At 40.7% G+C, this 144,179-nt stretch overlaps 5 protein-coding genes and 1 long non-coding RNA gene across 7 annotated transcripts; 5 read left to right on the top strand and 1 right to left on the bottom strand.

Moving 5' to 3' along the window:
- Window positions 1–36,053: 36,053 nt before the first annotated feature.
- LOC117899025 (protein couch potato) lies at window positions 36,054–100,441 on the top strand (the record flags this gene model as incomplete). Its single annotated transcript, XM_034808785.1, is given in 11 exon segments — window positions 36,054–36,692; window positions 36,756–37,445; window positions 92,764–92,841; window positions 92,917–92,970; window positions 93,039–93,101; window positions 94,836–94,980; window positions 96,251–96,453; window positions 96,521–96,834; window positions 97,159–97,196; window positions 97,322–97,899; window positions 100,310–100,441. Coding segments are annotated over 11 exon segments (2,829 nt in total), but the record flags the coding sequence as incomplete, so codon positions are not given.
- Window positions 56,588–71,812, top strand: LOC117899027. Its single transcript, XR_004649169.1, has 3 exons — window positions 56,588–56,674; window positions 68,275–68,278; window positions 71,687–71,812. It is a non-coding gene; the product is annotated as an uncharacterized LOC117899027 (long non-coding RNA).
- A 6,718-nt stretch (window positions 100,442–107,159) lies between the features above and the next one.
- Window positions 107,160–108,401, top strand: LOC117899026 (plancitoxin-1). Its single transcript, XM_034808786.1, has 2 exons — window positions 107,160–107,319; window positions 107,384–108,401. The coding sequence occupies exons 1-2, from the start codon at window positions 107,201–107,203 to the stop codon at window positions 108,375–108,377; spliced, it is 1,113 nt and encodes a 370-aa protein (XP_034664677.1). The 5' UTR covers window positions 107,160–107,200; the 3' UTR covers window positions 108,378–108,401.
- A 697-nt stretch (window positions 108,402–109,098) lies between these two features.
- Window positions 109,099–111,688, top strand: LOC117897780 (SPRY domain-containing protein 7). The gene is made up of 3 exons (XM_034806828.1): window positions 109,099–109,331; window positions 109,398–109,982; window positions 110,044–111,688. Exons 1-3 carry the CDS (start codon window positions 109,223–109,225, stop codon window positions 110,139–110,141), a joined length of 792 nt encoding a protein of 263 aa, XP_034662719.1. The 5' UTR covers window positions 109,099–109,222; the 3' UTR covers window positions 110,142–111,688.
- A 104-nt stretch (window positions 111,689–111,792) lies between these two features.
- LOC117897779 (tubulin alpha chain) lies at window positions 111,793–113,371 on the top strand. Its single transcript, XM_034806827.1, has 3 exons — window positions 111,793–112,070; window positions 112,125–112,428; window positions 112,486–113,371. Exons 1-3 carry the CDS (start codon window positions 111,845–111,847, stop codon window positions 113,330–113,332), a joined length of 1,377 nt encoding a protein of 458 aa, XP_034662718.1. The 5' UTR covers window positions 111,793–111,844; the 3' UTR covers window positions 113,333–113,371.
- A 15,471-nt stretch (window positions 113,372–128,842) lies between these two features.
- LOC117897554 (fibroblast growth factor receptor homolog 1) lies at window positions 128,843–138,169 on the bottom strand. 2 transcript variants are annotated; one of them, XM_034806482.1, is made up of 2 exons: window positions 137,797–138,169; window positions 128,843–132,256 (listed from the first exon to the last, which is right to left on the bottom strand). In XM_034806482.1, the coding sequence occupies exon 2, from the start codon at window positions 131,576–131,578 to the stop codon at window positions 129,293–129,295; it is 2,286 nt and encodes a 761-aa protein (XP_034662373.1). In that variant the 5' UTR covers window positions 131,579–132,256; window positions 137,797–138,169; the 3' UTR covers window positions 128,843–129,292. The 2 variants fall into 2 exon arrangements, with proteins under 2 accessions (XP_034662373.1, XP_034662375.1); XM_034806484.1 differs by lacking the exon at window positions 137,797–138,169 and adding an exon at window positions 134,204–134,343.
- Window positions 138,170–144,179: the final 6,010 nt, after the last annotated feature.

Here is a 144,179-nt window from a genome sequence, read left to right as displayed (position 1 = left end):
ATCAATAAATTAATTTTAATGCCTATTCTGCCTGTCCCTTAATATTTATTTCACTCTCAATTGTATCTTTAAATAATTTTAAATACTTTTCAAGTGTTCAACCCTATCTTTGTCCCTTCTCTCTCGTTCCTTCCCATTCACCTGTCTCATTAAAGTTTTTATATTATTTTATTTTGTTTGTGTGTTTCCCCATTTAAATTTCTTGCTTGGGTTTAACATTTTTTTGTTCGTATCTTTCGCGCTCTCCCTCAATTGTTCTCAATCATTGATTGTTGTTTTTATCAGTTATCGTTGCTGTTCTGCTGCCGCCGCTGCCGCTGTTGTTGTTGCCTTTTTTAACGCTGTTGTAATTCCGTTGATTGCTTTTGCTGCTGTCTCTCTGCTGCCATCTCTCTGCCCGTTGTTTGTTGTTGAGTAAATCACAATAAAGCTATTAAGAACGGAAACGGAAGCATTCGCCGCTGCGCACGCATTGAAGCATGGCCGTCAACATTTGTCTCTTCCCCAGCTGTCCGACCCATGCCCCCACCCACCCGCAGATCTCCCACTCGTCCACGTACTGCCACCCGCTCCTCTACCCATCCGAAACTATTCAAATTATTGCTCTTATGGCTCTGTATAGCTTCAGGGTACGGCTTTAAGGCAGACAAATGCATTGCATAACTCGCAATTGTTTGGGATCTGACAAAACTTTTGTCGGTCTTTCGTTGAATGCAAATCCTATCTAACATCATCGGTCAAAAAACCCAGCCGGAAAGGGTGAAACGCTATGGAAATCTGTTTGGTTGCAGTTAACTACTTCAATTAAATGGTCAAAAGTGCATTGAATGTGACATTCGTTGGAGTGATAGCTGCAGGGCAATGTGAATGGGTTGAAAATAATGAATAAAAGGTGCACTCATGGTTTAAATAGGAGTTATCATGTCTTTACAAATTTAAGAAATTTTGTGTGTAGAAAAACAATCTTTACTCACCATTTAACATTATTCATTTTGCTCTTTTTAGGGTTTATTCTGCAAAGAAATAATATAAATTCTCATGTCAGATATAATAAACATTCAAAAACAAGAATTATATCCAGAATTTTAGTTATTTCTGATAGAAAGGCACATTGTTTCACCATATAAACCTATTTGTATGGCAAATATTTGCTGAAATAGAAAAATTCAAATCAATTTGTTGACTCTTATTCAAATTTCGCAGAGATTATAAAGTTCCAGATAGTTTTTCTAGTGCTTTAATAAATGTTCTTACTAGAAAAAAAGTATTTCAAACTGTGTTTCTTCCATTAAAATATGAACTATAAACTAACTAGTAACTATAGTTAACCAAAGGTTCGATATAAAATATAGCAAAGATTTTTGAAAAGCTTCCTCTAGCTGAAAAATTGCATTAAAAGTTCCACATATTAAAAGTTTTTGCAAAGTTTCACCTCTTCAAAAACGATTAAATTCAAATGAATATGACCATATGACCCCTCAGTTTCCACTAATGTTATTTCCCTGAGAAATTAGCTTAGAAGAGCCCCTCTCCCCTCCCCGCTGCAAAAGGGAGTCCCGACTAAAGTTAGAGAACCGCTAGCCAGACGGCGTCGACGACGACGTTGACTACGAAACTTCCATCAACTTGCGCATGCGGCTAATAATTTCTTAATCTGACATGCATTATGCATTTCTATGATTGTTTATTGCATTATGTGTCCGACATGGCCCCGTCGCTTGTGGTGGTCATTGCCATTGTCCGAGTCTGCAACGCTGCAACTCTGTGACTCTCCAGCGCCGTTCCACAGAGTGCAAGACAACGAAAAAGACTCTAAAAAAAGAGGAAAAGTGGCAAACTCATGGCGAGTAAGTGCCCCGCAATGACTCGACTGACTGGTAGGAATTTTTCAGTGTCTACACTGGAAAGAAAAGCGGAAACTTGAGAGTAGAATAAGATCTTTGAAGTGAGGAAGGATATTTGCGGAGGTTTAAGCAGGGAAATATCAAGGAAAAAATGTAATAAATAACTAAAACAAATATTTAAATATATGAAACATAAAATATAAACATAAAATATGTAGTAAAAATATAGAAAAAGAATTAGCAATGAATTCATCGAACATAAATGTTTTCCGGTCCTCTGGCTTTACTTTTCATCTGCAAAATCGAATGTAATTCCATTTTAAGAGGGTTCAACCAACACTTTGAGGCTGCTTTTCCCATTTTCTATTCTCTATATTATTTAGTTTGTAATTAAAATAATTTTTTCCATTACAATTTTACCATTTCCAATAGAAATATTCATAAAATTAGAGCAAACATCTTTCAGGGTTACAAATCGTATTTTCTATGCATATTTTCCCCTCAGTGTAAGTACTGTCTGGGGTTACTATGCAGCTCTGTTCCTCTGGTCCCCTACAGACCCGACCCGACCAGACCATTGTCATTGTCTTCTGGCAATTGCATTTGCAGTGCAGAGTACTTAGACTGGACTCGGCTGGACGCTCTGACTCGCATTTCGGACTGGTTTCCGAACACACGAATTATCCCAACGTGAAGTGGAGTGCATTCACCTTGCCCGAAAAATGTATAAAAAAGTAACCCCCGAAAAAACAAAAAAAACAAATGAGAAAACCATGAAAAATATGGGTACATAAAGCATATGCCCAGCAAATAAAAAAACAACCACACCGGGCACACACACACCTGAATTTGTGGCATGTGTTTCCCCTCCGAGTTCAAGTCAAAGCCGCCTGGCACCTGTCATGGTGCGAGCCAAAAGGACCGGCTGTTGGCCTACCGTCTGGCCTAGCTCTCTACCTGATAGAGCCAAGGATGGAAACTATCTAAAGTACTGCTCTCTGCATAGTCTATCATGTGTTTGAATAGTCCCAAAAAATATACTCACAAAAACGGCACTTGTAACTCAAATAGTTTTTTCCTATGAGGAAGGAAGAGAGACAACAAATTTCAATTTAGGAATATTGTTTTCCATTCATAAACAAGCTTAAAGGACTCTACCCGCCCTGCCCCTGATTAGTTCCCTTTTTGGAAAACCAATAAATAACACAAAAACTTATGACTAAGAATCACGTCAGAGAGAAGTCGAGCGACAATTTTCAATTTGTGTACGCAAATCGTTGAGGAAATCGTGGCCTGACATGAAACCTCAGCCCCTCAACCCCAACAAAGTAGCCGAAAAAAATAAAAACTATAACTAAAACTAAAGCTTAGGTTTACTGTTCTGAAACATTGCTTATAAGGCAGGAATCTAGTGTATGCAAAGTTAATTCTACTTTGGTGAGTTATGAATAAATAAATATTGTAAATGGTTTATCGTGACTGCCTGTCGTTGTACTGGAGTCCCCCCAAACCCAGTCCAAGAGCCACACACATGCAATATGCCTTCAAGGATAAATGTTATAGGGGCAAGGTGCACGGTGGGCAGGAAGGTACAAAAACTAGGCAGGTTGGCAGGCGTTTACTTTCTGTTGTTGTTGTTGTTGTTGTTGTTGTGTTTTCATGACATGCAAATTGCATTTTGTCATTATTGCCCCCCGACGGCTGGCTTGTTTGATCAATTTTTATGACAAATTATCGGGTGTATAAAAAAACAAAAAGAATAAGAAGACTTTATGTAATTTATACACACAATTATATTATAAGGATTTGTGGGTGGGTCGGAGCATTCGTTGCTGCAATTACAGTTACAGTTTTCTTTTAGTTTTCCATTGGTTTTGTGACATGCTGAATTATGTATTGACAGAGGCCTCCTCCCCTGCCTATTGGAGTTGGAAATTTTGATTTAACGGCCAGCATATCGGTAATAGAAGGCTATAAATGATTGATGCATGAGTTTGGGGTTCATTACTCCATTATATTGGGGGATTGGGGGGAAGGGAATACCCTTCTAAAGAGCTTTTATTGTATTCCAACTATCGTATGGAATATTCGGTCATGCATGTAGAGTTAAGTGGCCTTTTATTTCCCACACTATTCACTCTCTTTAATAGCTAATGAACTCTGGCAGGGAGAGCCACTCTTCACTCTTTCCACACTCCACAAATCCCTTACTCTGCTTTCTCTCCACTGTTCTCATGCACCTCTATCCTCTGCTGCTCTTCTCTATCCTCTTCATCTGCTATATCCCTGATGAGCTCCTGCTCCATCTGATCCCATTTACCGTTGTTATGCTGCGTCTGCATCTAACCCAATCCTCTTTTTACACTTTACGTTCCTCTTTCCCTCACTCTCTCTCTCTCTCTCTCTGGCATTCCAAGCCCCCTCTATCAGTGCACCCTTCTTCTTACCTCACATCCTCCCACACACATGCCATGGAAAAAAGTGCAAGTTTCAAACTTCCAAGCCGCCGAAAACAAAACAAGAAGATACCGTGGCAAAAAAAGTAAAAAATCGTGGCAAAAAAAAAGTAGAAACCGTTGCGAAAAAGCACGAGAAGCAGGAGGAACAGCGCTAAAAAAACCCGAAACTCTTGCAGTTACACGGGCAATCAGGGGGGGCCGTGATATAGCGGGTAGGAGCACGTAAAAAAGCACATGTGGAGAGAGGGACGCGTGTGTGTGCGGGGGCGCACGCGGCACAACGTACAGCGAATGAAGTTTTAAGTGTTGTTCATGGCTTGTGGTCCATGGCAATTTTCGTGCCACAGTCGGTGTCTATGGGGACACTCCCAGGTCTCGCTTCTCCTCCCCTCACTCCACTAATGTGTCGTTGGGGAACCAGTCCTCAATAGATTTCGATCGACTCCGCTCCCCCTCCTTCCACCAGCTTCTTCGGGTCACTCTCTTTAATAGGCTTAGATTCCATGCTTTTCGGTCTCCTCTCTCCCAATGCAGTCAAAGTCCACTCCACCTTCATGGAATCCACAGATCGCATTGCAGTTCTCCTCCCCCCACTCACGCTCTAGGTAGGTCGCATTGCAGTTCCTCCTCTCACGCTCGTCACGGAACCCATTGCAGTTCTCCCCTCTCCCACTCTTCCCTGGATCACCTTCCAATCAAAGTCCACTTCTCACACACACTCCACAGATCCCGTTCCCAGTGCCCACATTCCTCCTGCCAGAGGAGAGTGGCAGCGAGGGGAGGTTAGTCTTTAAAGCTAGTTAGTGACAGGAGTTATATAACCTCAACCCGCACACCCCGCTCACTCTCTCTTGAGTACTGCAAGTCAAGTAGATTTCTAAAAATGGCAAATGATTTGTTAACCATTTCTATGACATACCACAACCCCGTCCCCTTTACACTTTTGCTTTTTGATTGGAAAAATAGCTGACGCACACACGTGAAGGAGGGGAGTGCGGTGTTGGGGAAGCGGGGTACGTACCGCACGTGATTTATTGTTAGTGTGCCCATTTTTCTTGTTTCCCGTTTTCCCATTTCTCTGTTTTTGGAGTGTGTCTCAGGACATTTTCGCTTTCATGTTTCAAGTACCAAAAACGGTACACACTCCACTCGAATAAAAAGGGTACCCAAAAATAGCACAAATCTAACCCTACACTCTACTGCTTGCTGTTTCTCTTAGCTAGATGGCATCCACATTGGTGGAGTCTGTCGCTCTCTTAGCATCCACACACGCCGGTGGCTCTCTTATGCATTGGGCGAACTGCGAAAGCAAAACAAATGTGAGAAAAACGCCGAATAGAAACAGTTTTTACCGCTACACTTCGGCTAAAAGAGCACCGAAGTTGGCCGAAAACACACGAGAAGCGAAAAAGAGACACGAATAAGTGCTTCGTGCTCTTTCGGCTTTTGGCTCGGGGCAGAAAATGTTGCTCGTAAAATGTTTACAGGGTGGATTACCACAAGGTGAAGCTTGGCAACATTTCCGATGCATGGCCAGTGACGTCTCGCGCTCTCTTACTCATTCTTGAAACGCGAAATTGAGTAACATTTTCAAAATAACAATCCAAGCTATGTTGAGGAAACACCAGGTGAGGTGTGGTTCGCTCCAGCCCATCGAAATATTACCGAGTGTTTTACCTGCTTGCTCCCACCTTTTTGCAACATTCCCAACGAAGCAACGACGCATGCAGCGACGCCAGCAGCGACGTCGGCTTGGACGGTGGGAAAAAATGTACTGGTACTATGGAAATGCGAGGCACTGTCGATTTTGTTGCCTCAATCTTTTTCGGGCCGCGGACAAGGAAACGCAGTTGGCGCTCTCTCGTCTATCGTGCGGAACAAAAAACTACAGCAAAAAACTACCAACAAAACTAATAAATATTAATCACAACAAATTGCAATAACTGTAACTATCACGGAAAAAAATCCAACAAAAAAAAGCGGTTAATACTTGAGAAAATTGTAAATCTAAATAAACAACAACAAAAAAGCGAACAATCAAAAAGCGCGATAAAGTTGCAACAAATACAACAAAAACACACACACAGCAAACACAGGCATAGACAAGTGAATAGAAACAATAGGAAAACAATTAGGGAAAATAAAAGTTAGCTTTTGTCAACCAAGAAACCCTTTAAATTCCCATGATATCTATGGGAAATGGTCAAACGATTTTAATGAACTTTGGCAGAAATATGTAAAATCGTATTACAATTAAGTTTGTAAAGTTTTGTGAACATTTCTTCAGAAATAATTGTGTTTAAAGAGATTTTTGTGTGCGACATTGTGAACCAAACAGCGTTTCCACATTTGTTGGAAAAATAATGACATTTGCAACCTTTTAAGCAGATAACTGTCAAGCTTTCAGGAATATGTCACAAGAAATTAGATAGCTGGAAATAATTGCTGATAATAACTGATGTTTCCAGTCTCTGGGAAAAAGACTTAAACATATTCAACTAAAATACAAATAAAAACTAAAATCGGAAATCATTTTAAAGCGGAAATGCATTCGCAATTATCCGCAATTCGTTTGAAACTCATGATTATTCGTGATTTGTGTGCTTCGTGTTGTTTGAATGCTCCAAAGTCTAAGCTCTATTTCACAATCCCCAAAGACCGCAAAAACTGAATTTGAAACCAAAACCGAGAAACTCTCATTGCACACATAAACAATTAAAGCGAACTGTAATTGTTTATTAACAAATTGCGCAGGGAATGCTTGGGTGTGCAATTTCTAGCTCAAATTATTGCTGTATCAGATACACAGATACTCCGCTCCGCAAAAAAAAAGATACACAAAAATGAGTCACGACAGTTCTTTTAGTTCTTCAAAAACGAAAACCTCAAAAGTTATACCAACAAATCTAAAAAAAAAGACTTAAATGGGTTAAATGCAAAGCAGTTAAAACGCAAATTAAATAAAATGAAAAAAACTCCAGCAATTCATTAAGCAAAATAAAAACTAAATAAATATTTAAATACATATTTAGTTATGCAAATTTTTACACAAAACGAAAAAAAGTGCTGAAGAATGATGTAGAGAAAGGAGAAGAGAAGTGGAAAAAACTTGAGAGCAGATCTTACCAGAGAAAGAACTGAGAAATGAAAGATTGGATTACCATAAGATGGAAATTCCCTGTGCTGATTGAGTTGCTTTCGGCTATTAATTGATGTTCTTTTTGGGCATACATTTTAATGGCAAATGAAGTTAGAATGTGAATGAAAGTTGTACTATTTATTTTTGGCAAAAGTTTCTGAAGTTTTCTGTTAGAAAATATTTATAGAACATTTCTTTCAAACTTCTTTAGAGATGGAACTGGTTTTTATCAATTTTCCTAAGCAATACTTCCTATTTTAGCAAAAATTGTGGAAGTCTATAATTATTTTAGATACAATTCCTGAAATTGCATTCCTTAAAATCCAGAATTTTGTCTTTTTTAGATGCCAATAAGAATTCTAGCAGCAGCTTCAGTGTCTTGTACATATTTTTCCTCATTTTCATTAATTTTATTCTTCAATTGAAAAATCAAGAAATGATTTACAATATCGAGACAAATCAATTTTTAATATACCAGAAATTCCAGTTTAAGCTACCTAGAAAAATAAAGTATTTCCTTCCAATCACATCCAATCATATTCAGCTGCAGTTTTGTGTTTCAGTTATGAGGGTTCCCTCTGGTTCCACTGTTTACTTGGTTGGGGGGGAATTGACTAGCAATCTTATGCAAGAATCTTTACACGTGAACCGCAAATATTTTCCTCATTTAGAGAGAGGCAACCGAGAACCAAGGGGCGAAAAGCCGAGAGGCAGCTGCAACCGCAAATTGAAATCCAAAGCCCCCATGGCAACAGTTCCTGCCACTCGAGGGAGAGATAGGGCGAACTTCCTTTAGCTGTGCCACATTGCGTGCTGCAATGTGCTTGCTGCACGTACAAGTATCTATAACTAGAGACAGTAAAACCCAATTAATTGAAGAGTTTTTTTTTCGCCGCTCCGACCAATTAGCAGCTAAATTAAATTATAAATCAAAAGCCAATAAATCAACCGAAAAATAAAGATAAAGATAAATATTTCTATAATGTATCTGCAACTGTGGCTTAGGGAAATAAGCATAACTGGCAGCAAGAGGAAAAACTATTTCATTTTCATTTGGTGGCGCGAATTGGTAACTTTTTCTGCCAGCGACAAAACTTTTGCCACCCCAGAGGGGCAGAGTGTGGTAGTCTGAAGTTGGTTTGCGTCCGTGTCGGTTGTATGGCTTTATTTATTTTAGCCAAGTTCAAACAACATTGTCGAGAGAGCGTAGAGTCACACACAGACTGGGGAGTCGTCGTCTAGTTCTTGGCCAGAGACCGCCCCAGTCCCATTCATTTCAATTCCGTTTTGCGCTAAACTTTTATTTTATGCCCATTGCTTCGGCTTTAGTTTCTTCTCTGGTGTCTCTCTCCCTTTCTGCTGGCCATGGCATGATGTTCATTTGCTGTCTTTGGACTTCTTTCTTTCTTTCAAAAACCTGGGCCAGAAATCATGGTTTTGTTTTGCTTTTGTACCTTACTTTACGATTATTTCCGCTAAAGCATTGCGCAGCAGAGACATGGGATCCATCCGATCCCCACAAACTCTGTCCATGGTACCCCCATGACGCTCGTCTCTACTCATGTCTCTGACCTTTTCAACTCTTCGTCCGTCAATGCGTCGTTGCTGCCTTTCCCCTCATTAGGTTTTGCTGTGTCTTTGGGCTCTCCACCTCATAATGTCTCTGTCTTTGGGCTCTTTCCCGGAGCGCTGGAACTCTGTTTTGGGCGTGTGAAAGTCGTTGACTTCTACCTTTTTTTTCTGAGCTGTATAAAGTATCTGGAATTGTTGTAACTGCTGCCCTGCAGTCGCCAGTCGTCATTATGCAAGTGTTCTTTTTACAGAGAGGTCCGGTTAGCTTTCCCACACCCGCTTAAAGTCAAAGAAAAACTACAGCTAAAATTATACCGCAAATTGTATCAATTGTTGTCCAGGTCCAAGAACCGGTTTTTGGGGGCCAATAGGTTCTCAAGATAAATATACATAGAGGATATATACATACATGTATGTACACATGTACATATTTCACTTGGCAACATAAATCACAGCGTTAGCTAACAGGTTTATTTGTGAGATGCAAAAGAACTTTCAGTCTTTAAGCCTCAAAAAGTGTGTTGTGTGTGAGTCTCATGTGTGTGTTTGTTTGTTGCATAAACTAAATAATTGACAAAAGTGCATAATTTATGCAACTGATGATATAACCCCCCAGCCTCTTTTCCCCTTCCACAGGATTATTAATTTGATTGAAAATCCTAAAGCTAAAAAAGCAGAAAAACAAACCAAAAAATTGTGATACAAAAATTTTGATTTTGATTTGAGAAAAAAATAACATAAATCGAAATATACATAGTGTATGTGTGTGTGTGTGTGTATCCACCGAGTGTATAGATATACATATAAATCAAGCGAAAAAAATCCATAGAAAAGCGATAGCAAAGATATAATTCAAAAAGTGGGCGGTGCAAAACAATTTGAAATGCTCCACACAGCTATAAGCAACAACAACGGCAACAAATATTTCAATTACAGTGCAGCTGAAAAGTAAAACTACAACAAAATAATAACAACAGCAACAACAAATCTCTGGCTCTATAAAAACCAGTTAAAAGTGACAGGCAACAGCAGCAGTAAATAGCGAAACCAGCGGGAGAAATAACGAAAATAAATAAATAATCTAACAAAAAGGTAAAATATTTGCAAGCGCTACAGAATAAGAAATTAACAATTACAGTAAAATCTAAAAATTATTAAAAATATCTATTGCAAACCTATAGAAATTTTTTGGATACAAAAGGCAATAAAAATGTACATAAAACTTTATCGAAACCCAATCAAAAATCTATACAAAGTCTATTGAAAACAAGTACTCTAAACTCTCTAAACAAAAAAGATGACAAAAACCCTATAGAAAAACTATAAAAAAGCTACACAAAAATCTATAGAAAATCTGTACAAATAAAAATAGTAAACCATTTTTCTATGGGAATACAATAAAAAGTAAATTGTAAGCCGATTTACCGAAATACTAGAAAAAAAGAGAAAGAAAGCAAGAAAATATTCACAGATAGATAGAATAGATATTTGTATTCCTAAGCGGATCACAGCACTCCTCTCCCCGCTACTCGGCGGTCTGTACTTGACCCACAAATTATGCCTGAAACTCTTATCGTAAGACTGGGGCAGCCAGTGGGGAGTGGGATACTGTGGGAGCCAAAGCCCAAGCGCCATTATATAATGCTTTATAGTTGCGACGTGACGATAAAAAAAAAACACTTATATGTAAAGTTAACTACAACAAAACTACACTATAGTATATATGCAAGTATGAGTGTACCTATGTATGTATTTTTGTACATATATCGCTTATATTATTGCATGTTTATCTTTGGCTAAGTTTGGCTTTTGCGCTGGCAAATGTTTCTAGGTTTCTGTTTCTAGGAATTTCTCTGGGGGTTCCGCCTTTGTGTTAAAAGTTTTTGTTGCTGTAATACAAGTAGAGGGTGAATTATGGTAGGAAATGATGAAATATACACATGTTCTTTTGCTTTTGGGAATTGAGTCATTTGGGTGGCATTAGGAGCAGGAAATTCAAGCTTGATGCAAAGTTCTAGAACGCTAAGAAAAATCTTGCAGCCTTGGCACCAAAACGATTGAATGTTTAAGTGATGAAAAGTGGATTTGAACTAACTAAAAAATGTAGTTCAATCTATGTCAAGATCTTAAGCTACTTTTATAGCTAAGAAAGGAAGCAGCAAAGATTTTTTATACCCTTTCGAATTAGAAAATAAATCTCCCAAGACCAATGGCAGGTTCTATCAGTAAAAGTATTCCCCTACCATATTATCACTTTACAAACACCATAAAAAACCCACAAACCAAAGAACCTCCAAAAAAGAAACCTCAATTGCACCTCAATTAAAGAAGGCGCCCGCCTGCTGCGCTACCGTTTTGGTGGCCAGAATTTCGTCTTATCTAAAGCCAACAGCCATGGTGTGGCCCAAACAGTCATAAAAAATGTTGTATTTTTTGTATACCTTTTTTTTTATCAATATTTCAATAAACGATTACCTGAGGAGTCTTCAAGTCATTCCGCATTCTCAGAGAGAGCGCCGAAAGAGAGAGGCGTGCTCTGTGATTGCGGTGGTAATCAGTGCCCCACAAAACACTTGACTTGCCCGTCGATATCGAAAACTTTATTAATTGTTGGGTAATTAGAAAAGATAGAGAATCAAGGGAGAGACAACACAACTTTTATCTCTCTGTCGTTAAGTGTTTCAGAAGGGGTTTCACCTCGACCTTTGGTAGCTGCAACAGAGCGAGGGAGAGCCAGCGAGTGGCTTGGGCTTGGGAAACTAGAGCAACTTCCATAGACAATGGCCAAAGAGCGGGCGAGAGGGGTCATAGATCAGGCAATATGTAAAAGAGAAAAAAGCAAAGACAAAGTAAGTGGAAAGGGGTATGGTGGGGTGGTGTTCGCTTCACAAAACTGTTTAGCTCAGCGCCACGGCAAAAATAAAAAACTAAGCAAAAAGTACGACAGAAAATTGTTTTATTTTTTGCTGCCTTTTTTTTTTAATTATCGATGTCAATTAAAATGAACTGTGTACATATGTATGTATATGTATGTACATACATATATGTATAAATGTATGTATAAGCATGCCCTAAGCCCAGACCAGACAGCCAGCAAGCCAGCAAGCAAGCAGCAGCAGCTGCTCAAAGCGAAGCGAAGTCAAGAGCAAAAGCAACTAAAACAATAAACCAGGCGAGACGGAGACAGAGACAGCGACAGCAAGAAAGCAACAGAGAGAGGGAGAGAGGAGAGTAAAAGCAGCAAAGCCAGCTAGAGAGTAGCGACAGAACTTTGGGCAAAGTCATGCTCACACACACACACACACAGGCACATGTGCATGGGAGAAGCTTCGATCAGACAATTGCATTCCGCAAAACGGTATTCTCTTTCTGCTCTTGCCCAATCAGCCTGTCTATCTCTTTCACTACCGGAATGCCATAGACCCAGAGACCACATGGATGGATCCATTTTCGAGCAACTCTTATTGATCGATGGAAAGAGTGAAGGGGCAGCACGAGTTTTGTCAGCTGTCTGCCCGTGGAGTGGGGGCGAACGACTCTCTGTGCCCCTTATCTATCGATTGATGTTGGGTCGTCATCGTCGTCGTCGTCGTCATCCCTAACGATATTTGTTTACAATATCTTTCAAATTAAGGACACAAAACAAGCAACGCGTAGACAAATAATGAATATTACAAACAGACCTCTGATATTAGAACCTTCGTAACTGGAACTTTCTCTTAAGTAGAATTTGGTGTAATTCGAAAGGGGAAAAAGGGAAGGCAACTCGAAGCTAATTCAAAGGGTGTCTAGAGTTGCTTCTTTCCTGGAAATTGACTAGTTATTTGTGTATGAAACTCAAGACAAATATGGAAACAGTGGAGATACTTTTGCTTTAACTTCAGTAAACTTAAAACTGTATAAACATACAGTGAAATTTCTGCAGCGTCAACTTCAGCAAATTCAAAGCATAACTGAGTTTTTGGATATTTTCTGGGAGTTTAATAAACATTTTTCGTTGAATGAATCAGCAAATAAAGTTCCATATTCGGCATTAAAATTTAAAAATTGAAATAAATTCTTTCATTTTTTTTGTAATCATTGATTTGAGGAGTTTTTCTGTAAGAAAGTACAGAAATGTCTTTAAGGATGAAGCAAAAAGTAGATGAAGCAGACTCAAAATAATAATAACAAAATAATAATATTCATAAAAATAAAATAAAAACGCATCTATGATAGTTTTCTCACATTTTACTCTACCTTTAGCCCTTGAAAAGTGTTATTTTCTGGGCCAAAGGAGATTTTTCTTGATGCTGTATAAAATAATGTCATTTGTAATAGTTTTCTTACTATTTCCTCTCCTTCTAAAACTCTCAAAATCTCACTCTTCTGTTACTATTTCTTCATTAAGGAACATCCACTGTATCCCTTGTCTCTACTTTCTATCTTTATACAAAATATGAGCAGATAACAAGGCTCATCGAATTGCACACATTTTATGAATATTTCATATTTGATTTGCTAGCTGAATGACACATGAAGAGGAACACAGAAAAGGCAAATGAGGAAGGGAACATGCGACAGAGAGAGAGAGAGCATAATGGTGTGATATCGAAACTATATCAATAAACTTATAGATTGTTTCTGTCTGTTTATCTGCTGGCATGCCATGCCATGCCGTGGCGTGTATTTTGTTTTTATTTGTATTCTCGTATTCTCGTATTCTCGTCGTTCTGGCGTATCTAAACAGCGGAAATATAATATAATCTATCCATAAAAATCGCTCAATACCATCTGCAATATCTGAAAATCAGTATAATCAGCTTAGAAACAGCGTAGCAGAGACTAAGAGAGGGGAGTAGGAGTAGGAGTCGCATGGGTTGTTAGGTCACCAACCAATTGAAGAGTAAACTTGTGTTGAATGTTTCTGTAATTGAATTAAAGACAATTAGCGGTCACTTTTCCCACATACAGGCAGGCAGGCAGAGAGAGAGAGCGAAGGAAAGATCGTTCGTGTTGCCACTCTGTAAAAATCAATCATCAATAAATATCTAATTGAATTTCAGTTCTCTCTGGCTCTCTGGGAGAACCATCATAATATATCTACAGAATTTCCTTCCTTCCAATGAATAAAACGAATGATCATTAACTTCTTGTTTCAATGTGAATTGTGGCGTGTGGAATGCGTGGCAAATGTCGACTTGAGGTTTGCCACTCACATAAGGGTCATTACAGACAGTCAAGAGAGGGGTGGGGTCTGCCACCAAGTGCGGGCTCTCTCTGTGTGTGCGTGTGTGTGTGCCACAATTATCACCAACATCGGAAAATGGTTTTCGGAAAATGTTATTTGAACTTTTAGTAAAGGTGCGCAGCAGCGCACACAGGGGGGGTAGGGCATTTTTTGTGTTCTGTGAAAATTACTATTTTTATTTGGGAAATTGTTTTTCAGTTAAAGGTAGAGAAAAACCGCTTGGGAGGGAGGGGTTAGTAACTGTAAATGAGAGCTAAGATAATCACCTGAAAGTTCTCCCTCAGCTGCGTGTGACATTTGAAACCAAGTTTGACCGAAGCGTTTTTTTGATTGTCTGAAAGCAAAGGAAGAAATAGAATTAAGTAAAAGAACATTTTTCGATTAAGCTTAAGACAGTTAAAAATAAATAGATTTGAAGGTGCTTGAAGGAATTGGAAGTAGAAGTTGGAGGAATGGAAACATTACTTATAAAAAGAACTAAAAATAAAGTATGATTTTATTACAACTTTTTGACGGCTTTTAATTGCTTAAGAAAATATTTTACTAATGCTTTTTGCTTTCTATGAACTATTTGTTAAATTTTTAGTAGATTTTTGCTTAATTTAGCACTGTTTTAAGGCAACTAAAGATAGTTATTTTTTTTTTTTTAATTTTCAAAACCTTTTATAATAGTTTTAATAGTTTCAAACATTAAACAGACTTTTTTCCGTCGTATTCCTTCGATTGATACTTCAGAATAGTCTCTCTCTGTCTATTTTTCTGTAAGTACCAACAGTTTCAATTGCTTTTTTAATAAATATTTTGCCTCGAATATTAGTTGATAATAATATATACCGAATAACGAAAATTCTCTCTAATTTATTGACTATTTCCCCGCCCGTTTAAAAACTCTTTTCACCCAAAAGATAATGACTTTGCCATTATTTTTCACTGTATATTTAATGCATATTTAAATATAATTGTGTGGTATATTCGTGCATAATTTAGCTGTGCAAATATCCATCACATTTAACAATCAACAAAATTGCAATACACCAAGGAGGTCCAAACGCCTGCAAAATGTGTAAATCTCCAGAGAACGAGAGACATCAGCAGTTAGAGAGAAAAAGAGAGAGAGAGAGACAAACGTACTTGCTACACCGCTGGTCTCTGGGGTAACCGAAACCTCCCGGCTCGACCATCATTCGGGTGGTGGTGGTGTTGGTGCCACCACCGTGAGATAATGCTTACCACAGGTGTGTCAATGACTTTGCCAAGGGATTGCGATATCTCGCGCTGTGTGTGTAATGAAAACGAGAATGAAAACCCCCAAAGGCAGTACGAAAGATAGGGAGAGAGGGGGGGAAAGACCCTAAGGTAACTCAAGGGAGAGGCGCAGAGTGAGGGAGAGGGAGAGAGTCAGTCACCAGGGCAATGGCAATGGCAAAGTGCACTGCGGAATAATTTCCACTTCCGACATGAAACATGACAAAATACAGACAGCAGAGAGACAGAGAGAGAAAGAGAGTCAGAGTATAGAAGAAGATAGTGAACAGATGGGCCAACAGGAAGAGGAAGGGAAAGACAGGCAGGCAGGAAGGGGAGCGGCCGGTGTTTGAGCCAAAACGCGAACCGGTGACGAGGTCAAGCTAAAAACTATTAAAAAAAGAAACAGAAACAAGAACCGGCAAGAGGCAAAAGACCTGAAGACCTAAGAGACCCAGAACCTCGGCTGAGGCTGTCTGCTGCTGGCTGCTGGCTCCCCTGTGTCCATGCATGGCCATTTATTACTGTAGTTACAGCCCCTCTCTTTCGCTCTCTCTATGTCTCCTTTGCTCTGTTTTAATCAAACTCCAAGCCACATAGTTTACTTGAGCGACTGCTGCCGAGTTTCTTTTTGTTCTTTTTGTTGTTTTAAGGTGCGGTTCAGTGGCCTTTTGGTGGCCATAAAACCAAACGACGGACGCCAGGAAAGGGCCTGACCATCAGCTGTCGCGAGGCTCGTTAGGACACACAGAGAGAGAGAGAGAGAGAGAGAGGGAGACAAACACTCCTTCCTTCCTTCCTTTGCGAGGGTTGCAACAAGGTTTGGGTGTTGGTGTTGGGGTTGGGGTTGGGCGGCTTTCGTTTCGATTCGTTTGCGTTGCCTGGGTAACCACCGTAATTTACAACCAGCATGAGAGCAGCAGGCAGGAAGACCTGCACACGCAAACCCAAATGAACATGCAACATTAATACGCCGCCAGGACTCCAGAGGAGAGTGTGAGGGAGTGAGCGTTTGCAGAGGCTACACCCCTATCCCTAGCCCTAGCCCTAGCACACTCTCTCTCTCTCTCTCGCTCCCTCTCGCTTTTGCTTGTTTTTGTTACTTTTGTTGGTGTGTTACTTTGGGCAATAAATTTCGAAATTTTATTGTGGGCGCACGTGCTTAGAGGGCTAGTCTATTGGCTCCTGCACGCTGCGTTTTTCACCGATGGTTTTGTCAGCGGTGCATTTGCACAACGATACATTTTTACACCGATCCTTCCTGAACAAAATTATCATTCCAATCAACCACTTCAATAATGAAAAACCCATAATTATGTTCCAATATATGGATTTTTTTCCCCCCAAATTTTAGTCCCATTTTCGTGTTAAAAATACTTTTAAAATATTCCAAAAGGTCTTTAAATTAGCCCTTTTTTTTTAAAAAAAAAAAGAACAACAACAATTTCGTAGAAAAAATTGAAATTTAACTATGCAAATGCCAAACATTAAACAAAAATCATTGACTGTCATCGTTAAATTTTTTATGTCACCATTTTAAGGCATTCCTTTTGTTGCAATATGTTTTAAAAAAAAAAAAGATATTTACAATGATAAATGCTAAATAAAATATTCCGACAAGCAAATAAACCAACTACAAAAGAGTTAACCGACAGCAAAAAGGCATTCCCCTCTTTAAGTAAGGTGCAAGAGCACCTTATGGAGCACCTTTCAACCCATTCCTTTCCCTATTTCTACCTCTCTCTTTCAGTCTCCCTCTTAATTAGCAGACTGCTTCTCTTTCTCATGTTTCCTGTTACTTTTAATATCTATATTTAATCCCCACCCGTACAGACACACAGCCACGTAAGAAAATGTCAGAAATGTATTTATAAACAATTTAGCATTCATTTTGCATAGAGTGTCCGTCCGTCCCTCCGTCCGTCTGCTGCTGACTGATTGATTGTCCGAATTTGTCTCCGCTGCTTTTTTGTGTATATTTATGCAGCATTCGTTAGAGCTACAGATACATTTATAGCTACCTTTGTAGATACATTTGTAGCTGCAGATTTCAGCTGCTGCTGCTGGCTGCTACTCGCTGATTGCTGCTTTCGTTTCGTGCAATTTATCAAAAGGCTCAATGCCATCTTCCAAAGAAAAACAAATCGATAAACTATGCAAAAGATGCAAATGTAGCTCACAGATCTAACTCAAATAAAAGCTGCACATATATGGATATTTCGAAGGGTATTGCAAAGTTATGATATTGGCCATATGGATTACCCAATTCCCGAGCATTACAAAATCCACGCGAAACGAGAGACGGAGGAGCTCTACAAGTGCACACGACAGACAGCCAGATACAGATACAGCTACAGATACAGATACTCCAGGCTGCCTGCTGCCTGCTGCTGCTCATGACGCAAACGTCATTACATTGCCTTTGTCAATGCTCCACACCGTACCGTCTCCTGTCTCCATATGCAATAGCCAAGTGGCAGGCAGACAAGCAGACTGGCAGACAGAAAGACAACCAGCGATGACGACTCTAATGGAGAGATTGATCCCCGTTGCACGAGTTTCTGACGCGCCATCCAGCAACAGCAACAAGGGGGGGAGAGGCAGAAAAGAAACATAAAAGCCGCAGCAAGCACACAGCAGGCGAAAACACCATTGAAAAACGTATCTGAAAACGGAGCTGGAAAGACAATGGCTTCAACGAAAAATCAGCGGGAAATGGCGAATGCCAATAAGCGGGCTCAGAGCCACACAACAGAGAAAACAGAGTCAAGAGTGGCAGTCGAGGTAACAGCATGTAAGACGTGCTGTGCGGTTGGAAACGCTGGAGATGACAAAGTTATGGCGCACAATTATGAGTTGGCAAATAAATGAACTTCAGCGGGAAGTTTCATTGAGAAAAAGTTGCCAAGAAAAGGTTTAAAGAATTTGAATTTAAAGGAGAAGAAAATGTAGGGAAGAAATATATGCTAGAGAAAATTATTTATAAATTGGGACAGTACGTACAATTAATCTACAGACACTTATGGAAGAGTAGAGCCTAGAAAACAAAGCAAATATTCTGAAATATAAAATTAAATGGGCATCAAATAACAGTTTAAATGTTTTCTGTGGAGGCTCACGTACGGCAAAATTTCAACACAACAATATCAACCCAAGAATTTGCTTATATTTTGTGCGTAAATATCTAAAAGTTTAACTAGTTAGCTGCTAGTTTAACTGAGCAAATATTGTAAAAAGATTTTACTGAGAATTACTTTCGTTTAGGCAGATACAATTCCGAGTTTTCGAGGCTGATATTTCATGTACATTTTACCCAATTAAAACAAATCTTCTACAAGTTCCACCTACCACAACATTTTGACTTTGATATTATCCCTTTTTAGTCCCTAATTATCAACAAATAATTTCCGTTCTCTCTCCTCATATTCTTTGCATTGTTTTCTTCATCTTTTTATCTTTCAATTCCATATTAAATCTTTAAACTCCTCTCACGCTGCCATCTCTATCTGTTTGATAAGCCGCTGCTGCCGCTGCTGGCTGCTGTTGCTGGGCTGCATTGACAGACTGCCATCATCGTCATCATCAGAAAGTCATTCGCTACCCATTTTTCCTCTCTTTGCCCTCTTCTACCTTCTGAATGGAGCGAGTCCATATGGAGATATTTGTGCGCTCGCTCGCTGGGTTATAGTGTGTTTTCCACTGTTAGTTGGGGGATTATTACAAAGTAACTGATGCCGATGGGGGTCCTCCTAGGCCTTTTGTTTGCCTTAAGCTTTAGCGACGAGCAGAGGCCATAGATGAGAGGAGTTGGGAGAGGAGAGCAGGGGAGACTCTCTAGCCATCAGAGCCCATCGAAGATCGAGTGTGCCTTTTGCCTTTTGGCAGTGCTTTTTTCCATCACTCTCCTAGGCACTGGGGCTCTACATCTGTCTCTGGCTTTGACTGTGACTCCATCACAAGCCGCACCATATGACTCTCTGTGTGTCTCTGCCTCTTGCTTTTGGCACTGTCTCTTGCCTCTTGCCTCTCCATCTAGCTTTGCTTTTCTGCTTAGGTTGCCTCTTCTGTGCCTGCCTGCTGCCTGCTGATGTTGCATCACTTTGTGTCTCGGTCTCTGTCTCTGGCTGCTTGCATTTGCATTTTCGGTTAATGTGAAGTGCAATGAGGTGAGGCGAAGTGTGTCTGCCTCTGGCTCTGTCTCGGCGTGAAATGCAAACAGTTGCCACCAAAGTAGTTGCTGAAAATTCGAAACAACTTCAAGTTTGAAGCTTGAATGTGTAACTAAATAAATAGATATCGCGGCACCTGTTGGATGCCAATGCAAATTTGCACAGCCGCAGATACAGATACTTTTTCAATGGGAAATTTGTTTTATATTTGCTGCGCTGATACTTCCACTCTGCACTTTTCTGTATCCAATCTTTTTGCTTCTCCTGCTTCGCTTTTGGTCATTCAACTTCGACAGATACTTTCCATTTTCTCTACTCATTATGGGCAATTATGCAGATGCTTATGCACATCTTTCTTTGCCATTTTGCATCTCTCTCATCCCCTCATTTGCATAAACAAAACGTTCATCAATCCGTTTGGCTTGACATCTTTGCTGAGTGAAGAAATCCCACCAGGTAGGTGCCGGGGCCCCCCCAAAAGGCATATCAATCATGGACTGCGGCCAAAGAGTATCTCAAAGACACTGGCCAAAGGGCTCAGCTCTTGGTGTTTCCTTAAACTGGTTTAACTAGTTCTTGCCTCCCAAAATGATATTCATTAACTGAAAATTCGGATGGTTCTGTGTCGTCTAGACATTTGACCAAACTTGGCTTTAATTTTAGTTTATTTTTTAGTGGTTCGCCCACTACTCTCCCCCTCTCTTTTTTCTCTGCTCAAATTACAGCTTGAAACATCTTGTGGGACCTTGAGAGTTGGCTTTGGCTTTGGTCTTTATCGGGTGGCATCTCCTACAAATTACAGCCACAGTTTCTGTGGCATGTGGCCTGGTGTGGGCGTCCATCCGGACAACTCCCTCTCAAGCGCTGAGTGTTCTAGTTTTTCTTGAGAAATATTTCGATGCTCTAACTAAGTTTTGGGTCTCTAAGCTTGGCAGAGAAGTTTGTTGTGGAAGAGCAAAAATTTACAAAAAATACATTCCAATTTGTACCGACTTTTGGCTACAAAAAATGTAAGAAATAATTTATTTTATGGCAGAAATATTTCCTACATATTGAAGCTGAAGACTCGGAACGCACAAGCGATTGCTGCCAAAGAGAATTCCAAGAATATAAGAAACGATTTTCGCTGATAAGCAAATTATTTTCCATATTTTTATGGCATTAAATCTTACTTCAAACGTTTACCCATTCCCTTTTTTGTAGGGTACTTTAGCCTTCGATCCATGTTCTCGCTCTCTACGCTGTTTGGTTCGCTGTTTCCCTCTCCATGTGTGTTTTGTGGTGTTTGTCGCCGCCAAAAACAATCTCATGGGCCCAGCAGCAGCAGCAGGTCGTTCTGGAGGCATCGCTTGCATTGTTCTGGCTTTGGCTTTCCCCAGATTTTGCTGCCTCATGGCATGCCAGTGCTAAGCCGGCACTCCATTCCCTTTCCCTTAAAGTACCAGCGGAATTCCTCTAGCCATTCTTCTGCTGCTCTTCCCTTCTTCAGAGACGACGACGACACTTTGTCCATGTCTGGGAGCAAGCAAACGAGGAGCGCAATTGATGAACATGTTAAGTGCTTTGGCCGAGGGGGTTGCTTGGGTTGGCTTTTGCTGCTGTTGAAAGTTTTCTGGAACGCCACTTCCTTACTGCCACAGTTTGTGTGCGTGTGTGTGTGTGTGTGTGGCGCTTCTGCTGCTTCCTTTTGCCTTAGTTTCTGCCGCTGCTGCTGCTTCCCTTTTCTCCTTTCGCTTTGCTTTTTTTCGGGTGGTTTCTTTTTTTTTTTGGGGGAGGTGTTAAGTGGTTGTGGGGTCGGGCTTCTGGCGCTTGGGAAAGTCAATTATGGACCAGGCTTTTGTTCAAGTGGCTGCAGTGGGTAAGCAGGGAGTGGAGATGGTGGCAAAGGCTGAAATTGAGCACACAGACACACACATGTGTGCGCTTACTGCAATCAACCAGAGACAGAGACAGAGAGAGAGAGCGAGTCTCCGGTCTAGTGTCTCTTGGAATCAACAATTTCCGTTGGTGCCAAATTTTGCTTACAAGAAATTCGTCTGGCAAATTCTGAGTCCTTGGGTCTGCTGCTGCTCCTTGGGCGGTCTGGCATTTCCCTTCGTATTGTTTCCATATTAATTAAACGCTAAATTTAACACAAAGTCAATTATGCTAATCAGCTGCGAGAATACCAAGGATGGCAGAGCTACGAGGACTACGAGGCGTCAGCCTGTACTCCTGCCACTTGTCCTTCGATGACGACACGAGCTCTGCGCACCACAAATTTGATTGCCAATAAGCCCCACAAGCCGCAGCAGCAGCCGCGCAACAGTGGTGGGATTTATTCAGTTCCCGTAATGTTTCTTGTTTCCCCCTCTGTTATGCTAAGCCTCCATTTGTCCCACTCTCTCCCTCCCTCTTCTGCTCGTTTACTTTGATTGTATTTTCTGTGGTTAAGTCTTCAGCTGTTTTTCGAATTTCATTTTCTGGCATTTTCGAGCATCGAGCATCGAGCAGCAATTACAAATTAGATAAACCGCCGCATAAGAGACAGACAATTATGATTTGATTGAGCGGGCAGCAGCAGAAGAGAGAAAAGAGAAAGAGAGTTGGAAAAAGAAATGGAATAAAAGGCAGCTAAATGGTAGAGGAATAATCGCTGTTTAAATGGGGGAAAAAATATGCAAAAATAGAGCAGCGGAGCATAAAATAAAATCTTATTAACTATTAAAAATTTGTTTTAAAAAAATGTCTAAAATTCAATTAGTTAATTATAAAACGTATCACAATTGGTTCGACTCGTGCGTGGAAATTATAAAGAGAAAATGTTTTGCACTTATAATTTGTTAATATGAAAATATTTAATTAAAATGTATACCGATTTTATAGTTTAAATAAATATTTTGTATAATCAAAATGATGTTTAAAATAAATATTTTTCATATTCTAAAATCAATCAACAAATATTTGGCACAAATTTAATTGAATTTCATTAATTATGGCCACCTAAAAATAGCTTTTAGTACATTAAAATTACAAAAGTAAATTATAATTCTATTTAATTTCATTAGCTTTGTTTGTCAAATTTTAGGTCTTATTTTAAATGTACATAAATATTCCTTTTTAGAATGCCATTTTTTCCTGCATAAAGAAACTCTTTTACTTTTCCCTCTCACTCTCACAAATTCCTTAATTACTGCAGAAAAAAGGTCTCCAAAAGAGACAGAGAGAGAGACTCAGAGTCAGAGTTAAAGAAGTTAATCCCTTCCTTCCGTTACCATCACCTTCTCCTCCTCCTCGAACCCACATTCATAAGTGCTACTTATTAAGGCATATCCTAATCAACTTTTGTCTTACGTTTCATCCTTCACTCTTGCCGTTTCCCTTTCGTTTGCGCGTCTCTTTTTTGTGACTCTTCTTACGTTGTGTTGCTGCCGCTCCCACACCTGTCTGTCGTCGAGACACCTGTTCTCAATGGAATGAGTGGAGTGAGTGCTGTGGCATCTGTTGTACAAACGATGAACGATGAACGATATCTTGCGTCATTTCAGCGCGCCAAAGCCAAAGCCAAAGCGGCGGCATTAAATCAAAACCACTTCCGTGCCAACTGTCAGTCGGGCTATCATTGGAGTAGAAGCCCCTCTGCCCCTATCCTCACTCTCTGCCACTGTCTCTGTCTTTGCCGGTGTCTCTGCTGCGTGTCTCCCCGCTCTCTTCTGTCTCACATGATTCTTCACTCAGTGGCTGGCAACCAGTTTCTGTGCTTTGCGCTGTTCTCCGTCTGTCTTTTGTCGCTTTGCTTTAAGTAAATAAGCAAAATAAGAGACAGCAAGCGGGGCGACAGTGCCAGGCAGCAGGACAGACATCCATCAGGAGTAAGGAAAAAAAAGGGCTGCGCCTGCATGTAATCCGAGACTCTGTCTGGGTTACAGCGCCCTCCCCCAGCAGACACCCTTCCAATCAGAGGGCCAACCCCATTAAGACAGCCAGGGGAAACAGGTAGCCCATCAAATAGCATGTGTAAATATACAAAAGAGAGAGAAGAGAGAAAGAGGGAGAACAAGGGAGAGAGCGTGAGTAAAGGAAAGAGACGGGGAGAGAGAGAGCGCAAAGGGAGAGACAGCAAAAAGGATTCGCTCACAGCTGAGGGGACTTTTGAGCTGCTTATAAGTAAATATCGCTCTTAGTTTTTTATTTCAGAATTGTTCAACCTCATTTAAGTAGGTGTATTAGGCAGTGTGTGTGTGGGTGCAGCTGCAACTGTGTGTGTTAGGCTAATTGAGGAATGCAGCTGCAGCCACAGACGGCAGCAACTGAACAAACTCCAAGTCCGTCTATGGCCATGGCTGGAATTTGCTTAGCATTTAATCTGAGGCTCCTTATCACTATTTAGCACTTTAGTTTATCTCTCTCTCGCTCTTTTTACCACACAATCCTCTCTCTTCTCTCTCCCCGCACTTTGTGCCTCTCTTTCTTGGTATCTCCGTCGCTTATTTGCCACTTTTCTTGTCCCTCTCTTGTCCCTATTTGCACATCATTAGCAAAAAAAGACGTAGCCCCGCTGACGCCGCCGCCGTAGAAGGCCAAGCAAACTCTGTAGATACTTTTGTATCTGCAACTCTGTTTGTCGTTTAAAGGTAATGCGTCTGCGTCGCATTTAAAGCTACTTTTTGTATCTTTTCAATGCACACAGTGATTGCCGGGGGAAACCCCAAAAAGTCACCAAAGAAACAATGAAAGGGAAAAGGAAAGAGAAGAAGTAGGAATTAAGGGAATTGCAATTCCGGTGGTAAAAAAAGGGGGAAAAAGAGTGAGAAAAAGAGTGTAAATCGGTGGTAAAGAAGAGTGAGAAAGAAGGGCAACAAGAGTACAAAAGTGAACCGTGGGGGGTGCCCAATAAATTTCTCATTCAAACAGCAAATGGATTTCAGTTACAACCAAAAAAGGAGCCCAAAAACCCCCTTCAAATAAGGAAGTTACAACAGAAAGATGCTTTGATTCGGGGACCCCAAAAAATAGAGGAGTATGAGACCAGAAAAGTAGTAAAGTTTGAGGCCCAAAAAATAGAGGAGTTTGAGGCCCAAAAAGTAGAGGAGTTCATGAGCTTTGAACCCAGTCTGCCGCCTCGTGCTGCCTCCATTTGTTTCCCTTGTGAGCCCTGCTCTTGTTTTTGTTTTGGTGAAAGGCTCTTGACCACAACAACTGAACGAAACACACACAAAGAGCGAGAGCGAAAGAGAGAGACCTACAAAATCGTTGCCACAAAAAAGACTGAAACGATCGCCTTTCGCCTGCTCTGCTTCTCTTTTTTTCGTATTTTTTCTTTGCATTAACAAATTTTGTAGGCAACAATTGGCCAAAGCCACAGAGCAGGCACCACAAAAACAGAGCAAAATCCATTGACCAGCCATCGTTTTTTGGGGCAAGCCATGTAATTTTTGTGTCTGTGTGGCAGCACACAGCCTCCCCCTTTTGCCACAGTCTCTGCCTCTCCTACTTTCTCACAGGAAACTTTCAAAATATCTTCTCCATGCCAGAAAAACAGTTTAAGCTGGCAGCCGAGTTTCCAATTTTAATTTTAGTTTCTGTTTCTGTAGCTTTTACGGCTTTATCTATGGTATAAGTTTATTGAAATCGTTTCGTATCTTATGGATACACATTAATCGCTGTCGTAAAGTATCTGTGCTTTCAATTACTCACTCTACACATCTGAAATGTCTAATGTTATGTGAAAAAAGAACAAACCAACAACACACATGAGCGCCGTAAAGTTTTAGTGCCGCTTTGAGGCGTTGTTGTTGCATTTTCATGTTAAAGCCCAGAATGCCAGTCACATGTAAACGTAGCAAAATGGTAAAGTTTGCCAAAAGTCAGAGAAAGTCGTAATATATTTAAATTCTTGTACTTTTTCTTAGGTTTCTTTCCATTTCTATAATTTATTTTCATAGTCCTTTCATTTATGGGAAATTTCAACACAGTTTTTCCTCCTCTTTTGCCTTCCAATCCATCCAATCTTCGAATTTCTCAACATTTAATTGTCTTTCTATCCATTACTAGCATTCCCTTGTCTAATCCTTTCACTTATGAACACTTTAAATATAATTTCTTCTGCATTTATGCCTTAAAATTGGTTTAAAAATATATGAAAAATGTTTTTCTCAATAAAAATGCTAAACTTTAATGCTAAACCCTATAAATCTTGTCTCAAAATGCATAAAAAAACTCTAAAAATAACCAATCCAAATAATAAGCTTTATTCTAGCTCTCGTTAATCCCACTTTTGCTTTAGTTACTCTCTTGAAACTAAGTTTAAATCTTTAAAATACACAAAACTAAAATACTTATACAATTTCTTATCTTTTATTCTTGTTTTGCAGGTGAGTTCCAAAGGTAAAACCCCCTCCAAACCCTCCTAAGCAAAGACAAAGCTCTTGGTCTCTCTGTTGCTGTAAGTAAAGAAAAGTTTTGTCCATTTTCCCATTGAATTTGATCTGCATAATGCTCTGCTTTTTCTTTTTTACTTACTTTTTCTTGTTGTTGTGTGTCTTTTGTTTTTGCTCAACAATAAATCATGTCTGAGGGAAATTTCACCAGTTGGCGCTGGCGCTGGCGCTGCTGCTGCTCCATTTTATTGCATTTCGCTTAGCATTATTATTATTATTTTTTGGGCGCACCTTCTCCTTTTCCTACGCTGCCTTTAAATGATTTTCTTTCCTTCTGAAAGTTCCAGGACAGAGTCTTAACTATTGTTAAGCACTTTTACGCAAAACTTTTCAACTGGCTTTCCAGATAAAGAATTTTTCTTGCTTACTTCTTTGCGAAGTTCCTTTTTGCCTAAGCAAAAGTGGCAGCTGTTTATGATAATCACAAAAATTTATAAGCTTCCTTCAATTGTTTAAGTCGCTCTCCAGAGAGTGGGCGAAGAGAGAGAGAGTGAGTGTATCTGTATCTATAGCTGTGTGTGTGGCTTGTATCTGTATCTCCACTGCACTTTTCCTTAAGTCCCTGCCCCCTTCTGCCTTGTGCCTTCAAGTGCCTGCTGCCTTTTCCGCAGCTAATTGACATCATACACTGAACTCATTCACATTAATTAATGACATCATTCACAAGAGCTGCCGGGTCACTCAGTGAACGGAGGAGGCAGGCAGCAGGAGGCCACACAGTGTGGGGTTGTGTGGCACAATAAACAAAGCGCAATTTATGAAAAAAAAGGCAGAGGCAGAAGCAGAAGCAGAGGCTGAAGCCAAACGCACACGCACTTTGCTCTTAATTCGAGGCAATTTCACGACAGACGTCTCCTCGCTGCGTCTATAGACAAAAGATGCGGCAGCAACGACGACGACTTCTGTACTACTGATGAATGGGCAGCAGCCGGAAGTACGTGAAAACATGCCACAGCTACATACAGTGGCGGAAAAAATAATAGAAACGACAGGCGATTTACACTAGAATCCAAATATTTTGTTTTTGGTGAAAGTTGTTTACATCAAAGCAAGTGTGCTTTGTTGCAGGATATTAGGGCTTTATATAGGACCCTCTCTAGGGCTCCTTTCGTAAGTCTTTTAAGCAGTGTAGCCTGATTTGTATGAAGACCACGCTTTTGTCTTGGAAAAAATAATAGAAACGCAGTCTAATTTTTTTCATAAATTTTTTTAAAACGGTTTAAATTGAAATATATTGGTAACAATTCATAAACTAACGGCCAAAGAAGTTATAAAATAACTTTTCCCGTTGATCCGGTTGTGTTTGTTGTTGTTAGAGCTTCAGAATGGCTCGCGGAGGACATTGTACCGATTTTGAAAGAACAAATATCCTTACACCAGGATATTAAGGTCACACAACGTCAGATAGTGTAACTATTCTAAAATGGGTTTAATAAAAGCTTTTTCGACGATTAAGGACAAAAAATAAAGAAACACACGCGGAAGAATGCACGCAACATCGGCTTGGTTCAAAACACCACCATGTTCAAAAATCAAAAAAAAATTCTTTCTCTCTTCGGAAAATTTGAAAAACGATCTCAATGCATCGGTTAGTAGTCGTACTATATGAAATAAGTTGATTTAGGTCGATAAAAAATAACACAAAGCTAAAGTAGATGTATATACTTACGAAAATGAGATTCAGATAGGTACCCAATGCCCTAAGGTGCATTTATTTCGTCCTGGGTACATTTGGTCGTGGGAAGTTGTATTAAGGTGCCTAATATGAGATTTCCTAACAAATCTGAGCAAATTGACTTCAGTTTCATTTGCCTACAACACTTTTTTTTTGACCATACGAAGTAAATGCACCTTGAGGCATTGAGTACCCATCTGAATCTCATTTTCGTAGGTAGATATGTCCATTTCATCTACGTGTAATTTTTTATCGACCTAAATCAACTTATTTCATATAGTACGACTACTAACCGATGCATTGAGATCGTTTTTCAAATTTTCCGAAGAGAGAAAGAATTTTTTTTTGATTTTTGAACAAGGTAGTGTTTTGAACCAAGCCGATGTTGCGTGCATTCTTCCGCGTGTGTTTCTTTATTTTTTGTCCTTAATCGTCGAAAAAGCTTTTATTAAACCCATTTTAGAATAGTAACACTATCTGACGTTGTGTGACCTTAATATCCTGGTGTAAGGATATTTGTTCTTTCAAAATCGGTACAATGTCCTCCGCGAGCCATTCTGAAGCTCTAACAACAACAAACACAACCGGATCAACGGGAAAAGTTATTTTATAACTTCTTTGGCCGTTAGTTTATGAATTGTTACCAATATAATTCGCTTAAACCCGTTTTAAGAAAAGTTATGAAAAGATTAGACTTCGTTTCTATTATTTTTTCCGGGCCTAAAAACTATGATAATTAATTTCTGGTATATCGAGTTTTTTTTAAATTATTTTTTTGTTACATTTTGAAACATTGTTATGCAGGCTATCAATAAAAATTATGAAACTTAAAAAAAAAAATGTTCCCTGAACAAAATTTTGAAAAGATCGAAAAAAAATGTCGTTTCTATTATTTTTTCCGCCACTGTACATAATGTATGTTGTATCTTGAAGATATATCAGAGATTTCTTAGGCATAAGCCACCCAGCTTGGGCTTTTGCTGCTTAGTTTTTATGTAAATTAATTGAGCTGGAAAATTGGTATAAATTGTGCTAAAAAACACCAGAAATAATTGCTTTGTTCAGCTAGGGAAAAGCATTAAAAAATTGTGGCTGTTGTGATGATAGTTTCACCATGAAAATTTGCCTTTAAATTCAATGATTCTCTGGGTCAGCTTTTCTTTGATTCTCTTGGCATTTCTTTGTCTCTTTGGGACACTTTCTGTAGGTCTTCCTTAACTTGTTTCTCGTGCTTTTCCTGTCTATTGTTTGCTTTAGTGGCACGCTTTATTTATGCAAAATTAATGTTAATTACTCTCATGTTAAACATATAATAAAAGCACAGATTTTTCTAGCTTGGAAAAATGTGTGAAAAAAATTGAACATACGCCCAAGATGAAAATTAATTGCAAATCTGAGACCTTTTGAGGGTGACTCTCTGATATTTGCTATTGCCTGTTGGTTTGTTGGCTGTTGGCTGTTGCCTGTTTGCCTGATATTTGTGACATTGATGATGATGGAAACGAGAGACGACAATGGCATTTGTCAGGCGTCCATAGCATTTGTCATCAGAGGCAGCAGCAGCAGCTCCAAGCATTGCCTTTGCCTTTTGCCTTTGGGTTTGCCTCTATGCCTTTTGGTTGTGTTTTGTGGTTTAGAAATTGCCTGCCAAAATGTCGTCTCTGTAATGATTGCCATATTGTTCATTCTCACATACGTTGTCGATTGATTTGCGGTCTTCATCGTTCAGAGAGTGATTGAAATACAGCAGCAGAAAAGCACAATTCATGCCCAAAAAAACACAAAACAGAAGCTCAGAAGAGAGCGAGGCAGAGCGTACACCTTTCTCCCAAAAGTCTTGTGTCGTGTGGCGGCGGCGGCAGTCTTCTGCTCAAACTCTGCTTTTATGCTTGAACTTTTGAACTAGTTTTCACTCAGAAACGAGCAAGCGGCACAAAAAGAGAGACTGAGAGGGAGAGAGTGTACTGCTTGCTGTCTATTGTCTAGCAGTTTTTGCCTTCAATTCACTCCCGCAAGACGTGTGTCTTCCGCCTCCCTCTAGCGCTGTGGCAATTTTATTACATTAACGTTTGCAATTTGGCATAATCGGTTCTATGATTTATGGTATCGCTCGCTTCCTCTCAAGCCATCAGCTAAAAGATACACATCAAATCATTGAAAGCAAAGCCGACAAAATTTGAAAGTATCTTTTGCACGTATCGAAGATGCCAGCCGGAGACAGACAGACGGACGGAGGCACAGCAGAAGTGTAAGCTCAAAAGTTCGTCTAGGAAATTAAATTGAAAGCCTTTTGCAATGGATAGAGACATGTATGTACATATGCTCTCCAGCTACAGATACATTTAGCTATAGATAAAGCTTGAGATGTAGATGGTTTGAAGGCAGCCAAGCAACCTACTTACCTACTCGAGTGTCGGAATGTGTAGAGGATGGGGGCGTGCGCTCCCTGCCTTATAGACATGCAACCCATGCGAAGTATCTATGTATCTATCCATCCCACCTTGCCACTACTTAGAGCCCTCCCATTTCTGCTCTCTCTCTCTCTCTCTCTCTCTCTCTCTGTGTGTGTAAGTGTGTGTGCCACATGGCGTATGATGGATTTATGTTTAAGTTGCGTGCAAGCAACTTAATGGATTTTGTAATTTTCTTCTTTTTTTTCATATTCTTTTTTTTTGCCAACAGAAAAGTTACCCAGAATAAACTATCTTGTAGATACTTTGCACACTCAGACATTTGCCATTCGGAATGGTTTATCCACTGCTCCCAAAGGCACCTCCGCTGCCACCACCTCTCCACCTTCATTCTCTTCAAGGAGACACGCGGCTAAAGCTGCCACTGAGGCTCTTGCACCAAAAAGCATCCAAAAGAATTGGAGCATGCCGCCGCCGCCCAAGTTATAAAAAATATGTGTCTGTTTGTGTGTGTGTGTGTGTGTGTGTTTGTTCTTGAGGCATCATAATATATGCGGATGGGGCACATAAGCATCGCAACGAGCCAAAAACTGAGGCTGATTCTCGTCTCTTATGCTCCCTCTCTCTGTCGACCTGTCCCAATCTTTTGCTTGGTCTAAGGGAAAAGTTGAAAATGAACATTTTAGATGGAAATTAAGAGCTTTTGGCTGAACTTTTGATGCTCTATAGAAAAGAAGGGAAAAAGGGAAGGTTTTAGAAGTTTATCGGTTATCGATAGATCGACTGTTGGCATGATAATTTATCGATAAAATATTATTGTTGCTTATTTGATTCTGTTTTGATGATTTATTGCTTTAAACTTGGTTTCAAAGTAGTTCCTACTTTGATATTGTCTCGACTATCAATCGATAACAATTCTTAACTCGATAAATCAGATAATAAATCAGCTGTTTTCAAGATAATTAAACATTAAAGACAACATTTACGTGTTTGATTATCTTTTGACCTCTTCTGGCTTTTAATTTGCCTTCAAAATAATTCCTACTCCGATTGTTAATCGATGACACATTTTTCCGAATTTATAGCCTTAATCTATCGTTTCCTGCACTTTCCCTTAGCTCATCTACCCCCCCAGTCCTATTTGCAAGAGTACCCAACAAAATTTGTGAATTGAGAGACAGCAAACAAAAAAAGAAAGAAAAGAAAAAGATGAGAGCCTGCGAGAAACGGAATATTTCAGTTGCAAGGAAAACTTTTTGTTGCTGGCAATGGCCGCCAATGCTCTCTGGTGACTCCTCCGTGTGCTTATTAAATATTAATTATGCGACAGAGCGGCGGAGTCGCAGAGCAATAACAATAACAGAGTGTATATATTTGTGTGCACAATTTTTATGGCCAGAACCACTTGGATGTTGGGCCAACAAACACGAGAATATTATTATTCCTAGTGCCACTAGGCGTGTCAGCTCATCCAAGTGTCTCGAATGATGATTGTGGTGCTGGTGGTGGTGGTGCGGGGATTGGGTATGACAAATTTGGGCATTTGACACGAAACAAGTTACATTTGCATCTCATCTTGTTTGTGGATGTATCTATAACAAAAATTCTGTCGCTCAAAGGGCAGACATCACGTGGGTGCCCACAGATACTTCGCAGCGTACTTGTAGATACACTCTTTAGGTTTTACGTTTATCTTTTATTTGTTGCACGAATATTTGCAATGCTAATTGTAATTGTCGGCTTGGATGCTGCCTGCTGTCTGTCTGCCTATCTGCCTGCTGCTGCTGACAAGTGATCTAGCCAAAATCATCATTATTTTTATGGGCAAAACTCGTTTCCGAGTGCTGCCTGCCTCTGGTATCATCATCATCGTGGGCGTGCATCGATTAGCTTGTGGTACGTCGTGTGTATCTATCGCTTACAAACGATCGTGGAGCCCCTCCTTCCTCTCTTTCTAAGAGCTAATCCAGCGCGCAATCAAATCGATTTTGCCAGCGGGAGGAAACCCAACCACAAATTAATAGCCGGAGCTCTAGATTTTCTGTTTGGTGTTGAAAAATTCAAATTTTAGGCTTTGGTTACCACTTCCCTTTCGTTTTCAGCCCGGGCATTTGTCATTATAAAAATTACATTTAATTATATTTATTTTGCTGCGGCCCAAAAATAAAACAAAAAACTTCCGTTCCAAAAAAAAGGAAAAAAATAAACAGATGGAATCGTCGTAGTAGCTGACTCCGTTCCGTTTCGTTCTTCCACTTTTCTGTTGTTGTTGTTGTTGCTGTTGCTGTTGAGAGCGTGCGGGAAATTCATTAGCAATATTTATGACTATTTGTTGTTGTTGTTCGTGTTCTTTTTTTTCGTCTACTGTCTACTGACTAATTTCCATGGCAATGGGAATAATCGTAGTGCCCCGGCTACAGCGTCATTATTATTGTTACTCTCTCGTTGGCCCCACGCCCCACGCCCCTCGTTTCCTTTGTTTGCATCAATTATTTGTTGCTCTCTGAGGCAGCCCATTGTGTGTGTTGTGCCCTCTGTATGCCACTCTGCCACTGCCTGCTTATGCAAACAATTGTTAGTCATTGCATTGAAAAACAGTCAGCAAGCGGCGAGCGAGCGAGAGAGAGTGCAAAAATCAATGAGAATATTTTTTCTCAGCGCTCGCACAAGAATTTCTATTCTATTCCGCAACAACTAATATATCGCATCATCATTATCTTGCAATCTTTCTGGCAATTACTGCCACAAGTTGTTGCTGCTTCAATGCCCCTCCTCGTTTGTATGGCCATTTCGTGAAATTAATTGCCATACCCCGGAAATCAATTTCATTATTGTCAATCTAACGAACTAAATCCCCAAATATTTGCTATAGCAAAAATATATACAATCATCCATATGCCATATATGGAGCGAGATATCATATTTCTCGCTCTCTGGCCATTGGGTGTGGGCTCTGCCCATTAATCGACAAAAGTAGCTGCAATTTTTGGTCATAAATCGTCCATGCAAATCGATACAAATAAAATCATATGCAAATATGTGGAAATGCAAAAGTTTTTGGCAGACAATTGTGTGCATAAATCTAGTCGCATAAAATGAATTCTGCCGTTTTATGTTGGTTTGGTACCATTTAAAGTATTTTAAAAATTAGTAGCTGTTTGAAAGCTTAAAAAATCCCTGAAAAAGTGGCCTAAAAATTAACCAAAATGTATGGCAAACTAAACCTATAGAATTCCTACAAAAACTATTGGTTCTTCCTTGTTAAATCATGTCATTCCTCTGCCTACCCTTTCTACCTCTAATATTCGTCAAAAATCTATAACTATTGCCTGCAATTTTCTTCATTTTTCTTTAATATATTTTTGCAATTATAAATCATAGACGCACCGCAGACCCGCAAACATTCTTAGTTGCATAATTATTTCCCTCAAACTTCTGTCCCAGTTAACTTCCCTTAAATTCGGTTTCAAAATCCATTTCCATTGCAAAAGTTTCGTTTCATTTATGCAAAAATATATTTCATTCGCTGTTATTGTGTACCCATAGATACATCTTTCTGCTGCCAAAGATACAATTTACACTCCATCTCCTACTTTTGCTCCCGTGTTCGATTCCCTGTCCTTGGACGCCGTCCCCCATCATAATCCCCACACATTCATGGCCTTGTTTTTGTGTGCGCTTGTAACTTAGCTGAAGATAAATAGATACTATGTATGTACATATGTATGTATATGTATTCACATCACTTATACATATGTATGTATTTGTATCTCTTTTTTGAGATCTGAGCTTTAGTTATGTGCATATTTGTCGCCCTGCTGAAGCATGGAGCGGGCAGCAGGCAGGCAGCAGCAGCAGAACATTTTGTAATATAATTTTCGGTTTTTGTTGTCAGCTCAATTTTCAAGTTGTTTCAGATACGAGTACACTTCCCGCTCCTCCTCTTTGCTCCTCTTATTTCATACATCCATGTGTGTGTGTGTGTTTTCTCCATCTGTGTGTTTGTTTGTTTGTTTGCCTTGCGGTTGCTGTTATTCTCATTCCTGTGTTCTTCTTCTGTATATTCAAATTTTTTTCGACGCATTGGAGGAGTTTTGCCAGCAGCTGCCTTTGTTATAGCTGCCACTGTTGGCTGCCGCAACTACTGGTATGACTGCCCCTTGGTGATGATGTCTCACTATGATAAGACGAAATACACTGCCAGAAAAGGAACAAGGGCAGTCTGTGTGTTCTGTTTGTCTGTCTGTCTGGCTGGCTGGCTGGCTGGCGGCATGCCTGACCTACTCAATTTATGCATTCTTGTTGCAACTGCTGCATCTTCCCTCGGAAACCCCCCAGCTGCATTGCAACAGATGTTTGTGTGATTATCTCAATAGGAAGTTCGGCTCAAATTATTTGCCCGGAGATGCTCCAGAAAGATGGCTTTAAAGTGAAAGTTCAGCTGTGCCAAGGCATGTGTTGATTTTCTTCTTGGAAATGTGAGGAAAATAATGGAAAGAATTTCATAAAAATGTATTTTTTGCTTGCTAATTTGTTAGTTTAAATTTCTAACGTTTCAATTGATTTTTCTCGTAATATACTTCTAAAAATAAACATTTCTGCTCATTCCAAGGGGCCTTTCCCTCCCAAAAGGGCTTACTTTTGCTCACCAAAAACCCTTTCGTAATTCCCGTGTGTTTCCACCAGTTGGTTCCTTCTCTTCCCTTACTCACACATTTAGTTTTTGCTGACTGTTTGTCATTCCCCTCAGCCCGTTCGTACAGTTCCCTTCAGCAGCCATCCATCCCACATATTTGTCGTCATATTTACTTTTGATTTATGCAGCGTTGCTCCAGTCCTTGCCCTCACCAACCTCCAATCTTCCACTCAGCCAGCTACCTCCACTCTTCCCCCTCTCTGCCATCTGTGGCTCCCCCTCTGTGTGTCGTTTCGTTGTGTAAACATTTGCATTATGTTAAATAAACCCAAAAAAAAAGTATTTTGACAATATCGAGATATTATTTGCATTGCCAGCCCCAAAACAATAACTCAACAACATTCAAATGCAGTCCAAATATTTGTGTGCTACTTATACCGGAGTAGTACTTATGTGAGAGTAGCTCAGTGGCTCTTTCTCTGTGCTTTCCCTCCACTTCTTAGCTCTTTTTGAGCCTACTTCTTGGTTACTTCTTGGGAACAGACTTGTACCTCATCCTCTGTCTTTTGTACTTTAACTTCTTCTGTGCAGATGGTCTAGTTTGATTTCTTTTTATAGTTTTTTGACTTCTTACTGTAGCTCTTCTGCTTTTTTTTGCAACTCTTTTACTATTTCCATTGTCTTTCATTATACTCTTCAGAACTTGGAAGATTTGATCACAATTTTGATAGATCTGAAGCTCATAAATGCAGTACATTACTTTTGTACTTATTCTCGGTGTTCTTTCTTTCTTTTCTACAACTTGGTATAGCTAATCTCCTTCTTATACTTGCTCCTATGCTTCCCCTTACACTTCTTCTGAGACTTTTTGTAGACTTCATCTTATATTCCATATTATACTTTGTAGTATACTACTTCTTGTAGTTTATTCTATGCTTCCTCTTGTGCTCCAAAACTTTCTTCGTCTTTTACTTTATCTTATACTTCATCGTATACTTTCTCTTATACTTCACTTTACCTGTTCTCTTATTAGTCATCACATATGTAATCACTCTTATACTTTAACGTATAATCACTCGTATGTTTTATCTTATATTCACTCTTATACTTGGTCTTATACTCACTCTTATATTTGTTCCTATACTTCCCCCCATATTTTTACTCCCCTCGCAACACTCATATTTATACCCAAAATGTTTCTTATACACCCATTCTAAGCAACTATTTCTCCTTCCTCTTTGCAGTACCAACTGATTCGCCAACATAGCCAGCTACCAGGACCTGTTGGGCAGCCATCATCAACTGCTCATAGCCGCCACAGCAGCAGCCACCGTCGCCGCTGTCGCAGTCGAGCCGCCTCCGCCGACGACGCCGCCGCAACTGCCGCAATTGACGACGACGCCACCCATAGTCACCACCAACATCGCAACACCCAACAGCCCGATTCACAACAACAACACAAACACAACAATAACAACAACAAACAACAACAACAACCAGCAGGCGGTGTTCGAAAAAGCCATCACCATTTCGTCGATTGCGATTAAACGCAGGCCGACGCTGCCGCAGACGCCAGCAAGTGCCCCACAGGTGTTGTCGCCGTCGCCGAAACGCCAGTGTGCCGCCGCCGTCTCAGTGCTGCCCGTGACCGTACCTGTGCCCGTGCCCGTATCCGTGCAGCCCCTGCAGCCCGTACAAGTCCCAGTGCCAGCCAGCGCCCTCAAAGGACACCATCACCATCTGGGAAATCATATTGGAAGCCATCTAGGAACTCAGCTGCAACAGCATCCCCACCATCCACACCATCAGCTGAGCTTTGCCCATCCCACACAGTTTGCGGCCGCCGTTGCAGCCCACCATCAGCAGCAGCAGCAACAGCAGCAGCAGCAGCAGGTGCAACAGCAACAAGTTGCGTACGCAGTAGCGGCAGCACAGCAGCCACAACTGCAACACCAGCAACAGCAGCAGCAGCAACAAGTGCAGCAGCAACAGCAGCAGCAGCAGCGTCTGGCACAGTTCAATCAAGCGGCAGCCGCTGCCTTGCTCAATCAGCACTTGCAACATTCGGCGGCAGTGCACCAGCAGCAAGTGGTGCAACATCAACAGCAGCAACAGGCAGCAGCAGTAGCAGCACAACAACAGATACAGCAGCAGCAGCAACAACAGTCGTTGGCCCACTACGGCGGCTACCAGCTGCACAGGCACTCGCCGTACGTGCAACAGCAGCAGCAGCAGCAACACATTCTGCTGAGTGGCGGCAGCAGCAAGCAGAGGGAGAACAACAACAGCCAACAGTCCGCACCCGCAGCCGTTGCAGTTGCAGCTGCAACAACACCAGCAACAGCCACCGTTGCCGCTGTACCCACAAGCGGCGGCAGCAGCAGTTTGCCGGACAGCCCCGCCCACGAATCGCATTCACACGAATCGAACTCTGCGTCGGCCTCTGCGCCTACGACACCCTCGCCGGCAGGTAGTGCCACAACAACAGCAACAACAGTTGCAGCAACAACAGCAACAGCAGGAGGAGTCAGCGATAGCAACAACAATCTCGCCGCCGCTGCCATAATGGAAAATCAAATGGCACTCGCCCCGTTGGGACTGTCGCAGAGCATGGACTCCGTGAACACGGCCAGCAATGAGGAAGAGGTGAGTGACAGGCAACAGGAGTTTTTCCTTTACACCACTAAAGAAAATAAAAGAAAAGCCAAGCGAAAAAGAAAATCCAAACGAAAAAGAAAATCCAAAAGAAAAAGAGGTTTTCCCTGCGACAAAAAAGTGACAGCTTGGGGAATATTTTTCACAGCAACCAAAAATATATAAGAAAAACTCCACTCAAATGTAGAATTTTAGGCTAAGAAATTTACATTTTCTTGAGGAAATGCAAATTATCTAGGGGACTGTACCTATGTTTTTGGTTGGTGAAAATTCAGTCTTAAAGAAGTGCTACAAAAGCCAAAAAAATGTCCTTGATTCGCTCCAAGTCCTAATCCAGTTGAAAGACAAATTGGAATAGAGAAATATTTGTGCCTACCCGAATATTTTATATCAAACATTATACAGAAAATATTTAGGTGCCTTTCGTTTAGGGCACATTTTTGCCAATTTTTGTTATTTTTCATACACATTTTTGTGGGTTTGTAGTCAAAGCTAATTGTAATACACAAAGTATTTCCCATAAATCATTTATAAATATACGATTTAAAATAAAATGTAAATCTTAAAAAATATAAAATATTTAAAGCAAAAAAAAATAAATTTCCCCAAAGATATATTTTACTTACCTCAAAAGAAGAATATAAGAGGGTAGATTCGAGAGATATTTCCATAGATTTTTGTGGATTTCAGATCCTAAGTCCTTAAGGATTTCTCAACTTCCCATTAAAAGTGCACTAAAAGAAAGTAATATTTAAATTAATTTTTAGAAGTGTTTTTTCGCGGTCTATACTTATAAATTAACATTTTTTCATGCCTTAATGGGTAAATAATATTTATATTCATTGCATAAAGAAATTCGCTTAAATTGCATTCCCTAAAATACATTTTCCCACGAGTTTCCTTCACTCATTTCCCAAGAATGCGAAAAAGCTTTCGCCCCCCGCCCCCTCGTTTCAATTTCATTTGTTCCTTAAAGACTTTCGCTTGATTTTGCGAGAGGCGCCCGCAAATAGAAAATATTAATGATCGATATGTCGAGTGGTCGTTCGCTTGCATTTCATTCATTTCACTCGCCCTCGCCCCTCCCCCACACTCGAGTCCACACGAAGCACTCATCTCATTTATGCCCCTCCCCTACATACCTCCCTCTCCACCGTCTCTTTCTGTGCCACAAAGTGCGCGCTACATCAACTGGCAGCTCAGGCATAAGATTTTTGTTCCATCGCCTTTTGTTTTTTTTTTGTTTGCTTTATTTTTTGTTTGTTTTTTGGGGGAGGGCCAAAGCCAAGGGGGCAGGATCCCTGCTGCTTTATGAAGCCAAAGGGCTAGAGGTTGGGGCCTCTGCACTTGTGTAAGTGGCATGTGCAACCGGAGGAAGATGCTGCCTGGCTGGCTGGCTGGCTGGCTGGCTGGGCTCTAGTTGTTGTTGCTTACATTTTGATTATGCGCCTTGTCTTATGCTACACATATTTCACGCTGTTGCCCCTGCTCTCCTCCTGCCACTCTTTCATATTTCTTTCGGCCTCGTGTGGAGCTCTCTCTGCCACGCGTAATCCATGCGGCACGTGCCCTGCATGCCCCCCTACCATCGCACTGCTGCGTTTCGCTGCGTTGCCTTCATGTCAAGTGGAATACGTGGCCTTACAGCATACACACACACAGGCCCGCCCACCCTGTGTCTCTGCCCCCTAAAAATCCAAGCGATGCGTTAAATTTGATTTTATCCTTGATAAAAAGGTTCTCCTCCTTCTTTCTCTTTTTGCTCCTTACTTCTCCTCGATTATGAATTTTTATTTGCTTTGAGCGCGTGATTTTGGAAAATTTAAGCAGCGAAAAAAAAAACGCGAAAAGAGTAAGAGAAAAGCTGGAAGAAAGAGTGAGCCAAGACCCTATAAGTAACCCCTTTTAGCCGCAGTTACATTTCCCTCATTCCTGCTGTATGCAATCTTTAAAGAGGTCGTCTCTACCCCTGTCCTCCTAGAGATTCAAAACGCATTCCATTCTCCGTAACTCCTTTGCGCATTAAAAATGCATCAATCACATGAGCCGGGGGGAGAAAGCCCTGCCCATCCACAAATGTACCTGCCACCAAAATATAAAAAGTAGAGTAAACTGCGCGGCGTTAAATATAAAGTCCATGCAGAGTAAAATATAAAATTTCTCTTCAGTAAAAATGAGAAATATTTCTGACTAGCGCAAGTCCTTAATTTATCAAAAAAAATATATGCGAAAAGGTAGATGAAAGCAATTTTAGGTGGAAAAAACCTGAGATAAAGGATGAGCAAAACCTTGAGGAGGTAGTATGAAGAAATCATACTAGAGAAATCACTAGAAAGCAAGGATTGGTATATAAAAAAAAAAGATAATTACTACAATCAACATCAATTTATTAAATTATCAACTCTAATATCGAACATTTTCTATAAACAGACAATTGAATAGATCAAATTTTTACAAATTTGTTCAAAACAAAATGTCTATGAATTTATTGCAAAATTTTCTTCGATATTGATAATAAATGTCGATCAATTTTTGCCGAATTTTAACGATTACCAATGATGGAAAATATATCTGCCCTGTTGAAAGCAACGGCTTGATACAAAGTGAGTAAAACTCACAGAAACAAGTTCTATATCTTACAGGAAAATATGCTAAAATTCGATAAAAGTAACTAAAAATGGAAAAGTCGTACAGAAAGTCGTTGATTCTACAGCCTTAGCTGCAGCTCTACCTTTGAATCTCTCATTCAGGCTCTGAGTTTCCTTCTACTTCTGATGCTACCTTTTCTTCATCCCTGTACTTTCGATTCTCCCCCAATCCCTTTTTCTCTCAGCCTCTCTCTTTACCCCCTTCAATCTCTGTCCCTGCCTCAACCCAGGGCGTATCGCTCTCATTTTCTTTCTTCTCTTGCTCTATTCATTTACACTGAGACGACTGCAATGTGACTTCATTTGTATTTATGAGTATTCATTCCTGCACTCACTCCTGCCACCTGTCTCTGCCTCTGCCTCTGCACTTTTTGTGTGCCACACTCCACACACTCGCCACACACATGGGTGTGTTTGTGTGTGGCTGTTGCATGAATTATTGATAAGTCAATTAAAAAAGTATGACAGCGACTGATGGTTGGTAAATATTTTACACCACACACCGAAACTCAAGCCGTGTGTTCCTACGACAGAGAAAGGATACGGAAACACACCCAGACCCACACGTACAGGATACTCTTGAGAGCTGTGAGGCTGAGAGGCTGAGCTCGCTTGATTCCAGGTGTATTCCCCTTCGTATTATATGGCATATCCCTCGGGTGTTTGCTTGTCATCTGCAGCAACAGCAGCAGCAGCAGCAACATATTGCTTTTCTTTCATTTTAAACGGTTTTGATGTGGCAAGAAAGGCAATTCCCCCAACCTACCCCCAGGTGGCTTTAAGTGACCAGAAAATAGGTGGAGCGAAGGGTAGGGGTAGGGGTTGGGGGGGCTCGTGTCCCTGCAACTGATGTAAAAGTGGCACTGGCCAAAGCACAGCAGGGGCCATCGAGCAGTCAAGTGTGTGCATCGTGCCATGTAAAATCCCCAGTATGTGTTTGTGCAACATGCAATCGACTAGCCGCCTGCCCCCCGCTTGGACCCTGCCGAGACCTCAACGATGACTCCTTTTGCACTCGCTGCAAAACTTTGTGGCATCACGTCCTGCCTGTGCCAGTGTGCCCGTGCCCGTCGCCTTTGTTTAAATGCAAAATGTTGAAAATATATCTAGAAAATAAACTTAATAAAACTTGTCACACAGCTGTGTCCTGCACAATCCCACTGACATCACATCCTTCCCAGAGACACACGCAGAGAGAGAGAGAGAGAGTGCGGGAGCGAGAGTTGCGCACAATTAAACTTTTAACTTTTTGGAATTTGCTTACCCCTCGGAAGACCTCAAAGGACCTTCCCTTGGCTACGATGCGTCCGTCTACATTCCACATTTTTGTCATGTGCTTGCTGCTGTTGCACTCAACGGAAATTGCCATGTGCCAAAATGGCAGGCAGTTCGTGCCACCTACTCAGACTCCTCCTCCGCCTCCGCCTCTGCCTCCTCCCCCGACTGCCGCTCATTTTCCGCCCTCATTTTCCCTGCGCTCACTCTGACAGTTTTCTAGTTGTAGTTTTTGTTCTTTTTATTTCAATTTGCTTATTTATTTGCTTGCGAAATGCAAATAATATAATGCCCTCCACGCCCCCACCACCAACAAAGAATATCAAAAGTTAAAAGTTTTTGTTTGTTTTTTTTTTTTGTTTGTCTGTCAGGCAAAAGTTTTGTTTGTGCTGTGGCTGCCACAAACTGTTGCATATAGAGCTCTCACTCACACTCTGGCTCTGGCTTTCTCGCTCTCTTTCTATAAATAAAAAACTGACAAAATAAAAACAGAAGCTTTTTGGCCCAATGAATTTCTGTTGCTAAAACAATTCACACGCCTCCCCAAAGAGATCTCGCTCGCTCTCCCTCTCTCTCTCTGTCGCCCTCTTGTGTGTGTGTTTTCCCTCCCAAATTTTCCCCATTTCCCCCTCGCTCTGTGAAAGCTAAATGTCAACTGCTTTGTATGGGTATTTTATTTACTTTTGCTCAACATTTGCATTTTGTTTGTCCTTGTCCCTTTTTATTTTTGAGGTGTTTTTTTTTTGCCCCGCGTCCTAGGGTTTTTCCTATTTTGACAAGGCTTTTAAGCCCTGACATCAATGCAGTTCCACACAAATTGCTTTACGTGGTCAACGAAAAAAACAACGAAAAAATGTCCCTGCCACTTGCAAAAAATTCCATTTCCAATTCCAGGTAGCCGCCATTCCCTTTCGCCATTTCTCCATTTTCTTTTCCCTCTGCCATAATGTGGCCAAGTCCTTGAGCGCCATTAGGCAAGTGCCAGCCAAGCCAGTCAGTCCCTGAGTTTGGGGTTAACTTCCCCATTCACCAGTGGAGTGGTGCAAAAAAAGTGCCAAGAAGTTGCCTTTTCTATCGCCATTTGGTGGCTTAATTCAATTTGCGTTTAAGACAATTTTTGGCACTAAATGAAATTATTAAAAGGTTCAAACAAGAAGTGGAAGTAGTAGCAGGAGACGCCACACTCTCTCTCACTCTCTTTTGCTGCTGATATTATCGGAAATAATTTGTGTAAAACAAAAGCGACAAAATCAAATTGCAAGCCGATGTAAGATAGCAAAGGAGCAAGCACCAAAAACCACCAGGCAGTAAAAAGGAGTTTTAGAGATGGAGCAAGACAACTGCTAAGTGATGCACTGAGAAAAAGAGGGGAGATATGTGCCAAGATTATAAAACAAATACTTTAATAGATGCTCCTGATATGAGCAGCACTTTTATTTTGTAGTTTTCGGTAACAATAACCATAAATTGCACATATTAATTGATATTAATATCGCTCGAGGGCACTTTGTGTATCAATCGATGGCACTTGAAAGTAAACACTTCGATAACAATTAATAAGGAATGATCTTCTTTGATATTGTATTTATTTGCAACCAATAATAATGGATAGTATTCTTCCAAATTGGAGTATAATCTGTTTGCGTATTCGTTAGACGTGGGATCGTCGATGTGTTCTACATTATTTACTGATAATATTCCAATATAATTTCAATCCTTAACCAATGATTGTACAAAATATCACCCCAAGTCTAGACAGTACAAATTACAGTCCAAATCTTCCATTTCATATAATTTCCATAGATATATCCGAAATGTTCTACCACTTCCTTGCTTTCTTTGCCAGCATTTTCTCCCAGTGTTCCTCCTTCACTGCGGTTTAAGTTTGATTGTGATTATTCAGTGGCTTTGGCTTTTATTGAGAGACGAGTATGTCACTTGATTAAAGTTTGGCCTTATCACCTGCACTCATCAGATGGTTTGACCTTTTGCCTGGGCATGGGCTTAAAATGTCGGAAATGAGGAGAATGAAATGAAGGGAAATGGCTGGGGGAAATGGACAAAATGTGCTACGTGACTGTTGGCAGCTGTCTCTGATTACACTTCAATTAATAAAACAAACGCCATGCCACAGAGAGATCTCATATGACAGGTTGTTTCCTGTTACCCCCGTCACTCCCCTTAGAGGGATATTCTCCTACTCTTTCCCACTCTCTCATTATGCATTTAACATGCATTAACCTACCGCCGTGTAATGCAATTAAAAATGCCAACAGAACACATAAATTACACGCTTAAATAATGCAGAAATTAATAAGTTCCGTTCATCCTCCCCGCCCCCGACCATAACTTTTAATTACCTCATATGCCGCGGTGCGGAGTGAGTGCGAAAGAGAGGGCGTGAAAGGGCGTAAGAAAATAGAAAGGGACAGAAATGATTAAGAGCTGATGAAGATGAAAAGTGCAAGCCGACGGCAGCCCGCCCGCCATGAACTTTGACATCAAACTGCAGGAAGGCTTTCTCTTTCCCTTTCCTTCTTTCTGGCTTCTCGTTTAATAACGCACTCTGGGGGGGCTCTGGGGCGCCACGGACATCGTTAATATTCCTTCAACTGGGCAGAGGTTTTGCTGCTATAACTGGTCAGAGGTTTTGCTTCTGCAATCGGGAGAGCTTTTCCTTCTGCAACTGGCAGAGCTTTTCCTTCTGCAGCTTGGTTTTCCTTGTGGATTTTGCTGCTTTGGTTTTTGGTCATTCGCTTGTCGCTCATTACAAGCAGCCGGGAGGATATGGCACCCCTGAGCACCATTCTTTTGCCCCTCAAAACTCATTAGCTGTTTTGTTTCTCCATCCAGCTTAGCCTTTTCCTTTCTCTCTCTCTCTCTTTTCAACACTTTCCATCTGTCTCTGTCTGGGTTGACTGCTTGTTTATGGCATTGCCCATCAAATCGACAGAACATGCAAACGCCTCATAAACGAGCGCTGAGAGATTTCCACCATCAACCAGCAAACCCAAGAACAAAAAAAGAAAACAAAAAGAAATGGGAACAAGGAAAAACAAGTAATTAAAGCACAATAAAAATGGATTTCATTTAAGGTGCAGGAATGGGTCGGGCAGCCGTCTTGGGGGAATACAAGGATTGATGCTAAGGGGCGAATTTTTCTCGAGTATTAGGATTAAGCGGGAATAACACTATGAAGATTAATTGCGGACAGAAAGTGTTTAATTTTTAACAAGTGATGATGGGAGAAGTTTTAAGAAGTCTTTATAATTACTCTTGATTTGAAGTGGAATTCGAGGGTTAAATTAGAGCTGGAAAGCGTTTTCGGGTTTGAGTTTGTGTAATGAAAATATATTCCCAAAAATGTGTAGATGCTCAAAGGAAATATGCTTTAAATTATGGGACATTATATGCACTCTTTTTATTCTTGAAAGGAACTTTTTTTCTTACCAAAAAAGAGCCAAAATCTATTCAAAAAATCGTATCTTATTCTTGAAAAGCACTTTACACACCCTTAGTGTTTTTTTTCTTTGCAATTCAATTAAAATGCTTCCCTCAATTGAATCTCAACACAATTTACACTTTACCAACCATAAAAGTGCCACCTCTTCAGGCGTACCTGACTATTTTTCTCTATTTTTTCTTTTCTTCTTTTTGGCCATATTCCCCTATTTTTATTTGTTTTTATTTTCCCACAAATATTTGGCAAATTTCCCAATTCTCTGTTCTTTTTTTGCTCTTTGAAGCAAGTTTTATTTTTTCTCTTTCCTTTCCTCTATGCCCACTCTCTTTCCGTCACGTGCGTTCGTCTCTTTACACTGTTTCCCCACTCTCCTTTCATTCATATTTCCTTCCGCTTTTTATCTCTCATACAATAAATAGGGACACGAGTGCAAACACACGCAACACAATATACGAGTAGAAAAAATGTTGCTGACATTTGCAACAATTTCCGGTGTTGGTTGGTCAGTGCTGCCCGCTCCCTTTACCCCCTTCTACCACTCTTTTTTGGGTTCATATGCAATGCGACATCTGCCGTCTGTTGCCATTTTTATGATTATTACAAGTTTTTCTTCTTCGCCCCTTTTTTTGGGAGGTGGGCTGGCTGCTTTTTTCTGTACAAAATTTCACTTAGTAATTTTCCTTTCTTGGAACTTCCCCTCGTCAGGTTCCCGTTCCTGTTGCTGCTTTGCTGTTGGGTTTTTTTCTGTTGTGTCATCATCGACACGCAAGTCAAACAAATCACCAAACAAATAAGTGCAAAAGGCCCATCATTTTGTGGGTGCAAAGGTGGCAGCCGCGGCTGGGGTAACGTTAAATGAAAAGATTCAAAGAGCAGTTTGTTTGGGGTAGTGGATGGACCTTCCCCGTGCCATGCTGGTAAACAGAAAATCGTGACAAGGCTGCAGAACAACAAAGAACACACACACACAACAAAATTCGGTTGCTTTTTTTGGTGTTTTTTGCTTTCGGTGCGAGGGTATGATGATTTTTGGCAGGTTTTGGCACATGATATTCCACTTAAGAGACCCGAAAATAAGTTGTAAATGTAACGTTTAAATCTGTGCAACATGTTAAAGGTTTTAATTGCAGAGAACGATACTTTTACACTGAAATTTCATGCAATAAATTTTAATAAGAATAATAATAAAAATCAAAATCAAATACCATAAAAATCACATCAAAAACCTCTCCAAAAAACCCCCTATCCCGTGCACTTCCAGGGTACCTCAAATGTCGTTTCCTCTGCTATGTTTTTCACTCATTTTCCCTACAATTTATGGTCAAGGATGTCAGGGGGGCTGGCTCTCCTTGGCCGCCTGCTTATTTTTTACGTGGAATAATTGAAGTTTCATTTGAGTTGTCGTTTTGTGTTGTTATTTCCTGTTGTTTGTTGCCCCGTGTTGTTCTTTTGAAAGGTGGACAACAAACAGGTTACATGGAAATGGCAATGACCAGGAGAAGGTGAAAATGGACGGACGGACTGGCAGCAAAAGTTGAAGTTTCAGCGGTCAGTGGAAAAAAAAGGTTAAGCTCAATTAATTATTGATAGGATTCGGGTGGTACGTTGAAGGACGTACCATCAACTGAAAAATTTATAAGCAGCCCGGAAATATTTAATTTACACACTCTGCTCGCTGCGGTTGTATATTTTCTATGGAAAAGAAAAGGTTCTACAATTCTGTGAGTTGAGATTGTGGCTCTTTATTGTACATCAAACTGATTGTTCGACATAAGAATGGAAATTTACCAAGAAATGAAGTAAGAAATGTAATTAAAATATTATTTAGGGCTTAGAAAATAAATTTTTAACAGATTTTTCTCCACTTTTCATGGCTAAACTTCAAACTTCCTCCTCTCTTTACTCTACTTCCCCTTTCCCTATTTTTTGTTGGCCATTTTCCTTCATCTTGTTAGCTAATTTTCCTTATTTCTTCCTTCTTTTATTTATTTTCACTCAAATTGTAAATTTCCAAAACCCAAAATGACCATTTTGCTTGGTTTGGCTTGACTAAACAAATAGGAACGAACTTTTGGTGGCTCTTCCCTCGCTCTGTTCTGTTAATGTGTTGCCACATGTTGCCCCTTAATGTGCTGACAACACGCAATCAGAGGAATGAGCACTGTGCCTGGTCGCAAAGACAAATGACAATGCCACATGCCACATGGCTCTTGCCCTCGCTCCTGCTGCTGCTCCTTTTTTCCCCGGACTATTTGCTCGAGTTTCCGCTCGAGTTCCTCGGAGACTACGCATTCCGTGCTGTGTGTTTGATCTGTCGCCACACTTTACTTTGGAGGCCTTCATTAGTTGCCCCCCCAAAAAAGAGTGTTGCCTGTCCATCATAATTACGTGGGAGAGGGCCAGGCCAGGCCAGGCCACACAACCTACACACGGTTGGACATGTGTTTCCATCACTTCACGGCCCCTTCGAACCATCTTCATTCAAGCAAAAATTCTGCTAATTCTTCATAATCCTGTTGGTCCTTGGCATCATCAGGCCAGCAGTCAAACTTGTTTAACTATTTGCTGTGCATCCTTCAGAAAAAAACAAAACTTTAAGTTTCGTTTCGGTTTGTTGGTTTTCTGCTGCTGTTTGTTTTCTGGCTGTTGTGTTCGCTCGGGCAGGGGGCGAGAGTCAATCATAAAATATGAAATTTACACACCCCAATAGACACACGCCCCCACAGCACACCCACCCACACCCACACCCACACCCGCGCACACTCGCATATTTATGCCCATGCACACGCACATACACTGATATATGTATACCCACAATTACCCTGCAGCTGCACTCAATCTCTCACGGAATTCTCACACGAACGCGTCAAGAGGCAAGGGATGAGGGAGGGGCCGCAGGGGGTGTAAGGGTAACGCTGATGCTGCTGCTGGAGGGGCAGTGGCAGCGGGGCAGGAGGCAGGAGGCAGGCAACAGCAGCAACCATTTGAGCGGAAACCGGAAATCAACTTTAGGGCGCCTTTTGTTTATGCGATTTTATTTTTCCTACTCTCACTCTCTCTCTGCCTGCGCCCTTTATGGTTTGCTCTCTCTTTGGTTTCCCTCTTATGGCTCTGCCCCACACACTTCACCAACAACAACAACAACATGCTGCACTTGCACCATGCAACAACCACAACAACATCAAACAGCAGCAGCAACAGGAAAAAAACAGAAAAAAAACCAAACAAAAACTCAAACCGTTGCTGCATAGATCGAATCTGTTGATACCCTGTGTTCGTGCTTTGCTTCCTGCATTTGCAAAACATCTACCAAAAAATCAGCATACCTCCCCCTCCCTGGGTACGACAGAAGAGCCGAAAAAATCATAGCACAGCTTTAGGGGCTCACCAGCCATCAGTCGTCGACGCGCAGACGTTTTTTTTTTTACAGATTTTTTGTTGTTCCATATTTCTGCGCTTCTACAGTTCTTATTTGTTTAGCATTCAAGAGGGGGGGTGGGCATGGCGCTTGGTTTTTGCTGTCCTTTATATTTTCACACACAGCTTTTGATGTTTTATGCAGCGCCGAGAAGAGAGAATATCGCGCTGTCACGGTGAAGGGACCAGCTTTAATAGGGGACAACGGCTATCCGACCATCAATAAAAAAAGCCAAAAAAGGAAGCAAAAAACAGGAGAATAAACCATAAAAAACAGCAAAAAAAAAAATAAACTTTTAAAGAAGCGAAAAAAATGGTAAATGGAAAAAAATTAAATAAATAAAGGCCATTGAAAACAAAGACAGGGCAGGATATCGCTGGTTAATAGACCTAATAGCTGGCGGGGGGATTGTAGGGCTCCTTTTTCTAACAGAATGTTTAATTATTGGAAAAGAGGAACTGAAAATTCCACGAGCTGCATTTTTTTTAACAAACTTTAGGTTCTCATGTTACAGAAAGAGTTGAACAAATTTTAGAGAAAATATTAATTTAAATTCGAGAACTTGAGAAAGTTTATGAATGTGGATTAAGCAATGTCATGGCATCATAAATCATTATCCAATGAATTAATTTATGTCCATAATAGAGCACTAATTCCATCTTAAGTCAATTCAATTTATTAACGAAGCAAATATAGTCCCTGGTCTAAGTCTTTATCCCTTTATTTTCACTTATTTTTAGCAATTTTAAGCTTACATTTTAGACACCTATTAATTCTAACAAAAAGTCGCAGCTACTTCCCTATACATATTGATTCCTCTGGATGATTCATGCTTAAAGCAGAAACCCCCAAAAAGATTCACACCCCAAAATGATCTTCTCTTTTTCCCAATAAATAAACTCCAATTCTCTGCCCCCCGAAAATAAACCAAGAAAATGGTGTAAGAAATATACAAAATGTGCAAAAAAAGGGACGGACACGCCCAGCTGATTTAACAAATTAAAGGCAAACTGGAGGCGCCCCAAAGCAATGTCTCGACATGGCTCCCCGCCGCACGGCACCCCCCTGGTGCTGTCCAAGGGAACTTCCTGGGAAAATTGCTCCATTAAATTGCCCAAAGTGCGTAAATCATTTAGCAGGCAAGTGTTCCATAGGTTCATTTACCTAGGAGAACAGGAAAGGGAGTGCTACGAGGCAGGCAGGATGGGGGGCAGCACAGCAAAGTGGATTCATTCCTTTGGATGTGGACTGCTGCTGCTGCTCCACTTTGCCACTTGGCTTGGAACTTTTTTTGCTGGTGCTGGGCGCTGGGTGGTGCTGCAACAAAGCTGCAAAAAACTTCATTGAAGCGGTGCCTGCTCCTCCCCCGCCCAACAAACAACAACAACAAAAAGGAACCTCGAGTAAAAATGGTCAAAACCCATTGAAGCATGATTTTAATGGGTGTGTAAGGGAGAGGGGTGTGGGGGGGTGTGGCATGTAGCTGGGGTAAGCAATTCATTTAATTTGCGTGCCATGTAAGGGGTACCATGGAGAGTATTATGCTCCTTCCGAGCTGCCAATGAAGGGCAGGGCTGTGGGGCACTGTGGGTGTGTCCTTTGTGGAAGGCTCCGTCGAACTAAATTTAATTTAAAGTTGGGTTTTGTTTCATAATTCAAGTTGAGGATCAATTATTGAAATAATTTTGACCAACAGCTCCATGCAGCATTATCCTTTATTTTATTCAAAATTTAATTAACTAGTGCTAGAAAAATATATAGAAATATTCTAAAAATATAAGAAATATAAAACTATAGCCAGGAAATATTAAAAGTTACATAAGAACTAGAAAATACTAGGAAAATACCAGAAACAACTTAAACGATACCAGAAAAAATACTATAAAAAAGCCCAAAAATACTATTCAAATAAAAAAGAACACATAGTTTATGAACACATTAAAATAAAAAAATATATAAGTTAAATATTTATTCCAAACAATTTTATCACCGAAAAACAAAGTCTAGTCCACTCCATAATTCCCCAAAACGCAAACTAGTTGTCTTCCCCTCAAACAGAACCCAATCCAACCCAACCCAAGCAGTTCATTCCAATTGGTTAGCCAAGAGGCAAACATTCATCATTCCGTTTCCATTCCTTATCGACTTAATGTCGTTAAATTCAAACAATTTCGACGTCCTTTTTACAAACCAGTGTACATCCATCCATTCACAGCCTTAAAGGCAGGCCAACCCATCCCGACAGCACTAAGCTTTAGAAAACCCGAGACCTGCGGAAACTCCCTTGAAACCCCAGACACCACTGCACCCACAATCCTGCACCCCCCGCACACCCTTTGCGTAAACATAATTTTCTTTTCCGCCTATTTACGTCACAAAAGGCGAAGCAGGAAGGCGGCCAGGCCGCGGCTGCGGTGGCGCTGCAAAGGCGGCAAATAAGAAAGGAATCGCTGCTTAATTTCACAGAGCACAAAAAATATAGAAGAAAAGGCCCATAAAAAAGGGAAGCAAAAAGCAATACTTGCACATAGAAAACATCATCGAGGAGCAGCATTTCTGAATGGGCGGGGGCCATTGTGTTTGGGAGAGGCGCTTGAATGGCGGAAAAGCCATTTTTAAGGGCCCATTGGAAATCTGTAAGCTGAAATTGTCCTCCCGGTCAACATGGGGGGTTAAGTTTGTTGCAGTCGGGATAAGAAAGGGAGAGAGGGTTTGTATTGCCTGTTGATTCAGCAGCATTTGAGAGGGGATTCCCTTTGAAATTCATTCTGGGATAAATTATGGTTTTCCTTTAGCCCAAAAACATTTATCACTTGGGAGAGTTTTGGAATTAATTTCTTACAAATATATAAGAACCAAAAATTCACTAAAAAATGCTTGAAAATACAAGAAAATATTAGGAACAACCTTTAGAAATTCATAAAAATATATTTAAAAGAAACTTCAATCAAAATTCATTCATTTAGTAACCCAAATATAAAGCCATTCTAGATACAATTATAGAAAATATTTCAAAATTCCAGATAATACCATTTAGTTCATAGAAAATACCATTAAATTCACAGAAAAAACTGAGAAAAGTACGCAATATTTTCTTAAATATAGAAGACATTTACTGGACAAATACTTTAAAAATCAGAAAACATCCTAAAAGTATCCAAAATATCAATAAATTCCTTAAAATTACTAGCAAATAATATAAAATATTTTACAATATTTCTTCACTAAAAAATAAACAACTAATACAACTTCCTTTACTCTTTTTAATCATTCCAGGTATGTGTGCTTTATCTGTTCTCGTGTATCTCTCTATCATCCAAAAGTATCTACGTCATTCCACACGCAAGTACAAAATTATAATGTCGCGGGGGTTACGCTTGGAATATCATTGATAAAACAGCAAAAACAACACAAACACACACAGACACACACAGGGAAAAAAGTCAATCAAAGGCTCATTAGCTGACACTGAAATTTGGGTCATGAAATGTCCATTTAGGAACCCGACAAAAAATCGCACACAAATTATACAGATCCGATAGCAGCAGCAGCAGCAGAGGAGCTCTCCACCAATCATTCGACTCTTTAAGTGCACGTATGAGTACATGTATAATCCGCAACTGAAAATCAAATATGCATGGAACATAATGGAGGGTATGCCAGGCAGGACAGGGCAAAGAGTGGGAGAGAGAGAGGAGACGAGAGCTGCTAGCTAGATGGCTTCGATAGTCGCTGAAGCGGTCAGCGAGCAGTTGACGTGCACGCTCGTAATTACAGTCCAAAATGTCGAAAGCCCTTCAGAACACCCCGCTTTCAATCCCTCGCTCCCGCTTCCCCACTTGCCATTTGCCATTTTGCCTTATTTAGCATGCAAAATTTTCAATTGTATGCGGGAGGAGCAGCAAGAGGAGGAGCCAACAGAGTCAGGCGACAGTGTCGTACCCCCATAATGATGTTTCCTCCCTCCCTTACACAATGTCGTTTCTCTCTGGCGTTGTTGTCGCATGTGCAATTTGGCGAAAACTAAATTGTTCTATTGTATTTAAGTTAATTACTCATACTAATGCTAATTTGTGTCTCGTCTCATCGTTGACAATTGTCATGACTGCCGCTCACACACACAGCCAGAAAGACTGACAGTAACAACGATAAAGATTGTTGCGTTGTGTCCCTTGTGATTAGTAAATGAAGTTGTGTGTCCGTTTGGATGTTGTTTTTTTGTATTTTGTATTTTGTTGACCATGCAATGCGATTTTGTTCGTAATAGCATCTTGGAACATGGCACAGTGCAGTTTGGCAGTGGAAAATGGTTGTTAAAACTATATTTTGCGTGATTTACGATTGTTTTGGGGAGAATTTATGTGAACATTGGTCATGCGAGTTTTAAACTATTACTTGAAATATAAGAGAAAATGGTAGAACCTCCTCCCAGAGAATGCTAGAAAAGGTCAGAAAATGTTTAAAAATATGGTCACAAAAATAGCAGAAGCTTTTACTAAAGAAACTATAATAATATTATAAAAATGTGTTATAAATAAAAGATGTCACAAAATAATAAGGAAATTTGGAAAAATAGTAGAATATTGCCAGCAAAATGTTAAAAAATATTTTATTAATACTAGAAATGCCAGAAAATACCATAAAAGCACCAAAAAGTGACCGTGAAGTACTAGAAAATTATCAGTAAAATATCACAAAATACATTTAGAGAGAGGAATTTGAATGAGTAAATAAAATTGATATATCAAGTAAATACTTGATATATTTTTTTTTATTTCCAACAAACCAGCTGCATTTATCGTGTAATTTAAAACCCTAAAGAAACAAAAGTACTATCTAAGATCTATCTTTACGACCTAAACTTGAATTCACACACACTTTTTTATGGCAGCGAAACGTACTGTACAGTGTTCGCTAAAATACACTCGTTACGTTCTTCCCAGAGCAATGAAAGCCATAAAAAATAAAACCAAAAAGGCACCGCAACTAATTTCCCATGGATAAATACATTTATATATAATCGTACACACCCACACATTTTATATCGTGTACATCTGTATCTGTACCATCAGCTAACCTTCACGGTTCGTCGCATTTTCCAGCCAAACACACAAAAAAAAAAAAACCGCGACAAAAAATAATCAACAAAAATGTCCAAATGTGTCTCCAGAGTTGATTGTTTTATTTACGACTCTCTTGGCTTAATGTTTTTTGACAAATTAGAGGCAACAACGAGGTGGGGCATGAACAGCAGCAGCAGCAACAAAAAGCAGCAACAATTAACACCGTGTAACACAAAATACAGGAAGTTAATGGCATTTTGCTGCTTACAGAGACAGCAAACAAACAGAAAACAGCAAGGAAATGTCTAAAAAATGTTTTGTAGCAAATGAAAAATAATAACTTGATATACATTAAATAATATGTACTGTACTTGGCCATATAATTTGTACATTCAAATGCGGTTTAAGCTACGGGGATTTGAGCTGTTGTATCATATTACCGAGAGAGACATCGAGAGAGAGAGACTTATGCAAGCAGACTCTTACCACAATAGCTACCTTGCCTTACCCCCCAAAAGAGTTGCTCAATATGTATATCCAATTACCCCTCAAACACACATTGGTTTTGGCCACGCCCCAGGGCCTCAGGCCCCACACTCAAGTTACCCATCGAATGCTGGCCTAATGGAAAGCCAAAATAGCCCCACAAAACCACAATCCAAGCACACACCGCACAATTCTCCATCCAACAATTGACGATGATGGGGTGATGTGATGTGGATGGCGTAATGAGAGAGCTAATGAAATAATAAATATTAATCAGGCGCCAGCGAATGACTTTTCGGCATTGATTTGTTTTCAAACTGCTGGATAGCCTTCAATGGCATTTTAAGTGAGAGCTGCTTAGCAGTGGTATAAGAGTTTTAAGAGACTTTTACATTAGTTTTATAATAGAATTCGTTTGTGAAATTAGCTAAAATTATTTTGTATGGCAGTTTTCTACGCCAGATCCTCTTAAATAATTTTGTATAATTTTGATTTAAGAGTTTCATTGGCGAAATAATCTTAAGGCATTTTTTAGGAGAGTTTTTCTTTTTGAAATCGTGTGAATATATTTTTATAAGAGGTTTATAAAAGAAATGTTCATGAAAACATCTCACTTGTATTACAATTTTTGTATACGAGCTTTATAAGAGTCGTATAAGAGTTGTATACGAGCAGTATAAGACTATTCCTTTTGAGAATATAAGCGTATAAGTGGTAAACGAGGTATATAAAAGTCTTATACAAATAATGTAAAAGATTTCCCTTCGAAAAATAATCACAATTGTTAGCCCAAACCTTTAATTAAATTAAATTAATAGTAGAAAAGTGGCCCTGGGCTGCGTAATCATAGCATCCATCAATCAATCAATCAATCAATTAAAACAAAACCTCTGGTTAAGGTTTTCCCACCCATTTCTATGAACAATTTCAAATATTTAATTACTGGGTATATGCACACATTTCACATAGCAATTACAAATTGTCAAAATCTTTACAAAAACTTGGGGTAAACTTTCACCTCAGCAAGCAAATAAAAGCACACAAATTCGCTTTACCAATGAGAGAAAACCACCCAAAAAAAAAAACAATGGATTTTCAAATTATATTGCCAAATTAAATGGCTGCATTGTTGCACAAATTGAACAAAATTTTGTGCCGACCAAAAATGATTTCCAATTTGGGTTTCGAGGCCACAAATTGAAAAATGGAGGCAACAGAAATGTTGCAATTATTTGCATTTGTTTTACATTTTATTGATTGATTGCAGGCCGCAATTAAACCGAAATATTTTAATATTTCTTTTAAACTTTTTTATTGCATTTTCGCACATTTTGGCAATCAATTAAAATGATTTTTCCTTTGCCCCACTGCTGCTCAAACAGCTCTTTGGGAGTGCATAAAAATAGAGTGAGAGATGATCAAAAATTCTGTACGCATTCTGGCCAGCACTTTTTGTAAGATGGTGTAAAGTGGATTTGCATGACCATTTGAATGCCAACTCCCTTACTCCCCTTTTCCACTCCCTTATCCCTACTTGTTGCTGGGCACATAATTAAATATTTCATTTGAAATCCTGCTGCTAGCATCTGACATCTTCTCTGCTGCTGCTGCTGCTGCTGGGGCATCTGCCTGTCATTTGGTTAACAAATTACTTTACACACTAAGAGGCAAGGAAAGAGGCAAAGACATGGCGGAGTCAGCGGAAATATTCAGATACAGCAGCCAGTCAGGGCAGGCAGCAAAACTCCGAGGCAGATTGCCCAGTTTTTGATAAATCTCTCTTGCACGCTGCCGCTGCTGCTGCTGCTGCTGTGTGTGTGGATAAAAGGAGAACGAGGCAGACACTTTCATCAAGTTTATCGCGGCAATTTCATCTGATGACTGACTAGGCAAAAGTGGATCTGTGTCTGGTTGGGGGATAGGCAGCAAAGCAAAAGTTGAGTGGCAGTGTGGCATTTTCCCAACTACTATAAACCATAGGCTATAGTTTTTCTTTGATAAGAGATTTCTTTTCGGTGCCTGCCCTGCCCTGTCCCCGACTGTCTGCCATCTAATCAGAAAGTCATTTTGGTAAATGGTCCGTTAATAGCAGCTGTAAATGGGGGAGGTTAAGGACAGCTGTTGCCTAATGGCTCATAGAGAGAGAGAGAGAGAGACACTCAGACCCCGACTAAGCCTCGAAATTAAAGCCCAAAAACTTTTGCTTAAGCAACTTTCATCTAAAGCCAATTTGTCAACAGGAAAAGTAGCTATCAGAAAAGAAAAACTCTACGCACTAAAAGGCAGGAAATGAGTTGCAAGGATAAAAGAGGAGCAGAGAGATTTCAGAGATTTCAGGGAAACCAAAGTGAAACTTTTAAGCCTTACGAGTTTTTCGGTTTATTTTAGGGTTCAAAGTCAAACTTTAAGCCAGCTGGAAAATGCTCATTAAAATCACGAGACGGCTACGGCGACTCCTTTCTTGATGTGCAGATAATTTTGCTAACCAAATGTGTGGTTACATCATTAGCGTGTGTGTGTGTCCCGTGTGTGTGTGTGTGTGTGTGTGTGCGTGGCAGTAATAAATTTATTAGTACAACCCACAAACCCCCCTTCTGCATGCCAGCCAGCAAATGATGCATGGCAATGTGGATGCTGCTGCTGCCCCCCACTGGATCATATATCAAGCGAGCAGCCGAGTGAGAACAAACAAAAGGAGCCTCTGCCAGTTCCTTGAACTTTTCCATGTAGACAAAATTATTTAGAGGTAGAAAAACGACAGGCAGAGGGGCACAGTCTGTCCGTGTCTGACATTTTAATGAGCTTCACGATATTAATCTTTGCTGGCGACAGGTGTTCCCTCTTTTATAAGAAGATGTGTGTGGTGTGTGGTGTTTGCCATGTTGGGGTTTTTCTTTGCTGCTCAAACAGAATTTTCATTGGTTTTTCCCTTTGGTTTACTTCTCAAACATACCACAAGAAGAAATTTTCAACTGCCTGACAAACAATTAAAAAGCAATTTTGATGCCTAAGCCATGGCAGCCTGAGAATATACTTTTGCAGTGGCCCAACAAACTTTAAGGCTTTAAAGCAAGTCATGGATAAAGCACTACATCTCACTCATACCTCTGCCCCCCCCCCCTCCCACTTCCACCTAATGGAAAGTTCGCGTAATTTGTCAGCAGACCATAAAAATATACACACAGAGTACGGGCAAAAATAAAAGGAAACAGAAAAAACAGAAATATACTCGTACAGAATTTGTATCCACATTCATTTTGCATATGCGAAAAGTGCAGTTGGCAGAAAAATGTTAACTGGTTGACAGGGCAAACACACACACACACACACACGGCAAGGGGAGTGTGGGGCACAGGCACAAGCTGCCTGCCATTGGGGTTAAAGTTTGTTTGCAGGGTCACGCCTTCAAAGCGGCGCAGAGTCGCCAACTGTCTGTCTGCCTGCCTTTTTTTTGCGGCTGCTGCTTCTGCGGCTGTTAATTAACGCCAGGTAAATATCATCATCATCATATTATGTTGCCCTTGGAGTCGGTAGGAGGAGGTATCAGAATTGTTGGTGCTATAATGAAGCATTTGATACCCTAGAATGGGGCTTGAGGAATTATATTTGTATTTCAATTATTTTCTACGAGTGATGAAATAGTCAATGCTCAGTCTGTGGTTTTATTTCTTTGTATTGCAAGATTTAATATTTGTTCTTAAATGAAAAGCTGTTTTTTATTACTAGAAAAAGTTGAGAAAAAATTTAAAAATAAAACTAAAACTACTACAAACTAAAATACATTAATAAATACTATAATTCAAAATTATTCAAAAGATCTTGGAATTAAATTCAACAACAAAAAATGTTTAAATATTAAAAGAATATAAAAAAAATCCACGGATTAAAAACAAATACAAATATAAACATCTAAAAATGAAAAACTCATTGTCGACATTAAGTTCGAATCGCTCAAATTTTTAAAGACAATCCAAGCAAAATATTTAAGCAGAAAGCTTAAAAGCTTAAAATCAAAAAAAAAGTTCCCCCAAAAATCCAGACTCCCACAGGGTATCACCAATTTCAGCACTCCATTGCTAACCTTTTCTGAGTATATTTCTGTCTTTAATGTTAATTAACCCTACGGAAATATCATCGCAGCTCTTTTCATTTTTGTTTTTTTATTTTTGCTGTGAGAGCAGCAGGTGACGATGACATTTTGCGGCAAATTGATTAATGATTTGCGGAGATGGAAAACTGGCCGCAAATAAAAGAGATGGGTTTTTCCCACACCACAGCACAATACACAGCAAACGCGACACACTACAACTAATAAAGGCTATGAAATTATTATGGCCAACATAAATATTCATTTCTCTTCACGCACGCACCCACCCACACACTCAACCATAAATAGCCAAGCTTCCTACTGTGTGTGTGTGTGTGTTGCGTCGTTTTGCCACTTTAATGGCCACAAATACATCACATGACTTTTCATAAGCATCTTGCCACTTGAGCAGCTTTGCGCGCCACAAGGACTCAGGGATGTCTCAAGAAAAAACTGCTGCTGCGGATGCTGCTTTTCCTGGTTGGTTTTTTTTTCCTCCTTGGCGACAACTTGTCATATTTATGTGGAATCGTTTAAGCCAACTCTTGTGGCCATGTGGCTGTTGTTGGTTTAGCAATACAAATGCGACAATTGCCAACGGCAGGAAGGATCCCATCTCTCTCTCTCACTCTTTCCCTCATGGTGTGCGTCTGTGACATGTTGCCACAGATTGAAAGAAATTACTTAAGCGTTGAACTCTCTCGCTCTCGCTCTCCTCGCTCTCTCTTTTTTGCAACTTTCTAGCGCGCGAACGCTGAACTTTTCGCTCATGTCAAGTGCATTTTCATTTAATTACTGCCATCATTTGATAACTAACTGGATGTCACAACATGCTCTGCTCTGCTCTGCTCTCTCTGTCTTCCAACTTATTCTTCGTCAAGTGGCAAACAGATATATGTATCTGTGTACATGGGTAGTTTATCCCTAAGTGCACCCTCTACGCCTTTCCTCTCAATTGCATTAACATTTAAATGGGCAAACGGAGGATGGATTGTTGGGGCGTTGCTGCCTTTTATTCCATTTGGAATTTGTTCGTGCCGCCCTGGACCCGTGACGAGGAAATGTTTTGTTATGAATTTTTCATAAACCAAAGTGAAATGTGCGACATGCCAGCCAGCGTCTGTCCCTTGGAAATAGCAGTGCTTCTGTTTAGTATTCCAGACACGTTGTGTGGCAGGACCCTAGCAATGTTCCAATGATATGCACAAGTACAAAAAAGAACACATAATATGCGGGTGGGGAGGGATATTTAAGCGTAAAGCTAAAGGGAAATACGCATTGGATTTAAGGTAAAAAAGTGCTCAGTGGCATGAGCAGTGTGAGGCGTGGTAATGAGGTGGCAAGGCTTTCAGTTACGTGGCAATTTTATGCAGTTTTTAGATGTCCTGTGAAGCAGGGGGATGTAAACAATTCGAATGATTAGAATGATTTTAGGATGAATTAAACGCAGCCTATTTTCTCTACAAATTTGTAGCTACAGAGCTGTTTATGGTGCCTGTTGTAGGCAACACAGAAGGCCTTCCATGGCATCATTTCCCGTCGACTTCCCAATAATTTTCAAGAGTTTTTCCTGTCATAATTTCCTCTCTCTAAGCTGCACCTCGCAGCTAAATTAAAGGGTATTCCTTTGGCCCAAATCTTAGCACTTTTATGGCGCTCGTTTCTTTGGTTATCTTTTTTTTTGTGGCTAACATTTTGTGGCCCATTAAGTGGACCGCAGATTTCTCATAAAAAATATAAGCCACCCCCCAGACGCAAATCCTATCTGCCCAGACTGCAATTGCCTTGATATGCACCTTTGCAAAAATGAGGTGTAAAATGCGGCAGGGGAAAACGAGACGAAAAATGGTGAGAAATAGGCTAAAGAGGCTGAAGAATTTTAGCTGACGAGGGAGCCAAAGGTGGTTCAAGGGTGGCCACTAAAGGCGGGTTAAATGGGGGAAGCGGGCTTCAATGGGTGTGGATTTTTACTGTGTGTTTCCTTCTCCTTTTTTTGGCTGCCAGCAGGTAACCGCACATTATGTTAATGAGCTTTTTGGACGTTCGTTTTTCCTGCGCGCCACAGTTGCCATCATCTCTCGCTGCCATCTGCCGTCTGTGCCGTAGTTTACATGTTAATTATGGTCCCAAATGCTGATCCCTCTTCGTTACCCGAATGCAGGGGGCCAGACCAGGCCAGGCCACGGGGTAAGCGGGAACCTGTGACCTGACCTGCCTTTTGTTGCACCGCTGACAAATTATGCGCTTGCAAAAATATTCCATTTCTTTTTTGTTTGCTTTTGCAGCGCTGCCCTCTTTTTGAATGTGTGCGCAAAAAAAATAAATCAGCAAATATAAGCATTTTTCTGTGCGGTTTAATTATTAAAATGTTTGCCATTTTGTTGCCACGTTGCATGCGTTTTGTGCATTTTTAAATGGCTCTTCTCGTACCCCGTTTTGCCCTTCTCCCCCATTTGTCTGATGTTTTTTCTGCTGGTGTCCTCCTAAAGCTAATTAAATTAATTGCAAAAATCTGGCGGCAGCAGCAGCACAAGGAGTGGGCGCAGGTTGATTCATGAATTGTGTGTGGTTAGACCACAGATTGTGTGGACAACAGGAAGAGCAGCAACAGCAGCAGCAGCAGCTCCTAAATATTATTGTTTGTTATACATAAATCTACCAGGGATAAGGTCTGAGAGTTCGTGGTTATGAGAGGTATTAATGGATCAAGGAGGAATAAAAGAGGCAAGAGAGAAGAGGCTGTGACTGCACGGCAGAGGAAAGGTTTTCAAATAGCAGAAAATACTCCCAAAAATAGGCCCTAAAAATGCAGAAAATATTCAGAGCTTAGAATGTCACCAGTCTGGGGATATATAGTTCATAAAATGACATTTATTCATGCCAATAAATAGGATATATTTCGGATATATTTTCTGGCATACTTTTTGAGGTGTGAAAACATTTATTAGCCTGGCAGATTTTCTGGCCAACTTTTTGTGTGGAAAGCAGATTCATATTCCCACAAAGTAAGCTTAAGCTTCTTTTTAATGCATTGGAGAGGTTTCTGCCTTTCCTTTTAGGCCAAAATTCATAGTCCCAAAAATCTTTCAAGCTCTCTTTTTACTTTCCAAATATTTCTGCCTAATTTTCTTTGACTGAAATAAAATTATATACACCAAAAAACCCTACTATCCCCTCGCTACCTTCACAAGCTCAATTATGTATGTTCTCTAGTTGAAATCTCCGCTGTAACTTTTGTGCTTTAAGCCACCAAAACATGACATGTTCGGGGTCCAGTAAACTAATTTGGCTCTAAACCGATGCCACACACACAACACACACACAAATCAATGAAACATGTGTTGTCAGCTTTTCAAATGCTGCCGCTGCCGCTGCTGTTGCTGCTGTTTTGGGCCTGTCAGCGTCAATTTGCAAATAGAATGACTAGACAGGCCGCAGGCTGCACCCACCAATGGAACCCTTTTTGCCACCACCCCACACGTAGCACACACAAAAACGAAACAGTTTTTCCCTAAACCCAGTCTCATTGGCGAATATTTAAAACATTCTGTGTGCCCGCCCCAAGGACGCGCAAGTATGGGACTGGGGGGAACGCATCATTAAATGATTTGGCAACCTGATTAGGCAACGTGATCAGTGTGTTTGATGTGCCACACCTCATCCTCTTACTGCGCTCTGCATCAGGCTGGTTGCAACCCTGCAACACGTTGCGTATGCGTAATGTCCTATCAATGGCCAGGGCCACAAATGAATGCAAATTGCATTTGCCGCAGCAGTTGCTGTGGGGAGGGGGGAAAATGTTTTCCTTTTTCATATTTACTTGAATTTTCCACAGCGCCAATTGTGGCTTATCTCACGTGCCACAGCCACAGCCATACCCCACACACAAACTCGGCATGTTGCCACAATATGTTGGCACATGCACCGAAAAAATAAAAAATAAAAATATATGCACCATAAGAGTGCGAAAAACTGCATTAAAAAAGGAACCAATTGACCATTTGTTTATGTTGACTTTTCGGTGAAAACCAAAAAATTTCCACTGAAAAATGAAAACCAAATAGAGGAGGGGGAAGGAAAGCCACAAGCCCCATTCCGATGCTGGCAAATGCGCCAAAATACAATTGAGCGGAAGTGAACTTTAAGCAGCAGTTGCATGCCACACACACACACTCCAGCGGCAGGCAGACAGCAACATTTCGAATGAGTTGCAAGCTCGTTCTCTGCTGTAGGTAAAGTAGCCCTGAAAGTGTTGTTGCGCCCTTCAAACAAATCCTGGATATCCGCATATATACTCGTAGCTCCCCCTTCCGCAACGCATCACCAAGCGGAACACCCAGCAACAACGTGCCAACGTGCCACAATGGCAGCGACAAGAACAGAATTAGCTACCAGAAATGGAGATGTTTTTTAGCTGCTTTGTTGGACGATCAGTTTTACACCGAAGGCATTTTAGATTTACGGACATTTTTCTAAAACAACTAAAAATATGCCAAAATTCTGGCCAAATATTGCGGGAAAAATCAGAAAAAATTGCACAACAAACTTGAAACACTTTTTAGGCATACAAATATTTATCCCAGAAAAGGAAGGGATTCTATAGACATTTTTCGGGCACATTTTGTAATAAAATACCATAAAAACAAATAAAAGTCCATAAAAAGCCAAATAAAATACGACAACAAATCGAAAAAAGTGCTAAAAATAATTCCTTCAAAATTAAGCACACAAAATTGTTTAAAAATCGAAATAAATATCTTAAAAATAAAAAAACGTTTCCATTTTAATACATGAAAATGGAAATATTTCCTCGACAAAAGTAATCGTTTCCGCAGCACCAAATTCATTTCCTTCGTTTTCCTTCGCTAAAATGCATTCCCCCCAAAAAGCGTCGCTGAAAACCGCATCGTGTGTGTTCACAGCTTACAGCTAATGCTCTTACTGTGCCTCTAGTCTGGTGGAAGGCACGCTGCCTGTGCTATGCCTGGGCTCTTGGTGTAGTAGAGCGTCGGGGCCTCACATGATTAACCAAGCGCAGATATAATTGTAATTGGTTTTTGTTTGTTGCTGTGTGTGGAGCTGTAGAGCTGTTGCCTGTACGAGTATCTGGATGATGATGATGCCTCTTTGTTGCCCCTATTGTTGCACGGCAGAGCAATTGTGTTGTGCTGCGTACTTGTTGTGCCACTAGTGTTGCAAGCAAGCAACTGCTGCTACCAGTACTGGGCTCTAGCTCGGGCTGTGATTCTGATTCTGACTCTGTGTGTTCTCGCTGCTGTTACGACATTTGTTGCATTTTGCCTTTCGCATATTTCGCAAGTGAATGGCATTCCTTTTGCTGCAAAACTCTCTCTCTGTCTCTTGCCCCTTGTTGCAGTGTTCCCTGCCCCCTCTCGCATAGCAGCGAACACACTAATTAGCGCATATTTCACCTGAGACCTGGAGAGCAGTGTGCACCGGAGGAGAAGGCACCCAAAAAAGCAAAAAGCTGATTTCCTAGCTGTGATTTTCATCTCTCTTTCGCTCTTCCCGTGCGTGTGTGTGTGTGTGTGTGTGTGTGTGTGTGTGTGTTTGTATGTGCATCTGTGTGTTTGCAATTACAATTGCAATTAACATTGTCGCTAGTTGCCGTCGTTGCCGTTGCCATTGCCATTTGCTGTGTGGTGTGCCCTTCCATGCAGCAATCACTTTAATTTTGATTTGTCAGTTTTGGTCTCAATTTGTGCGGTTGTAATGGAATTTTTAATAAACCCAAGAGGCAGTCAGAACCTAAACCGCAGAACCTCTGACAAAATTACACATTTCCATGACAACGAGAGAGGACAATACACGTCAGTGGAGAATGTGTTTCTTGGCCGCAAATGACGTCAATGGAGAAGATTTCTGGCAGTCTTAAGGTGACGCAAAATTTAAGCTACATGCAAGAAAGATTTTCCGGGAACACAAATTAATTTAATATCCTTTGCTTTGAGGACATGTTCCCATATTTTCTTGCCTACTTTTCAGATTAGATTCCTTAGGAATTCCTTAGGATTCCTTAATTTTAACGCAAAAATTCATCCTTTAATTTTTCATGCTTTTCCCTATAATCCTCGCCTTTAAACCAATGTTTAAACACCATTCATAATCCTAATTCATTAATTATTTAAATAGGAATAAACTCTTTTTTCGCTTAGCCAATTGATGTCATCAATTATTATAAATAAACATAAGAATTGAACACCAGCATTAATTCCATTACAGCAAATGCAAATAATTATTTATGGCAAAAGCAAACACGTACGTGTGTGTGCGTGTGTGGCATTCTGTTTTTGGCTAAAAACAATATTATTATCAACTAATTAAATTGCCAAAGAATTTATGCATAGGCCCCGGGGGAAGAGTGGTTGAAATTATGGATTAAATCGAAAAATTGAACGGGGGGGAAGGGAAGGAGAGAAAATTCTGTAATTGGGTTAAATGGACAACAATTTAATGGTCTCCTCCGCTACGCTTCGAATGCACTTCCCAATTGTGTAGGAAATGGGCGCAGCCTTGCCAGCATTAATTACGGATACGAAGGGGTGCAGCAGTGCCAGCTGCAACAGCAATTAGACATTCGCCCCGCCATACAGCCACCCCCACCCCGCTATAACGAAGGAAGCCAAATTATGTCACGTTTTGGTCCAATGATCATCGCTGTTCGGGTTCTGCGTTTGGGTTTGGGTCTGGGGGCTTGATTTCACAGTGATTAGCTGTTCACAATGCATGTCATAGAAGGGAACGCGAGGGGCACGCCCCTCATTACCATTTGCTATCGCTGGCAATTAATCGTTTGCCTGCCTCATCATCATCGACATGCTGCCCTGGGGACCATATAGCGGTCCCCGCCTGCACCCCCCCTGGCCGTAAAATCATTTATGTTAAACATCAGCCAAAAGCCAGAAATTCAAATACACAGCCAAAAAAAAAATAATGGAAGCAGTTTTTGCATGCAGCGCAAATTGATGCGGCTCAGGAAAACAAAAAAAAAGTCACATGCCGCAGCGGCAGGGAGGCAGGCAGGAAAACGGAAATTGGAAAACAGATTTGGCTCTACAACGAAGTGGAAATGCTCTTTGGAATGGAAGCTACAGGGAATGGCAATTAATCAACGCTAGGAAAATATTGAAGAAATTTATTTCGAGACTGAAATTTGCATTGAATTAAGCAGAAAGTCACCTCCATCGATATTTATCGAATTTGTCATGTTAAAGAGAACACAATTTATTTGCAAAAATTAATCTGAAAACTATAAATATTCTAGGAAAAACTATAAAACCTACAAAATAAATAAATCAAACATTAATGGAACAAATATCCATAATTATCGACATTTTTCAATTCGATAAATGAAGTCTTTTAAAGGGAATTAATTAAAGATTCTTTCAAACATAAATCGAACAATAAATCAAACCCAAATAATTATCGAATAAATCCCGATATTTCACGATTTCTGTTACCGAAAATATTCCAATACAAAGCCACTCTTATATCGAACAAAACGAAGCCATCGAGCCTGGAATCGAATCGTGTCGTAAAAATCCCCAATGTGTCATTTGGCCACTTATTAATCTCTTTTTTTCCTCCCGATAAATTTTCCCCATTTTAGTTCTCAACTAAAGATCATTTGCACTATCATATCACATAATATTTTAAGCACTCAAAAGCACTGTCTGTCAATGCATGAGCTACCAACATTTCATCAGCTTTCAGGGCAATCTGTGAATGCAATCCAGTGGCAAATCCTCTCATAAGTCAACATTGCCCGAATATCAAACAGAAAAAAATCAAAATAAATATAAAAACTGAAACCAGTTCCAGTGAGGCAACCGACAAAAACATTTTACCCTTTTGCTGATTTGCATTTTGTCAATTTATTTTTACCTGCTCTTCTCTGCTCGCTCTTCTCTCGATTCCATTTGTCGTTCAATTTTTGTTGAGCGCATCAGCAGCCTGAAAATATGCAACACAAAATTGTTATTAATATTTTAATGCCTAAAGTGATTCGTGTGCAAAAGAGAGAGAGGAAGGATGTGTGGGTATGCGTGTGTGTGTTGGTTTTCCACAGAGATTTCACCTCTATGCTGTGCAAATATTTGTTGCAACTGCAACACAAAAAAACCATTAAATATTTAAATATGAACGAAAAACCAGACGAAAAACGAAAACCAAAATTTCACTCTCCCGTTGAAAGCTGGGAAAATCCAACTTTAAGAGCGCTGCTGTCCCCCAGCCGAAAAAATATCCAAAAGGAAAGACTGAAAATCATTTGCGCTGACAAATAATTTCATTACAAGGACGTCGACATGTCCTGGAGTGAATTAAGGAGACCAAAGTCGTTCTGTGGCCGAAGAATTATGCATTCTCTTGTGTGGAGTGGGGGAGTTACCACCTAGCAACAATAATAAATTATTCCCCAGCCAAAAAAAAAAGAAAAGAAAGCGAAAAAAAAGGTGGAAAATCGAATAAAAATGGAATCAGCAGGCAGCAGGGGGAGGCGGGCAGCGGCAGAGGCTATCCATTCGAGCATGAAAACAGCATGCGGCACATGCAACCAACCAGCCAGCCATCCATCCTTTTGCACCTCTGTCTCCCCACCTCTCTGCCACACTCAACTCGAAAGGGGCAGGGCAGACGGCAGGCAGGCAGGCAGTCATCGGTATAATTTCTCATATACATGTCACGCGCCCCCAAACGAACCGTGCAAAATGTGTTGAGACACTTGGCTCCTCCACCTCCAAACTCTGACAGAGGAGCAGCAGCAGCAGCAGCATACGGATGCTGTTGGGGTAAGCATCTGAAGCATCATGGAGGCGGCATGCGGCATGAAGTGGTGGCGGCTGTTGAGGGTCCACAGAGAGATGGTCAGTGGCTCTGGTCTGTCCGTCTGTCTGTTTGTTCAGTTTTTTTTGTACCCCCACAGAGAGCAACAACAAGGTTTAAGCGCAAAGTTTTATGCGCCGCATTGCATAAAATACGAAACTGAAACGGAAACTCTCTCGCTCCGAGTGTGTGTGTGTGTTTTGAGCAGGATACAAACAGGACATCCAGCACAAGCAACAGCATGACTGAGAACAGACAACAGCAACGACAACTACAGAGGACAGTTATTACCCCAGCGGTTGTTGTCGTACATGTGTCCAGGACACTGAAACGTGCGTGTGCCACTCTCCTCATTCCTTCTTTTAGCCATTGAGTGTCTTTAAGCCTTGGACAGGATCTGCCTGCACCCTCATACTCCCACTGGGGCTGCGTATCCTCTGCTTATTTATGGCAACTTTAACTCCCATTAGACACATTTCAATGCATATGCAAGAGATTTATGCGACAAAGTGCGCTTTTCGCTTAAGCAAAATGCAAGAGGAAAAAAATGGAAAAAACAAAAACTAAAAGCAACTTTAAGCGAAAATAAAGTATAAAAAGTTTCTTTGAAAATGCCAAAAAAATATTTCAGTATTACGCAGAGAGTTATGTGATCAAAACAGCAAAAAAGGATGCAAGAAAATGGGATAAGAATTGATGGATGGAAAGCTAAGAAAATGTTGCCATTGCTGTGAAATATTTTATATTTTCTTAGAATTCGGGGAGAATTTAGAGACATTTTAGCACCCTTTTTTCCTTGGGTGTTTCTTGGGTATTTGGAAATTATTTGGAGACTTGCTGTTCATTTAGCTATTAAAATAAACTGGGAAATATTATTAAAATTAATTGAGCGAGCTTCAAGCACCTCGGACTGAACTGAAAATTATAAAAACTAATTAGAATGAGTTCAAAAACGTTCCCCTGGTTAAATTTAAATGAGTTCTTTCTTCACTTGACTATTTTTAGATTTTCTAATACATTTTTTAAAGCCTTTTAATAATTTTAAAACTAAAAGCAAACATACTGATGGATTAATTTGAGGCTAATCTCATTAAAAATTAAAAGTAGCGTTAAATCACACTTTGTGTATGTTTTCTAGAAATATTTAATAAACATTGGGAGCATATTGACGTTGCTCAGGCAACACTTTCATATTTCCATATTCATATTTATTTTCTATAATTCAAAGACCTTCAACCATATTCTATAGATACCCCATTTAGCACTCATAAACTAATTTGCTCTTCTCTATTTAATTTCAGGTATGTTTCAACATTAATTTCCCTGATTGGTTGCATGCCCCAGTGTCTGTAAGTCCCACAAAAATACATCAGCCGATCAGCCCAGTGCGACAAAAGTCAACTCAAGGGGCAATGTGTCGGGCAATAAATTAGTCGCAAATTATTATAAATGCGAGGACATTTCTCGCTGTCAACACAACAGTTCAGCGTTTTGCTGCTTTGCTGCTTTGCTGCTAAAAATGTTGCACACATGTAGCGATGTGGCAGGCGGCCCTTCCTCTGATTAATTACAATTTGATGCTAAAAATTGCCCATACACAATTTGTGGCATTACATTTTGTGTGGCAAAAATGTTCTTATTTGGTTTTTGGCCAAAATGTTTAATTAGAGAATGGAATGACAGGAGCGACAGAAGTACAACACGAACCAAAGGGTTGCCAACAAATGTACGAGGATTCTTTTTATTTTTTTTTTTTTGGTTATTATGGAGTTCATTGAACTACGTTTTTTGGGGGCCGTGTTGAGGCTGTGACTTCTTTTGAGTGCCAAGAGGGTTCTAAAACAATATGCTTAAGCATTATGTAATTTTTAAGGCACCCTCTGTGGTTGGTCTATGCCCTGACTGACTCTCTTCCTGCCTGCTAGTAGGGGATCCCTCCTTTTGGCTCCTGTTTTTTTATGACAAACTACTTTGAACCCACGAAAGCATGTGCTCGCTCCGCATGTCACGTGTTTTGTGTGTGTGTCTGCACTCCCTGTTCCTGTTCTACTTTATGCCCTCCGGCACCCCTCTCTCAACATTCTCCTACTCTTTTTATCCCAGTTTTTGGCCACGTCGCCTTCATGTTCGCATTCATGACATGTTTCGGCAAGTGTTGAAAATTTTGTTGCGCAACCCTCAGCATGAAAGCGCCCTCTCTCTCTCTATCTCTCTCTCTCTGCACCCACCATCATCATTCTCATCTCCTCCCCTGACTATTAATGCACCCCGAGCCCCGTCTGTCATACAACTTTTTGGACCATCAAGTTTTCCGTTTTGCCCGTTGTTGGAGCTATTAAATTTTCGTGTCTGCTGAATTGCTAGGCAACCCCCACCCACCGCGCACCCCTTAAAAATTTGATGTGTTTTCTGGCGCCTGCTGCTTTTTCCTTCCTTCCTGCCTTTCGTCCATCGTCCTCTGGCCTTTGTTTGATTTTGTTGCCATAGTTTTCCGCTCATCATGATACAAATAAAAACACATTATCATGACACGAAGATTGGACTAACAACAAAGTTCGAAGCTGTGGATACCCTTTAATATTCCTCCTCAAAGCCACTTAGTTCCTGCAGAGTAACAAAAGAAAAGTGCAACGAGAACACCAAATATCATTCCCAATTCTCTAAAAAAAAAAAAAAAAAAACAAAGCAAAGGCAAGAGCAAAATTATCTCATTTACAGATGGGACTATTTCTCATTGCGAAACACAAACAAAACTCATATTGGCTGCTTCTATGCTCTGCATGTCCGTGCATGTCCACAACTCAAAAGGCGAAGGTCCGGGATAGAGCAGAACTGTGAAAAATTGTAGTTGTCATTTACATGGGGTCTCTGACACCAACCAGCAGGGAGGGTGTCGCAGGTAGAAAAGCATTCGGCTGATCTGCAAGCAGAACAACAACAAAAACCACCACCGTGGAGCTCCCTCGTTCACTGCAGCAGCGCCTAAGCGTCGGCAGGGGAATCAGCAGCGATCGCAGCAACTCATTACCGAGTGCCAATGAGAGTTGCTTCGTCTGGCGATCATTTATGAAGCCAACAATTCTTGCTGCACCTCAAACACATAATACCCCACTCTTGCTGGGTAGCTCTGTCGCCGCTCTTTTCAAAAAAGAGCAACAAAAACGTGCGCCTGACAAGATTTCATCAATAACATGACAGAGGACAAACAACTACCCACACCACCATCCACCCGCCTCCTCTGCACCACCTCAAGTTATATTTTGTTTAATGTTTCATGAGCCGCTGGTCGCTGCCGTCGTTAAGATCCATCCAGAAGAGCTTTTATGGGCTCCAGAAGATGGTTTAAAATTTTAGTGGAAACCCAGCCCCACCCCGCCCGAACCTTTAAGGCATGTCCAAGCGGCTGGAGGGCGTGCCATGATGGGTTAAGATTAACCCCAGCGTGGCCATTTAATGAGCTCAATGAGGTGTTACGTGATTTGGCATTTTGGCACGTTCCAACGAAATAAGAAATCTTTTATTAGACGGAAAACTTTCAGCCTTAAAGTTCGCTCTTCCCGTGATTTTTCCTCCTTTACGTTTTTCCTCTTTTTTCCCTCCTAAATTTCCATGTGTCGGAAGCAGACGGTTTGTACCTTTGCCATGTCGTTGCCCGCCGACGCCGTTGACATTTTGAACAAATACAATTTGGTTTTCCCAGACGTCACTGCCACGCCCTCGCCCACGCCCAGCCCAGAGTACCCAGGCCGGACCAGCGTGTTGGCAAAATTACAGAAGAGACCAACAACTGCTGGCCGCAAACAGTAAATGCAAAAAGCAGCAGCAGCAAAAAAAATGGGTTAAAAAAACTCCAAACATTTCCGGATCGAATCAAAGGCAAAGTTTGCAAAAAGAGTTGAACGGGGGAAAGCGGGTGGGAAAATAAACTGCAAAAGTGGAAAACTTCAGGCAGACGAGGAGCGGGCGGTGCCATCAGTGGATGCATATGAGAGGGCGACGGACCCAATCCTGACACTGAAGTTCTCCTCTCTCTCTCTATCTCCCTCTCTCTTTCTCTGATGGGTTAATGCCATTAGACGGCATTGATTTGATTGGCGTTGATTGGGAAATGCCATCAAGCCCTGCTGCCTGGCAGCAACAGCAGCAACTACAGCAGGTCCTTCGTGTATACAACATTGCGTATACGTAATGCGAGACGGAAATGCAGCTCAAGGCGGATGTTCGGTTTTGAGTTTGAGGCACCAAAACATTTCCCCTGCCGCTGTCAAACATGTTTTTTGTTTTATTTTTGCTTCTTATAAAAAACCTACATTTGTCTGGATAATCGCTCAAATATCAAATGGATTTGTCTATGTAATATCCTTAGTAAATTCTAAGCCAGTCTGACTGCAGGAATTCCCTTGAGAAATGTACTCAGGCATACGTTTAAGTACACATGGAATTCTAAGCCAAAAATTCCGATTAAATGGCCCTCAAACAATGGCCCTTCCATCAAATCAAAAACACTTGCACTTAATGGCCTGGAATATGTCTGCTCAAGCCTTTTGGGGAGTACGAAATTATGCTCAGTTGGTCACTCAATTGGGCAGAGAGGGAGGGAGACCGAGACTACTTGCCTGTCAGCCGTGTAGAGAAATAAAGAGAGAGAAATATTAAGCATAAGGCAATGCTCTGCTACTCCTTCGCTTATGATTGGCACTTACTTTGTTTGCCAGCTCGAAATTAAGTGTGATTGATATTCATACATCAATCGTCTCGTCTCAGCCACTACTATCGGCTGGCTGTGTCGCGTGTCCAAAAGTGGAAACTAGATTAAATTTCCCATCTCGCATTTCATGTGGACACGCACATTCTTCATTTATTTTGTCGTAAGAACGTTGCCATTAGCTACCTTCTGTGCTGTGGGAGTTATTGCCTTTTGATTGATTTCAAATGATTGAGAAAAGAGGTGTCTGTGTGTGTGTGTGCGTATCCTGCCAGATATGAGATAAGTTGCAAGCGGATAGATTACAGTTGAGGTGGAAAAGTTCATGCTTCAAATTTCCTCGACTTTTTACCATGGCAGCCAAATGCCAATAAAGTCTAGAAGTTTTTTTCTCTATCGCGCACACATGGTGACACTTTTTTGTTGTTGTTAAAGCAAAGAAAACCCCCGTGATAAATGTTGTGCTGTTCTCTTCTTTAAGTTGAGGATTTTTCCTTGCGCTTCATTTGCCTTTTGCCCGCCCCGCCCACTGCTGCCCCCGGTTTGCTGTCAAGTCGTCAGGGAAATCCACTGCTGCATGACATGCAACTGACAGTCGCTTTAGCAGTGGCGGGAAAGCGGGCACAAAACTCTGGTGCTTATTTGTTTGTTTGTTACAATTTTCATTGTCACTCAATGTCGGCCAGTTGCCGGCATTTTGAGGCTACAGTTTTTATGGCATGTATTTATGCCAGCCAAAAGGAAGGAAACGCAAAAAGCAGAGCAGAGCAGAGCGGAGCCCGGCATCCTGGCATCAAAATTTACTGCATCATAATTTCATACCAAAGAGCGCAAGGATGTGCCATAATATTGATGAGGGAATGGTTTGCGGGCCAGAAACGTGACTTTGGTTGCTCCCAAGCTTATTCTTTTCTGCCTTTCCAGCCAACCCCTTATTGGGGCATTTTCCATGCCATTTTGCTTTTGGGTCTACCAGCGCAAAATTTGTGAAATAAGCCAGAAATCGTATAAAAATCAAGTCAAGCGATTGCCCCCCACGGGCACAAAAAAAAGGAAGGAAGTGTGCAGCAAAATGCAGCAGGAACTGCAGTCCAAAGTTGTTTGCCAGCCACATCATTGTGTCCTGTGAGAGCACGTGCCAGCAGCACGAGTCCCTGCGAGTCCTGGGGAATATGGGTCGTATTTTCATTTTTGATCGGAAACATCCGGCTGCCATGCCTCTCCAATCGTGGCTGGTGGCTGTCTCCTGATTTAATTTCGAGTTCATTTTGCAGGCACAAAATAGAAAATAAATCCTTCAACCATTGGCTATGGAGAATTGGAGCCCAAAGGCTCCTCCACTCTTATCGCAAGGGTAAAGCTCTCTCTGACAAAACCACACAGAATCCCCCCCGAAGCAGCAGATAAATCTTTAGCACACGAAAAGCCAACTTCAGGCATTGCCCCGTCACAAAAAACAATAAAAATTGTTACAAAACGCCGCTTGAAAGATAAGCCAGAAGCCAGTGAAGTGCAGGAGGAGGCAGGGTAAACCATAGATGGATTGGGCAGCATCAGGAGGGGCAGGGATAGGGACAGCGGCAGGCACAGGGTCTGGAGGCGTGGGGTCTATCACGTTAGGCGATAAAAAAAAATGGCTGCCCATAAAGAGGCAAAAGATAAAATGCGACAGACAGACAAACGAACGGATGAACGAATGAGACAAAACCCAACCAACAAACAAACAAACAAATCCTTGTAGAACGCAACAAACACGCGGGACAAAAAATGGAGGCGACATTCCTGGGGTTCTGTTTGCCGCAGAAATCACATTCAAGCGTTGAGGTTTTAGCCTCGAGTCTTCAGGATGCCAGACAGACAGACACACACTCGTTTCTATAGATAAAACACCCACACACACACACACACACACACACACACATGGGTTGAAAAATGTCTTCATCTTGTGGCGTTTGCGAGATTGAGTTTTGCAATTGTTGGGTAGTTACTCGACTTGACTTGTGGATGGGGGCTTGGATCTTCATCCTTCGCCTTCGACGGGGATTTTCACTTACGATTTGTGCACTTGGGAGAGATTTTCAAGGAATGTGGCGAGAAATTGCGACGGTCTGCACACAGACTAAAGGTTTAAATTCACCTGAAGCAATACAAGTGTGGAATTTAGTTCAAAAACTATGACAATTTGGGCTTTAAAAATTCAGCAAATGTTTAAGGAATTAATTCGTCTAAATCTGCAAGTTTTATCAACTGCCAAAAGCGTGCAACAAAACCCGAATTCTGTCCACGTTTTACACAATTAAATCTTTTGTTATTTGAAACCCCAAAAATACTCATAAATATGATTATCTTGCATCGAATTAACCAATTTAATCTCATTTGATTCCAATGAATATTTGATGGAGAAAACTCTGCATTTTGCGTGCATTTATTCGACTTCCTTCCTGTCTCTGTAATCGAATGAAAACTTAATTAAATGCAACTTCTTATGAGCTTAGCAGTGGGATTCATTTACTCCATTCCTGCCACACATTCTTGAGTGGATTCTTAGCCTGTCATCTTTGTGGCAGTCTCTTGAGGGATGCCTCCACCTACCATTCGCACCCGTAAATCCAGAACCAATCTACTGCTTCAGCCAATGCCAATTGTCTATGGATTGTTGTCTGTTGTCGGGTTTCCAGGCATCAAATAACTCGCCTCCTGCTAATGACAATCAACTCCTGACTTTCCATTCACTTCATTCAATTTCGTCACCCCACCCCCTGCTCTGTGTGTGTTTATGAGGCGCTGCATTAGTTGCATTTTGGGGCTGGTGGGGTTGGGTCGTTTTAAGTGCTTTGGCATTTGGTGTGCGTGTTTAATCTGCAACACATTTGTTGCATAATTCATGGCGCCACGTTGCAACAGCAGTGGGGATTGGGGATTGCCACTGCCACACAGCAATTGTAGTTTTGTTTTCCCCATTGAGTGATGCTCTCTCTCTCTCTCTGCCTGCTACCCCCTCCTGCGCCTCGTCACTCTGTTGATTTGAATTTTAAATTAAACTTTCGTCTCCATTTTTCGTCTTTCCCTTCTTTTTTTTTTTTGCTGGTCCAACATTTTTGTTTTATTTACGCAATTTATTTTATACAGCCAAAAGATCAAAGCAAATTGCACAATTGGCCAACAGTTTTTTCCAAGTATTTTTTACTGCAGGCAGTCGAGTGTTGGTTTTCGTTGAGTGTTGTCAAACAGAATTTATTTGTCAATAAAGCTGTCACTTCATTACGCGCATTGTCCTGCAACGTCCTGGCTTCCCATCGATAACTCACTCTGGATCGTGGCTCCACCCGCGTGCTGCTAGCTGCACCTCCCCCGCTCTTTTTTCTCTGTCTTTTTCTCTGTGTTATTCTGTACCCTTTGCAGCACGCTCCTTCCTGATGCTCTCATGCTAACCATTTAACAATGGCATCCAGAAATATAAACTTTGGATTACTGTGGCGCTGCGCGGGAGCAGTGGAATGTCCTCCATTGGTGGTACCTGTCTCGTTGTGTCTGCAGCAGGAGCTGCTCCTCCTGCCGTCGTGACATTAATGAATTTGCCGCTGTCAATATGGCCAACTACGCGAAGAGCCAAAAAGAGAGAGAGGACGCTGGCTGGTTGATTCAGGCAAAGAGTTGGCCAGGGGTGAGAGGGAATTGCAAGAGCGGCAGGGGGCAAACAGGAATGCAGACCGAAATGGAGGCGCTGCAGCTGTGGGTGGAGACTGCACAAAAAACAACAAACGGGCGGATCCCCAACCCAACCCAAATGTAGACATAACACGGCGGCAATGCCAGGGTCCAGTCCGGTACCGAACTTCCCGCCGTTTGCCAAAAATGTTCGCATTACAATTTTCATTTTTGATGTCTATTGACAGAGCGATAAGGGGTAAGGGGAGTGCTGCCTGGCTGTCATCGCAATTGTCGCAAGGGCAAAAAAAAAACCCAAAATATACACTGCAACCAAATGAAAAGTTCGCATGGATTCACTTTAGATCGAAAATGTCACCAAAATTAAATCGTATTAAAATATATTGCCAAATTTTTCAAAGGGAATTTATGAATAAACGGAATTATTTACATGAAGCAAAATATTTAAAAATCTAAAAAGAAATAGACCAAAAAATATATTTGAGAAATATTTCAACAGTTAAAAAATAACATTTAAAAATATGTCCCGAAAATTACATAAATTCAATTACAAAAATATTTTCAAAAATATTTGGCAACATTTTCTGTGCATCAAAAAAAACAAAAAAGTGTGCACACATATTGGTATTTTTCATAACGAATTTTTGTCACATTTTTTAACAGTTTTTTGGGCGTGCAAACAACACCTTTTTCGCTTAATTTTTGTTTGTTCTGCTGCATTTTTATGGCTGGGAAAACCAGGGTGGGGAGGCAGTGGCATGTGCACAGTGCAGACTCAATTACGCGCTTGTTTGTGTCGATATTTGGCTGCAATGAAAAAACTCAATTGGATGACCATTTGGCATTGGAATCCGCTCGGGGTACTGGCTCCAGCTTCCCGCCTCCCCTCTGTACATTCCGATTTGATTTGATACTAACTTTAACTAAAGGTTACACGTTACCATGCAGCATAGTGTCGTTGACAGTTTTCTCATTAAACGGCAGACCACATTTGTTGATTACAAATAACAACAACATGAACAGCAGCAGGCGCCACAATATGCATGAAAATTATATGGAAATTAAAGCCAAATATTTGCCAAAGATTTCAATTTAATTCAATTGCAATCCCCACGCCGCTGCTGCTGTGTTGCATGCAACAAATGTAAATGAAGTAATTAATTTCAATTAATTTGCATGGGCAGAGCGGACGAAACATACAAAAAAAAACAGCAAAAATATTTCAAATGCATTTTCTTGCAATTTTAATTCGTGACTTTTGCAAACATTTACTTTGGGCACAGAGTTTTGCACACTTTATGAATAAATCAGTGCATAAATCAATTAACATTTTCTGCAACACCATTTCCCATTTCCCAGCCGTTTCTCCCTTCGTTTCTATTGGCAAATCGCTAATTAAAATCCACTCTTTCCCCTACAATTTCGCTACGAAATCTGTCTAATTTTCGGCAGAGATTTCGGTATTCAATTTGCCCTACAAATTGGGGGGGAAAACTGACTTGAACCCTGCGCTCTTTGCACCTTTCAACTTTGAGGACAATTTTCCATTTATTTACTTTACTTTTTTTTTTTTTGGGTAGGGGGCCAAAGTTTTCAACGTTATTGGCTTAACGGGCTTGTCAGCAGTGCCTGCCAACTCTTTCTGCAATTAAAGCAATGCACAAAAGTTGGGAAAAATTGATAGAGAGAGAATGAAAAGGCAAAAATGATAGTTTCAGAAAATTGGGGATAAATTCTTAAAAGAAAATGTCACTCGCAGCTCATATTCTTTATTAAATTAAGCAATCATTGAGGCGGGCAGTAATTGACTTGAGAGAAAAGAGCGAAAATGCTAAGGAATTTTATTAAGTGTATAAAAGAAAATAAACTTTTTCTGTAGAAAAATTAGAGAGAAAAGAGGGGAAAAGATGCAGAAGAATTCAAGAACATTATTTGGAAAATTAACTTGACATCCAACGGGGGTTCCCCGTTCAAGTTTTCAATGGAATTGCTCGACATCTAATAATTATTAAAATCCTTCTAGCAGCAGCAGACCCCTGTGCAAGCGACTAATAAATCAATGCAATCAAATTCCTTTTAAGCCTTTAATTGAGTGTGTTACTAACGCAATTTCCAGCGTTTATTAACGCTTGATTTGACACACACACACACACACACACACACTCAAATATTAAGTTATCTGCCTCATTAATTTTATGGCTATACAAATGTATCACAATTTCTTTTAATATTCCCATATTTTAATCGATTTTTAATCGTTTTAAAGCCCTTCTCGCAAATCGGTTAACGTTTTCCTGCTTTAAGATGGTAACAAAAAATAAAAGCTGGGCGGTTATGAATCCGAGTTTCAGCGTTTCATCGCAGCTCAGTCCACTCTCCCCCGCACCCCCCTGAGAGAACATAAATATTAATGTGGCAGGCAGCCTGAAGATGCCACTGATGCTGCTGCTGTGCCACTGTGTGTTGCATTCGTTTTTTCTTTCTCCTTTTTTTTGTGTTCTTGCTGGGTTCCTCTCATGTTTTTACAGCTATTTTGCTCACAGCTACACCTACACCTACTACACTCTCCTCTACATACATATAAATATTCATACACACACACACCCGCACACACACCCGCACACACACTCTTACGCTGAACGCGCAGCATGGGGTTCTGGGTTGGGTGGACTTTGCCATGGCGTTTGCATTTCATTAGCCAAAGTGGCATTGTCTGTGTGTGTCTCGCTCCGCCTCTCGTTTCGTACCTCTCTATATCCACACTTTATCTCCAACCCCCCCCCCCGCACTCATTCTGCTTCTTCTGTCTTTGGCTCAAAAATAGAGCACATTTAGCAAGCAAATAACAACAGCAGAAGCACGAACGTAGAGTAGAAAAAAATAAAACAGAAAATCGTAGCAAAATGCAAAGTATCCAAATAGACTGAAGGACACTTGAATCCTTGTGTCCAAGTGTGTCTGTCGGTAGGTTCCTCCTCTGTTCATAAGCTAGTGAGAGAAAAAGGGAGAGGGGAGTTTCTTATGCCAAGAAATTTCACGACAACTTTTCCACCGACAGGAAGAATTTAACGAATGGTTTAATGGAAAATAATTCTAAGTACGTAGAAATAATAAATACAATTATATAACAAGAACAAAAAATGTTATAAAATAGTAACAAATAAAATAGTTCACATTGAAATCCTGAAGAGTTCTTCGGTGACAAAAGTACATAAATTAAAATAAAATCAATAAATGAATAAATCATTAATATTTAAAATTTATAACAGAAAAATAAGTGATAAAATTACAACACAAAAAAAACAAATAAAATAAAAATAAATAGATAAAGAGATCGGTGCTTTTATGTCACAGAAACGCAGAAACCCATTTTCCTTAATTTGAACATTAAAAAATATTATTTTCTTATACGAAATATTTAAAAAAAAGTTTCCACGTAAAAAAGAAACTACTATCGAAATTTGCATCTATGACTAAAGGTAATTGCTTTCTAATTTCCTTTACTTGCACGACATTCACACTCGACATTTACGCGATTACCATCGCTGAAAAACCGAACGTCTGACTCTGAGCTCATTCTTTCTGCCTCTCCCTCTTTTTTCTACCCTTTTTGCATATGTTTGACTGTGTGTGTGTGCGTGTGAGTCGTTTACGTGTATTGTCACACGCTGTCAAATCCGTTTTAGCCCCAAGTCACTCTCTCAAGCACTGACCGTACCCGTACCCCATTCTCTGTCCCCTGTCCCCTGGCCGCTGTCCTCTCTCGCATCGCATCCCACTTTAACAGCTTTTATTTTTAGCCAAAGCGGCTAATTGTGAATGACAAGCTGAAACGAGATGGGGCTACAGAAGTGTGCAAAAGAGACACAGAAGAGTGAGAGAGGATTATCACTGCAGGAGGAGGAGGTTGGATGGATGCGTGTGTGGCACATCGATGGGGCGGCGGGGGCTCAGCTCAAGTGAAAATTCCTGTGCAAAAAAAACCCAAAGCAGATGCAGAGTGTCCTCCTCTCTTTCGTTTCTCTCTCGCTCTATAAATAGCCAGTGAAAATCCCCCAAACAGGCCTTGAAACATGTAGCCCCTGACTGCCTGCCTCCGACAGTTATTTAAACAGTTTCTCTTCCCCGGCTTTCCCACAGACCATTTCCACAGCGCTGCATTTAGAGGCGACTCCTTTAAGATGCCTTTTGTTTCCGCTTGGCCACCTGCCAAGCAGCTAATAAACTTGCCACAACAATGCAGACAGCAGGCAGGCAGGCAAGCCAAGCAGCAGGGGAAAACTTTGCCTAATTTGCGGTGGCTTCGTGTGGCAAAGACAGCGCCACGCAGCGCACCAAAAAAATAAAAGTTCTGCCCCAAAAAGAAGGGAAATTGCGCGAGAAACGCGAAAAGAATTTGGGCTGTCTGTAGGGTTGGTTGGAAAAACTTATGAAAATTGACAGGTGCAGTGTGAACATTTTTGACTGCAAGAAAATAATGCGCTGCCCTTAAAAGGCAGGAAGGAAGCGCAGGTAGGGGGTGTGGCGTAACTTGGCGATGCAGAAAAACCAACTTAAGAAGTGGCTTTAAGCGTTCTTTAAGGGTAAAAAGTGGCATAAAATATTCTAGGAAACAGTTTTCTTTGTATTTCCATCTCAACATTTGTTTGTTTTTCGTTGATTAAATTCTTTAATTTGCTCTACAAATTCTTTGACCAACCATCGACAGCTTAAGTCAACATTTTGCATTCTGCTGACAATGTCAATAAGCAACATTTATTCTTTGCATTTTGTAGTTTATTTTTCCGACCAGAAATAATAATGAACAGAAACGCACACAAATCTTGCGTGAATTATTTAATTCAATTAAAAATTCGTCTTTCAAAAAACAAATGTTATTTGTTTTTAGTTATGTTTTGTGCCTTGTCATGGCCAATCAACAAAATTTTAAATGCAAGGCTACGAATAGATTATGCCACAATAGATTATGCCATTGACAGTGGCAGGCAGCAGCAGAGGCGGACCCTGCTTCAATCCCCCCAACAATGAATGAATGCACTTAACCCCTGACCGTAATGTGTGTGTGTGCGTGTGTAAATAACATTTATAAATATTTAATTACACAAAATATGCGAGTGGTACAGTGTGGGGGAGACTCACATATTGTTGTCGGAAACAATCCACAATTCGCATATGTTTTAATTGTCACACTGACACACACTCTGGACACAGCTCTGCTCGGCTCTGTCCACTGACATGGACATGGACACTGGATAATTGTCAGGTTATTCAATAATTCACATATGGACAATTTCATTGTTGTTTTGCGGTAAATGCGAAATGTAGAAGGGATATGGGATATATGTACATATCCCTCGTACAATTATTGCCACTCCATGCAGAGGGGGGGAAAATTACTTAAAAATTGATACCATCAAAATGTTTGCGCAATAAAAGTGCTCTGTGTTTTCCCTACACAAATTTACAAAACTAATTATCTGCGAAAAACAATGAGCAAAACGCAAAACTAATGAACAGCAGAAGCAGCAGGAGTGCCCCTACCATTCCTCATTTGCAGCAGCAGCAGGAGTGCCCCTCCCATTCCTCATTTGCAGTAGTAGGAGGAGCACTCTTCCACCTCCTCATTCATTTGCAGCGCGCGGAGCAATGCAAATGCTTGGCAAATTCAATCGAACGATTCATTAAACAGCCGCAGCCGTAGTCGCAGCCCTGGCAAACAGTGCTGCCAAGTACCCCGTTGAACAAGTGATTTCCCTTTGGCTGTAGTTTATTTTTCTTTTTTCTTTTATAACTGACTGAAAAGCCGCTGTCGCTGCACCCGCTGCTTAGGTCAACATTATTTATTTACAGCAGAGATCTGGACAGGCAAGAGTGGGCAAAATGGAGCAGGAAAGAGAGAGACGAGAGAGACAAGAGTGCTAGAGTCCCAGAGCCAGTGTTTAATATGCATACCCCGTTGTTTGGTCAATCGATGCAGGGAACCGAGCAGAAAGTAGTGGTATCCTCACTCTCTCTGTGGCCAAAAAGCGCTCGTTAGCCCAGGGCTCAAGCCGCCCAAAAAAAAGATGCCACCAAAGCTGGCACAAGAGGCAGCAGGACACCGGGAGAGAGAGAGAGAGAGAGCGAGAGGGAATGGAGAGCGAGTAACAAGCATATCCTAAGCACGTAATCCATGTCTATGTCGCTCTCTCTCTCCCTCTGTGATTGACCCAAAAATGCGATGATTCGTTTTGATTTTTCACTCTAGTACTTCTTGTACTCCTCTCCTCTTCTCTGCTGCCTTGTCCCACTGCTTTTCTACTGCTTTTGCTCCTACTTTTCTTGCACCAAAATTTCTCATTCTCCTGCAGTTTCTTGCACCAAATTTTCTCCTTCTACTGCTGTTTTGTTCAACAAAATTTTCCTTCTGCCAGAAAATTGAAAACAAAAATCTATGACCAAAAAGCTTATTGAAAAAGAAAATTCAGTTTTGTAGGCCTTCAAGGGGAAAACTTTTTGGAAATTGCTTCGCAAATTCAATGAGGGAATTGGCAGAGTAAAAACCCCACAAAAGCACACAGAAAAACAGTTGAATTTTTGCATATTAGTTTGCCCTTTTGTTGGAAATGTTTTACTTCGATATTGATTTGATGTGCAGCTAAAAATAGGAAATAGGAAAATAGTTTCCCCACCATTTTGGATGTATGAAATTTCCCACTAAATCTGCCAGTTAACACCTGCACTTCAACACCTTCTCCTAAACACACAAACACAGATACACACACAGTACATCCACCCCCCCCCCGGGTGGCATGCCACAACATACTTTTGGCATAATAAATTAGCTTCTACTCCGGTTCTCCATTTCCCTGCTCGTTGTCGTGTTCGTGTTCTCGCTGGCACCGTGGCACTGCGGCAACTTCAATCTTAATTAGCTGATGTCGACGCAGTTTACAGTTATCCACTGCCGCTGCCGCTGCCACTGCTCCTCGCTTGTACTTTCGTTGCTTTTGCTGCCGTGGCAACACATATCACGTATACGCCACGCCATGCCGCATATGCATTTTATTAGCTATTCCCCCATAAAATTGCAACAAACTGCGCTGCGCTCTCCACTCTCTCATATTCGCTGTAAACTTTTCCTTAATGAATATTACATCAAGCATTAAGGGTATTCTCTCGACTAAAACTATTTAGTCAAGCATTATATAATGGAATTTGGAGTTCATTTATGGCTAATCTACAGATGATGCCCCTTGTAACACCTTAGATGTCTTTACTCTTATTTCTCGGTTTATTTATATTTCCCTCTTCGTTCTTTCTACTTGTGGTGAAGCTGTGGGGAGTTGGAGCACAGCACATTGCCAATCGAAGCTGCCATTGTCAGTTTTTATTCTGTTGATTGTTCCTCAAGGAGCTCTCTCTCTCCCTCTCTCTCTCTCTGCAGATATTTATCTTGATAATCCCATTAAAATATAAATATAACAAGTTTATTCCCACTTAAAAGTTACCTCACTTCTCAATCCTTAATCCTTCAGACGTTATGCTTAGCACTTAGTTAATTTTATGCTTTTCTCTCAAGTTTTTTCTTCTTTTTTTTCTTATTCCTTTTGGCATTCATCTCAATTTAGTTCTCATCGTTCTACCTCTTTTGCTTTTAGCCATTTCTTCTGTCCCTCTTCCTGCCTGCTTTAAATAATGTTGCTTGTCAAATTGCCTGGCAATTTCTATAAAAAAACCCCTAAGAAAGACAACAGAGAAGAACTCTGTCCATTGTGCGCCCGACGAGTCTTAGTCAAGGCCCTGCCATATTTTCCTTTTCTATTGTTTTGTCATTTGTCGCTTTTGGGTAGGTTTTTCTTTGGCTTACATTTCTGCTTGACTAACGGAAAACAATTTTGTATTGTTACCTTGGCCTAAACGTTGAATACTTTTGGCTAAAGCGAATAGTTGTGCAGTTCTGCAGCTCGTCCTGCTAGTACCAATAAATTTTCGTGTTTATTTTTTACAATTTCCTCATAAATTACGTAGACAGCTGAGAGTATTTCTCTCGCTCAAAATTAATAAGCAAACAAAAACTGAGACAACATTCCCTTTCCGCCTTCCGCCTTCAAAATTTTCCTCTACAATTTTTCCATCCGAAAGTGTGTGCAGCGGAAGCTCGCTGGTTCCTTCGTTCGCTTGCTGGAAAAGTCATCGCTCATTTGTTATTTAATCTTTGTCCGGCCAATATGCCACGCTCCCCCACCCACTGTATCTATCCCTCTGGCATGCCTCAACCCTTTCTATCCTCTGTAGATGCCATGGCCATGGCGAAAGTGTTAATGAGTTTTAATTATTAAAATCTGAAGTTGCTTTGGACCCGTTGCCTTCTTGCTGCTGCATTTTTAAAGTAGAGTTTTATTTATAGATAATATATATTTCATGGAGCGCATAAGGCAGCTATGGACCTTACTCCAAAACTCTTCGTCCTCCTCCTACAACTCCCCAGCACCCCACTGAAGTCTCTGTCCACCCTCTAATAAAATGCTTTTCCCTGGGTTTATCTTGTTAGAACCATTTTCCGGGTGTTGTTACAAAACTGCCAGCAACAACAACAACAACGATAATGCCCCCCAAAAAAGTAGATTTTGCTGCTGGCAACAAACTTTTGACATTCAGTGTATAAAATTCTGTGTGTATGTATGTGTGTGTGTGTGCTGTGTGTGTGTTGCAAATAATTTGCAATCAAAAAGTTGCAGGCTACGGAAATGTGTGCTTGTGTGTGTGTGCCCGTCTGTGTGGGTGGCATGGCTTTGGCCTACAGCTATTTGTCTCTGTCTGTCCGCTATCTCTCCATCTATCCCTCTCTCTAGCACTTCCTCTCTCTCTCTCTCTCTCTAACTATTTTTGTTTGTGTTTCCATCTCTATTTTTAATTCCAAAATTTTGCTCTGAGTCTTTTTTGGCTAATTTGTGAAATAAGCCAAGTTTCAACAAACAAATTTTGGTGGTGTGAGTTTCCGACGGTTATTTAGATTCGGTGTATTTGGCCATTCACTTTATTTGCTATTGCTGTTTAACTGCTGTTTTTCTTCTTCCACAATTTTTTTTAGTGACGCGTTTTGAGTCTATTTTCTATGACAAATATTTTAATATTTGCATTGTTTTTCTAGCATAAATCAGTCATGGGGGTTCCATTCGAATACAAATTCACAGCACAAAAAATACGAATTTTATTTCATTTTATTTCAAATATTTAGTCACCCTTTTATCACTTGCTAAATGTCTTCTTTTCAACAAAATTATTCCATGAAACTTCGATGAAAAACAAACAGTATAAAAGATATTTTATTTATAAATGTATTTCCTATAAATGTTGCTCCCATTTCGAATACAACCCACTAAGCAAACAACAGTGCTTAAAGATACAGTTCTAGAAGGATAACATCCAAGCATTAACGTTAATTTCCTTGTGAAATTCTAAGTAATATCTATTATTTCTGGTTTATATTTTCTCTGTGGCCTGTTTGTGGATCTGTTATCTGTGTGTAAACTTCTTCCGTGGTGTTTCACATCCGTATCTGGGAGCCCCAAAGCTGCTTGCTTAGCAATTAAAATATTAGTTTTGGCCTCAAAACTTAGCAGCCAACCGACCGACCGAAGATTTGGGCCAAGACAAATAAACTTTAATTAAATGCAAAATGACGACAGGCGCTAATTATCCTTACACCCACACTTACGGCCCCCCCAGGCATTAGCCCGGCTATACAGCAATTGTCCTGTAAAAAAGAAATCCAGACAAAGATAATAAATAAACAGGCAACGCGATTGCCAGAGAGGCCAGAGAACACTGAAGCCAGCAGCCAGGAGCCAACAAACAGGCTTAAACAATGGCTAAAGCCGAAAGCCAAAACCAAAAGCAAAGCAAAAACAAAGCAAAACAAGAACAACAAAAGCAAAAGATTCTGAAGAGATTAAAACCTTGCCGAGGCTTAATTGAGCGGCGGGTAGTGCTGCAAGGAGTGCAGGGTGTGTGTTGCAGGGGGTCAGCGGGGACAGCATCAGCAGCAGGAGCAGGAGCAGCACCAATCCACATCGCGTATACGCGATGTTTGCCAGACGCGTGAGCTAAATGCCAAAACACAAAACTGAAAACAGAAAGCGTGCAAAAACCCAAGAAAACAAAACGTTTTCAACTTTGTTCTCCTGCCTGTTGTTCTGGTGCTGGTTGCTCCTGTTGTTGTTTCTGGTTCTGATGCAGTGAAAATGTAAAAAAAAAAAAAAAAGAATTGCAGCAGGCTGCAGTCAGCGGAACTGGTGACTAGGGGATACTCATTAATGTTTGATTTGTGGGCTAATAAAGATGGTAAATAGGCATTCTAGGCACAAATTACCTTAATTACTGGAGGTTTAATTTGTCTTCGAAATAAACTTCTGAGAGATTAGTTCTTGTCGAAACCAGCATGCAGTCAAAGCTCATACTTTGTGGCGCTATTCTTTTCCTGCATGTCCGTGCATGTCCGCGAGTCGAAAGACGAAGGTGCAGGCAAAGCAAAACCATGAAAAATTGTTTTTGCATTTGACACTGGTTTGTGATCTGCCTGCTGGTCTGCCTGTGAGCAGCGACGCAAAAAAAAAAAAAAACAATTACGTTGTACAGCAAGAAGGGGTGATACTCGATGTCGTTTGCTGTGTGTGGCGGGAGAATAAAGAAATGCAAAAACTGAGACGCGCTGACCGCTGATCGAAGCAACTGATTACCGAGTGCCAACGAAATCATTTTCGGCTGTGCGTGTTTATGTCGCGCAGCCTTCCACATTCTACATTCAAACTGAACATACCCTTAAGTCTACAGGGTACCCAGCACAAATGCGGCAATGAATGAGTTCGAGTGAGAGTGAGCAGGCACAATTGGAACTGCTTGTTTATCCTTTCACCGACTTCCAGCTCACATTTTGTATGCAAACTGCACTAAAGCACTGCTGCAACAACTACAGCCAACAATGGCAACAGAATAGAAAAGAGTAGCAATTGAGAGTTTGAGCAGCTTTTGATACCCTATAGCTGGTATGGCACAGATACTTCTCTCTCTGCGCTACAAACATTTTCTCATACTCAAAATACCTCTTGCAAAGGGTATCAAAGTCAGAGAAACAAAGCAACAAGAAGAACAAAACAAAGTAAAGTCAAGCCACATGCATTTACTCATTCATTCCATTTATTCATTCGGTTTATACTCATTTAGTCGCATTTCTTTTCTCTAATTTCTGCCCTGCTCCCCTGTGAATTATCCTTCGTTCTCCCTCTATCTCTTACATTCACACTATCTCCCTTCTTTCTGTCACTCCTGACTCCCTTTCCTGTCCTTCCATTCGCTGCCTCTCTTTCTGTTGCGGCACACTTCAAGATTTGCCTGGGATTCTGTCTTCTGTTGTTGCACAGCAAAACCCAAAGAAAAGCAGAGAAAAAGAGAGAAAAGCTAAGCAAACACAAGTAGCTGGCAACAATAACAAGTGCACAAACAACAATAACAAATTGTAACATAAACTTTTAGCCGCTGGCATTTTAAGTTGACTAAATGCTCGACTTAATTGGCCAACCCAAAGAGAGGGGAGAGTGCAAGAGGTGGCCCGGGCTAGGACCAGAAGAAGACGGAGCCACTAGAGAAAGAGAAAAGGAAAAATGAGAGCATAAAAGTCAACGGTAAAATCCGAAGGCATTGAAAAACTATTCAGCTATTGAAAAGACTTTTGCTGTGACAAGCAAAATAAAACTGAAGGAAAAATGCAAAGGGGAGAGCATCATTAAAAGCTCACAAAAGGACCAAACCTGCTTAAATTAGAGATGGAAAATTATAGGGATATTTTAATGATCTCTCAAATACATATTTACTGGCCTGGCCCACTCAACTAAATGAATTATTACTCCATAAATGAGCTTGAAATTTATGCTTCTAAATGATAAATACATCATTCGCTGTCTCCCTCTCTCTCTCTCTGTGTGTTCTCTGTTTCTTTCTCTATCTGTCACACTGTTTGGACGTTGCCACATCAACTACTTTATCGGTTTTTGCATACATCAATTGCCATTTAATTGCCACAACTATTTATAGAGAAATAAATACAATATTTTGTTGCATTTTCGCTTTGTGCAAACGCCGCCGCAGTCGATAAAAAAATCTAGCAACAACAAATCGACCGCTACCGCACCGCACCCCCCGCATCGATACATAGAAATATGTAAATTTTTGTGTAAGGCTAAAGCAGTTTGCAAATAGCAGCAGCAAATTGTTCAGTTGCCATAAGTAATAGTATGTATGCCATTGCCACGCCCACGTCAATGCTTGCGCGAAATGCTTGGGCGTAAGAGAGTGGCTCCGTAAAGGTGTGTGCGTCTGTGTGTGCCTCTGTCATGCTTAATTATTGTAAGTCAACACTTGACTGCCAGAGTGATTTATAAACGTTGTTACTTACACTGTTTATGTTGGCCCAATATAACGACAGAGCACAACAGTCAACAGAAGACAACCAAAGACAAGGTCGACAGGGTAGGCAAGTGACACTTCCACAAAAACATATGAAACAGTTGCCTGTGGCTACAATAAGCTTTCCAGCTATGATGAAACACCGACGGCATTTTTCAGCGACAAGAAATTGTGTGCGAAAATGCTAAAGAGAACGTCAGAATTTAATTGGTAAAATTACGTACAATAAATTATGCATAAGTAAATAAAATAATTATAAAAATATTATAGATAAAATAAAATATAAATTATATAAAATACGCATGAGTTACAAAGCTCTATTGAGCATAAAACATAATGTTAGCATCATCGTGTAACATCCGCTTAACAGACAGACCGGCAGACAGGCGCATTTGCCATTTTGAAATATTCAAGTAAATCACCCAAAAGTTAGGGCAATTTATTTGCGAAGCCCAACAAATAAATGGAATCGTGCATAATTATAAACAAAGTTTTTGGCCAAAAGGAATATCAACTGGAGAAACAGTGCATTGCGGCAAACAACAGACCGAGAGACAGAGGGAGAGAGTGAGAGAGGAGTAACTTTAACTTCTTGGCAACAAACAGTAAACCGCAAATAGCAAACACACACAACACACACGCAGACACATAGGACTCAACAGACAGAAGGGGAAATGGATTTCAGGTTCTCAGCCAAAGCCAAAATCAGAGCCAACTTGCAAGGTTGACCAACAGACAGACAGATAGAGACGGGAGGCAGTACAATTTTGCTGTATTTAAATGGATTTTGGCAACCAGAGTTAGACAAAACCCGCAAGAACAGCAGCACAAACAACAACAAGAGGAGATATGTAGATAGATAGAGTGCAGTGGATGCCACACCCACAACAGCGGCGTCGCATCAGACAAATCCAAATCCAAAATTCGAGTCTGGGAGTTGCCGGTGCACACCAATATAATGTCGCTTGCATATGTAAGCCCCATCCAAGTTCCTCTGTGCAGTTTGTCGGAATTGGTATGGGAATCATACAATTCGAGTTGGAGTTGTAGTTTGGTTCTGGAGTTGCAATTGCAGTTGAAGTTGAAGTTTACTACTCCTCCTCCTACTCCTGTGTGTGTGTGAGTGTGTGTGTGTATTATGGTTGCCAAAATACTAAATGTCTATCCGCAATGCCCACAAGCGCACACAAGTCAAATCAACATAGAGATAGAGACACATGCACGGCATGAGATATTCCATAGGTTTCTGGGTGGGCTACGGAGAGAGATTCAAAGGTAGATTCCTGTCTGGCACAGTTCTAAAACAAAACTGTAATCGAGGGTTACAACTGCAAAAATACTTTAGTAATTTGTTTAGTTTTTGACTCGTAACACTATCGGAAGTTACAAATTTAGTGATTCCCTGTCGAAAATCCCATCTTCTAAACACCTTTTGCAATATTTTGAAGCATTCCTCTCATAATTTTAATCTGTATTGCTATCCAGGGCTCTTTCCAACACCCTGCCGCATACCTTGCTCAAAGAAAAAGGCATCCAAAAACAGAAAAGCTTCAACATCTTTTCCGCTAAGTTCATTTACACTTTTGAGGCATTTAATAAATTACATTTCAATTGCCATTAGCACTCAAAAAAATACAAGCACCCCAGCCCTGCCCACCAATTAGACTGCTTGGCTGGCTGCCTTTTTTCCTGGCCAGAGACGCCAATTAGCCAAAGAGGAGTCTGGGAGAAACCGCCGCTGACTGCATAAAAATTAATTTAAATTGCTATTTAACTGACCATGCTAAAGGTTTTACCTCCCCCCACCGAAAACATCACCCTTCCCGCTGCATCCTCTTTTGTTATTCTTGCTTTTGGCTCCTTTTCTTAATTTTATTTGGTAGAAAGCATCAGAAGGGGGGTGGAAAGAGGTCGGACTTTGGCTAATTAATTTGTGAAAAATGTCCGAGATCTACGGACAAGGGACAAGGACAAGACACCAGCAGCTCTTCCTGTTTCCTGCTGCACTTGAAATGTTGCTCCAGGAGTCCATGACACTCCCTGCTTCCGCCCCCTCTTCTGCTTGCTTTTTACCTTTCACCCTCTCACCTTCGTCAATATGCGTGACATGTTGCAACTTGTATCGCTATTTTTATACAACAAAAACACACACACCAGGGGCAGAGTTCACAGTAGATTACGGAGTAAAGCGAGGGGATAAAAATGAAGGTAGATTGCATTGATAGAACACGTTTTAATTTTGTACAAAATACACACACACACACACTGTCTTGGGTAATGGAGAGAGAGGGAGAGGGAGTGCCAACTGAGGGAAAAATTCAATGGCAGCAGCGAAGGATTAACTTTATAGCCATAGATAGTTTACAAAGGGCGGAATATACGCGTATATTTAAGGTGGAAATACATATGGATTACAGTTTGAAAAGTTTCTACTCACGCGTCTGCTTCTCTTCTTCTCCACTTTTTATTCGCTTTATTCTTGTGCGAATAGTTCGTCTTGTATTGCAACGTTTCTTTTGCTTTTTCGGCATTTTGCTGTTCATTACACACATACGAACGCACGACGTCGAGAAACAAACACACGACAAATGGAAAGATTCTTCTAGCACTCGCACTGCACTCACACACACACTTTTCATATTTTTGACTTTGTCGTCTTTCAATAAGACGACATGAATTAAAGGTGAGGCCATGGAGGCATCACTCCCACACATGCCTAATATGCACAAGCCAAGGGCACACTCCTAAAGAGAGAGAGAGCGCCGCCACGCCATGACTTGGAATGCCGCACCTCACATTTTTTGACACTTTGAGCGGGAGAGCGGACGATTAGCTCTCGCTCATTCTTTTACGCTACTCTTCTTTTCTGAGCGCTTTACATCTTTTACACATGCACACATACACATTGCAAGACATCACGTGACCAAACGAGAAAAAAAAAAATGGAAATATCTCGTGGCTCGTGGGTGCTCCTCTGATTTCAGCACATTAAAAAAAAAACTATTATTGCATTTAATAATGTTTCATATTGATTCACTTTATGCACTACACTTCACTTCACATTTTTTCGCCTCTCTCCCTCGCCGATTCGCCTTTTGGATGCCATTTTGCCTTGTGGAACGCCTTTTCACTGGATTTTGCACTAAAACACTACTTTGGGCCAATTTTCAATTTTTTTCACTTCACAACAACACAACACTGCACTACACATCACTTCACTTTCACATTGCCGCATTTTTCCCTCGCCGATCTGCAGTTGTTTGCCATTTCGCCATGTGGATCTCCTCTGCAGCTTGGGTGCCTTTTGGAATGCCATTTCGCCATGTGGATCGCCTCTGCAGCTTGGATGCCTTTTGGATGCCATTATGCCTTGTTGATTGCCTCAGCACTGGATTAAGCACTAAAACACCACTTTTTGCCCATTTTCAATTGTTATTCACTTCACAATAACACTACACTGCACTACACATCACTTCACTTTCACATTGCCGCATTTTTCCCTCGCCGATCTGCCGTTGTTTGCCATTTCGCCTTGTGGATCGCCTCTGCAACAGGAACCAGCTATTCTTATTACACTAAAACACTACTTATTGCCCATTTTTAATTATTAACCACTGCACAAATCCGCGACACTTCTTTCCATTTGATTTACCGAATTTTCCCGTTTTCGCGGACCGACGCGGAGCTAACCTTTAAATGGGTCAAGCATTGAAAAAATTGTGAGCGGGACGCAGCTGCGTAGCCGCTTTTGTACTTGTTTCTCTCCCACACTCGACCACGCTCGCTCTCCTTCATCTTCTTTTCCTACTACAAAGGGAGATCGATAGTGTACAGTTTTCGGCAACTGTCGATGTAACGAGCAGGGCCGGCTTTAGGGCAAGTTGTGGGGGCGCAAAATGGCCGACTAGTGATATTCTGTTCTAGGCTTTCAGATTTCGAGGGGGGTTGAACTGAAGCCGGCCCTGGTGCGGAGTGAGATGGCGAGGGAGAGTTTGTGTGTTAGTGTCGTTCTCTTTCGGCTTCGCTCTGCAATTGCAATGGCAATGGCTCGTGTTCTTAGCGCTCTCCCACTGCAAAACGAAAGCGAAAGTTGCGGTACTTCGTTTACCTACGAAAAAGTGGCGTGATCGAATCTTGCTGTTCCTCTTCGTCTCCCCCTTTTACTTAAAATGAAATCGAAAGTGTGTGGCTGCAGGGCACTACTGTTGGTGGGAGCGAGATGGAGATTGGTTTGAGAGTTATTTGAAGGTTTAGGCGTGGAATTAAATGTGCAAGCATGTTTTGCAGAGTATATTTGAATGTAGAATGCACATATAATATGGATATTAAACATTTTAAGGGACTTTAGTTCTAGTAATTGCTCGTATCGCTATCCCAACAAACATTTAACTACAGAAATAATATAGAAACCCCACAATTATAAGGTTAATGATGACTCCTCTGCTCTATACACACACTCGCATCATCTATTCACCCGACAAAGTAAATTTAACCTTTTAGCACAAAGTATGCACCCGAATAAAAGCACAAAAATAAACACTAACCCAGTGTGAGAGCTACCCCGAATACATATAAATGCTTTAACCTCAACCCCCAAACTCTTATACACACACATGCAATAGCTCAAAATGTAACTCTTGCTACCTGCTCAAACATTTTCGCCTAGGTGTTAAAAATAAAAAGCTGTCAGAGATGTGTGTGAATGCGGAGATGGTGAGGGTGGAGGGGGAGGACTCATTTAGTGCCCTTGCTGGTACACATGTCCTCTGTACCGTTCAGTACTCCCCATGGAATCAGTCGTTGTGTCCTGCTGTAGCTTCTGTGTACCTAGCAGAGTCACGTCTCCCTGGCGTTGTCATAATGAATTCAGCGTTTATGGCGCTTATTCCATTTGGTTTCATTATCAGTATGTGTGTACATGTGTCCCACCGTCCGCCAGCCTTCTCTGCGTTTCTATGACAGTGTTGCTCTCCCTCTCTTCTCTTTCTCCCTCTTTTTTTTGGCTGCCTCTTGTGTCTCCTGGTGTCATGTGCGTGTCATGAACTTTTTTTTGGCACATACAACATTATCCAAGTTTAAAAATTCAGGCTGAAGGTGGAAATTCTATACGTGACAGTTTTAACTTAATTATGCAATCACTGGATATTTGGTTTTTTTGTAAACAAAAAATCATCTTATTAATCCGTTATTCGTCTAACTATTTTCAGGTTCGCACACTTTTTGTCAGCGGTTTGCCTATGGATGCCAAGCCGCGTGAACTTTATTTACTATTCAGAGCCTACGAGGTGAGTTTCAATTTCTATTCTATAAGAAAAATTGCCTAAAAAATAGAATTTATAATGAATTATTTTATTAATTAGGGCTACGAAGGATCTCTTTTGAAAGTAACTAGCAAAAATGGCAAAACTGCATCGGTAAGTTAGTTTGAATCCTCCGAAAGATTTACCTTTCTAATGGATGATTATTTTTTAACCCTCTGCAGCCCGTGGGCTTTGTGACATTCCATACAAGAGCTGGTGCCGAGGCAGCCAAACAGGATCTGCAGGTAATAAATTAACTCCGTTAATAATATTTCTATATCTCTAAAAAAAAGAACACCAAAATAATTTTTAGCAATTTTTTTTATCAAAAAAAAACATGAGAGTAAAAAATAAAACCCCTACCTCTTCTCGGCGAATAAAAAGTATACCACACTGTAAAGCACACAAACAAAAGAAACAAACAACTTAAAATACTTGTATAATCGTCTTGCCTGGCTTCCTAAAACAAATAAAATACTGTTTTTAGGCCCTCTTAGCCGCTGCTATCTCCCAACAACAACAACAAATAATGCAATGTGTATCTCAAAATCAAAAAATGTGGAGCCTGTAAAGCTCTTGCATCATCACTTCCACAACAACAAGAAATCAACAACAAACAAACAAAGATCTACACACACAAAGAAACCACGTGCTTGCATTTGAAAACTGAAAAAAAAACCAAATCAAAACTTACATTTCACCCAAAAATCGCATTAAGTGTTTCCCCCCTCTCTGTCCTACTCTCACTCTCTCTCTCTCTCTTTCGCTGTCTCTTTTTCTCTTTATTGAGTTGTGTATTTTTTTTATTGTTTTTGGTATTGCATCTCCCTCTCTCTCTCTCTCTCTTAATCTTTGCTCTCATTCGATCCCGTATCCCAGCAAACACGCAGAAATTACACACACACACTCACTGAAAGAACACACCCACACCTATAAACGGGTACACTCATCACACTCACACACTCAAAATACACACGAACTCTCATCTATGGCAAAAGCTCTCTGCAAGAAACAACAACAAAAAGGCAAAAGCGCAATAGCACCAACAACTACAACAACAACGAAATGAAAGCCACTTCTTAAGCCCACCTCCCTCTCTGGTGCATGGCCCCCCCTCTACAACCATCACGCTACCTTTCTCTCACCCACAAGAAGTCGAAGCTACCCCCTAGACTCCCTTGAGAGAACACTATACCCAAAAAGATTCGTTGAGCTCTGAGCTCTTAAAGAAATCGTCTTCCCAGAGTTGGATTCTACCAGATTTACAACGTTTACTATTTTGTAATAAAAAAATTGCCACTGATTCATATTATTTAACGTTTTAAACACTCTTTTTTGTGTTTCATTACTTTCCAAGCGTGTCATAGATTTTTATCATTCAACGATTACAATAGGAACTCTGTATTTCATCTAAAATTCTACAAGTATCCCCTTGGGATATCTTCAATTTGAGTCATTTTGTACGAATGGTTCCATTGATTCCATTAATTTAACGTTTAAATGTGAATGACAGCTTACACATAAATCCTCTTAGTGGTTATTCCCATAGGGAAAACCCTACAATTGCAGATTGTTGCCTTTTCAAGAAACCCAGAAAACCAAACCCACCCAAACTCCACCATTAACCACAAAAGTACATACAGTGCAGGCACTACCAATATATAGAACAACAAATATCAACGTTGAATGACCACTCCCCCCGCCCGTACCCTGTCCCACCCTATCAAGCAAATGAATAAAAAAAGCTCTACTAAGACAATTATTATTCATACACAATTTTTGATATTAAACGTTACTTTCACGCGACATTCAAAATTATTTTTGGCGAATTGTTGCAAAAAGAACAAAAAAAAAACTATAAATCTAAAAAAAAAAAAAGAAAAGTCTTTTGAGAAACTTAAACAAAATATAAAAAAACCATAAAAAAAATACAAAAATAGAAAATACAAACCGCTGTATTTTGATCTGATCATTTACAGCAGGGTGTACGCTTCGATCCCGATATGCCCCAAACAATTCGCTTGGAATTCGCCAAGAGTAACACGAAAGTGAGCAAACCCAAACCACAGCCCAATACAGCGACAACAGCCTCACATCCTGCATTGATGCACCCACTCACTGGACGTAAGTAAAAAAAAAAAGAAAAAATTAAAAAAAAAAAAATCGAATGAGATTTCGGCAGCTGCTAATTTCTTTAGTTTTTCTTTTTGTTTTGTTTTATTTTCCATTTTACTGTATGTAGTTAATATTAATACAACAAAAAAGTACATTATGTTTAAGGGTACAACAAAAACCAAAAACGAAGGCGTACTCGATCAACGATAAACGCAGAGCACTATCCTAACTTATCGAACACCGATTACACACTGAAACTTGAACACTGAACCAACAATACGTAAAGAAAGAAACGAAACAAAAATACAGCTTCAAAGTGCACAAAAACACACACACAACTTTTATAGAATTATAAGTATTTATGTATGCTTTATAATTATCATATATCAATATATCAAAGTCGCTATTGGGTATACATACAATATAAATATTCCCAACTATAGGTTACAGCAACAACAAATAATAACTATACCATATACTATATAATGTACTGCACTTTGATCACTTGTAACACTTTGTTTCAAACTCTCACACACACACACTCGAACACACACGCAAGACACCCACAAAATAGACACAACCAACACACACAGAGATACCCAAAAAAAAGGTCTAGCACTCGCCAAATGAAAAAATAGCTCAAAATTGTAGACAAGAGGAAGCCTTAAAGTGCCAGCGGAAGGGCAGAGGATGGAAAGAGGGAATTAGTAGCTAAAGTTAGGGGTTACAACTTAAATTAAAAAGATTCCTAAATTTTTAATTTCTTCAGCAATCATTTTCAGCATTCTGAATTAACTAAATTAATTTAAAATCAATAAAACTTATTCAGAAATGTAAAAATTGTTTCCAAAATATTTGTAGAATGTTTAAAATCTCTGTTAGAATGCTCTCCAAAAATTCAAAAAATTTACAAAATTATTAAAATGTATTAAGAATTATTAAATCGCCCAAACCCCTATGAAATTAGTTCTCTAAATCCAAACTTTCCATCCCTTGCCAGCCAAACAAAATAAAAGACTGAGACAACGAACTTTCCATATGAAAAAATTCTTTAACTTAATATAATACATAAATATTTTTTTTTTACGTTTTTGAAACCCTGTTGTTCTTGTTCTATTTCCATTTTTGATTTTTGTCAACTAAAAACTAAAAAAAAAAAAAAAAAAAAAAAAAGACTGTGTGTTTTTAATGTTAATAAAAATCAAATCAAACATCAAATGATTTGGAGCTTGGGAGATATAATCAAACTAATTAGTTTACTATTCTCCATTTCTCATAGATCTGGGTGGGCCGTTCTTTCCGGGCGGACCAGAGTTATGGCATCATCCGTTAGCATATTCGGCAGCAGCCGCCGCTGATCTACCGGGCGCTGCAGCACTGCAGCATGCAACATTAGTGCATCCGGCCCTGCATCCGCAGGTGCCAGTTCGCTCCTATCTCTGACTAAATACAGACAAAGTAATGGAGCAGCCTATGCATCAAGTAAGAGCTGACAATTCAAGCTGATTTTATGGTTATTTAATTGATATTTTTACTCTCCTTTTTGTAGACTCAAATGACCATGCCGCAACATCATCAGACCACTGCTACTGCTATACATCCGGGTGCAGCTGCAATGGCACATATGGCCGCTGCTGCGGCTGCTGCCACACCACAGAATGCTGCGGCTACGGCCGCAGCTGCTGCACAACATCATCATTTCTTATCGAGTCCAGCGTTGGCCAGTCCCGCCGGTTCCACAAATAATGCCACACATCCACAGGCAAATCCACAGATTGCAGCCAATGCGCCCTGCTCCACGCTGTTTGTGGCCAATTTGGGGCAATTTGTCTCCGAGCATGAACTCAAGGAGGTCTTCTCTAGGTAAATATATTTGAAAACAGTCTTAAAATTAAGAAACAGCACCCAACCACACACCCAAAAAAAAGTACCACAAACCAAACACAACCACCAATTTTTTTAGGCACTTTTTGTGAGAAAAAAAATTAAATTACTAACCAGAACTAACTTTTATGCGTTCTCTTCCTTGGTTCGTTTGTTCGCCCACCTACCACCACCAAAAAAAAACCACCACCACCACCGATATCACCTCTATTGTATAATACATTGAACAAAAAAATATATATATATATTCCACCCCAACAACAACAACAACAACTATATATATATATATATAACCATGCACAGTATGCCTGGCTTTTGTCGCCTACGAATGCACACAAAAGGTATGCACCAAATCACAAATTCTATGCCTCTGACTATGTCTTCAACTATGAAAACCTCTACAAAAACTACTTCAACTTCCTACTCTCCAAAAACAACAACAAACTTTCAACAACATCAACAACAGTCATGGCCACAACAGCAGCAACTGGCTCAAGCTGCTCCATCAATAACAACAACAACAACAGCAGCAGCATTACTCAACAACAACAACTTCAACAACAGCAGCATCCAGTGGCATTTATTGAGTTCAAGGATGCACCAAGCGCCGCCCAGGCCATGCAACAGCTGCAGGGCAAGTATCTACTAAGCTCCGATCGTGGATCCATACGGATCGAATATGCAAAGAATAAAATGTCCAACGATATAACCACCATTGTGGGGAAAGCACAACAACAGCAAGCCATAGCACCGCCACCACCACCACCACAGCTCTATATATTGAATGGCAGTGAACAGCTACAGCTACAGCAGCACTTGCAACAACAACAACAGCAACAGCAGCAGCAGCAGCACTTGCAACAGCAGCAGTTTCAACAACAGCTACTCCAACAGCAACAGCTGCCAATGGCAACAGATTGCACCAACAACGGCACCAATGATAGCACCACCAACACCACTAGCGTTGTTGTTAACTCACTACAGCACCACAACCAACTTCATCATCCTTCAAATCAGCACCACCAAAATCATCTCTTTAGAGACGTATGTATTCAATTCCGAGTGAAACAAAAATGTGATTAAAGAAAGAGAACAAAAAGATCTATGTTTAGATGTGCCCTAGATGAACCATAGATGTGCAATATGCTGTTACCAACTATTCCTAGCTGCTTGACTATCCCCCTAAACTATCTGTTTTAGCTTTACTAAACTTCATTTTAACTAAAAACAATTTTTAAACATTTTTAATTTAAGCACGAACTAAGATAAAGATTGAATAGAACACATAGATGAGGCAGCTTATTGCTAAGTGCACTCACCCCGATGATTTTTTCTTTAAAGAGAAATTTTGGGTGCCTTTTGGTCCGTTACTCTCTCAGTAATTGTTGAGCTTATTCTCCCATTCCTCTCTTTAAATAAACGCCTCTTAGCGCTCAAACCAATACACTTACTCTCCTATTATTTTATCTACTTTTTTGCCTATTTTTAAAGTCATTTTTGGTGCACATTCTCGCTCATTTTCTTCCTTAAATGGAGCCATCTCAGTGCTCTACTTTCTGCTATTTAAATGCATGAGTGCACAGCCTACACTCTCATTCTCTTAGCAAGAAATCGTTTCACTATCGCCTACCCAAATCATCTATGTGTTCTATAGTCTTGGCCTACAATTCCCCTTCTTAGTTGCCTCTTAAAAATCTAATCTCTTGCACTCACATAGACACACACTGAGACACCCTTTGACCCATAAATATTAGATGCAAAACCCAACATTCAATCCACAAAAATGAAAAAAAGGGGTCCAGGTCCAGCAACCAATCCTCTAAAGCATGAGACCCTTTTTAGCTAAAGCCAGAGCGAACCCCATTAAATATTTATAAAATTTTGCAAATTGTTATTGTTAAGCTTTGGTGCTCGTTTACTTTGCATGCTACCACCACCACCTCCAACCACCTACCAACCACTCGAAACAACAGCAACAGCAGCAGCAAACAGCAGCAACAGAAACAAGTAAGAGCCCGCCCAAGGGATGCCCATAACAATTACATATATGTATGTGCATATGTATGTGTGTGTGTGTTTGTATATGTGTGTTAGTGGGAGTGGGAGTGGGTGTTTAAGGAGTGGCCCATAACAATTGGAGCCACATTTAAATACAAATTATAACACACACAAAATGCAGTGGAAAAGTACCCCAAAACAAGTTATGACTTGATTATGATAGTAAAAGTTAGAGGGAAAAGAGGTAGTAAGACAGGTGGTCATAAAGAGCAAGAGAGAGAGAGTAGGACGGGTGGTCATAAAGAGCAAGAGATGGCAACATACATATTTAGAGTGAAAGAGTGAGCAGCGTAGAGTAGAACTTTTCCCTAGACATCCGCTCTATAAATGTTGGCTTCCGTTGAGACTTAAGCACGTCTTTCTCTCTCTCTCCCAACCTCTTACCACATCTCCCCCCACTTTACTCCTTCCACGTGTGTCTGTGTGTGTGTGCTGTGGAGCGTTTGTTGCCTCTCACGTCTTTCAAAATGCTAAAAGACCACATAAATTTAGTTTTTCAATTTGCTGCAAGAAAAAACAGCAGCAGCAGCAGCAGTCGTGGGTGGGAGGTGGAGAAAACTTTATAAAAAATGCAGAAAATTAAACGCATGCCACCGCACCCATATTGCCACACCAGTCTGTGCCACACCGCTGAATGCCACACTCCACTGCCCCTTCGCATACGCTAAAAAGTCAGGAAGAACGTCAGTCGCCAGCTTAAAAAGGCTGCTTTTGGTGCATAAGTTTTCAACCGATGGTTTTTTTTGCTTAGGTTAATTTTTGACATATTTTAAAATATATTTAAAATTAAAGGGGTCTTGTGTGCTATTTCGACTTTCAAGAGTTTTCTTAGGTAAATCTATTCGGCTGCATTTTCTATAGGTTTTCCACATTCGCTAACTAACTTTCATTATGTTTTTTCATTCACAAAATAAGCTTAGGATTTTGTATGCTTTTTTGGTAGGTTTAAGCTGCCTCGGCCATAAACATCTTTGGCATAAAGTTTGCCTAGGCAAAATTATTTTAAAAAATAAAGCTGTAAATTTTTACCAATGAATTTAACTTTTTAATTTGAATTTTGCATGAATAGAGCACTATTTCAGATTATTTTTTACTAGAAACTTTACATGAAACACCAAAGCCACTTTTAAAAATAAAAGTAGCGTGAAAAATGAAACTTTTGGTTGCAAATTTATTAATTTGTGAGCTGCAGAACGTACTAAAAAATAAAATATTTAACCAAACCTTAACTAAAATCTAACAAATCCAAAAGTAACCCAAGCATGTTCGAAAAAATCACTCAGAGCACCCACAAATTGAGAGCATGTTGTGCAACCACCGAAAAACAAACCCCAAAAAAACAAATTAAAAATTAAACAATTACTAAATTAAAAAATCTTCCCTAAATTATTTACAGAGGAGCGGGTATGGAATCACGGCATGATTTGCTTGCTAAGAAACTAGAAAGAGAAATGCAACAACAACAACAGCAGCAGCAGCAACAGACGCAAGTGCATCAGCAACAACAGCAGCAACATGCAGCAGCAGCAGCGGCGGCAGCGCAGCATTACCATCAGCAGGCGGCGCACCACCACCATCAGCAGCAGCAGCAGCAACACCAGCAACAGCAGCAACAACAGCAGCAGCAACAGCAACACCTGAGCCACCATCATCAGCATCATCATCATCATCACCATCAGCAGCAACAGTTCTTGATGACGCCGACAGCAACCTGACGATTCCAACTCCATGGAGGAGGAGGAGCAACACATTTGCTGCAGCAGCAGCAGCAACAACAGCACCACCAGCAGCCGCTGCAGCAGCAGCAGACACATCACATCTACTCGTATGTGTTGCCGGCAGTCAGTCACATAGCAGCCTGATGGGCCGACACATTTGAGTTTGAGTTCATAGGTCAAAAGGAGCTCCCGCATGCAACGGATTCATGCGATAAGAAAAGAGGAGGCAAAAACAAATTAAAAGCAAGAAAAAAACTTTAGTTCTAGAACAAAAGCAAACAAACAACAGAAAAACTTTAAAAAAAAAACTCATAAAAAAACTATAAAAAATGAAAGAACAAAAAAAAAGAAAGTTAATTTATAGCTGAGAAGGAAGAAAGACGAAGAAAGAGAGAGAGAAAGCGAAAACCCCCGTAATCCCAGTTTAGTGAAATTTTTCGACAGATGAAAGAAAAGCAGCAGCAGAAGGCAGAAAAGCAACAGAAGATTGTAGAGGAACCAAAAAATAAAAACAAAAACAAAAAACATAAAATAAAAACGAAAATGGGATAAAACTTGTAGTAAAATATACAAAATATACGATAGATCGGAAGAGCTGAGCGAACTACTTAAACTAAAGTTAGTAAAAACCAAAACAGCCGATGATATGCCCCCTATAAACATATATATATGCATACATATACATAAACCCTATATATATGTGTATATATTTATAATAAATATTAATTATATATAGCAAAAACATAAAAGAAGCTGAAAAAAGAAGAACTTTTTTGGTTTTGTTGGAAGTTCTCTTTTTGTTGAATTGATTTTGTTTTGTTTAATCTTTACGATTAAAGATCCCTGCTCCTAATCCCATCTTCCCCCCATCAATACCCATCAATCGTTCAACCACAAAAATATGGAATTGAAACATGAAATTTATAATTTTTCAACTTCATTTTAGGATTTTGTTTGTCAGCATCTTATTAAAAATATAAAAATAAATGAAAATTTAAGAATTAAAAAAATATATAATTATAGCTTAACCGAATGTGCCCTTTAAATAGCTCTCTTTCTAGAATTATAAAAAACTAAACAAAATATTAAAAAAAAAACAAAAAAGAAATACATAAATTAATGTATTTGCATTAATGGTAATTAATTTGTATAATTAATAAGATTAAAAACAAAACAAGTGGACATTTTTCAAGCAATTAATTCAAGCAAACAAAAATGAACAAACAACGAGTGTAGTCGATGTCATTACTGAAAGCTGGTTTCGCAATAACAAAATGATAAAAAACAAAATGAATTTGGAAATTTACTCGAAATAATGTTGCAGGTTGCGTGTGCGCCGCGCTGTAGTAAAGATAAAAGACTCGTAAAGATCTACAAAATACATACACAGATTTTCTAGACAAACAAACAAGAAACAAAAAGAAATGAAAGGACACTCTAAAGACAACTTTCCGCCCAAGCATAATGTTTTACTTACATTTCAATGATTTTTTTCGAGAATTTCCCCCGACAAAGACTTACTACAAAGGGACTCCCTTCCTAAAGACTATTCCTAAACTACATTTCGAAATGCTAGAACAATCAAATCACATTTCTTGCTAACAAACAACAAACAACAAAAACAACCAACGATTTAGATGGGGGCGCAGAAAGATCAGGGGAGGAACGTGGTGGATCCAAGAGACAGAGACAGAAGGGTGATAGGAGCAGAGGGATATAAGAGCTTCGAGCGAAAAGGACGAGTAAATAAAATCAATTTACATATCATCTTACGTAGCAAAACAAACAACAACAAGAACTACACAAAGAACAAATTCAAACTGTAACTAAAAACAACTAAAAAAAAAATAAACTTAAACTTAAAAGGCTAGAAACAAACTAACAAAAAAAAAACAGCAAGAAGAACATTCAAAAGCAACAAAAGTTGAAGTTTATTTTCTAGAGAGTTCGTTCAGTTTTTATTTTTTAATGCAATTTTTAAGTATAAAATAATATACGGGATAAAATCTTTAAATATTTTACCAAAGTTGTCCTTAATAATTTAACAAGCAAAAACAAAAACAAAACTTTACCACACAATTTGTTAAACAACAATTATATGAAACAAAATATATACTAATTTGTAATGGTTTCGTTTTTAAGGATTTTGTTTTAAGATTAAGGGTTTTTTTTATAAATGTGACTAGACATACCAAAGGCATATTGGAAACAATTGTTATGAGAAAATATGAAAAAAAAACTAAAAACAATCGATTTATCGATTAAGAATTGGTAAAGTTTCACACACATTTTATTCTTAGGTTTATTCCTTGACTTTTTCTCTCTAACTTTTTAGTCGAATGTAAAACGCATATTCCGTCCAATTACATTTCTTGCTTTCCTCTTGCCCCCCAAAACAAAAATCATTCCTTCATCTCAGCATCGCGTTGGTTCAAAAATCGGAAAATATCATCAGAAAAGTCTCTAACTATAAGTCTGTAATCCTAAAACCACACACACACACGCACACACAGAGACACAAAACAGATAGAAACAAAACAGAAATATAAGTGAAAATAAATTAGTTAAAGGTTCTAGTGTTTAAGGAGGAGTAGGAGGAGAAGAAATGTTTAATTATATTATAATACTAATGCATATCATAAAATTGCGCCTTTCAAAACCAACAATTTAAACAACAAATATTTACAATTAAACGAGTAAGCAAGTAAATTAAAACAAAAAACCAATTAATAGAAGCTAAAAATGTGTAAAACAACAACAAATATTTTCGAAATTAATTTTTAGCTTTTAAGACGGAGGAAGGAAGAGTTTTTGCAAGGGCGAAGGGCTGTGGCGCCTAAAAGTATGCAACAAACAAAATGAAAAGCAATGGAAAATGTTTGTGTGAAATGTGTGTGTGTGTGTAAATTTAAGGTACATTTGGTGTGCAATTTTCATACCCTTACCAACGCGATGGAATTGATCGTTCCACCAACTTCCCCCCCACAAACCCCCCAGAGGCTTGATTTTTCAAACATTCTTCGAAACTAAAACAAATTTCATAGCTATTTAGATTTCCGATTTCTAGTTTAGATATCATCAAGAAAAAAGAAATCCACACTTAGAACGTAAAAAAAGAATAAACTAAAGAATGACATTGGAAAATGAAAGAAAGAAAAAAAACCTAAACTAAACAATATGAATTATGGGAACATTATATGAATATATATACACCACACATATAGTATATATACATATATATTATATATATAGATATATTAAAAACATTTTTGAAACATAACAAACAATGGGAAAAACAACAACAGATACATATCAGCAAAAAGAAGTAACAAATGGATAAACGATAAAGTATGGATGGATAAATGGGAAGGAGCTAATGAAGATGGAGAAAACTTTTACAATAAAAGCGATATGTTTTGATGTGGTTTTTAAACACTTTTTTAAAACATTATAAGCATAAAAAGGCAGTAAAGCAGTTACCAAAAACAAAACAAAAAGAAATCGAAACAAGAATACAATTGAAAGAAAAGAAAAGAAAAAATAAACTTAGTAATAGATTATGGAACTACTTACCAAGTAAAATGGCATAATAGTAGCTGTAATAGAAAGACAGTAAAGAAAAGCAAATTAAAAACAATTAAATATTTATTGTATTTGTATTTGTAATTTTTTTGTTATAATTTTCCATCGCTTAAAATGTATTTTTATCCTCCCCCCCAATTGATTGCCTTATGTTTGCCTAAATAAATGAATAATAATATCTACTAATTTTTAAGTAATTTATGTGTAATCTATTATGTATTCCCGGCCCCAAATTCCCTACCCTACCATACATATACGATATATATTTTGTGTAGCCTTAACTTAGAAAACATTTTCAATTGACGGTATTAATTATGCATAATAAAAACATTTATATTTTGTTCGTTAAACAAAAAAAACATCCACTTATTGTTTCACTGAGACACACACAAGATAAAAAGCAAAAACCTTTGAAGAAACGAATTTTAAATTAGTGAAAATTTTGAAACAAACCAAAACTATACAAAAATATATATGCATCTCTCATGTCATTCAAATACTAGAGTACAGTGTGGCATTATATTAGTACAGTACACACAAAAGGCATAGCGACATGAACGACCGACCATGGGAGAGACATTTTGCTGTAAATTTGTAATACTATGCCTACAATATATATAGTATAGGGAATATACTTATAGAGGGAGTTAAGTTTAGTGGGAAAAAAAACAAACTGATATTGAATATTGAAAATATCAAGCAGCAAACAGCATAAACACACAAGTCGAAAACATATCAAACTCGTGCCCGATTACAACTATATATATACACACATGATATATACAACCTATATCTTTATAGATATGTCTAAAAGCAGCAGCAGAAGGAAAAACAATTATGAAATCTATTATCAAGGATAAATCACTCGAAAGTTGAGTCAATTTTTATCAGTAAATCATACGAAATAAAAAGCGTAATGGCGGTAAAGGATAATATTAAATATTAATATTAAAAAACAAACAACAAAAGTATGGCAAATATTTGTCTATTTTGAGGCTCATTTATTTAGCATTTTCTGCAACAAAAACAAACCAATTAATTATTACTTTCTTTCGAAACAAAGGAAATCTTTTGCTAATAATGTAAAGAAAACAAAAAAAAAACAATTGATTTTTGAAGCAAAAAAAAAACAACAAATAGCTAAATATTATTAAAAGAAAAGAAAAAAGAAAACTTACATAAAGCAGTAACAAAAAATCGTATACATATAAATATAAATATCAGCCTTGTTCTTTATATATATATACATATATGTATATATATATATAAATAAAAAACAAAAAAGCAAACCAAAAAAAAATAATGAAACCATACAAAAAGAATATTAATAAATTATTAACTACTATAAAAAAAAAGTATTTAGCGAAAATATTGTATTTGTGAGTTTAAATGTATTGTTGCATACGAAATACCAAAAAATGAATGACGAAACCCATTACAGATCGATGCAGTTATCGGTATGTTATATATCCCCAAACCGATTGGCAGAGAAAGAAAACGATTGGCAAGAACCGCAAAGAAACAGAGTTTAGAGACAGAAATGGAAATGCAATTCAAATTACAAATTACAAAATGCAGTTTATTTCAAATTATCAATAATTGTCACAGCAGAGATTTTCCCCTCCCCTGCCCAGATGCAAATTATACAATTTGATAATGCAAAATATTTTCAAGCGATCGAAGAAATGAGTCGGTGAGTGGCAGCATATGGTACGTTATATGTATATCCGGGTATGATGGGGAAAGAAAACAAAAACGATGACAGTTTGCAGCAGGCGACAAATTATAATAACAATAATACAAATAATAAATAAAAACTTTAACAATTGTTTTGTGTAATTGTAAAGCATGGAATTTGTTGTGGCGGCTGTTGATGCTCATCAATCAGCAAGGGCGGTGGGGGAATTCGCTATTTGCCCAGCGGAGTGATTAGTGGAACAAAATATTTGCGCTTCGTTTGTGGTTTTTACTTGATGCCCATTAGTAGTGCTGAGTAAGGAGCGTATATGGGTTTTGTGTTTATAGAACCGAATAGAAAACGTAAAGGGACTCTTGCATGCAACATTGTCATCAACTGAGTGGAAAATTACTATTTATATGAATATATTTATGAAATCGATGAACATTTTTCGAGTGTACATTTTTTTATACATTATTAATTAACTGGTGTATTATTTGTACATGATTATTTCAATTCACTATTTCATTATTTTTAGATGAATATCTATCCAGTTTTTCTGTTGTTTTTGTATTATTTTTCGGTTTTATTACTTTGTAAATTATTGTTAAACTACTTTATTATTTTTTAACGATTAGTTCACTATCATATTATTATAACATGATTATTTATCGATTTTATGAATGTGAAATTATTATTTCTCGCGAATTTATTTATTGGGTAACATTTACTTATCGGTTTTCAGTCATTATTTATAGCCAGAAGACAAGAGTGAAACACTTTACTTACGATTCTTGGTTATCATTAATTAGCTAAGAATATTTTATAGGACTTCTATCAACTTTTCTATTTCTATTATATTTCCATCAATTTTTACCATTTGAATACTAGAAATTCAGTTTGCAAGTGCATTAAAGGGTATCTTCTGTTGCGAATACTCAATCATATTACTCTCACTCGCTGCTTATCGCTCAGTTTGGCTCTGTTTGCCAATGATCTTTAGCAATAGGTTGCTAAAACCTCAGATGGCAGACACACAGAGTATTGATAAGCGAAGGGGACAAACCCAAAACGGGTCAGCCTATGAGCTCAAAACTCAAACAAAGATAAAGGAAACAAAACAGGAAGAGAGCTGAGGCTTACGAGCCTTTAGGAGAGAGTAACAGAGAGAGAGAGAGAGAGCGTGGGAGAGACCAAGCTGCGGCACCCTGTTTGAGGACAGCTGTATGTAGATTGGCATGGGAGTGGATTGAACTTATCTGCCCCACAGACAGTTGTGTGCCAACAGAGCTACTGCGAGGTTGTGAGAATGAAATCTTTGTGTGCTGTGCTCCTGCTCATGGGATTTAGCAGCCAGTGCTGGCTGACCCAAGCGAATGACAACAAGAAAGTGTCCTGCAAGGATGAGCAAGGCAACGATGTGGATTGGTGAGTGGAGCACAAAATTTTAAGCCCAAACCTCGAAGTAAAGAGCTCTGTGTCCCTCCCCTAGGTGGCACTTGTACAAGCTGCCCAAACACTATCAACAAAATGATCTTGGCAAGGATGTGAGTGGCCTGAGATATCTCTATGTGACCAGCAACAGCTACGACAGCTGGCAGTTGTCGGGTAAGCGGGTGAGCGATGCCGACTCCCTGCCCGCACAGACCATCAATGCGTTGAACGCAGATCCCAAGCACATTCTGCTCGCTGCCTACAACGACGAGTGGCCCAATGGCACGGTGTTCAGCACGGGCGGCCACACCAAGGGCCTCGTGGGCAGTGATGGGCAGACGGGCGTGTGGCTGGTGCATTCGGTGCCCAAATTTCCCACTCTACCGGACTACGCGTATCCCACAACGGGTGAGCAGTATGCCCAGAGCATGCTCTGCATCACGGTGAAGGCCGAGGATCTGGAGAAGGTGGGCCAAGCGTTGGTCTACAATGAGCCACATTTCTACTACGAAAGGAATCCGCTGCTGCAGCGCTCAGATCTTCTGTTCCCCAGCTTGGAGCGTGCCATGCACGGGCAGTGGCGCACGGAGTCGCCCTACCAGACGGACCTCGAGCTGCGCTCCTTGGGCTGCAAGAAGTTTCGAGTCTTTGGCAAAAGTGGACGCGCCAATGTGGAGCTCTATGCGGATGTGGTGGCCCCTGCCCTCGATGTCAGCCTCTTTGTGGAGGCGTGGCGTGATGGCGCTGGAAATCTGGCCAATCGCTGCGACAGCTCCGACAAGGTCTTCAATGTGGAATCGGTCGCGGATCTGGAGCTCTCTGTGAACTTTAAGACCACCCAAGATCACTCCAAGTGGGCCGTGTCCCGCCCCACGGGCATTTTGCTCTATCACTGGCGTGTCGGCGGTGGCGATTGGATCTGTGTGGGGGACATTAACCGACAGCAGGCACAACTGGGACGTGGCGGGGGTACGCTCTGCCACAAGAGCTCGAGGGTGTCGAATTTGTATAGGAATTTGGTGGCCAATTATGACAAGTGTGCTGAGGAGTAGTTGGAGAACTTCGAAGTACAAGAATATACAAATAAAGCAATAGCAATTTCCATGGATTTTGAAAGATTTTTTGGCACGAAAAAGTATGTAAAATAGAGATCATTGCATTTAAAAACATTTTTCTGGCTATTCTGTCAAAACGTTTAAAAACCAAAAATTAGTTATAGTTTTTTTATAATTTTAATTTTTTTTATTTTGATTTAATTTAATGTCTTATAATTTAAAAATATTTTTTCTTGGTTTCAAAAAAAGATTTGTTCTACTCTACAGGACACATCTACAAGGAAATTACACGTAACAGTGGCGCCACCTGACTCACAATTTAACAGCGCAGCAGTAGCTGTCTTTGCAACATATTGGCATTTAAGACATTAGCAACATTCGGAGCAACATTAAATTTACGACAAAGGGACAGACACACAATGTTGACCAACATTTATGCAAAATCTATCTATGTACGTATGTACGTATGTATGTACATACATGTAGCTCTGTGCAGGTTGCACAGCGTCTGCACATTAACTCCAAAATGGCCCATAGGTGCCGTGGCTGGGCACTGGCTATGTACAGCGTTCACTCCTGTTAAGGTTAGCAGTGCTGTTCAGCATTCACAGCTGTTACGCATAACAGCGTCATCGGTATATTTGCAGTATTATTTGAAGAAGCTACATTTTGGTATATTTCTGCTATTCCGGCGGTATATTTTGTCGATAACTCCGCGGTCACACTGAGCGCGACCAAAATAAATAAATATTAGGCAAACAAAAGAACGAAATTTCCTTAAAAAAAAGGAAACTTTTGATAAACGTTAAGTGTTTGCCCCCACACAGCCATAGCCTGTTGGAATGTTTTGCTGCCTACGCACGTGCCTCAATGGCGGACAACTGAGGAAACCAATGACAGCTGCCAGTCGACTGCGGGAGCCCGACGTGCACTTGGATGCGGCACATATGGGTATCAAAAGAGACAAGAAATAAACCCCAAACGAAAGCTAATTGCATAAACTATAACCCCCTGCAGGTCCCGATGTCATACTGCTCTCCCATCAGCTGAGGGTCACAGGCACTGGCGGCGTTCTGGCCACAGCGCCGCTCGTCCAATCCAAATCCTACTTTGAGGTGAAAATTCAGCAGAGCGGCAGCTGGTCCATTGGCCTGGCCACACGCCAAACGGACTTGAGTCGCAAAAATGGTGGCGCTGATCGGGAGTCCTGGTGCCTGTGCTCCGACAATGCCACACGGCACAACGATGAGGAATTTCGACCCGTGGTGGCTGCCTGCACGACACAGCCGCCAACGGGTGGCATCACCAAGACCAGCGTAAATGGCATTCTAAACAACAGTGCAGCCGCTGCAGCTGGTCTCATTTCCATTGAGGATCTGCAGCAGGAGGACTTGCTAATGACCACGGGCGTGGAGGCGCCACCAAATGTGAGCATTGGTGGGGCAACATTGATCGGTGCGCCACAGCGTGACTTTCCCGACGAGGGCGACATTGTGGGCGTCGCATTTGATCATGTCGAACTGAATTTCTATTTCAATGGCAAAAACCTCGAAGTGCCATTCCGAAATGTGCGCGGATCGGCGCTGTTTCCTGTCATTTATGGTAAGTGCAGCCTTAACCTTTGGGGCTTTCTTTTCATTTCTCTTTAAAATTCCTTTTGCAGTGGGCAACGGCGCCATTTTGGACATCGTTTTGGATAACTTTACGCATGGTCCACCGCCTGGCTTTGAGCGCATTCTGCTGGAGCAGTCGCTACTTTAGATAGTCGCGTGGAAAACAAATTAATAACCAAAATGACAGCTAGTTAAAGTGCATTTCAGAACTATAGGATAGGTGGAGCGGAAGAGCGAGTTAGAAAGTGAAAGTTGAGCATGGAAGATGAGCCTTTGAGCGCCTTTAAATGCCATTTAAATAGCCATATAAATGATGCAGCTTGAGTTGAATTTTAGCGCCGAACTGGTGCAAGATTTGGCAATAATTTGGAATGTTAAGCAAAGAGCAAAGGTTGAACTTTTAGTAGAACTTTCAAAGTGTACAAGTTTTCGAATTTCGTTAGAATTTCAACCGTGTAAATGTAGCTTTTTGGTGTGAGGCAGCTGCAAGAGCAGAATTTTAGGCATTAGCTCTAAAAACGAGCTATTCTTTGGCATTTTGTGCTCTTATCATTCCCTTTTTTAATGCAAAAAAGTGTTCCACTTGTTCTATTTACTTTCCATAACCATGTTAGAGGCCTGCAGCTATCAATTTAGGCCGAGTTCCACTTGTATTACCACTCTATTTACAACTATCTGTAATCCCATAGCTATCTATCTGTCAGCACCTATCTACATCTATCTCTAACTATCTATCCACACCTATCTATCTTTATCTATTGCATGGCACATTGATTAGACATTCATATCTAGTCCATAAATGCCAAGTGCATGTCCAAGTTAACCCAAAAATACTTGCAGTTTGTCAGAAAACTGTTTCTAGTCCCTAAAGAAATATTTTAAGCAGCAACTTTGCAGCTTAAACGAATCACAAATGTTCCATGTTTTAGCTTAAGCTTTAATATACCCCACAAATCGATCAATTCTATACTTAAAACTACTTAAAACTTACAATAATTCCATGTTGAAGCGTTTAATTTGCTGAAAATTTCAGCTACAATTTGAACATGCCTAAAAATTATACCCCAAACAGCTGCCAGCCTTCCTGTAGCATATTTTCCTTAGGTAAAAGCATTTGAAATTCCCCTCCTCTGTCTATCTTATAGTTCTGAAAATCACACGCCATTCCTAACCAACTTCAAGTGTATAAAATGTGCAGCGTAAAACCCTTCTAGTCCTCGAACAAACAACCCAAACAAAGGAACAAAAGAAATCTACTTAAAAAATAGGGAGAAAAGAAATCTATTTAAAAAAAGAGAACAAAAGAAATCTACTTAAAAAATGATTGTATTATTATTTGTAATTTGTGTTTTGTAAATTATTTATGTACCGCGATGACTGCTTTGTATTATACACACACACATACAACTATATGTAACGATATATATAAATATTTATTCCTTTATTGGGAGCTCTCTAAACTCTCTTAAAGTTTCAACACATTCCAAATGGTCCAATTGCTGGCTCCCAACCCACTCTCTCTCTCTCTGTCTTACTTAATCGAGCACGGAAATACCTAACTAACTTTAAGTACTAAATCTATAATCTATGATCTATAACTAAAAATGATATCTAAATGTATTCAACGCTTTGAAAGAACAAAAAAAAAAGGAAAACTGATTAATCCGCGCGCGGACAATAAATCGATGTTACGTACTGGAAGCATTTTTCCTTCCATGGATTTAACTGTCAGGCATACAAAAATCTAAACAAAAATCTGAACAAATTCGTAACAAAATTCCAAAACAAATTCTAATATTTACAGCAATTTTTAAGCACAAAAATTAACCGTAGGAGAAGCAGCAATGTTCGATGGCTGGCAAAGGGGAGATCATCCAAATACATATTGGCCAGGCGGGGGTGCAGATAGCCAATGCCTGCTGGGAGCTCTACTGCCTGGAGCATGGCGTCATGGCCAATGGGAGACTGATGCAACAGCCAACAGATGAATCCTTTTTGACCTTCTTCGAGGGCACCAGCCAGCAGGCATGCGTGCAGCCGAGACTGGTGATGATTGACACAGAACCCACGGTTATAGGTGGGTGCCGGAACTACCTTTTCTTAGCCACTTTTAATCCTTTTTTCCTTGCAGATGAAATCCGCACTGGCGCCTATAAAAATCTCTTTCATCCGGACACCCTCATCAGCGGCAAGGATGACAGCGGCAGCAACTTTTCACGTGGCTACAATCTGATGGCCAGCGAGCTATTGGATCGCTCCATGAATGCCATCAGACGTGTGGCCGATCGTTGTCGCAGTCTTCGTGGTTTCCTGGTCTATAGAGCCATAGGCGGTGGCACGGGCTCGGGGCTGGGCACGCGTATTATGGAGAAGCTGGTGGAAGATTTTGGCAAAAAGATGACAATTGTGGAGTTTTTGGTGTATCCATCGCCGTCGTAAGTACCAGAAAACTTCGCTGCTTGGATTTTTCCTTAAATTTCTTGCCTCCACAGCATCTCCCCTGTGATTGTGGAGCCCTACAATGCTCTGCTGGCCACACACTTCTCCATGGACTGTGCGGATGTCTCTTTTATTGTGGACAACGAAGCGCTCTACGACATCTGCGCCAATACTTTGAGCGTGCCCGCGCCGACCTACACCAATCTGAATCGCATTATTGGCCAAGTGGTCGCGGGCTTTACGGCCTCGCAGCGTTTTGGCGGTCAGTCGGCTGTCAGTTTTCAGGAGCTGCAAACGAATTTGGTGCCGTATCCGCGCATCCATTATCCCTTGATCAACTATGCACCACTCGTGCCACATTCGCACTCGCAATTCGTCAACATGTCGACGTCCCAGCTGACGGGACAGTGTTTCCAGATGAGCAACCAAATGGTGCGCTGCAATCCATCGCATGGCAAGTACATGGCCTGTGTGCTGCTCTATCGCGGTGACATTGCCACCAACGAGATCAATTTGGCACTGGAAAACATACGCAGAACGCGTTCATTTCGCTTTGTGGATTGGTCACCCACCGGCTTCAAAATTGGCGTCTCGAGCATGCCGCCAGCGTATGTCCCGGGCGGTGATTTGGCGCCCACCAATAGCGCCTGCGTTGCCGTCTCAAATAATACAAACATTCGGATCGCCTGGTGCCGGCTGGTCAATAAGTTCGATAAACTATACCAGAGGCGCGCCTTTGTCTACCATTATGTGGGCGAGGGTCTCGAGGAGGGCAACTTCAGTGAGGCATCCGAGAATATATGCCAGCTGGTCCACGATTATCTCGAGGTGGATGCCACGGCGCCAAGTTCACGACGCGCCACGGATATGGATGTGGATTCCACGGGTTCGGATCATTAGTGGGGAAATCCCAGCCTTCTTTTTTGCTTAACAAATTCACTGTGCAAAAAGCTCTGTCTTGTGTCCTGTTTTTGTTGGGTAATTGGACGGCGCAATTGTTTGCCTCGATGACTTCATCAATGTTGCCACAAATTAAGTATTTATGCGGCAAAACATTGACCTGGGCACTGCAATTTGCGTTGCATTGACCCCAGCCAAGTCGTGGCGGTGAGCGAGAGAGGGAGGAGCAGATGAGGCGCAGGAGAGGTGCAGGAGAGCCGCAGCAGAGGCGCCCTTTTTTGTGTGCGTGGGCGTGTCCGCCCTCTTGTGGGGTATAATTAAAATGAACGCAGAATTACCGCAAAAAGGCTCAAGGGCTTAGCACGTAGTCGAGGCAAGGAAAAAGTCGCGCTTATCGCGATCGCAACCCAGGGCAAGGTCCTCCAGCAGTGATGCTTCCCCCCCGCCCGCTCCTCTGTCACTTTGGTGACTGCCTGCTGCTCTCACGCAAGGTGAATTTACTTGGCAGGTGACGCCTTCACCACTGGGCAGCTCTGTCTCTATCCCTTTCTGCCGCGAGAGCGTGGTGAATAAGTTATTGCTGCGCCCCACAGCGGAGAGCGTCACCTTCTAGGTAAATTCACCTTGCGCTCTCCCGCTCTTTCACTGCTTGCTTCGCGCTTCTCCGCTCTCCCTGCTTGCGCCCTTCTCCACGCACTCTTCCTGCTTGCGCCCTGCTCCACGCTCACTTCTCCTCGCTCCCTGCCTCTCCCCCGCTTCGTAACGTGACTTACGCACGCTTTAAGCCGGCGATTATCGCTGCTGCAAATCTTCACCTTTTCGCTACCCCTCCCCCGCTGGCAGCTTATCAGGCCGCTCAGCTCAAGCTTTTGGTGTGGTCTTTCGTCCTGTTTGCTGACCGCTGTGTTATTATAAGCATTATCATTATGGCCCATACCTTTGCTGTTTGTTCTGGCCAATTCTTTTGTGTTTTTTGTGTTGCTAATCTTAAATTGAAACTTGTGGATTTCTGCAGCGTGAGAACCGCTGCGTGTGGCATGCATCTCTCTCCACTCTTTTTTGGGTGTTAATGAGCTAAAGGAAATGCCACGAGACCACCTTGGGGGCACGCAGAAATCTGCAGCCACAAATGAAGCTGTTGCCTTCGATCGACTTTTGCTGGCTAATAAAGCAATTTGCTCGCCAAATAAAAATCTGTTGCCCCTGCAACTAGTAAGACGCAACTTTTGAAGGCTGCAAGTTGCAACAGGGGGTGGGGGTATTGCCACATGCCTGTAAAATATCTAGTTAACTTTTATTTGAGGGGTGCCCCGCTCTCCTGACCTCCTTTATTTATGCACTAATCCGTGGGAAATACTCGCCCAGAGACACCTGGGGGCCGATTTATGCCACAAACACAATAAAACAGAAAAAAACACACGGGGAAAACAGCGAAACATTGGAGAGGGTCCGCACCCGCAACCAAATGCAGCAGAGACCAAGCAGGGGAAAATAGTGAGATATAAAAGTCGACAAAGAGATGCTCTGCTGGGAGAGAGAATTCAGGAAAAGGAGCGAAAAAAATGAAAGGAAAAGCAAATTTTGAACTCCTAGCTGAAGGATTGTTGGAACATTTTATGATATTTTGTTGTTAACATATTTGGAAAGTTGTTGGTATAAGAAAGTGCACATATAAACATGGCTGTAGATAATTTATAAATCAATTTTGAATGCATAAGGAGTTTTACTTGTGATTTTTGGCATAATATTTGGTGACAAAACAATCAAAAAATCGTAAGAAATATTCAGTCGCTCAATTTTGAAAGGAATATATTTAAATGAACATTAATTAATTATAACATAATATTATTCTTTATTATATTAATTCCTCTAACAGGCAGAATTTAACAGAGCAATAACTAGAGGCTAAACTCGTTGTTACTCCATATATTTCAATGCCAGTTTAAGTCAACTTTGAAGCAAAACCCACAAAAAATGGATTGCTTTTCCTTAGACTTCGTTTAGAGCTCATCTTTAGAGACTTTTAGGGATCTTTAGAGCCCTTTTTTGTTTAATGTATCAGCTTTACACGTGCTAAATACCAACTTAAGTTTATGCCAATTAAAGTTATCTTAAAAGTGTAAGAAAATCCCCAAATTATCCCAAAATTAACGCAAAAGAAATCACTTGTTAGCTTTAGGTTTTATTACCACAAACTCCCTACCAAAAACTCCATATAAAACATACCTCTCCCACAAAAGCGTGTACCCTCTGTTGAGGTAAGTTAAAAATATGAAACAAGCGTCGAGTGAATTAATAAAGCGCCTCACGAGGCGGCCGCGGCCACGCATTAAGCGGCGACACACACACAAACACACACACAGGAAAAGGCATTTACAACGAAGTCAAACCCAAAGCGAAGCCAAGCGGGAAGAGAAGGCAAAAGCAAGAGGTTGTCCAGGATCCATCCACATATGCAACAACCAATAGATGCCACATGACTGACCACAGCTCTGCTCTCCACTGCACTGCACTGCACACTCCACAGTCTACATTTTTTTTGGTGTCTGTTTTTTTCTTTCATAGCCGAGGGCAAACATTTTGGAATTGCAATTTTCGACTTCATTTCCAGGCTTTTTGGTGTCTTTGGCTTGGAGTTTCTTTTTCTTTCTAGGCAACACCTACCGAAGGCAGCAGAGAGCCACAAATGGGCAACACCAAGCGACACAGGACGGGCCGAGCCGGGCCGGTGGGCGGCTAGGAGCTGAGGGATTGGAGTTGCAGTGTGGAGCTGTGGCCTGGGATGTACGCAGCAAGTGTTTCGATTTATGTTTTTGCGCCTCAACCAAACAGCCAGTCACAACACAACAACAACATGCCACAAGAGGCAAGAGGCAAGAGGCACGACACAGTGCACAGAGTTGTGGCAGCGGCGACTGCGGCATTTTCATTCAAAATGTTTAACCAGCCGCTTCGGTTCGGACCGGACCACTTGTTGCTCTTTTATTCATTCAATTTGTCAGTTTTGCACTAGCACAAAACGCAAAGAGCCACAGTCCAAGCAGCCACAGTCCGGTCCCCCGCCCAGTGCTCCTTCCCTCCCAGAGTCAAAAGGTTATCGCCACACTTGCTGCATTTATACAGCCTCATCATGGGGCATGATCATCATGATGATCATGATGGGACGATCTCATGGTTATGGGGCATGGGTTTTGTATGCTGCTTGCTCTGCGGCAGGCACTGCTGCTTGCCGTTGCTCTCTTCTGTTGCATGTTTACATGGCAACAAATTATTAGTGGGTAATATTTGTGAAATATTTGTTTTCTAATCTGTAAACACCAATCATATTAGCAATTTGAATATGACAGCGCCAGCGCTACAAACAGTAACAGTGCATTCTCCTCTCCCCCTCTCTCTCTCACTCTTCTTTTCTTTTTGTTGTTTCTGTTGTTGCACATAGTTGCATCGTTAATACTCTTTTGTGAGGGGCAGTGGTGTGATAGATTTGTTGCTGACTTTTGTTACTTGCAGAAGGAAGGAAATATATTTACAACTTCCTCTTGGTTATATCTTGATTAACGTTATTTTCTGCAAAATTTAAGTTGAATTGAGACATCAATATGGCTAGTTAGTGATGATTTGCAATCGATAATTATCGATGCTAGCAAGAATACAAAATTGTAAAAGTGATCATCGATTTTTATGGTTGATTTTTGATCGATTAATTACCACGAAATTCAGTATAGATAAAAGTGACAGTACTTAGTGATAGTTGTCGGTGATTAATGATCGATAATTATCGATACAACTAAAAATATTCAAGGTATATTGTAGTAAAAGTATTATTGTTCATCGATAATTGTCGATAATTTAAATTACATACGAGAGTAAACAGGATATCCTGAGACATGAGACTCTGAAGACACCTATTTTTCCATCTGGCATTTATGATAGCAGATCGCAGATGATAGGTATAATATCATATCAATTATATGGATAGAAAATACAAGACTGATGAACCCTGTGATTGTTCCCAGAAAAGAGTGGAAACATAGCTAACTTATAGAAATGTGTATGTGTTTTACAAAATGTAAGTTTCTGAATGAAAGATTTGTCACATTTGGAAAGCATTTGAGACAATTCAATAGCAAATTCTATCCTTAATCTATTTATATCCTCAAATTAATTTAAATGGAAATTCTTTTAACTAAATCAATTACATTTGTATTACATTGTATTAATATTTGCATTTATCTACCAAACGTAATGCCCCAATAAGAGCATCAAATATTTCGGTCTCTAATATAATTCCGTCCAATTTGTTGTTGTGGTCAACGGTCAGTGCTGGCTTGTGGCTTGTGGCTAGTGTTTGGTGTTTGGTTATTACTTGATGGCTGGCTGGTTGGTTCATTCGTTTGGGTGGGTGGGTAGGTGGGGCGTGAGTTATTATCTATTCAATTGTTGCACTTTGCTGCTTCCTATTGCCTTGAGCCATTCCATTCCAATGCCATACGCTGCTCTAAGTCTCCCCTTTCCCCTCCTGCCAGTATTAGGTTTTATTTTCTGGTTGTGCAGTTATGAGGCGACTGCCATGAAAATTTATGATAAATGCCAACAGATCTGCAAAAAAAAACTTTGAATTCGACTTGGCTCGTTAGGCATAAACCTCATCCCCCTCCTCCGTAATGCTGTGCTGTGTTGGATCGTTTACAACACTTTAAGAGGATTTTACTGCCAGCATCGCCAGCATCTACAGCTCCAACTGCAGTCACCGTTTGACTCCATTGGCAGCCATTAGCAAGGCAATTGACATACTCCTTGACAGACAGAGACAGTCAAGTAAAGTAAAGTCGAGTCGGGTCTGCGAGGAGTCTGGGGAACGCTCTAAGTGCATGGAATTTATCATCATTCATTCATCGAACGGGAGGGAGGGGAGCTGAGCTGAGGAGGCGTTTGCCAAAAATGGCACAAATAACGACATAATTTGCTGAAGATTTGGCCAACATCAGAGATCAACAGGCAGCAGGCCAAATGGCAGGCTCAAAGTCTGGCAACAGGCAGCAGACTTACAGGCTTACAGGCAACTCTCTGGGCAAAACGACAAACGACAATCGACATATGCAAATTGACTGTGAAACGAACGATGCACAGGCCAAAAATGGTGTGCAAATCGTTAGGCCACTTTGTATGTGCACTGGGAGAAATTTGGGAATCGTTAGGGATAGGCAGACAGAGGGGATAAAAAGTAGATGACTGCGAAGTAGAAGTAGATTTCATTTCAAAGGAATTTTAGAATTAGGAAGGCTTTGAGCTGCTGAAACTTATTGAGCGTAATGCAGCAGCGCTCATCGGTTGAGTTCTAAAGGGAACAAAAAAGTAGATGCTCCTCTGTTAAAGTAGAAGTAAAATTTCAAAGAAAATTAAGAAGTTGAAAGGTTTGAAAACTGCTTAAAATAAATGGCGCGCCATGCAGCAACGCTCATCGGTTGATTTCTGAAGGGAGGATCTAAGTACATGCCCATCTGTTCAAGTATAAATGAAATTAAAAAGGAGCTGAAAGAATTGTGGCAAGTCATGCAGCAGCGCTCATCGGTTGATTTCTGAAATTTTAAGCTTTTCCCAATTTATTCCGTGGATAAGTTTGACCACTCATTGACCACTCTTCTTACTCAGAAATAAGCCAGCTGCCCGAAATTCCTTTTAAGACTTCCAAAAATTTGTCAGCAAAAATCTTTTGAAATTTCCTTTTCTACCCTTTCTTTTCCCACAGTGCAGACACAGTCATAGCCTTTGCATAGATACTACATAAATAATTCAATTAGTTTAAGTAGAAAATTAGCAGCAGACTCGTACAAACATTTTGTTAAAAGATTTGCCAATCTGACAGTCTTTGATCTCTCGGGGGCCACTCACAGTAGTCGGCAGTCAGGCAGGCCGGCAGTCAGCAGATGAGATCATCCACCCGTCCATCCAACCATCCACCCGTCCATCCGTCTGTCCATTTAAACATTCACTAACAAATCGGTTAGATCAAATAGATTTTATTTTGCCTTTGCGGAGCTTTGACTAAATGCTTTATTGGCGCTCAGGTGAGGGAGAGACTCGCAAATAAATAGTTGCGAATAAATGCTTTAAATTTGAACTTGAGAATTCCATATTAAGTGCATTTTGAAATAGAATCGTATCGAATGTACGGCCTAGACTCCACACTGGCATTGCCACAGACTGTGTGGCATGGTAATTACACCGCCACTTCGCAGTCTCTGTCTCTGCCCCTGCCTTTACCCAGCCCCATGCATTTTGAGGCAAACAAAAAAGTCAAATTCTGCACTAAACGCAATTAATCAAGCCACTTGGGTCGTGCCTGGCCAAATGTTTTTCCACTCCTAATGATGCTTGTGGTCGGTCATATTCCACGCTGCAACTCCTCTACCGCGCCTGCCCATTGCGCAAATATGGCTCAAAGTCAAAGTTCAAACAACACACAACAAAAAACTGTGCTTAATGTCTCACTTATGGCCAAGCGGCCAAAGTTAGTTTGGGGGCGCGGTACAAACCTCTTGGCCATTGCGTGAGAATGTTTGAGACTTTTGGTTGTATCTACGGCCTGGCCAGACGTTTGTCAAGCTCTAATTTGCTTTGACTTGGTCACGTGTTGCGCAGTCAATATCTTGATGGATCGACGCGATTGTAGGCTGGACCAGCACCAGCATTTGTTGGGGAAGTTGTGCATTATACGAGTATGTGCTGATAATTTGGCTTAAGTGCGTGGACAGGCACAAAGTTATGGCAGAGAGAGAGTGAGATTTGGGCTTGGATTTGGACTGAAGGATACCCTGAGGTGAAGATTTAGTTGAAACATAAATATTTGTGCTTAAAAATATGCAAGAAAAAATGAATTAACATGCACGAAAATTGTTTAAAAATTTATTTCGGCGGTGGAAGCACAAAAATTTCCAGGAAATATATTTTTCTTGAGTAATTCTTGCACAATTCTTCCATAAAACTTACCTTAAATTAAATAAAAGCAGGAAAATGGATAGGTAATGCCATTATATATGTAAGTCCACAATCGACGGCATCCCAGACAAAATAAAATAAAGAATAAATAAATAGTAAAGTGTAAAAATAACTTAAAATATGTGTAGAAAATGTGCAATTGAGTTGTCTGAGCGGGTATATGCTCTTAACCCCCATAATCTCTCATATATGGCTACGGATATGGCTAGATCGTTTTATAAAGTTGAGAAAAAACACTTAACGTACTCCACGTACACCCAACGACTCTGACTACCGTCTATAATAACTGTCCAATGGTAGTCATAGCTAATCCTAATCAATTTTGAACGCCTCACGAGGCGTCATAAACACGCTCTCAACACACAGCAAGCGCTAGAAAGAGACAGCGAAATATAGAAAGAGACAGCAAAATATAGAAAGAGCAAGAGAGATAAGGTGTAGCTCCCAGTAAGACAGAGACAGAGGCGCATGGCGTACCGCAGTAATTTAGGCATTTAAAAAAAAACGGAAAAAAATTGAAAAAAATCATTTGCCAAAGTGTTACAATTTCCATTAGTTACAGTTATTTGGTCAAAAACACATCAGCAAGTGAGGCAACACTGGAGCTGTGTGCCCCATTATCAGCTAGTTTTTTTTGCATTTTTTTTTTGCCTGCGTTGATTACGATGATGGATTATAACACTTTGCCGTGGACCCCAACCACCCAACGGCAGGCTAGAAAAACTGGAACAAAAATTGAATGAGCAACAAACTAACTTCCCTGCTGCAGGCAAGGGGGCAACAACCGATTGCCTTGGTCCCCCGCCGGGGGGTAAGGAAATTAATTTAACAGCTTGACAGGATTATGCCAGAGAACAGGGTCAAAGCAGCCAGCAACCAGCAGATGCAGATGCGCCATGACCAAATGGACGTTGACAGGCAACTGGCCAACCGAATTGGTCACAAGTCACAAATTTCAAGACAGAAGCGCAGCTCAGAGTAGCCCTTAAGGCCATAGCGAATGGGGCTGGTCAGCCAGCAGATTGAAAACCGAAGACCGCAGACTGTAACCAATTAAGCGAATCATTTAACACGTGCTCTGGGCATGGGCTTTGCGGGACTGGCAGATTGACCTGTGCAGCAGGTGCAGCTGCAGCCTAGAGTTAGTTCTCTCTTTCTGCCTCTCCTTTCTGTGTTTTTGTGCTAATTGAGCAGGAATCTATGACAAACATAAATGTGTATGGGGAGGTACCCAAGAACAGATAAGAAATGAGAAGGATAGCGGCATGATCGCCGGTTTGGATACACTTTTGGGGCTATAGTTATTATGGGAGGTACTTACATGGGTTTATATTTGCGAGAAATCTGTGGCAAATGTAACTTTGGAGATCGATGCTTCTTTTGTAAACTATAAAGAAAAGAAAAGATGTTTGGATTTGGTTTCAATTTTGTCAGAAAAAAACATTGTAAAAAATACACAAAACTCTGAAAAATGGTAAAAGAATATGTGGAAATTAAAGCTTCTAAAGTGCCTCAAAGAAAACGTTCGAAAAAGTAGATCTTTGAATGGCATCCAAACTTAGAAGTTTCCTGTTGTTTTTACCCATTAAAATACCACCTTAAAAGGGGCTTCTATTCCTTAAAAGTGTTGGGGATTGGGATTCTTCAATGCTTCAAATGCTATGAAGTTAAGCAAAAACGCCACACAAGCGCTTTATCCATGGATTACATGGATTATCTGCATCTTCAGACATCATTTTATTCACTTTAACAAACTTTATGCCATAGAATCTATTTTATACGCTTTTTTTTAAATTTTTCTAACATCTGCATCAACTTCCATTACCCAACCCAACCCCACCCGAGTAGAGTATTACAACTGAGAGTCACTGTAGCAGTCGGCTTAACGATCATTGACTAGACCATTTGCTATATAAAGTGGCATATGCAAATATGCCGACGATTAGGAGTCGGGCCTGGGTTGGAGGGGCAGCGGGCGACTGGTTACTCGATCGACCGACCCACCGACGGACATTGGCTACTGGCTACTACCCAGCGACTGCCGCCGGCCGATTAATCAATGATAAATCCGAAATAGATAAATGATTCCAGGCACATGGCAAATGTTGTGTGGTCCTTCCCCCCTTCGAGCAGAGAGAACTGATCACCTGCTGCCCATTGGGCTGCCCGATTGCACTCTCCCTCTGTCCCTCTGTTCTGCTGCTGCTGGCTGCCCGCTCTCTCCGTTCCACCGTTCCTCTGCTGCTGAGCTTCCCTCTCCTGCTCTTCGCCTGCTGCTGTGCTGCCCGCTCTCTCCGTTCCACCGTTCCTCTGCTGCTGAGCTTCCCTCTCCTGCTCTTCGCCTGCTGCTGTGCTGACGCTCTCTCCGTTCCACCGTTCTGCCACTGCTGCTGAGCTTCCCTCTCCTGCTCTTCGCCTGCTGCTGTGCTGCCCGCTCTCTCCGTTCCACCGTTCTACCACTGCTGCTGTGCTCCTTTTTGTGCACAGTTCTGAGTCTCATCCTCTCATAGCGGGTGCAAGATAAATGCTCCACTGATGATGCTGACAGTGGTTACGCCGCCGCTAAGGAATGCCAAAGAGTCCCCTATATTGCATCATCTCCTAGCTGGCTGACTGCCTGTTTATGGGCATTGTCAATGTCTTTTGGCGACGCATTTGCATCGTACGGTTAATTGTGACCGCTATTTGTTGACCAATTGTGGGTGGCATTGGTAACAGCAACGAATACGGTTTAGGTCTGCAAACACACACGTATAACGGGTTTAGGTTTTTGGCTGCTTTTTGCATACCCTAGCAGCGGGTATTTTGATTTACATTTGGCAGCAAAGTTGAGTGTGAAGCGAAGTAGAAGTTTGGGTATTAACAATATATTAAAGAATAATGTTTTTGCTGGAAGTAATATTTGGAATTTGTCTAAAAACCGCCACAGAATATCCTGAAAGTGTAGGAATTAAAGTTTTGAGTTGGCAATAAATTCCGAGCAACTTTAATACATTTTGAACGCAAGAAAAAATAATTCTAAAGCGCGTAAACACTTTGGATATGTAATAGAAATTTTACAGAATTAATTAATTTTGAACACAGCGATGTCCTCTTACGAGCTTTGCCCTCGTTAGCTTTGCACGTTGCAACTGCAACAGTACAGATGTATCTGCATCTGTATCTGTATCTGTAACTGTGTGGTTGGTGTTTTTGCTAGCCGGATATCTATATATAGCCAACTGGTGTTTCCTTTTAATTCATAATTTTATGCACAGTTTCGAGTGTAACTTTATTAAAATTTTTACTCCAAAAGGGTCTTAGGAAAAGACTGAGGAAAAACACATACAAACCCAAGAAAAATGTAAAAGGTAAATCTACAAATTGTCGCTAAATTTACAAAAATCCCAATCATAAGTTAGCTATGACATTGCCAAAAATCTTCCAACATAATGTAACTATGTGGAACATGAAACTATTCTTTGGTATTCCAACTACAAAATATTTCCCCATAACTTTGCTAAGCTCTGCCCCAAGTGCATTTGCAGCTTCGGTTAACCAAAAACCCCTCGATGTCTCTCTCCTATTTGTTTTGGGAATTTGCATAGTTCTTTCTTTGCTCTGATCTACAGAGTTCGCACAGGTGGCAAGTGACACACACACAGACAAAAGGCCACAGCAAGTAGAACTTTTGGCGGCGATGTCCTCTTACGAGCTTTGCCCTCGTTAGCTTTGCACGTTTCAACTGCAACAGTACAGATGTACATCTGTATCTGTATCTGTAACTGTGTGGTTGGTGTTTTTGCTAGCCGGATATCTATATATAGCCAACTGGTGTGATTTTGATTCATGGCGCGATTATATGTGCGCACGCAGTTTATCTTCTTTTCAGCTTCCTTTGCTGCTGCCTCCTTTTTTTTTTGGTCTGCACAGTAGCCTGCCTGGTCGCAGCATGAAGGCTTCGGAGTCCCCACACACACACTTCTTACACAACTGCTGCTGGAGGGGTCCCCTGTGTGATCTGTGGCCTGTGGTGGCCTGATCCGATCCAAGCCGATCCTCTGCATCGCATCGCAACGCGGCTTGTGGCACTTAACATTTTATTGTTAATAAAATATATTACATGGGGGCCATACAAAAGGCCAAAACCAGGCTGAGACTGTGTCTGCCGAAGGAGCCCCCAAATGCGTTAACGAAATCATCTGCAAAGGGGAAGGAGAAAGAGGAGATGGAGGTGAAGGAGAAGCAGTACGAAGAACTCCCCCCTCTTTGCAGGGAATGTCGCGTGAGTTCGTGTCGTACATTTAACGCGTGACTTCTTTTAAAAATTGTTCATAAATTTTGCGTTTAACAGTAGCAGAAAAGGCAACGGCACCCAGGTTGGGGCAACCGTTGAAGGCTTGGGGGCAAGAAATTGCCTAAATGAAATGATTGTGAGTAGGGGACAAAATATAGGGTCCATAGGTGCAGAAGGATGAGCTGTGGAGGGACATTTTTAAAAGGAGTAAGGTGTAGAAAAATCATACTAAAATATGGAAAAACTGTACACAAATGGTCGAAAATTAACCACAAATTTATTACAATTTTTAAATAATTTTATGAATATAATCCTAGTAGTTCTTGTGACTCAAATTCTCAAAATTCACTGAAAATTACAGTGTAATATTTCTTACTATTCCCCTAAACTTATTGTTACAAAAAAATGTATAAATATCTATACAAAACGAGGGATTTTAGAACTTAAAATATGCCTTATCGAATGCTGTTTGGTCCTTTGAGGCCTTTATGAAAAAAATTATTCTTACAGTTAAATACACAAATAATTCTTTATTTTTTCCTCTCATCAAATCTTTGTACTTGTACTCCGTTCTTTGAACTTCCCTAAGTACCAAACAATATTCCATCTAAAACTGCTTCAAAAATGCTCCTCTAAATATTCTCCCAAGATGCTGCAGGGCATTCCCATTGCCCCCAAGGCTTGCACCATAACAACCTCTCCTCTCCAGGTACATATAATTTAGTGCAACTCAACGAAAAATGATTTCACAAATCCGACAGATGCATTGGCCATGGACCATGAAAGCGCAACACAGAGAGGGGGAGCGGAGTGAGCGGGAGGCAGTGAGAGCGTGGCAAATGAATTACAATTGTGCCCATCTGCCTTTCGTTCGTTTACATACATGGATTTATATGCATATGAATGAATGAATGAATGTATCGTATATATTTCTAATTAATAACACACTAAAATGTAATCAACAATGTTAATTAGGCACATCCGCTGCTGTGGCTGCTGCTGCATCAGCTTATTCGGCGGCATGTTGTCACCTCCACTCCACTCCACTCTACTCATTCGTTCGACTCTGAGTTTTCATTCATAAAAAAAATCAAGCGCTAGCGAGGCGCAGTCGCTGCCCACACACGGCCTGCATAAAATGTTTGCTGGAATTTGCATTTTGTTCAAAGTAGTAAAAAAAACCAACAAAAAACTCCGAAAACTTCGTCAAAATGTAGCCCAAAAGAATTGCCAAACCGGTTAATGGATTGGATTTTGTTATGAAACTTTTGCTGGCTGTGTTTACTTATTTACAGTTTGTCGTTTCGCTGGTTTTATGAATGAAAAAAAAGAGCGTAAAATTTGCATTTGTTTTACACTCAAAGATTACTCATTCGGATGAGCTCTGCCCAGCAATTGTTTAGTTTTAGTTCCGCTGAAAATTATGCACAGCATCCACTTATGAATCAACCTGCCCGGCGACAGGTGTGCCGCCAAAAACTGAATCATCTGACAGCAGATAATAGCAACAAATGCCTGGATTTAAATAAGCAATTTGAATTATTATTAATTTATTATTTCCGGTGCAGCGGCAGAGCAAAAGCTTTTTAAATTGGATTTTTGTAGCGTATATTTTTTCAGAAATGATTGCCAAACAAATGTTTGAGCATCTCCATGCCATTTCCATACAAACACATAATAAATGGTTTAAGAATTCGCCACTTGCCTCGCACATTTCTCTGGCATTTATGTTGTGTTTTTAGACACTTGTCAGCCGGTCAACCTCTCAGGCCTTTCCAAACAAAAAACCTAGCAAAGCCACAAAGACGAGGTCAAATTGGAGCTGTGCAATCGACTGACGGACTGACTGAGGACTGGCTTTTGGCTTGGCCGAGATCGAGCCAGCCGATCAGGCAATAGACAGGCAATTTGTAGACTTTTAAAATGATTTCAAATGGTCTGAAAGCTAGAAGGCTGCCAGCAGCAGACAGCAACCTGTGCTGTTGTCCAGCGAGCGGATCGCCAGGCCAACAAAAAGTGCATGCAAATTAATAGCCAACTTTGGCCAAAAATTAATTGATCACTCGGGACAGGCCAAAGGAGATTGCAGACCGTCGCAGACCAGACGTCTGACAAGACGATAGACAGGGCGACAGACCCAGGCAACGATCGATCTCCATAGAGCAATGGGCCTGAACGTGGATGGTAAATACACTTGAAGATAAATTTGTTAGAAATTTCTTTAAGGTTTTGCAAGCGCACAAAAAGTGGCTGTGCTTTGCTTAAATAACATATCTTTAAATTCTTATAACAAATTTATTTTTAAAACCCTTAAACATATATTTTTCCGTGTAGTTTTTTGCTGCCAAACTGCAAGCCAAGTGTCCGCATATTTTGTGCAGATCAGACGATCCATAGGCGACTTCCTAGCCGGTAGCTGCCCGCTCGATTAAGCGGCTGGTGAAATGTTTTTTGTTGTTGTTTTTCTTCCCTCTGCGCTGAACAAATTTCAATTAACATATTCACGCAATAATTGCAGGGGTCTCTCGCAGGGGTCTGCTCCAGCAGCCCACGTTTTTCTGTGGTCAGTGGCCGACCCACGCACTTGATCCACGTGTCAAACTTCCGATCATTAGGAGGAGACGGCACGCCCACATATCACTGGCCTACGTCGGGGCCCTAATTAATAAACAGACAAAACAATTTTTGTTGAGAGGGGCCTCATCACAAGACAATAAAAATGAAACAGAAACATTCGAAAGAAATTGATAAATTATCGAAAAATGCAGTTTAGCGTGTGCCTAAGACACAAAAGATATTGAGATTAATCATTGGAACAGTCAGTCGACCAGCCAAGGGAGAGCCATCATCAACTGATGTATCTTATGTTTTGTGCGTTGGCGATCTTCGCTGGGTCGATCGTCTGTCGTCTAATGCTGCATAATTAATGGATAGCCACATGGAAAGCGATGAAAATTGTGTCGTGTAATCCAGTGGGTCATATGGAAAATAAATGTCCAAGCTAGTTGGAAGCTGCCAAGGGGTACAGTTTTTGTTGTTGAATAATTCGTTATGGTTGGAGTTTTAATTGGGATGTGCTAAAGGAAAGGTTTTGGAGGGGTTTTTCTTAATTACTTTTATATTAAACCTATAAAGAAAAAAACAGAAAAAATAATGAAAATGTTTACAAAAAATATGTGGACAAAAATATATTTTAACCACAAAGATAGATGGAACAAAAAATGGCTTTAAGATGTACTTTGGAGCAAATATAAATGGAATATTTTTAGGTACAACAACTGCTTTTATTAGACCACTTTTAAGACACTTTAGAGGCCAAGAAAGTGAGAGAAAGGTCTGCAAAAACAGCTCTTAAATACCTACTATATATGCCAAAATTAAACAATAATTTCTGAGAGGAAAAACAAATAAAGAAAAAATAAATGCAACATCAAAAAAAATCTACAAATTCCCTAAAATACATCCCAAGTCCCCCCCTGCATTCCCCATTTCCCAAATAAGACTCAAAATAATAAATGGTCCAACAAATCATTCCCATAAAAATAACTATCAAAACCCCTTAATATCCGACATCCATTTAGCACTCGTAATCACAGCCATTGCCCTCTGAACTTTAGCTGTAACCATTTAGGAGAACCTGTACATTAATGTGTCTACCATTTAAATATGCCCCAAAGTTTGTTCATGCCTCATATCCAGACAATGTTGCAATCTTTTTGCTAACTCGGCCAACACTTGCCTGCCGGCAGACGGCTTTGCAAATAGGTTTTTGCTCCCCCACCAAAACAAAGTCGCCACAAATCTCGACGCAATTACAATACTTTATAAACTTGTATATCTATCTACATTTATGTATTTCTTGTGGCCAAAGTCTCAGCTTGTATTATCGTCTAATTGCATCGCCAGGCAGCCAGGCAGCGGACTCCGACGACGCTCTTGGCATTTAGCGCGTCAACAAACGAGCCGCCGCCGACGCTGCCGACCCCCAGACACAAGACCCCAAAAGACCGACCCCATCCACACCTCGGCAACAGGCAGCGGCACAGAGAGTGGTGGGGGGTACAACAAAAAAAAAGAGTGGACCGCAGGCCGTTCCATTCATCATTTCTCCGTTTAGTGACGCGCGTGCCTCGTGCGGTTCAAATCGAGTGTTATTTTTTTTCACAGATTTTCCCCAAATTGAGACGTCATGATCTTGCTGTCTGCTTTGGTGTGTGCATAGATACAGATACAAATATAGCTTCAGATACAGATACGTACAACATTTATTGTTTCATAAGGCACTTTTTTCGGGGGGAGTGGGGGGAGCTGCACCGTAGCGCGTTTACATTTATCATTTAGCGAGTATAAAAACTGCAGAGAATACTACAAAGATCAGTACAGAGAATACAGAAATACAAACACAAGAAGAAAATACAACCGATAGCTTAAAGATTAAAACTTAAGGTGCTAAACCGAGGGGCACTGCTGCACGTCCCCTTATGCAAATATATATAATATATAATAATGTTTATTGTATGCTATCAACTAATACTAACAATAAATTCGTGTTGCTTTTTGGTTCAATTTTGGTTGCGTTTGTTTCTAAATAGATTTACAGACTTATAGGCGAGATATGTACAGTAGATCGTGGCAAAGATAGTTTCAAAATCGTATTTCAAGTTAAAGTTTCAGTTGCAAAGATCCTAGTGATCATTTGCTGATCTCTTAACGTAATGATATCGCAACATTTGCTCAGCATCCGATTCATCTTCCTCCTCATCGCTGGTCGAGGGTGGCGTATCCAAGTTGGCTATATCCACATCCAGATAATCCTCTTTGGCTTGCAGCAGCTTATCCATGTACTCCACAATCTCCGTAAAGGGCGGCCGATCGTCGGCATTGAAATGCCAACATTGTCGCATCAGAATGTAAATGTTCATCGAGCATTTGGCGGGCTTCTCCATCCTCTGCCCAGACATCAAATAGCTGTAGAGCTCTTCCGCAGACATAATGGTGGGATAGGGCTGTGCCCCAAAGGTCATAATTTCCCACAACAAAATGCCGTAGGACCAGACATCGCTCTTCGAGTCGTAGAACTTCTCCTGCAGCGATTCCGGCGCCATCCACTTGATGGGCAGCCGTCCATTGGTGTTCTTCCGATAGTATTCCGTGCTCTGTATGTCCCTGGCCAGACCAAAGTCCGCTATCTTTAGCACATAATCATCGCTGACGAGTACATTGCGTGCGGCCAGATCGCGGTGGATGCAACGCCGCGAGGCCAGGTAGTCCATGCCACGTGCAATTTGATGGGCAAACTTGATCAAATCCTTTTCGGTGATGATGTGCGCCGGTGGGGATGGCGGTGGCTGTGAGCTGTCCGCCTGCTCCCGCCCAAACGGACGATTCTTGTAGAGGAAATCCTTCAGGTTGCCATGCGGCGCATATTCCACAATGACATAGAGTGGGCCACTCTGACTGCAGCAGCCCAGCAGATTGATAATGTTGATGTGGCGTCCAATGATCTTCATCACTTCCATTTCCCGCACCAAGCTGGCAATATCATCATCGGTGTGTCCTTCCTTGACCATTTTAACGGCCACAATGGCACCGTTGACCTCTGCCATGACAACGCGACCAAAGGCGCCCTCACCCAGAGTGGCGCCCAGTACGAGTTGTCCACGCGACAGCTCCCAGTTGGAGTCCAGCGGGAATTCATATTCGTTAAAGGGCGCCGGTTCGTTGCCACTTTGCAGCACAGTCGTGCGTTGCTTTTGTATCTTAACCACGGGCATAATCATGGTATCCATGGAACCGCTGGAATCGCCGCCACCTTCGGGCTTGAAGATGATCACCTTTTTGGTCCACTGATGCACCGTTTCGATGCGTTGCTTGAGCAGCTTCTCGTGCTTCATCTTGCGCACGGCATAGTAGACGAAGAAGGAGCACACGAGGAGGAGCAGAAAAGTGACAATGACACTGGCCACCATGCCATTGCTGCGCATGAAGAAACTGGGCATGCCCGCCTCGAGCAGATGCAAACTTCGCACCACACGCAGATACGCGGTGCTATTCGATTGCCCCAGACTGTTGCTCTCGACGCACGTGTACCAGCCCTCCTGCTCCATGGTGACGTTGACGAAATCCAAACGATCCAAATCGTGTGCCACAATGGTGCGATTATTCGAGCAATTTGTCACACCTTGGCAGGGCACAAATATCCACGCCTTTTTGCTCGTCAAATCCGATAGATATTTGCAGTTCATGTGTCCGCTGCCATTGATCAGCAGCGTTAGATTCCCGGGACCCGTCATCAGTATGGGCTTGTGATTCACTCGATCGCTGACTATCAACTTTGTGGCATGACTGATGCAGCCCAGATCATTGCACACTTGGCAGGTGTAAATGCCCGAGTCGTCGGGCACTAGATCCTCCATGGTGAGGGTCCAACGTATCTTCTTCAGACTGCCATAATTCCGAGACCACTCGCTTGTGTCGTTGCGGTACCACGTGAGCTTCAGTTCCGGACTGCCCAGCGCGGGACAGCTCAGAGTTAACAGCGAACCTGAAGGTTTGGTCTGCAGTGAGACCATTTTATTGAGATTCTTCCAGTAGGGTCGCTTTTGTGTCGCCTTGGGGCTTGCCTCTGCCACTGTGGATTTGTCATCATCCTCGCCATTGTTTTCCTCCGTTGGATTGCTGATTTCGGGTGGATTATTTGGTGTTGGTTGGTTCGGCGTTGCTGCACTTCTCTGTCGATTGCTGGCTCCCACATTATCGTAGTCCTTGAGCAGCTCTTGCGAGCTGGCAGGTGAGCGTCTAGCGTGGATTTGTGGCGGTGTCATGAGCACCACAGAGAGCAGCACAGCCCAGACAAGTCTTTCCCTCAACATGATCTTCGAGCGACTGTTGTGTTGTCGTCTGCCACTGTTGCTGCTGTTGCTTCTGTTGTTGCTGCCACTCCAGCCACTGCACATGTCCATTTTTAGCATATTTATTTTTGTAACTTTTTGTATCGTGCGTGCACCCCTCCTAAGTGCCACTCGCAGCAGCCAAGGGGTAGGCGCTGGCAGACAACTGCAACTGCAACTGCAACTCCGTTTCTGATGGAGTTTGTCGCATGTGTTTTCCCTTGTGTTGGTTTTTTATTCACCGGAAATCCACTTTAGCTTGGGGTTCCTACAGCATTTGATCTGATCTGCGCTCTCTCTCTCTCTGTCTCTCTGTGCGGAAGCAGATCAGTGATCTTCTAAGTTCTCTCTAATTTATTATGGATACAGCAACAGTTTTGCCGTCTCTTTAGGGGGCACCACACAACATGTGTTTTTGGCGCCTTCTTTGAAGTGATCGCTCTCCTCTCTACTCTCTCCTCTCTCTATCTCTCGATGATGATGATCCTCCTTCACTTGATGGATCCACCTTTTGTCGCTGCGTAACGGAAATACTACTCCTCGTTCTATGTATCGTATTTATATGCCTCTTAATTATTGTTTTGGCTTGTGGGGTGTGATTTACTCAGTGAGTTGATGGATTTATGGCAGCCATCTTGTCACCAAATGAGAGCTCCCCCCAAAATCGTGGGCGTACACAGATACAGATACAAGATACAAGAGACAAGTTCATAGATCATTCAGCAGCTGCCGGGCGGTTTGATGTGACTGCTGCAACACCTGGAAGAATGCATTCGATTAGATTTATGTTCATTTCCGGCTAGAGCTAAGGTATTTTACATGCAACATGGCAGTGCGGCATACACACACTTGCGGTCAAAATACTAGGGTTAATGTGTAAGTGTGGGAGTTTTATGTGCTTTTAGTCATATTTTATGGACTTTTGGTTTGGTTTGGGATTTTAATAAAACTTTGAAACGGAAGTGTTGGAATATTAAAAGATTTTTGAGTTTAAAGATCATTTTCATTACTTAAAGATCGTTGAAGAATTATTCTTAGATCTAATATTAGTTTTGCAAGCCTAAAAGAGGTATTGGACGGTGGCTGTTAGAGCATTCCTTCGTGTTCTAAGTTATGAGGTCGCTGGAAGATCACTCTTGGAACGTTGAAAGATCATTCAATAATCGCTCAAAGACCTTTCCCGGCAACGTGTAGGCACTCGTTCCATGATCCCTGGCAGATTAATTCAAACTGTTCACCCAATTAGCCAGCAACCAAGCGGAAGGAATGGCTAATGTATCGCGGAAAGGCAAATACATCTCGGAAAGGGAAATGTATCTATGCGCTGGCACATCCGTTTGCTGTTTTCTACGTTTGAATGAATTTCCTTTCAAATTTTGTTTACAAGCAAAAGTTCTGTTCTCGTTTTAAGGCATACAAAAAATGTTCTTCTTCTTTTTAATTTGTTCAAGAATTTGCAAAGAATAAATCTCAGCGTTTTTTTTGGACTTGACTTGATTAAAGGCCATTTCCATTTGGTGAACTTAATTAAAATGTCGCGCACATTTCCGGTAACTTGTCCCCCGCCAGCCGATCCTCTCTCTACCGCTCTCCTCTCTCTACTCGTTGGCTCTCTGATTGTGGTCCAGCGCGTGCCATTCTCGTAAATTGCAAACGATTGTCCATCCCATTCCCTCGGAATGAGCTCACAAGTGGAGATTTTTCATTTTATTTCGACTGTCGTTGAATATTTTATCGATTTTGAAAATAGCTTTTTATGTCAGTGGACATTAAAGAGTGCCAGCCAGCCAGGCAAATACTATCGCTTTTTTTATGAATGGCCATTAAATGTTGACTGGGCAAGTGAGCACATCTTTGGTGGAAGCAAGGGAAAGCGCTTTTTTAGACAGTTTTTTATGTAAAGTACCAGGTGCCAGTGCTGCAGTACTTTCTGGAGTGAGAAAGTAGAAACTGTTTTAAGGTTTTAGGAGTATAAGAAGGGTTGAGCATCAAATTCTCCGAAGCTGAAGGTTTCCGGCCGAAAACAATTTAAGTTAAATTACAAATTAAAAGGGAATTTGACTGAAAAACTTTTGAAGACTGTTTGGTTGAAGGACTCAAAATTATTCAAAGTTTCTTATAAGATGTTTTCCAAATATATTTATCAGCAGCCACATATAAAATTTGATTGGTTTGAGAATCGGTATAGGAAAAAATTTGTTTTTTTTTTTAACATTTGATTAATTTTTATGAAAGTTTTGAAGTTTAATTTATTTCTTAAGTCAAACTTCTTTGAGAAAATATTCATTTTTGTTGCGCATCTTTACGATAGTCCAAGACACACATCCAATAACCATTATTGATTTAGTTCAGTTTTTCCCTTTATTATTTTGTATTTGTATTTCTCTTTTGCGAGTTGTATTGATAAGAAAAGCATAAAGGAACTATTCTGATAGAAACTTTCACCATTAAAAACTTTAGTTCTTTTACTTCTGCCGAAGCTGCACTGTACATGGAAAGGTGTACCCTCAATAAATGGCAAAAACAAGGTACGGCGGCTGGTGGATGCAGGGACTGGGTGGCACCTTCAGCTGCATCATGTACATTATGTACACATTTATGTACATTTGAATGGCACAACACAGCACAGCACAGAGCCTACTGTTTAATGTTCTCTCCCCCCATTTACACGTATTCTATTTTTTGCACAGTTCTCCCCTCACTCACGTCGTTCCGTTCTCTCACTGTATCCGCAGTATCTCCGTTTCTCTAGGGGGAGAAGTAATTTTTGTGTATTATTCGCGTTTACAGCCGACTCTCGCAATCGCAATCGAAAACGAAGACTGTTCTAAATACCGCTGCGTAGTCCGTTGGACTGAAAAACGATGTGGCGATCTGTGCCCAATGCCAATTTCAGTTCCGATTCTCAAATGATCATACGGTTTCTCTCTCACGCTTGTCTCTTGTCTCCTACGCGCGCTCTCCGTGGAAGTGCTGTGCTCTCTCTCTCTCTCGCTCCCACTCGCATTGTCCTATTCAGTGCGCCGGCGTCGAGACAGAACAACTCAATTTAGTGGGCCCTCTCTCTCTTCCTCTCTGCCTTCATTCTCTTGTCCGTCGTGTGCTTAGGTGCGTGTGTATGTCGCTTGTCTGTGTGGGCTTCCACTTTTGCCGTTATATTTCCAATGCCTGCCTGCACTTTGTTGCGATACCCAGTAATACACAGAAGGGAAAGGAAGCGTATGCTGTAGCAGAAAGAAGGTTGGGATAGGGAGCGAAAGGGATAACTTTTTGCAAGCGGTGAGGGGGAAACGTTAGGGACTAGAAAAAGCTGAAAATTCTGTGTGGAAATTATTATTAATAATTTATTTCCTAATTAATCCCAAATCCAATTCGAAAGCATTCATAATTTCTTTCATCTTCTCACATTTTTCCAGGGTATCCAAGCATCGTCCCTTTGCAATTCACCCTTCGCTGTGCTACAAGTTTTATTTTGTTGGTCGTTGCCTTTTGCTTCCCGCATCTTTTTTGTGTGTGTGCCTCTCATTTCGCTTTCAACGGTCGCCTTGCCTTGCCTTGCCTTAATTTTTCACATATGCCTCGCCGATCTGTGTGTCTCTCTGTCTCCCACCCCCGTTCAGCACCGTTCTGTATCTGTCTCTTTCTGACGCTTAATTAAAACAGACACAGTTGCTGGTCTCTCAGCTCCTCTGCTGCTGCTGCTCCGGCTGCTGGCTGGCTGGCTGTGCTCATCTTTTTCCACAGCCCACATCTGGCGGCACAACGAAAAAATTAAAGAAATTAAAAGCAACAAAAACAACAAAAACACAAATGTTCTTATGATGTTGTCCCTGTTTTATGTGGCCTTCTGCACGCCCGCCCGCGCCCTCGGGCCACGCCTCCAGTGCGACGACGACGACGACGACGACGACACAAGGGCAAATATTGTTTCGGGTTGCACTACTATTGTTGACTGCAACAGACCCAGACGCAGACACAGTCGCAGACGCAGACCCATCCAACATGTGGGCACATCATCATCATCAACGTTCGACCGGGGCAGCCATCCATTCCCTACCTAAGTTCTCGTGCCACACATGTGTTGCACAGACATCCTATCCTATTCTCCTCGCTGAAATGGCGGAAGGGCGCGACAGACCTAAAATTGATTCTTAATGCAAACGAAAAACCGAACAGCAACGAAAACCCGAAGGCAAACGAACACCAAATGCACACGAAGGGGTTAACCGAAACAACTTGGATGAATTTCCAGGAAACTGCCGCATCGGAAACTGCCAGAAAGTGCCAGAAAAAGTTTTCCCCTGCCGAATGGCCTTATTGACCTTCACCTCCATTGAAACAAAACTTTCCTTAGTATATTTCCTGTCCAGCGGCCGGTTAAAATTCCCCAAATAAACACACGCCAAAATATTTGCAATAACTCGGTGCAAAATAAATATACAACAGCACAACACAATCCATCAGAGATGTGTTTCCATAGGTTGAGTTTATGGGTTCACCCGCCTCTTCAAAACCCCAATGGTTGCCACTTCCACTTGCCGCTGTTTGTGTGTGACGCACTTGGTTAACCCAAACCCCCCTCATGCCACAGATATGGTGCTGTGGCGACCGGCACGAGTCTGTAATTTTGAATGGTTTCAGTACGAACGAGAGTACGTGACAGCGCGAAGGTTGAAGACATCACGAGAACGAAAAGGTGAGAGACTGACAGCCAGCGGGGCAGAGCAGGCTGAAGGGCAGGCTAGTGCAGCAGGAAAAATGGTAGATCAAAGTACATAATGCCGAAAGGTTCCAGAATCTATGTAGATCGATGGAGGATCGATAGCGTATATGGAAATTAAAGTGAAACTCATTTGATTGAGCCAAGAAAAATAAAATAAAATATTTAGATTAAAAGGACAACAAAAAAATCGGAGCTAAAGTCAAAATAATTAATGCAACCTTCAGCCTAAAATCTCAAAATAAATATAATCAAATTCGGAAACAATAATAACAATAATTCTAATAATATTACTGAACGCTTAAATCCCACAGAAAATCTCATTTCCATCACGTTTTAATACAAAACAGTAAATAATTCGATTGAAGATTACAGGAAATATTTAAAATAAAAATCCGCACGTGCCCATAAAGCTTTCTTGAGTGGCTTTTAGGCATAAATTAATCAAAAAAGATTATGCTTCGCTTTTCCTTTATAAACTTCGTAATTTCCATATAATTTATCCTAAGATCTTTACGTTATAAACTTCCATTCAAGATCGAAACAATAAGGGGGCTAGCAGCCATACAATTAGCTAAACAAACTTAACCCTAATGATCATTCAAGATGAGAACTACATACATATGTACATATGTATGTACAATCGAAATGGAACAGATCTCTCAGAGCAGAGGAAGAGATGAGAGCAAAATTGAGTGACTGCCAAAGGCAACAAAACAGAAGCCCAGAAGCAGCAGGAACAGTAGGAGAACGTGTTGCCCATCGTAAAGCTCAACAGATATAAGAAGAATAAATACAACAAAAATATATATAGATATAGCTAGACACATGTACATAGAACGCACATCGTTTCGTATATGTAGCACAAGTTTGAAATGTTTGTTTACGCGGCTAAATATTGCATTGGTTCATAATGTTCCCCATATGAAATGTTGATAAACAGAGAAATAAATGGAAAAGATGGAAAAGAGATTTCATGGGAAAAAATACAACACACAGACAGACCGATAGCAAAACTAAATTATGATGCCTAGTACACGGATTCTCCTCCGCTCTCTGTTCTGTTTTCTGTTGTAAAAACAAATAAATAACTTAATAAATTAGAATGGGAAAGCACTGGCACTGGCACTGGTGCTTTCAATTTGGGCATAGAACCATAACACAACGCAGTGCCAGAAATGTATGTGCGCTGGGGAACTATCTATCCATCTATCCAAACAGTAGCTATAGGGTACAGCCAGTCAGTCTGTGATAATTGAACGACTGACAGACAGACAGACACTGCGATAAACGACACCAATCAGATGCCTGCCACGCCATGGAGGGGCACAACAGAAACTACAACAGAAACTACTATAGAATGTTTTTGTTTCTACTGATTTTTGGCCTTTGGGTGAAAAGTCAAATTGCTGTTTGTACGTTGCGGTCCATCAAAAAGTAGACCAAACAAATAATTTGCGCAATTACGCAAAAAATACAACAACAAATAAAATCCAAAACCAAAACCAAAAGCAAAACATGCACTACATATAGGCTGGGGGCTTGGGTTTACGTACGGGGTATATTTTTAAAAACTTACCTCACATGTGTTGTTTTCGTTGCTCCAAAAGAAAAATCGTAGGAAGACAACAAAAAGAAAAGCTGCCTTGCCAAATAGTCCGCTTGTATCCACAAAAGTGTCGTTTTTTTTCCACGGAAAATTATTGTAAATGTTTCAACACACACCAAACACAATTGGGAAACAGAAGAATTCTCTTGCTTCTGGGGGAAATGTTTGCACTTAAAATTCTTGAAATACTCAGGCACACTTTCGCAGCTCTTTTTTGTGGCATAAACAAAACTCAAAACTGCTGTGGAATTTCCAATAAATATTAAGCGCACTTGTATTTGCCGTTCGATTGTTAGTTTGCCCGTAGAATATGTACAAATGTATGTAGTTCCGTTTTCTATACGGATTCTGTTCCGATCTGTATTGGCACGCAGTCCGATCGCAACTGAAAAACTGAAAACGCGGGCTGGCTGGGCTATGCCTGCCCGCCTGCGAAAATAAATCTCTTCAATTAAATGAGGGAACACAAATGAAACGGAATTCATTCCCCCATCAGCAGCATCATCATCATCATCATAGCCTGTGTACCCGAATGCTGGAAAATACACAGAAAAACAGATCTCTTCAATGTATTTTTGCGGCTGGCGGGCTGCCGCATAAACAAAATACAACAACTGAACAAAAACACATTGTATAACCCCCCCACAACCAAAAGAGAGTGACGGAGAAAGAGAGGAGTGGAATATGGGATCAGGGATCTGGGCTGTGAGGGCACAGGGGCTGCTGCTGCTGCTGCTGTTGAGTGGCGGCGGCCTTCCCTTGGAAAGTGAAATTTGTGTAATTGAGTGGCGCGGCGTGGTGGCTCGGTCGCTGCTCTCGTTCTATATTCATGCCATTGAGTTAAATGAAAATGAAAATGGCTCAGCCAGATGTCGTCTGTGCCCCAGTTTGTTGCATAGTTTTGTGCGGCCAGCGTTAAAAAGCATGCATAATCATTATGAGGGGTAGGAGTGCCACATTTGTAAATGCGTACCCAAAGTGGCACAGGGGCAGCGCTGGCTTATTTTTAAAACATTTTTAAGGATTTAAGGGTATTTACATTGAAAATATTTTATAATTTATTGTATAATATAGCGTGAAATTAAAATAAATATTAGCAAAACCTTTCCGTTTATTTTAATGAGAATTTCGTACAACTATTGTAGGATTTATCACTTAGAAGTCATTTATAACCCAATAGAAAGCCCCTTTCCATGCGTATTGTACGCAATTTTTAATGGAAAGTATTAAAATCGGAAACATTTAACTTAAAAAAAAGCTTTGGAGCATCATTTCCTATGATTTTCCACCAATTTCTGTTACATTTTAAACTATTCTGGTACCATTGAACCACTACTTCCGCTCTTTCGGTTCTTCCGATGGTGACTATATATTTTACACCTATTATAATATTATGTATATTAAAATATATCACTGTTTAATGGTATTTGCATAAGCAGAAAATTGCCTAATCTAATTAAAACCATAGCTGAAACATCAGAAGTGTTTTCTTTAGGCTACTCTTTGGGTCTCTCTTTAGAGGAGAGATCCCATTGATCACCCTTAAGATGCTCCCTTAAGTTTTTAAACATTATTAATGTATGCTTTAAAGTAAAAAGAAACCTGCAAAAAGATCTTTTTAGACCCTAGCACAAATATTTCTATTATCGATTACATTTAAACCAGATTTTTGTCAAAGATCATAAACTTTCTGTCACTTTTTCGAACTATTTATACAAAAATTATTGACGCAGCTTCAAATTTGTCACTGAAATTAAATCGGTCTCCAATCCAACTAAAAATTCGTCACAAATTGTCAAATTTATGCGCAGCAAAGTCTTAAGAACTCTTTCCTAACACAAAAACCATAGAAATAATATTTAATCGCTTCTTCACGCTTCATTCTTGTAATAAAATCGTGCGGAATGGGATTCATTAGCTGGCACAATGCAGCGCTAAGTAAGTTAGCAGTTATTAATTATGGCTTGCCAGCTACTTAAATGCCAAATGATAAACAGTAGCCAGCAGTCGTAGAGAAGACAGTGAAGAGAAGAAAGACTGTCTAATGAATGACACTCTGGGGGAACACATGCTGTGTGCGCCCCGAAAGACAATGGCATCGTTTAGCGTTTCTTCTTGGTGGAGAAATAATAAAAAAGGGTTGCCAAACAATGGGAGACTCGAAAATCGAGAAACAATTAACGATTATTGAGTATCAATTGTGGGTTTGCTGGCTGCTTGGAGGCCCCGTTTTGTGCCAAATGGCGTTACGCTTGACTGATTAATTGATGGGGCACCCCAACCCGAACCCCAGCCATGATCTCTCTATGGTAGGAGGAGGAGTAAGCCAATGAATGGTTAGAATAGTTTCAACAGTTAACAACCTCGTAAAGCCAAAGACCAAAGCAGAGACAGCAGCAGCAGCAGCAGGGGCAGTGTATGGTCATAATACTTAAATTTTATGCACTTCTGGCTAGAACCGAAGCCAACTGCCTGCTGGCTGCTCCTTCGCCTGTCTGTGTGTCCTGTGCTGTGTATAAGCTTCCGTATGGGTTTTCAATTTGACCGAAACCGAGCCAAGTTGTTAGCGTTACGAACATAGAAATAAATATTGGGGAAAATTGGCTCAAAAAGGCAACAGAGTCCGCAGCTCCCAGAGCTGCTACTCCAGGCTACAAGTGGCCAACCGAACGGCTTTTGGAGACACGAAACCAGCAAGAGAGAGAGAGAGAAAGAGAGAGACAGTAAGAGATCTCGTGCAGAGCCAGGCAAACAGCATAAAGTTAATTGCTAATATGATTAATTGCACATTAACATGAATTTTTATAGCCAATTATATGCGAAATATGCCAATGAGAAATTTTTACTTCGTTTTTTTTTACATTTTTTTGGAGCAGGCTGACAAAAAAAGAGAGCTAAAAACAACTCTAGTTCATCTGCAGTTGTATTGGCCATAATTTATGCAAACAAAATCTATGCATAGCATCGATCTGCGGAGTTGAGTTACGGCTGGCAGAGTGGGCTGAGAAAATATTATGCGGGTGCTGGGCAGAGGCAAAGAAAAAGAAACGAATGAGAATCCAATAAGCAGAGACGGGCCCTCAAGACACAGGCGCAGGCGCAGGCGCAGGCCACAACAAAACTCAAATCACATTTCAAATCACTCAAAAAACTGAATTCGAATTTGAATTATTGGGCGCTGTACGCTCCTACCGAGAGCGATCTCTCTCTCTGTGTCTGTCTGTCTCACTCTCCTTAGCATTTCCGGTCTTAAATCTTTAAGCGCGTGAGCTAATCATAACTTACAAGGTCCGGCAATTTGACAGGCGGGTTGGTTGGTTTTTTCTGGCCTGGCCCGGCCTGGCCAACAGACAGCACAGCGCACAACGCACTGAGCTGAGGATCCATGGATCATGTAGAGTCTGGAGAGACTTGCCTGGGCCCCATGCAAGCTGTGCGAGCTGTCAATGAACTTGTATGCCTCTGATTGATTTATATTGTGTGTGTGTGTGTGTGTGCATGAAGATCATCTATGAGCAACAAGATCTACGTGAAATTGTAGATCCCAAAAAATGAAAATTCTCTTTCAGAGCATTTCGAATCGATTGTGGGAGTGGAGGGTACGTCGGCAGCTAACTCTAATGAAAGGTGTATTAATTATATTAGATACACGATCTACGATGTTTGGCTGTGTGCTGGCTACTGTTTGCAGCCAGCAGCAGAGAGCCCGAGAGCAGTCGAGGCAGTACCCGCAGTCTTTGTGTTTCTTTCCCGCTCCAAGTCTAGCCAAAAGGTTCGGGGGCACAGGAACCGCTGTTGCCTTTGCCCATCCTCCGTCTAGGCCATAATTTAAAAAGCAGTTCCCCATCTTCTGCTGCTGCTGCAGATTGTGGCTTAAACACGGCTAAAACTGGCGCTTAAAAGTGCGTTTAAAATACAAAAAAAAAAAACAGACCCCTGGCCGGATTGGGCTTGGCGCGGGCGTGTCCCAAGTTTTTGTTCTTGTATTTATTTTTGGTTGTTGATGCCCTGCCCCAACGTCCACATGATCCCTAATAATAATCATGTGCTGTAATTGACGATTTATGCTAAGCCCGATATAATTTACGCCGTTGGAAACATACGAGGCCTCACCTCAAAGCTCAAAGGAGCATAACCCAGGCGAGGATGGGGAGTAACCCGAAGCAGGAGAAGCCCCGGAGAGGCAGGGAAACTGAGTGCTGGAGGGGCAGCTGTAACCCCAAGGAGAAGGCAGAAGGAGTCAGAAATAACTCATAAATCATAACTGCACCTGGTAGACCAAAGCGGGGGCTTGGATCTGCAGCTTGTAGAGGGGGATGCAGGGCAATCTGTTGACTACAACAATCTGGCTGACTAGCTGACTGCCTGGTTGGCTCACCCGGCTACTGGCCATGGCCTGGCGGTCGATGGCTCAACAACAAATATTTCCCACACACGCCGGCAACTCGCTTTACATGCTGCCTAAGCATTTACGTTGTGTTTGGCGTGGTGGTGGTGGTGCTGCATATACATGCATGTCGGGCAGGTTACACACAATGCAAATGCGTTCGCATAAGTCAGCCAAAAAAAAATAGTTAACGGGAAAGTAATGATAACAAAAACGAATGGTGAATGCTCTTGGAAGGAGAAATTAAAGAGGAAGTGGAAATACTTGAGATTGGGAAGCCGAAAAATCTTTTTCTTATGGGTAACTATGCTCTTAAAATATCATTATCGATGGGTTTTGGTTATATTTATAATACAAAATATTACATTTGCATTCACTTTGGATATTTTTATCAGTTTATAAATAAGTCCAATCTTCAGTTGAATATTTATCACTTTTAGTCATGGTCTATGAACCATTTTCGTTTTATAATATCCCATAAATAGTTCCTTAAGAATCTAGATTTGTGTTTACCAAAAACCGAATAGGATTCCCGATTATTCCGCTTACTCTTCAGATCAGCGATTAAGAGCATCAATTTTCGAATGTTTCTTGTATTTAAATATAAATATTTGTACAACAAAAGTCTTCACTGGTATTTAAGAACCTTTGATGTGTTTTCTAATGATAAGTTTCGATCTCCCGTAATCAAATTATAATATTTAAAGTGATTCCTAAGCTCTTATCAATTTTAATAAGTGGTTTATTGTCAGAGGAAGTCCTTAGACATCTTTCAGAATCAATAATCTCTGCTAAAAGTATTGTAGTTATCCCATATACAATTTCCAAAACCCTTTTACATCCATATTTCTGCTAATTATACCTATCCCAAGCTCCCATCAATATCCTACCTTCAAATATCCCAAAACATCAACAAATTCTACACCCATGCCTTACTCAGTCACCTCCAACTAAAGCGATCCTTAGATCATATATCTTTGCCTCCTTCTCTGCCACTTATCTCCCACGATCAGTTCACCTTCTTAAAGCTGATTAAATAGTTCCCATACCCTTAACCGAACCCCAACAAAGTGTACGAGCAGCAACAACAACAACAAAAGTGTTGGCACGCAAATTTATTGTTGTCTGTGGCTGCGAGATTCGCGATCCAATCCACAAAAGGCTACCGTATTTGATCTTGTATCCCCCGCAATTACCAGATGCTGTCAGACAGAGCAGCAAGGGGGGGAGAGCAGCGAGGCAATCCACCTTTTGGGCTCTGCGTGCCAGTGCCAGTTTGTCTGGCATTTTTTGGCCTTCCAAAAACGTCGCTGACATAACTGTACCACCAACTGCCAGGCAGGCAATCAGCCAGCCGCGCATGCGTGGTGCATGCCGCATGGTGCTGCACGGTGTGTGGTGTGCGCTGGCGTGGCATGCCACAACGCTTAGAACCTGAAGCTGCCGGAGCTTCAGAGATTTTTGTGTGCTGTTTTTGGCATCAAACACATGTCGAGTAAAAAAGCACATGAAAGGATTTAGCGGGTAGCCATCGGACGTTGTTTCTGCTCTGTCTCTCTGTGGCTCCTTCGATGTGGAGCAGGTCTTAAGGCTCTATGTGTGTGTGTTGCATGTTTGGCGTTTCAATGCGCATTAATTTTGCATCGTTTGTTGTTGTTGCTGTCGACACGAATGGCTATGAAAGGTTAATAAATCAAATGCATATGCATGACAACGTTGCCCTGGTGTGTGCACCTGAGACCGACTGCTACAAAGAGCACAGCGCCAAAGATTGCTCCAAAGACAGCCTCAAACTCTGCTCCAAAAGACCCCAAACTAAGCGTCTCTCCCCTCGCGCTCTCTGTGATCCTGTGCCGTTTTTTTTTATGCGTTTATAATTTCCTCAATGCCCGTTTATGGCATACCAATCAAAAAAAAAAGAATATGCAGCGCCTTTTGTGACTACATTCTGGAGTCTTTGTGTGCA

This window comes from Drosophila subobscura, chromosome O, assembly GCF_008121235.1.
Source record: "Drosophila subobscura isolate 14011-0131.10 chromosome O, UCBerk_Dsub_1.0, whole genome shotgun sequence".
NCBI classification, from domain to species: Eukaryota; Metazoa; Arthropoda; class Insecta; order Diptera; family Drosophilidae; genus Drosophila; species Drosophila subobscura.
This window is presented reverse-complemented; position numbering and strand designations above follow the sequence as displayed.

Excerpts from the sequence above, each read along its gene's own strand:
- LOC117899026 (XM_034808786.1), top strand. The coding sequence starts at position 107,201 with ATGAAATCTTTGTGTGCTGTGCTCCTGCTCATGGGATTTAGCAGCCAG. Across the intron at positions 107,320-107,383 it reads CAAGGCAACGATGTGGATTG|GTGGCACTTGTACAAGCTGC; the intron begins GTGAGTGGAGCA and ends TCCCTCCCCTAG.
- LOC117897780 (XM_034806828.1), top strand. The coding sequence starts at position 109,223 with ATGTTTTGCTGCCTACGCACGTGCCTCAATGGCGGACAACTGAGGAAA. Across the intron at positions 109,332-109,397 it reads CTTGGATGCGGCACATATGG|GTCCCGATGTCATACTGCTC; the intron begins GTATCAAAAGAG and ends AACCCCCTGCAG. Across the intron at positions 109,983-110,043 it reads GCTGTTTCCTGTCATTTATG|TGGGCAACGGCGCCATTTTG; the intron begins GTAAGTGCAGCC and ends TTCCTTTTGCAG.
- LOC117897779 (XM_034806827.1), top strand. The coding sequence starts at position 111,845 with ATGGCTGGCAAAGGGGAGATCATCCAAATACATATTGGCCAGGCGGGG. Across the intron at positions 112,071-112,124 it reads CACAGAACCCACGGTTATAG|ATGAAATCCGCACTGGCGCC; the intron begins GTGGGTGCCGGA and ends TTTTCCTTGCAG. Across the intron at positions 112,429-112,485 it reads TTGGTGTATCCATCGCCGTC|CATCTCCCCTGTGATTGTGG; the intron begins GTAAGTACCAGA and ends TTGCCTCCACAG.
- LOC117897554 (XM_034806482.1), bottom strand. The coding sequence starts at position 131,578 with ATGCTAAAAATGGACATGTGCAGTGGCTGGAGTGGCAGCAACAACAGA.